The sequence below is a fragment of the Miniopterus schreibersii genome, assembly GCF_964146895.1.
Source record: "Miniopterus schreibersii genome assembly, chromosome: 8".
In the NCBI taxonomy this organism is placed as follows: Eukaryota; Metazoa; Chordata; class Mammalia; order Chiroptera; family Miniopteridae; genus Miniopterus; species Miniopterus schreibersii.
Window position 1 is genome coordinate 61,095,758 of NC_138109.1, and position 121,896 is coordinate 61,217,653.

Genomic DNA, 121,896 nt, shown 5'->3' on the forward strand with positions numbered 1-121,896 from the left:
CTCTGGCTACTGGAAAATATAAAAGGGCAAGAGCAGAAGCAGAGATGGCAATTAGGGTGCTAATAAAAGGATGGAGAGGTTAAGGCTCTGGAACCATACTGCCGGGGTTTGAAGCATGATTCTGCTATTGATGAGCAGTATGAGCCTGGACAAGTTAAATAATTCCTCTCTGCCTCAGTTTCCTCATCTGTAAAATGGTAATAGTAAGGGCTACCACCTCGTACAGATCTAGGTGGAATGACCCCTGGAGCTCAGTGAACACCTGTGAATGGTACCACTTGGAGATGTGCAATGCAGTGGTCTTGATCATGATTCCTACCTTGTTGGGCAAACCATGGAACACATGGCAAGTGCTCAGAACACTGCCTGGCACCCAAGAAGAGCTTAACTAATATCAGCTATTCTTTTCAGCTGAGATGAGAGATGATGGTAGCTTTGATTAAAGTGGTATGGGGGCTGATAAGCTCTAAAATTTGAAATAAAATTTGAAGAAAAAGCCTGCTCTGGCTCCCCCGGGCACAACCAGTACTGATATTGAAACTCACTAGCACATCTTTGCAGGACCTCTAGGTGGGTTTCCTCAGGCTGGTTCATTTTGGAGCTGAGTTTTTCAGCATCTTCCCCACCGGTGTGTTTCCCCCTAAAGTGATGATTATATGTAGTATATATTTCATAGACTGATTGTGAGGAAGATATTGCATGTAAGTCCCTTAGCTTAGCCCTGGTACATTTAAGTTTTAATAAGTGTTAGCTAACATTATTATCATCTGAGCAGCTTGGTGCTCCTGCATAATGGATGCACTTATCTACGACTCCATAGGAGAGAGAACTCAGTGGTTTTCCTCTTTGTGAGGACAGCTAAAGAGTACAGATGCCTTCAGCAATTACTGTCCTGGGGCTACAGTGCCCCAGAGGTCCTTTGCGTTGTTTCTGAGAGACCTGTCCTTGTGCCTTCAGACACCTTCCATGTCCCTCTGAGGGCTCAGATAAGAAGCAGACCAAAGACAAGAAAAAGAATCACTAGGACATACCTAAAGGCGTATGGTTCAAAAGGCATGATTCATCTTTATTTCATTAATTTAACTGCTTATAGAACTGGAGTCAATCTAAGATTAAGAAATCTGTTTGTATTCTGTCCCTTTTTCTTACCCACTTGTCTCTAATGAATCTCAAACAGGAATGTTGGAGGTGTCAGGGCTGCCCCGCAGGCCCAAGAGCTATAGATACCTAACTTCTCCCAGGTCCTTCCTGTCCCCAGCATGGTGGCTATGGCATAGGAGTCGTGAGTAGCTCTGGGTAGCTTCTCTGTTCCCCTCAGACCTTAGGTCGCCGTCACATTTCTGTCTGGTTACTCATGCGCATGAGGTAATCTCCCCATTATATTTGTTCTTGGATGTGTGAGCCACATAATTCTTTCATCAAAAGTTATAAAGGTGGGACTCCAGCCAATAACTCAACAGAAAAAAAGGCATCATTTTCTCATTCACGGGCTTGGTGATGATTCCTGCCATGAGCCAGTCATTATGGAAATGACTCACCTTTCTCTCCCGTGTTAATAAGACTTTACTGTCTTTGGTGCTGACTCCAGCTGGCCTGGAGCAATGGGGATCATAGAAGCTGTACCCAAGTGTGTCACTGTGTAACTGTTTGCTTGACTTACCCAGATCCTAAGCAAACAGGGTCCCTTCCAGCCATTGCCTTCCTTCCAAGTTGACTGCAGTCTTAGCCCAGTTCACACAGTGGGTGCCTGTCACCTCTATTCTCACCCAGGAAGCGAAGGCCATGGTTCTGTTTACTAAGGGCTAATCAGGTTCTCAAAGATAGCTAGTGGGCAGAACTCAAAATAAGGCATCTGAGCTCTCTTTGCATCTCTAACACCAACAATGATTAGTGTCTTCTTGGGGGTCCCAGATCTAAAGTAAAACCTCATAGTAAGGTTACTGGAGGATTCTCTCTGTTGTTGTTGTTGTTGATATGATCACTCTGGGGCACATCTAGGGACCTGGCAATTCAGAAGTGAGCCAGAGTTCATTCATTTATTCGACAGACATTATCGATTACCTACCCAGTGCCAGTGCTGCTAGGCATTAAGGATGGTGAGACAAAAGGATCAGTCCCTAACGTCAGCAACCTCAAGGTCTAGTGTGGGGGACTGATGAGAAAACGAACAACTGTGGCACAGTGTGAGGAGTTTTCTCACAGGTCTTCAGGTGGTACAGGGACATCAGTGGTGTCTGACGCACGCTGGTGGTCAAGAAAGGACTCCTAAAGGAAGGCATGCTTAAATGGCTTTGGAAGGGTGCACAGAAGCCATGTAATCAGGGAAGGGCCAGGAAGGAGGCAGAGGGACATTCCCAAAGAGAGAGGGGCCAGCATGGAAAACATGCTAGACAAAGCCAGCTAGCTGTGACCACTGACGTCCACTTTCTCCTTTTTCCTGGGCACACAGCTGGGTGATAATTCCCAGCCTCCCTGGCAGGTAAGTGTGGCCATATGACTGAGTTCTGGCCAATGGAAGGGTGCAGAGGTGATGGGTGACAGGGAAAAGACCTTCTCACGTGAGCTTTTCCCAGTGTTTTCCCACTTCAGCTCATTGGGAGCAGGCAAGAATGAGGTCGTGAAGAGTCCTGTGTGCCACTTCAAGGAGCTCCAAAAGTTGAGGAGCAGGTGATAAGCACAGGGAAGCATCACTTTTAGTTTTTAGAACAACTGAGGTGGCTCAATATTAGTGACAAGGTGGAACTTTACCTGAGTCCTGTGCTTTTGGAGAACAGCAATGCTTAAGAAATCTCCACCCTTCTGTTTCCCCAAACCCCCCATCCTTTTGTGTTCCAAGGCTAAACCTCAAAAGACCACCCACCCTCGAATATTTCAAAAGAAGTCCCATCTCTGTCCTTCCTCAAGGCTCCTGTAAGACTCAAGGATGACTCCCTTGTCACCTGCCTGTTAAGCCCAAGGGCCCTTTCTTTTCTTTGAGACATGCTTCTTCAATGAACATTCTTATTTCAATAACCAGAATAGAAACATAGCCTTAATCATCTGGAATGTTTTGCTTTCACATTAATACAATAGTGCTGCACTAGGAGCCAGAACCTTCCAAGTGAAACTAGCTTTTACTTGATAGTAAACCATCATCTGCTTTTTCTTTAGCAACTTTTAATATATACTAATATGTTTGTCATCAGTCATTTGTGAGAATATAAACTTTTTGAGGAAAGAGCCTGTCTTCTCGACTACTTTCTTCCCAAAGGCCTAGAACAGAGCCTGGCATACAAAAGACACTCAGGACAAATTATGGCATGGCAACGCCCCCCACCCCCCTCTGAGCATTCTGCCATCTTCCCTTGGCTTCTCCTGCCCTTCTCTCTCTCCTTGGTCTCCCTCCCTTTTTCTCTGTACATCTCTCTGCCTCATCTGCTCTGGTCTCCCTCTGCCAGCCTATCTGCCTCTCTCTTCTTCTTCTTTTTGGGTCTCTTTCTTTATCCTTCCCTTCCTCTTGTTTTCCCTTCTCTCCTCCTTGAGCCTGGAAGTTCCCTCTTATCGCTTCCGCCCCAATAAGGCTGCTTATTGGGAAGGGTGCAGGGCGAGGTGAGAGGGCTCCAGCTGCAGGAGGAGCGAGCCAGCCGCGTCCATGTCTTTATGTGCTGGAGCAGCACAATTCTGGCCACTTTGGGCATGCATTTGGCCAAAGGCTCCTTGAAAGTTAAAGACTCACTCGGAATTGGCCAAGATGGCATTTCAGAAACAATGAACAAGTGGTCACTAAACCCTGCTCCTAGCAGGGTGCTAAGAGTAGGGGAGAAAAAGAACCCAGAAGAGGCCCCTGCCTTCCAGGAGGTCCCTGTCTAGTTAGCCAAGGAAACAGCAAGGGGGACAAAGTCAGGCAGAATGCAGCATACGGGTGGTGCAAACCAGCACGTTCTGGAAGGGATCAGCATTGTTACCTTTGGGGCATGTGGTCTGTATGTGAATGATGGCAGCCAGACAAAAGACGAGGTCAGGAATTCAACTGCAGAAGTGGACAGCGTGCTTCTGCAGCTGCGAGTCTCCTTGGCCAACTTGGGCCTAAGCTTGGCTGAGGAGTCTCTTCTCTTGTCAAGTCCCTGTGCTGGCTCCCCTCCCAGGCCCCTCACCAAGGGCAAGGAAAGGATCCCAAATCCATGCCTGCAGATTTCCTCAGAGTTAGAATCGATTGGTGGACACCAGGTGTGGCTGCATGAAACGTCGTGAAGATGTCCTGCAGCTGGCTGACCTGCTCTAAGTTTCTGAATGGGAAATCAGTGTCTCAGCAGAGTCTGGCACCAACCCTCCCTCTAGTTTCTTAATGAACATCAGCTGAATTGATTTGGATACTGGAAAACTGTCAGGACATTGTGATTAATAAAACCTGCAGCTCGATTCCACTTCTTCTGCAGGCTCAGGCAGTTGCACATGTTAATATATGATGCTTTGGAGGCCCGGTGTGAGGTGTGAGTCAGCTTGAGGCAAAAAGAGGGTTAATTTGTGCTGGTCTGGAAACTCTGGGCAGATGGTGATCCAACCAGCATGAAAACTGTTTATACTGATGTAACATGAAATTCCTTTTGTGACCACTTTTATAAATAGGATGGGCAGGACCTCTCCAGGAGGTGCCTGGGAGAATCACGTGGACTCCTAAGGTGGGTCCTTGCAGTTCTCTAACTGTGGGGAGGCAGAGAAGGGAGGGGATGTTTGCCTGAATCCTGGATTTTACAACTGTGGTTTGGGGAAGAAGGGGAAAAAAGGAGGGTAGCTGTAATAAGTGAGTAAATGTTTCCCCAAGAGGATGATTTTGGAGCAAAAGGCTTTGAGGGCAGAAGGAAGGGGTCAGCAGAAAGGGGTGCGTGGGTGTTTTTGGAGCACCTCCTGAGTTCCTTCAGGAAAAAGATCCCTTTTACAGTCTTGATGCCTCTTTCCCCTTTTCCCAGCATTTTGGCAGAAAATGCCCACCGAAACTATCCCTGCGACGGCTGTGTGTTTAGTCATTCCTTCCTTATCGATGACGGGCTCCCTACTCACATTTCACTCCACTGCTGACTCATAGGTTGCCTTAAAAGCTGCGGTTTTGCACCTTGGGAAGGTAATTTGATAACATCAAGTTTGAGTTGGTGTGTTAAGAGGGTGATAACAATGTCTGAAACCAAAGCTCAAGGTCCAGGTTGACGTAAATTTAGGGCAAAGTTCCCAATTCCATTTTCAGATCTTCCTCCCCCATCAGGTAGGATATTTAGAAATTGTCTAAATAGCAATGCCAAAAAACATGAACTTGAATCACTCTATCTCTATAAAAAATGGTATTTTCCAGGTTCCACATTTCAATATTAAATATCTTGCTGACTGGTCATGTAACTCGTGTCTACACTTACATTAATTTAAATAATTTTAAACACTTTGCTGACCAAAGTAGCTGGCTGCATGGGTTAGTTCTGGCTTGAAATAGCTAGACAGCAAGGTGTTTAAGATGCCTTAAGTTATTGAAATTTCAATAGCAATAAAACAACATGAATCCTGGAGGCAGGGGAGAGGGAAGGGATAAACATGCTAATATTTATTGACTATCTGCACTGTGCCTGGTACCATGGGTGCTTTGCACACATTTTCACTCTCACAAGAATGGAGTATTAAGAAGTACAATTAACCTCACTTCACAGTTGAAGAAAGTGAGGCTCAGAAAGGCTAAGTGCCATGTGCAAGTTCACATGGTCTATGGAAGATGTAGGCAAGACCAGAATCCACGTCTGCATGACTTCAAAGCCAAGATCCTTCCTACCACACCAGACTCTCCACAAAACCCAGAATGCTTTCCCTGCCACTGGAGTCTTCCTTGACCATCCAGCTGCACAATGACTGTTGCTTTTGGTTGTCGTGTCAATGAAATCTACCAATGTTTTTTGTGTGGATAAACAGACTTATCTGTTTAATAATAAAAATATATTTTAGATATAATTGCTTTATGATTTATAAACTTTTTGAATCCACATGACTTAATTCATATCACAACCCTGTAGGGTAGGTATCATTGTCTGGGATTACTGTGAACAGCTGCTGCTTTGGCCATCTCAGCATCCATTTCTTTTTTTCTGGAACCAACAACATAGGATCACTTAAGGGGTCACTGTTCTTCCACCTCAGTCCATGTGCTTTGTCTGGGGCTGGCCCCACCACTGGCTCTAGGGCTCTAGCCAAACCTGGCCAATGAGAGCATCTCATTGCTACGATTGGTTTGGGGGTGGGCACATGACCAAGCTGAGCCAGTCAGAGCAAATGGAAGTCAGCTCCTGGACTTTGGCAGGAGCCATGGGAAATGGTCTTTATTTTTTTCTTTCTGGTGGTATTGCAGAGCTGTAGGAAGAGCTGGTGGTTATCTTTGCCTAACTTGGGGAAAACCAGTCTGAGAATGAATCTGACACAGAGCAAAGTAGAGCTGAAGAAGAGAGAGGGAACAGGTCCCTAATGACAGTGTCTGGACACCCAAGTCCAGTGGTGCTCAAAGCCCAAGGGAACATGGACTTTTCAGTTTATTATGCTAATATACTTACTTTTGCTTAATGGAGTTTGAATTGCCTTTCTGTTAAGTATTATTCAAGTTATTGCTCCCACCATCAAAGGAAATTTGATTGAGGTCATGTTCATCACTGTCAGCCTTATTGACTACTTATTAATTGTGGATTCTGGGGACACAGGAAGCATCTAGCCCCAGAAGTGTTTCATATTTTGCTGTGGGGTAAAGGGGATGGTAGTGGAGGGGGTACTAATAATAACAATACAAAGCACTATAGACTAAAATGTGCACTTAAATCCACTCTCCCTCTTTCCTTCCTCCTCCTCAATCTCTCTCTCATTTAAAGGGTGCAAGGGAGCCAGAGAGATTGACAGCTGGAGAAGTAGGAGGGAGAAGTGGTCTTTGGGGACATTGTCTGTTGGAAGGGAAACAGGACTTCCATGTGAGATGCGCATTAGGCGATAGTATTAAATGTGACACTAGGTATTCGGCGAAATAAAAATGAGAAATAAAAATGCAGTTTTAAGAGCCAGACATGATGCGCAAGGTGAAGTTTCAGGAGCCTATGTAAGGAAGGGAGTGCAGAGGACTAGCACCGAGCCATAGAGAAGACGACTGGTTAGCACCAGGTCATTCAAGGGAAAACTCGTGCATACAAGTTTACTTAAGGACACAGAGTAGGTGAGTATACACGGATTTTCAGAAAATGCACACCCTTGCTAATGTCATAAAATCTATTATTCTGTCATAATACATTAATTTCTTTGGCAGCTGAAGAAAATGTGAGTATGTAGAGAAAAGTGCCTTCAGCGAGTTTGACCATATTAAATAGTTTTCATTTTGTAAATAATTTCAGAATGTCGAAGAATTAAATATTTGTCATTTGTAATTTTGTATAGGCTAAATTTGGAATCAAAACAAAATGAAATGCCAATCCAAATGAAAAGACTGAAATACTAGTTTAGGGCAGAGCCTTGTCAACCTCTTGTGTAAATCTAGGATCTTTTCATTAGTTTGGGAAGTCTGCAGTCTCAAAGGAACTGATACGAGAAGATTGTGCACTGATTGTAACTGCAAGTGGAAATTTGTATGTAAGGGTTTTGTTTTTCCTGGCTTCATGGAGCAAACACTTGTTCATCTAGAATGAGAGAAGAAAAAGAGACAGAGGGACATGTGGCATTTAGTCGGAAAGTCTGGAGTGGATGGTGGTCACGAACAACAAGACATTCCTAAGTTACATGCAAACGTCCCATACAATTGTAATAGACTGAGAGCTGTGTTATTGAGTTTGCGCGATTTTCAAAGCATTTCGCTGCTTTTCATTAGCTAGCCCCTGCTTCCAGGTCATGCGTTCTACGTACGCATTTGTTTAAGGGAATGCTGCTGATGACATCAGGCCTTTTTCAATAAAGTTCCATGAAGATAAAACTCTGATTGGCTGTGCGGATCCAGACTTGAGCACCAGTTTGGGAGCAGAAACCCACCCAGGGGTGCTGTTGACATTTGAGATGGGATGTTCTGCAGGATGTTTAGCATTCCTGGACCCTTCATTAAATACTTGCAATATTCCCCAGTCATCGTGATAACCAAGGCACCATCACACTTCCAAATGCCCTCTAAGAGGTATTGCTACCCCTTCCCCCCCCCCCCCCCCGAGTTGGTAACCTCTAGAGAATTGCCTCTTTGTGTTTGAAGATGTTAGCTTTGGGGACCTCAGAGGTTAAATGTTAAAAGATAAACTGGGACATAGTAAAAAAACAAAATTAAGAATTTATTTGAGCAAAAATGAATTGGAAATGGTTAGGAGCATTGTGAGGACAGGAGGTGAGGAAGGGGAGGAAGATTTATATAGAGAAAGTACAGAGGCAGGGAAAGAAAATTTTTTGATTGGTTAGAGCTTAAAGACTAGCTGGCTGCTTGTGCTTGGTTTTCCTTTAAGTTTTGATTTTGTAACCTTTGGGCATTTACAGGCTTAGATTTTGGTTTGCTTACTTAGACTGTCAAGCATTGGAACCACATTAATCTAATGCCTTCTTGTTTAATTAGTTGAACATAAGAAATTTACATGCCTAATCCAACCTTAATCCACCATCCCTTTCTGCTGTGGACATGCTCCTTCCAACTCTTTGGTTGTCAGGCAGAAATAACAGATACCTTGGGATCTTGTTGTTCATGACCACCATCCACTCCAAACTTCCCTACCAAACTGCACACAAATACTACAGACCTGGTGCATTAGAAGACTTTGTGGTTATTCCCTGGAAAGGAAACATTCCAGAAACTTACGAAGTGGTGTGGATCCAAGAAGACAGACAGGCTAGCAGCACAGAGCAACACGCGGTTTCTGAAACCCTTCTTCTGGGTGCAGCTGTGGCTGCAAGATGGTCTCAGCTGATGCAATACCCTTGACTCTGAAGCGCTCACAAGGAAGCCTCTCCCTGTACCCTTCCATCAGACGTCTGCCACTCCAGTGGCCCCTCCGCCCTGACTCTGTCTGTTCCAATTGTGGCTCTTACTTCCTGTTGGTCCCTGTGTCTGAGGCCCTTAACACATGGAAACTTTCATAGCTGGGCTATTGTACTATTGTCAGAAAACACTGAAAGGATTGTTAGAGAGGTTTTTGGGGGAATACCTGGGATATTCCAGTATGGGTCTGTTGTCCCAAGAGTACTAAGTTGTAGTCTCCACAATGTTTGTGAGGCCACATGGCTGACTATTCCATTTTCAAGTACACCTAGATCAGAGAGCCAATCTGGGTAGCTGCTTTAAGGTGGTTTGTAAGTACTTCCTTGAAAACAATAATTTATCTAGAATGGAGTCAGTACTCATTCCACAGGAATACAGATATTTGGACCACTAAAACAAAGTAGAGGATTCATGAAGTTCTCTAGAAATTTGGGGAAAGTAATGTAATGATGAAAAAGAGAATAGCCATTGGTATTCTGGATTCAAGTCCTAGATTTACGTTACTGGCTGTGTGACTTTGGGAAAGTTACTTAACCTCTCTGAGAATCCTATGATTCTCAGCTATTAAATCGAAATGATAATTTAACAGGGGATGATGACATAGGGTTGTTGAGAGGATTACATGAAATAAGTGAAAAATTTTGCTAATTCCTGGCTGTGATAAGTACTAAATACATTGTAATTATTATGATAATTATCTCAGTGGGGAAAAAAAAGGCACTTGAGAAATAAAGCTTTTGTGGGAGAGAAAGTAGAGGGAGATGAGAATTGAGGCCAAAGATATAAAAACTTTTTCTACAATTATGAGTTTATTAGCCCCCCAAAATACTGTAAGTTTTCAGAGAAAAATAGGAGCATAGGAAAAAAGCAAAAAATTGTGGGATGTATATGGGATTAATTAATGGAGTATATTTAAGAAAGAAGAATTTAAAAGCCTTTGAATTAAGACGCTAGAATTTATAGCAGGCCTCCTGGCCCACCAAGGCCTGTTAATCCAATTCGTTGGAGATTAAAGGGATTTCTTACATTCTTTGGGGGCAGTAGCGTGGCTCTTGCCAATCAGCCTCATTTAAGGGCAGAACCTCCAAAGTCCCCAGATTGAACTGCGGATAACAAGCTGCCTTCTGGATTGGCACAAAGAGATTAGAGCTTGCCCCATTCAAAGAGCAGGAGAGGAGAAGGTCATGAGGCATGTGGTTTACGGTCAATGCAGAAAGAAATGTGTGAGTGCTGAACTTGATTTTAATTTCGGAAAAAGGAGAAATCTGCTGCCTGTTGTATTTCCTGTTAGGAAGCCCTGAGGAAGGGTGGGCCTAGGGTTCCGCAGAATGAATGACAAATTTAAGAGTAGCTTTCCTGGGAATAGGTGCACGTGTGATGAACACACGCATTAGGGAGGTAAAGGGCTCTTTAATTGAAACTCACCTGCCATTCACTGAGCCCTACTCTTCCTTTGGGGCCTCTCAGATCTCCTCTCTTCTGAGAGCATTATTAACCCTAGCCCACACTGATAATAATGATAAGAGTATATTAATAGTAACTATAGTAATTGCCATTCATGTAATAAGTACCAGGTGCTAGGCTCTGTGCAGGGAACTTAACATGTAATATCTATTTCTTAACAACAATTCAATCCTAGGAACAATCCAACTAACTTTACGTACATTATCTCTAATTCTATAACAAACAAACTAGATTTGCTTCTCCTTGTTTCGCACACAAAGAAATGGACCTAGAGAAGTTGTTTGTGTGCAAGGCCGACCAGCCTGCTTCTGACAGTGCTAGCATTTGGGCCCTGGCCTTCCTGAGGTCAAAGGTCTTGAGGTGACCATCTTTTGTGTCCTTTACAACACAGCCCCTCAGCTCATTGTTCTGTGGAAGGCCCTCAGCAAATGCTAACTTAGTAAATGATTTAAATGAATATTTGCCATCTACACCCAGAGGCAGTACTATGGTATGTGCCTTTGTGTGTACATCCTCAGGGTGGAAAGAAGGAATGTGGACGTGATCTCTGAGAACCCTGGGAGTCAGCACCCACCTGCCCTGAGCTGCCAGGAGCCATGCTGTCTCCCTGTAACCTCAGTCTTCCACAGCTCAGAAGATGCCAGGGTTAGAGCTGGAACTGGCCTCATACACCATCCGGCCCAACCCCCTTCATTGCATCGGTGTTCCCATCTCTAAAGCTATAGCTCTCTAGCCTTCTGGAGTGATGCTCTGAGAGACTGAGTGAGCGGCGGGGCTGAAAAATGATGCAAGCCACCTCCTAAACCCTCACCTGGCCCCTTTTTTCATTATATAACAGCAAGACAGGGCATGAGGAGACGTTAGAGCAGAAGGGACCTTGTCCTTGCTTAGCTGACCACAGTGATGCCCAGTCTTGCTGCGGGTCTCAGGGAGAGTGACAGATCACTTGCTTGTCCGTCGTGGTCTGCCTGGGCATCACCGGGCATCACCGATCAGCACCCCCAGGTGCGTGCTCCCAGCAGGCCGGCAGCAGCCTGCCAGGACCACTTGGTCTGCCAAGAGTCAGGCCTTGGCTGTGACTGACAATGCTCACTATGGGAAAAGGTTTGCCTTCTGAAAGCTGACTTTTGCATGTTTCCTTACAGACCGATTGTGATGTTCACTAAATAAGCTACATGTTTGTGGCAGTTTTCTCTAGATTATATTTATCTGGCTTGCCTTGCTTGTTTCAGCTTTCCTTTGTTATCCCTGCCTAAACATTCCAGGAAGAACTACATATAAGAAAATCTCAGTTAAACCCTAGCCGGTTTGGCTCAGTGGTTAAGGCATTGGCTTGTAGACTGACGGGTCCCTGGTTCGATTCCAGCCAAGGGCATGTACCTTGGTTGCAGGCTCAAACCCTGGCCCATGTTGACACAAGAATTGGAGGCGACCAATCAACGTGCCTCTCTCACTTCGATGTTTCTCTCTCTCTCTTCCCCCCCCTTCCACTCTCTCTGAAAAGCAATGGAAAAAATACCCTCAGGTGAGGATTTAAAAAAAAAAATCTCAGTTAATTATTTAAAAATAGGAATACATGCAGTTGAAAACATTTTTATTGGACAAAGTAAGTTTTTCAAAATCTTCACCAGGTTTCATGACTTCACTGCTTTTACCTTCCTGAAGGAAACTGTCCTACACAATAGAACTCTTCTCCTGTGTCACCCTTCTCTCAAAAATCAACACACTCTTGGCCATATATTCTATGAAAGGCCCTGTGGGAGAAGGCAAAGAGCTGTGAAAATTAGCCTCTGTCCTCAAGAGACATACAGTTTAGTTGTAGAAAAATAACAATAGCTGATGGGTAGTGAATTCTTCCTGCGTGCCATGTGCTGTGCCAAGTGCAGACCATCTCATTTACCTCTCCTAACATGCTTAGTGAGGGGAACTGGTGGTGAGAGATTGAGTGTCCCAGCCATGGTCACACTTCTGGGAGTGGCAGAGCTGGGATATGTCCCTGGCATTGCACTGCAGTCAGCAGACATCACACTTAATATCTATGGCTGTGTGTGTGATGGTTCCCCAACAAGGGGACAAACTCATGGTGAGCCCCAATATCTTACATGTTTAGAATCCTAACAGTCCCATTCAAGGTCTAGCCTTAATAAATGTTTCTTGATTGATTGCTCAGGCAAGGGGAGCCACTTTGCCTTGCAGTGCTCGGAGAATTGAAATATGCCTTATAGGTAGTAAATTCTCTATATAGCTAGGATGAAATTGAGCCCAAGATCATTTGTTAGGATTGGGCCTGGGCAAGCCTAGCACACTGAAGGGTGGGTAGCTGTTCATCCAAAGCTGCCAAGAACCCATAGCTTAGGCATCGTTAAAGATAAGCCACTGGAGGGTCAATGTTAAGTTCAAGGATCAGGAGCCCTACATAGGGATCCCTGGTTAAGAGCTACTTGGTATCATTAAGGAGAAAGAAGCTTGGAGCTGGGCCTGCCCTCAAGTGCTGAAGGCGAAGCTCTGAGCTGTAATATTGCCTTGGTCGTGGCACCAGATAAAATGTATGTGTTTGTGTTTGTTTGTATGTATATGTGTATCTCTTCTTTTGTTTATTTAATTTTTAAATTTTGATGATGAATCCATAAGATTCCAGTCTCCATTTGTGGGAGGAAAGCCTTCACCTAGGCTCCACCACAGATATTAACTTGTAAAAGTTACCCTTTTGAGGGTTGGGGCTGGGGAAAGGCAAGAATCAAATCAGAGAGGCTGAGTCTAGTTGGGACTGGGTCCTTCCTGGGGTATATCATCTGTGACATTTAAAGCCATCAGAGGCATTTCCCAGGGAACTTCACTCCTGGGCAGAGGGGCCTAGAAAAATGCTCGTGTTTAGCCTCCCTCCACCTCCCCTTCCACAGTGGTGCTTCCTTTTCCAAGAATACAAGAGCTCTACCTGTGTGAGTTGGCCAGGCTGCTCTGCAGCCAGAGAAGCTGGAGGCTGTCTGGACCCCAGCAACGCCACACCCAGGACTGCGCACTCCAGGGAGGCAGGGAGGTGAGGTGAGCTTGCCTGGAGTGACTCAGGCCAAGGAAGTGCGAAGCCCAGACACATTTGTTCGTCAATTCCTCCCAGGCCTGAGCCCAGGCTTACTATCCTGGCAGTACAGACAGACACTGAGACCTCAGGCAATGACTGGGACCTGTGGGTGACAAATATGACTTGATGATCTGGTCTTTATTCAAGTGCCAACAGCTTTTTTCCCCCTCATCTTTTTCTTTTTCCTTCTTTAACTTATTAGGGAATTTTTCAGTAAGGTTATATAAAATAGACTGCTCAATCTTGTTTCTAAGCTCAGATCTGAACAGGAATTTTCAACATCCCCCTGGTTCCCGGCCCTCCAATGACAGACAATAAATAAATGCTATGGCCAAATAGTATTACATTGTGGGAGCAATGTCCAGGGTGAGCCTTGCAGCAACAGCATGCGAAGGAGCCTTGGACATCCTGGTCACAGGTCGGGGGATAGGGCAATAATGAGGCCTTGGCCTGCCCGGGAGAGCAGGCCGTCCCCTGAAGATCACCTCACAGCCCTTAGGCAAGTGTCCCTGTGTTGGCTGATCATCTCTGCAGTAAAAGTGAACCTGTCCAGTGCTAGAGGGAGATGGAATGTTGTGAGGCCCAAATTATTGCTCCATTATAGCGCCAGGTGGACAGAGAGTCAAAGAGCCATTCTCTCTCATCCGAAAAGTCTTTGGAGAGCTCCTTCCAGCCCTAGCCAGTTTTGCTCAGTGGTTAGAGCAGCAGCCCATGGACTGAAGGGTCCCACATTCGATTCTTGCCAAGGGCACTTGCCTCGTTTGCAGGCCTGGTCCCCAGCCCCGGTCAGGGTGCATGGCGGAGGCAACCAATCGATGTGTGTGTGTGTCTCTCTCTCCCTCTCTCTCTCCCCCTTCCACTCTCTCTGAAAAGCAATGGAAAAAATATCCTCAGGGTAGGATTAAAAAAAAAAAAAGAAAGCTCCTTCCATCTGAGTTTCCCTGGAGTGAGTTCCCCTTAGTTTGGCATTTATTAAGGATCCACTGAGTGCCACACCTGTGCCACATTTTGTGTCCTCAATGGCCTCAAAGGGCATGCGACCCTGTGGTTGCTGAGATAGACTCAATTAACCCAAAGACAGTGACAAGAGCCCACTGCTCATAGAAAGTATTCAACAGGGTCTGTTTTCCTCTTGGATTTGAACTTGATGGAATCCTAAGGGAGGCATTTTCTTTCTGACCTTCGCCTTCTTTCTAACACTTCCTACCCACTGTGGTTTAATGGCTCATAAGGGAAGGAAGCAAATACAACGTGTGCTGATGAGCAGGGTGCTGTGTGCCCTCATTTCCACTGGGGACCTCTGGGAGATGACTTAGAGCTTGTCTGGCCTCGTCCCTCACCTGCGGGCCCAGGAAGCAGGGATGTGTCTGAAGTTGTCTCTGTCTCTGGCAGAGGGCATTAATTCTTGGCAAGTCTGGCCTGCCTGTGGGCAAAGCATGTTTCTGAGACAGAGATCCTGAGAAGTCCCTAAGGCAGAGCTGCAGAATGCGCAGGCCTGTGGAAGGGGAAGGTGAGTGGATGCTGGCATCCCAGCATCTGCCTGCGCCTCCAGGACAAGAGAAGGGCGGTGGTTCGGAGGTGTTTCATTCAGCTCTCTTGAGTCGTTTCCTCATGAAGAGGTGTAAGTGCTCAGGGGAAGTGATTTGAATTAACCTTACACATATAATGAAGTTTCCTCAGTCCATCGAGGGCCTGACAAGCTCAGAGCATGGCCTGCACAATTCTCACACACGCACAGCTTTAGCAGGTGGCAGGAGCAGGTGCTGGGTAGGAACGGCTCTGTGGTCCCTGCTTCTCATACCCATATAAATGTTCTCTGAGACCAAGGATCTATCTTGAACCTTCTGGAAGCTGCTCCACCTTCTGAGTATCAGGGCGGGTTTCAGTGCTCACGCCTATCTGTCAGATGGAAGTTTCTGTGACCTAGAAACAGGTCTGTGGGAAGTCAGACTCGGCTGCAATGAGCCACCTTTCTGGGAACTATGGCCAGCCTTCTGGCCCATCTCATGCCACCCAGACTCAACAATAAAAAAATCCTGGGACTGCACTGGGGGCCTAGGTTTGGTTCAGATTCACACTGGAAGTTACACTGTCTGGCTTCCATGTGCCAAGAAAGACTCCTTATGAGCTTACTTATGAGCTAGTAGTACTTATGAGCTGCTCATTAGCTTTAGAGGAAAGCAGCCCAAACTGGCAGGAAGGGAGCGTTGGGGAGGGAGGCTGCCTGAGCCCTGAGTGTTTGTTTGCCTACATAGTTGGGCACTTGGTCAGCCACCCTCCTGTTGGCTGAGCCTGAGATGGGATAGCAGCCACTCCCCCCAAGTCTGAATGCAGAGAGGAGAGCATTCTGATGTAAGCCCCCTTTATCCTCATAAGGAGAGTAGATTGAAGCCCCAGAGGAGTCTTTCAATTCTCTGATTTCAGCAGCATCACACCTGAATTTTTTAATCAGGATAGAAGAGGGTAATGGAAAGATAGAATGTCCCTTCTTGACTAAGCTCTCGCTCTGTGGTTGGGCCTGTTCCCTGGGCAGAGAGTCTCCTCCAGCTCAGAGATCACACACAGCAGATGGCCAAAAAAAAATGGTCATGCTCCAAAGATTCTGCCTGAGAAGAAAGCAATCAGAGGTAGACAGACACCCAATCTGTACCAAACCAGGGGGTCACACCCATCTCAGCTGGAGCCCCAGCTCTTTCCTCCTCTGCTGGGAGTTCAGGCCTCTGATGCTGCATGGGCTGCCTGACAGTGGTTTCTCTTTTTTGTTGTTAATCCTCAACTGAGAATATCTTTTCCGTTCATTTTTAGAGAGAGTGGAAGGGAGGGAGGGAAGGAGGGAGAGAGAGAGGGAGAGAAACATCAATTGGTTGCCTCCTGCACGCACCCTAACCGGGCCAGGGAGTGAACATGCAATCCAGGTACCTGCCCTTAACTGGGAATTGAACCTGTGACCCTTCAGTGTGAAGGCTGACAATAGTGGTTTATCTTTAAGGGGCGTAGGAGGCTTTTGGGGGAGAACTCGTCCAGGGAGAGAGACAGGTGTAGGGAGCCAAGCCTGGAGGAAGGCGTTAGGTATCGGAGCCCAGACGTGATTCTAATTTTAGCCCAGGTGAGTCTGTCCTCAACCTGGCCCCTTGGCCACAGGGAGCAGAAGGGCTGTTAGTAAAAAATATATAAAATTCCAGCTTTGTCCCTCCACTCATTGACTGAGTGCCTTTGGGCAAGCTACCTAACCTCAGTGCTGGGCTCCCTCATTGCCAGTGATGATACATGGCTCCTAGCTCGCAGGGCTTCGAGGCCATGAGTTCACATTTGTAAACTGCTTAGAACAGTGTGTGTGCTAAGTGTTTATTAAATAAGTGAAACCCAGAACATCCATATGACGTAAGGACCTCAGGAGCATGACTTTGAGACTTCAGCAGTAGGCAAGGCAGAGAAAAAAAGCACCCCTTTCTGCAGACAACGCGAGGCTCCAGGGCATCCAATAGCAGCACCCAGCGCAGTAACTAAGGGCAGGGCAGAGGCAGGTACAAGTGGCCACACATTACTGTTAATGTGGCCTCGTCTATTCCTGCTACCTGGTGAGACCTGAGGACTTGGGTCACAGGAAGTCACCCCACTGTGGCTCTACCCAGACTCAAAGTCCGTTTCTTAGCAGCTGGAAGTGCAGAGGAAGATGAGGGCTGTTTCCTGGGAGATCCATAAAGCCAAAAAGTTTGGCTTCTCTTTACCCCAGCTATTATTTTATTGTATTTAGCACTACTCCTCTGTTCTTTTCCATTTCTACTTTTATGGGGTGAGGCTTTTTCCGTCTTTATATGCCTGAAACTTAATCCTTATGGACCTTGCTCACAGAGAACTTAATTTCAAATCCTCTGTCTTACTAGTTAGGGTGATTGTTAAAACTGGCCAAGGAGCCAGCAGCTACAGCTGCTGCATTTCTGTCTTCAGCTTCACAAAGTTTCCACTGGCCAAAAGCATGCTAAGTTGTCTCCCAGTTCGAAGCATTCACCCAATGATGGCAAGGCAGACCCACTAGGAACGGACACCTGATTTCCATGACAAACATGGTGGCACTACATTAGCCAGTGGGGCCACTTTCTGTGCTGCTACATGGACATACACAGCCACACAAATTGGAATAGAATGGAACCTATCCCTGTTGGCAGAGTGACCCCGAAGAAATGAAAAGATGAGTAATCATCCCAGCTGGTGAAATAATGCAATGTCTCAAAACCAACTCATAATTGATGCCAAGAAAGCACTGTGTACCCATTAACATACGGCATGATTGAAGAAATAAAGTACATTTGAAACCTTAAAAAACACACACACAAAACTGACCAAGATTTCTGGAAAAGGCATCACCAAAAGATGGAATTTTTGAAAAGCAGTTGGAGTAGAAAGTTGAAGGGGATTGGGAGTGGCATTGGACAATAATAGTGTCAGGAGCCCCTCGTCCTGCAGCAGGGAGAGACCAAGCGCTCAAGGCTTGTAAGAGGTTTTGGAACTGGCCCTGCTGCTCCCGGGACCTTCACCCAGCTCCCCTCTGTGACATAAGCAGAGACCTCGGGGGGGGGGGGGGAGGAGCACGAGTTTCATCGGTGCAGGGTTTAGGGGAGGTCACTTCCCCCACAGAGCGAGGTGGGAGCTGGATGTGCTCTGAGACCTAGGGCGTCTGAGTGGAGCAGAATGTGGTGAGACTGGGGGTGTTTTGGGGGGGCCTGACTTGTGTGCCTGGAGTTTGGAAACACTCATGAACTTTGTGGCCCCAAACCTGGAGATTTCTGAAGGCAGAGGCCTGCAGGAACCGCCTGGGCCCAGGGGTGAGGGCATTTTCCAGTACTTGCTTGATAATAAGCCAGTTGGCCAAGGAAGGCAATACTCGCAGAGGGGAGGCTAAAGGCACAGACCAACGAAAGGGGGTGTGGCTGTCCTAAAGGGGCTCCGGACAAGGGTGTGCCTGGCCATAGCCCAGAGAAAAACCTGCCCCCTGTTTATGCTGAGATCAGTACACTGGCTGAAATTTCCAGTATCACGTGGACCCCGACTGAGCCAGGACAGGACTAGCGACGCCTCCCCAGCACACACAGGTGACCAGTCACATTAGAGGGTCCTGATCCCCATCCTCCCTTTTCCCTGCCTTCCTCTAACCAAGAGCAACTTGACCTGTGGAAGGGAAGATGAAGAAAGAAAGGGCAGACCACACACCTGCCCTTTTGAAGCCTGACTTTGCCAGGGAGGGAGGGAAGACAAGATGTAACTTGGGTCTGAGATTGAAGTTTCGCCCCAGGCTGGCCTGGACACCAAATGTGACTGGTGAGTTAGGAAACTTCCTTAAGACATCATTACAGGGTGGGCAAAGCAGGTTACCAGGGAAAACAGTCATTTATGACACTTGTTCCCCACTTAGGTGAAACTCCTCAGACTGCTTTTGCAGCCATGAGTTCTGAGCACTCTAAAGAACATCTTTTCCTCTTGAAACACAAGATTGGGAGAAACCTAGAAAATGGAGCCAAAGTGGTTGCCTTCTTGGAGGCAGAGATCTGAAAACTCTGAAGCACTCTTTACTTCCTGGAGAGCTATTTCTCAAAGATGTGTTAATACATAGTGTATGGGTTTCCTGTGGCTGCTGTAACAAATTACCACAGACTTAGTGGCTTCACTTGACACAACTTTATTCTGCAGGTTAGAAGTCTAGCACGGCCCCACTGGATTAAAATCAAGGTGTCAGCAGGGTTACATGGAGTCTTCGCATCGCATCACTTCAACTTCCTGTCTTGCCTTCTTCTTTCACGTAAGGACCCTTGTCATTGCATTGGACTTGCTTGGATAATCCAGGGTAATCTCCCGGTCTTAAAGTCATTTGGTTAGCAACCCTTCTTTCACCTGTAATCTTGATTCCCCTTTGCCATGCAGCCTAACGCAGTCACAGGACTTGGAGATTAGAACATAGACAACTTTGGGGACCATTACTCTTCTACTACCTGAGGCTAGTTTGTTACTGAATTCAATGTAGCTAAACAAAAACGCATGTGATCCTCACAATACACAGGCAACCTTCAGGCACATTCCATCACCTCACCTCGTAGATGGGGAGATACACTTACTGTGGACTCAGAGAGACAGTAGCCAAGAGGCTGCCAGACTTTCGTCATGTCTGAAGGGTCACACAAAAGCCATTCAGTCCCACTTAGGCCCGCAAACAGAGGCGACTGCGGGAACATGCCCTCCACTCACCTCTGGAGGTAAGGGGTTCTGACCCAGCCCCGCCCCCCCCAAGACCCAGCTGCCACTCTGTTCTACTCACTATTCTGCTGATACCAGGACCTACCTGTCCACTGATAAGCATCTTTTGCTGCAAGTATCTGGATTGTAAAATCCCAAGTGACCTTAATCATTGTCAGGTGCTGCAAAATGCTGCTGAGTCAGGGAGCAGAAAAGGTGGTGACGTGCCCTGTCGCCAGCGCTCCTGATTATTGAGACTCACCTTTCTCCAAGGGTGAAATCTCCTGCCGTAAGCTGCATTTGCACAGGTGCCACAGCCTGTTTTGTGGGGAGAGCTGGAGCTCAGTGCTCCTGATCTGCAGGGAGGACGGTGGGTGAAAGGGCTCTACGGAGACTGGGACCCAGCACTGTTAACTGCGCTTGCTGGGATGGAGAAGCATGCAGAATTCTTGCAACTTTTCTGTATGTTGCAACTCTGGTGTCTAGTCCCCTCACTTCCCGCTCAGGGTGCACTGACAGCTCTTGTCTGGCCTCTGGATACAGAAATGGAAATTTGCATCCCCATGCTAGGACCGGGTTCCCAAGACACCTTATTGGGGTCCCAGGGTATTGAGAGAAGTCTAAAGAGCAAGGCTTCTGTGGAGCTTCCCTTCCTCGAGCCTCGACCAATCAATCAGGCACTCTGGGTTTGGGGGCCTTTGCATCCTCACTGGTGGGTCCCAGCAGGTTAGGTTGACCCTGGTTCAGCACAGGCCCTGGACATTGGAAAGTTTCCCCTAGGGCTCTCTCCTCCCCGGTCCATCATCTGGGTGCTTTGAGGACAGCAAACCCACATTCAGACCACCTATCCGTTAGTGCCCCCCCCCAGCACTGCCTGCTCCACACCCTAGATCTTGTATACAAAAGCTCTCGTTATCTCCTTTCCTTACACAATGAGGCTTAAAAGCTTGTTGGAAAGGACACAATGACTTGATAAACCGGAACCTCAAGAAACATAAGGCCTTATTTACCCTCCTGGGAAGTAAAAAGGGTCCAATCCTTCCTTAGAGACCTGTAACCCCTGGGACCTTGGACACAGCCTCAGAAGCATTCATTCCGTTAAGATGGGGTCACCTTCCCCCCAAGAGTGGCCCAATAGCTTTCTTTCTGAAGCACAAATGTCCACAAATCTACTCTCTAAGCACATTTTCTATGATGAGCATTATTACTTTCATAATGGAAAAAATAATCCCCTGTATTTTTAAGTGCAGATCACAACCAAATGCAACCTTCTTCCAATTGGAAGGAGCAGTTCCTCTTGTTCTGATGCAGAGCTGCTGCCTTCCACAGTGGTTTTGTCACAGTTACTTTAACACACTAGGACTTTTTAACCCCGGAGGGAGCTCTGGACTAGGTCTGAAGACCCAGTTGCCAAGCCCAGCTCTTTTGCTGACTTGACCTTGAGCCTCAGTTTCTTGTTGTCAGGCAGGAGAAGGCATAGCCCCACCTGCCTGCCGGGGGCGCTGTGAGAGGCTAGTGACGTGAAGCGCAGTGCTGGAGAGGAGAAGTGGTGGAGAATCCGCTGGGGTTTTGGTGATTCTCTCAGGTAAGTGTGGGTGTTGTTTCCCTATTTAGCAAGAATTACCGGTGCCTGGACTGCGTGTTGCTGACTTCCTAGAGAACTGCATTTACTAAATTATATTTTAGTGTGTGATGTCTCAACCTTATACTGAAGGTGTGAACAGAAACCATTTCCACCGACACAACTTACTGCAACATTGACACCATTTTACATTCCAGAAAACACTTGCTCAGGAAGATTAAAGCTGCAAATAGCTCTGCTCACCTCAGGGACGTTCTCCTCAAAACCATTTAAACAAACACACCACTGTTCAACTTTTCAATAATTAGCACCAAACACCTATTTACTTTCCAAGACTCTTTGAATCTCTCCCCTTTTGTGTTCACCAATCTGTAACGAGTGTATTGTGATCCTTACTCAGTTCCAATCAGGCTCCTGCACAGAAAGACTTGCTTTAAACTGGACCTCAAAGCCCCCCAAAGCTCTTACCTTTGCGATGCTCCTGAGACTGTCAGTGTGTGATCTCACTCAACATGAGGAGCAGGCACCTTGGTCTTGCATTTTCAAAAGGTAGTTTTTGGTGGTTAATCTATGCTCGGTTACCTGCTAGAATACATGTGTAGGTTAGGTTACAGAATCATGTAACATATAGTCCTGTGTGACTGTGTTCTTTTGCCTGGCACGATGTTTTCGCGGTTCATCCATATTGTAGCCTGAATCAGTACTTCATTCCTTTATACTGCCAAATAATGTTTTGTGTCATGGCTTTACCGTATTTTGTTTATCCATTTATCAGTTGTGGATATTTGCTCTATTTCTACTTTCTGACTATTAGGAATAATACTGCTATAAAAATTCACATACAACTTTTTGTGCAGACAAGTGTTTTAATATCTTTATTTATATCTAGGAGTGGAAATCCTGGGTCATGTGGTGATCCTATATTAAGCTTTTTGAGGAACTGCTAGATTGTTTTGCAAAGTAACTGCACTATTTTCCATTCCCAACAATAAAGGAGGGTTCTAATTTCTCCTCATACTTATTATTCTTGTTATTGTCTGTCTTTTTTTATGATAGCCATTCTAAGTATGTATAAAGTGACATCTTATTATAGTTTGGTTATATTCCCTAATGACTAACGATGTTAAGTATTTTTTTATGTGGTTATTAACATTTGCATATCTTATGAGAAATGTCTATTCAAAACTTTTGCCCATTTTTAAATTGTGGTTTTTGTCTTTTTATTGTTGATTTGTAAGTGTTCTTTATATATTTTGGATAATAGACCCAATTTCAGATATGTGATTTGCAATTTTTTTTAATCCCATTCTGTGGCTTGTCTTTTTACTTTCTTCATAGTGCCTTTTGAAGCACAAAAATTTTCACCTTTGATGAAGTCCAACTTGCCCGTTTTTTGCCTTTGGTTGCTTGTGTGTTTGGTGTCACATATGTGAGATCATTGGCTAATTCAAGGTCATGAAGATTTATGGCTATGTTTTCTTCAAAGATTTTTATAGTGTTAGTTCTTATTTTTAAGTCTTTGGTCCATTATGAGTTAAGTTTTGGTGTGAGCTAGGAGTTCAGCTTCATTCTTTTGCATGTGGATATACACTTGCCCAGCACCAACTGTAAAAAGACTGTTCTTTCCCCCATTGAATTGTCCCCGCACCCTTGCTAAAATTAATTGTAAAAGTTATTTCTATACTCTTAATGCTGTTCACTATCTGTATATCTATTCTTATTCCGGTACCACACCGTCTTGATTACTGTAGCTTTGTAGTTTTGAAATCAGAAAGTATAAGTCTTCTAACTTTGTTCTTCTTTTTCAAGATTGTTTTTGCTACTCTGGATCCCTTGCATTTCCACATGAATTTTAGTATCACTTTGTCAATTTCCGTAAAAAAGCCAGCTGGGATGCTGTTAGGGATTGTGTTGGACCTGTAAGTCTGTTCGGGGAGTGTGGCCATCTTAAGAGTGTTGAGTCATCCAGTCCGCAGAAATGGGATGCCTTTCCGTGTATTTGGATCTTCAGTTTTCTTCAACAATGGTTTTCGATTTTCAGTGTACCAGTCTTATACTTCTTCTATTGTTTGCTTCTATGTATTTTATCCTTTCTGATGCTATTATAAATAAAATTATTTCTTAATTTTATTTTTCATTGTTAGTGTATAGAAACACAATTGATTTTTTTTTATGATCCCACAAAATTTTAAAATCTGTGTTTTTATCTTCAAGTTCAAGAATCATTATTTCCAAGAAATACGGGACAATTCAATAGGGGAATATCTTAATGCATGAGACCCTTTGAGACCTGACAGAGCACCCAGAACTTGCTGCTGTCCTAGAGAGAAAATAAGAAGTAAATTTTTTTGGTGTTGGGAAATGAAGTGTGTGGTTTACATAGTCCGGATAAGGCAGGTTTACAGAAAGTCATAAATTTTAAAAATTGAGAAGTCCTTGATCATAGAACACAGATCTGGGGGTGCTACAAAGGGGTTGCAAAATAATAAAATATTAAACTCAAAGAACTGGTAGATAATGAGGGCAGGATAAATGCATGCTTAAAAAAAAAAAAAAAAGCACACAAGAACCCTCTCAGGGAAATGGCATATGCATTCTAGTACCAACTTTGGGCATTGGCTAAGAAATTTAGGGCTTGAAGGGATCATATGATCATCTAGTCTGCTCCTCAGATGAGAAAAAAGAGTCTAGAAAGTTGAAGTGGTGTGGGGTGCCATATAGGAGGAAAAGCAAAGGGTTTGGAAACAAGTGACTAAGTCATCACTACTAGGAGACCTTGGGGAAAGCTACTTAGCCTCTGTCAACCTCAGGGCTTCATCTATAAAAGGAGAAAAATGAAGCGGATCTTTTAGGGCAGTTGTAAGGAATCAGTTATTCAATGAGCTACGTCTTTCTCAGTACCATGTGCCAGGCCCCATGCCTAGTGCTGGGGGTAGAATAGAGAACAAAAGAGACACAGTCCATGCCCACAAGAAGAGTAAATTCAAGATGAAGATTAAAAATAGAGCACAAGGCTCAGCATTGTGCTTCTCTGGCTCATTGAAAATTCCAGTTAACTTTCCCAAGGGCAGGGGCCTTTTTTCATTAGTTTTTGAATCCTGAGTGCCAAGCACAGTGCCTGACACATTGTAGACACTCTGTGTTTGTTGAACTAAACAAATCGTTGTCTTCTTACCCCAAGGCAAGGGAGGACTTTGGACATAAAAGGGAAGCACAGAGTATGCTGGGCAAGGAAGCAGAGCATTTCAGGAGGAGGTGATGCCTAGCATGGAGCTTGGCATGAGACCAGGCCTTGGGCCAAGGAAGAGGCAAATATTATCAGCTGTGCCAGGGTTTATTTTAATTTTTTTTTTTTTTTTTTTTAAAGAAAGCCTATCTCTTGATAAATTGAAACAAAACAAAACAAAACAAAAACCCAAAAAGTCTTTCTGGTCCCTTTTTCTTTTAGCGACATCTACCTGTGAATGTTTTTATTTTACCCAATCAGGTATTCTTAGCCAGGAGGACGGGTTTCACAATAGAAAGTAAATGGAATTTATGTCAACATCACTCTGAGAGATAAATCGATTCTGTGCATTCCATCCCAAACCGTCCGATAAGAATGATGAGGGCGATATAATTACAGGGAGAAGGGAATGTCTTCAGGCTCTGGATCAGAAGTCCAGGCCCCTGGCAACCACCACAGGTTTCTGCATGGGGAGGATCTCTCATTCTTGCTGCTGGGACCACAATGGCTTGAGGCCTGCAGTCCTGCTGGGAGCGGGCAGAGAGAGCAGGAGCCAGGCTGGGACTGTGGAGCGGCTGGTTACCACGAACCCAGGCAATACATGGAGCCAGCCAGGTCCCTGATCTCCCCTTGCCTCATAAAATCAGCCCTTTCCAGACCCTGTGAATGAGAGCAACAAAGAGTTGATGTTGAAAACAATACCCACAGTTACCTGGCTTTCTGCCCCTCCTTCCTGCAGCGTTGGAGGGACCATGGCCCATCCTCCGTCCTTGTGTGAGGCAAATTAAGATCAAAACTGGTGCCGTGAAGCGACTGGCCAAAGAAAAAATGATGTATGAAAAAGGGAGCAAACAATAAGAAGAAAAGATTGAAAAAAATGAAAGCTGAAGATGGTGAAAATTATGCCATTAAAAAGCAGGCATAGGCTCCCTGGATGATGACCCCAGATTGCCAGCGCAGGTTGGAAGCTGCATATACTGATCTTCTGTACATATTAAAGAGTGAGAAAGAGTTGGAAGAAGCTGAGGAATGCAAAGGAATTGTTGGGGGCAGTGAGAAGGGCACCGGGTGTTAGACTGGTGTGGTCAGCCCGGACCTGGGTTCAGCAACCTGGATACTTGAGTTCTGGCTAGGAAAGAATTCAGAGCCAAGACTCAAATTATAAAAGAACATTTATTTATAAAATCACAGAGATGGAAGAAGTAATTTGTAGAAGAAATTGGCTTAGGAAACAAGTTATAGAGGCAAAGGAAGGGCCCTTGGAGCTTACAAGTTGGCAAGGTAAAGGTTAAGAGCCTATAGGGAGCAGGAATGAGAAAGGGAAAGGTTCAGGCGTGCTCCCAGGAGGGAGAGTGCCCTGGATCCTGTCCTCAGGGTTTTAAGGGTGGAGATTTTAGGGGAGGTCCCGGGGAAGATCTCAATAGAATATTCAGCAGCTTTCCAGGTGTGTCCTTTCAGGGTTTAAGTCTCCACTGATTGATTGGTTGGCGCCGGGGATGGTTTCTTATCCAATGCAGCCGGTCCTGGGCAGCCGGTCCTGAGGTCAGCTGTGGAGTGACTTATCTGGTTTTGCTGCTTTTCTGGGCCTGGAGCTGAAATACAACCCGAGGCCTAGATGTTACCTCTAGGGAGGAATGGTCAGGGGGTCCAAACCACATGACCAGTGATATGCTAGGGGAGGAAAAGTTACCCTACAGATGAGGTCCTACCCTACATTTGTCCTTTGCTAGGCACCCGGGGCTTTTCACCCTGGGCACCTTCTGTACCTGGCCCATCACCCTTGTTCTGCTCATATCTGTCTCCCTACCACATTTAGTACTGGATTCAGTGAAGTTAGAAGCTTGAAGTTCTTCTGTACAGGGTGTTTCTTGCAGTTAACCCTGGGATTCATTCCACATTTATTATTTTTGACCACTGTTGTGTGTTCAAGTAACATGAGAATGTGATTCTTTTTATGCAGAGGCATATATTTTTCTTTGCCTAACTTAAGGTGTCAAATAAATGAATTCATCTAAAAAAAAGAGAAAGAAAAAAAGAAGAAAAAGAAAAAGAAAAAGAAAAAGAAAAAAAAAAATTGTACGCAGGTGGAAATCTAAAAGGCTGTATTCCAGGTCTAGTTCTACTTCGAATTGGAGGTATGATCTTGATGGAGTCACCTCGACTCCCTGAACGTCAGTTTCCTCTTCTGCAAAATGAAAAGTTGGAACTTTATTAGGCATGCTAAATACCCAAGAGAGGTGCCCCTCTACTATATTTCATCCATGACAGACAATGCTAAAAATCGTCTACCACTTTCCTTCCCAACCAGCTGCCTGAGACTCCTTCACAGATCAGTGCTACATGGAGCCAACACCAAGTATTTGGAACAAGTGCAGGATACAAGCTATTGCCATCTGTTGGGGGAAAGCCCCAAAAGTCTAAATTCAGAATTGATCCCTGAACTGACATGTAGCCTTATTCAAATTCATAAGAGCTTTAATAGGAGAAACGTACATACCTGAGCAAAGCAGCTGCTGCCAGTGGCGGCAGGCCCGGAAGAATCCGCACCCCTCCCAGGACAGGATCCCTTTTTATAGGGCTTTAATAGTAAAACCATATGGTAGGTAGTCACATAGACACCAGAAAGAACAATGCATTTCTAAGTAAACGGAAAGCATGAAGCAGTCATCACTTTCTATATATACTTTCATTAACCTCTTTCCTGGGGACATGACTTTTATCTTTGGGCGGCATTATGGTTTTTTAAGTAGTCAGCCAATGCTGAGGCTACAGGTTGTTAAACAGTCACAGAGAGTTAAACAGAGAATCTACATTTCCCAGGCATCTTTGTTGCTGGAACCATATTGTATCTCTAAGTGAGTTCCCCTACATCATCCTTGACCAGTCTGCTGTGGCCCTTTTACCCTGACATGTAATTCTAAATTATTTTTTGTAGGTTTGCCCAGGCTTCCTACAAAGGTTGTCATGAAACAGAAAACTGATGTTTACAAAGTCAAGAAACAACCCATGGTGGCTCTATGTAAACGCAAGCTGTTGTGAATGCTATAATTTGTGCAGCAAACTTTCAACACTTCTATCACACAGGGTTTCCAAGTTGATGAAGGAAGGGGACCCCGTGATGAACTTGGTCAAAAGCAGTTCCTGGGGGGGATGACTGAGTAGCAAGGGAGATAAAGAGAAAGAATTTCAAAATGTTTTTTTTTTCTTTTTCCTGAAATAGAAACTTCTGTTTCTGTGCCAGGATTAATTCCATTTCATGCAAGAATTGTTAGGGCCGTGTTGCTAGGAAATTAGCAGCTGTTGGTCTGGATGAGTTTGGACAGGAATGTGTCATTCATGCAACATAAACAGGGAAGGGGTTGGTTTATGAGACCATTTTCTGTCAGCGCTGTTCAAGCGAGCGAGCACAGCACACGGCTTTTTAGACAGAGCCCAGGTGGGGATCCTTTCCAAGGTGGCCTAATTCCCAGGTTTGGGTGACCTGGAGCGCTGCCCCAGGGTCTCCTTCCATCTGCCTGGTCTGTCATTGTCTCCCTCACAACTGCTGCCTGGCTTCTGCCCCTGAGCCTCGCTGCCGGGAGCCTGGGACCAGAGTGACCCCTGAGCTGGGAGGAATGAGTCCTGGACAGCTAACTCACCTCCAAAGAATTCAGCCTTTGAAATTGCAAATTGACGCCCTTAGAATACCCTGACCCTTCTCTGGCCTCACCTCACCCCTGCCACTCTTCATTCTCCTTCCCTGCTTTATTTTTCTCCATATACTTACCACCAGCTAACATTTAATGTGTTGTAATGACTTACTTGCTTAGAGTCTCTCTCCTTTTTTGCATGCAAGTTCCATGAGGGCATGGCATTTCATCTGCTTTATTTATAGCAGTTTCTTTGGTGCCTGGAACAGTCTCTGAAACATAATAGAAACCTAATAAATATTTGTCAATTGATCAAATCCATTCATCTATTCAATATTTTGGATGTCCAGAAAACTGGATTTTTTTCATCTGAGAAAACTTTATTGAATACTTTCTGAATGCCTGGAATTATTCCCCGAGTTTGGGATTGAGGTCTGGAAGAAGTTTCAAAAGAAAAGGGAAGACACTCCCCCCAAAGATTGAAGGGAAGGGCAAAATAACAATAGCTTTCCTGATGTATCAGTTCTTAATATACCAAGCGCTCTCCAAGGTCATTGTTTATTTGTGTCTCAAGTCAGCCTTTTGAGGTAAGTGGCCTTATCTCAGTTTTTCAGGGGAGGAACTGGATGTTCATAGAAAGTAAGTACTTTGCCTGTCAGTGAAAGAATGTCCAGCCTATAGAAAAGTTCTGTAAGAGTTTAGATGACCCCAAATTTTGAAGACATGCCCAGAAGCAAAATCTCAATGAATTGAGAAAATGCTCCAGGGACTGGCAGCTTTACAGCTTATTCTGTACATTGGCATCAAAGGAGAAGACATAAAGAAGGCTACGCGAACTCCATTGGTGGTAGAGTAAGGGGTGGGAGAAAGCAAAGCGGGGCATCTAGGCTTGGGCGAAAAGCAAAGTGGAGAAACACATGCTTCTTCCACATCGGTGGGTACAGGGTAGTTAATTACGGAGCAGCGATGGCCTTCGGGGAACAGGATAACGGGGAGGGGCTCTGGGGTCTCGTGTTTCGGTGGCCTTGTGCTGTGGTGCCTGTGGTTGTGCCTTCGAGGGGTCTAGAAAAGAAAATTAGGTGGACATTTCAAAGGCATGTTATCCCAGATGCATGAGAACAAGGGACAGAGCTCACTTAAGGTAAAGGTTAACTTTGCCAAGGAAACAATAGGCCTGGGACGTGACTAACCTCCACAACCTGCCCAATTAGGAATTTATGGTCAGACCATGCTGTGTGGTTACTCTCCGTCCCCGAGTTGGTAAGGCCTGCCACGTGGGACCGTCTGAGCTTGTCAGGTTTAGCAGGTGGCCCTTTTCCCTTCACACCCCAAACCACATGGCTACTAAATGGTAAAGCTGGGCCTTTACTCAACACAGATGCCGCCTTCAGCGGCTGGCCGCTGGCCCGCCTTTCTCTTCTGTATCTGTCTCTCCAGCCAGCTGCTTTCCAGCAGAGGGGAAAAGCCGTTCTCATAATCAGGGTCTGACAGAAATTCCTCAGGGAACAGAATATCTTGTAAAGGATTGTGACATTGTTTTTTAAGTCTGCCTTGGTTTGAGATTCCTAGTACTATAAGCTCTAAAAATCGGAGTAATTCGTCATGATGCTTAGTCACAGGATGACAGAAGGCACATGGAAAAGAGATGTTCAAGTTTGGAATCAGGTTTCCCAAAGAGCTAAGGGTTTGGAACATCCCAGAATACCCTCAGTAGGATTCCCTTGGGATTAGCAACCTCATTTTTAGGGAATTTGTGGTTTACACTATGAGTAAAAATCAAATCCATTTCCAATCAAGTTTAGGCTTAGAGCTTCTTGGTGATATACTCTTCTTTCCAGGCCTTCAGGAATTTAGCCCCCTAATCCCCAAACTATAAACTGGGAAAACTTTGAAATTCTTGTGATTGAGCAACTGAAGACTTTGTCTAAACCCTTCAGCAGTCAGGAAACATCCAACGTGAGAGCTAGTTGTCCTGAGATCTCTTTGAAGGAAGTTCCAGTTCTGGGCCTAAGAGAGTGCTTGTTTATCTTTATATGGGGGTGCAGATCAGGTCTCCCCAGAATGTGCAGACTATTTTGAGCTAAAGACCATCAAGGCCCCAAAAGACTCAGGAAGAGCTTATTACCTCCCCTTTAACTTCCTAAAAGAATTTAGATAGAGCCCGGTCTGGCGTGGCTCAGCAGTTGAGCATCGACCTAGGATCCAGGCGATCGGGGTTCTATTCCCTGTCAGAGCACATGCCCTGCAGCCGATCAATGACCCTCTCATCATTGATGTTTCTATCTCTCTCTCTCCCTCTCCTTTCCTCTCTCTGAAATCAATAAAGATATATTAAAAAAAAAAAAAAGAATTTAGATAGAGGTCCTGGTCTAGGGAGAGAAGTATTACCAGAGATAACTACAGAGTATGGGCTAGGAGGAGCTCAGCTACGGGGAGCTCTCTGGGCCTAGAGATCAAAGTCCTTTCTGCAGACTATTGTCTCTGAAAACGTTTGCTCTTCTCATCTTCCTGTGGATTGTCTCCCTTTCCTTTGAAGCACAGGCCCCTGTCCTGTTCTCCATAGCTCAAGATACATATAAGCCTTTTTTTCCTGACTGCACGTGGGTCTCATATCCTTATGGGCTCCTGTATGGACATAATTTAATTTGTTTTTTTCTCCTGTTAACCTAATGTCAATTTAATTATTAGACAGCCAGAAGACCCTAGAAAGGTAGAGGAAAAGTTTCCTTTCCCTGCAGTGTACTACAGAATCACTGGATGTCTGGAGCAGTGGTGCTGTGCCTGCCTAGCATAGGAAGGTTAGAGGAGTCAGTGGGTTCCACTCAAATAAATGTCTTTCAAGCAAGTACTTCAACAAAAAAATTTCTTCCAATGAAGTTTCTCTTATATTTTACTCATATTGGTTTATTTTCTTCAACTATTCATTTAGTTGGTGAAATAATTTAAAAAATATGTTTAGTTAAGTTCATTTGCTAGGCTTTCAGGAAAAATTATATCTGTTGTAGGAAGGGCTTAGATATTTGCTAATATACTAATAAACCATGTTCCTCTTTAGACTTGAAGGGAAGAAATTAACAGCATGTTCTAAATACAATCATGTCTCAGTATCTCAGCCTCAGGACCCAGAAACCCTACAGGGCCAGAAACTGACCAATGAAAAGATGCCCAACACCATTAGTCATTATGAAAATACAAATCAAAATCACCATGAGATACCACTTCACACACAAGAGTCTGATTAAAATGAAAAGACAGACAATAACAAGTGTTAGTGAGAATTTGGAGAAATTGAAATGCTCATACAGTGCTGGTGGGAGCGTATGTATAGTGGTGTGGCTTTGGAAAACAGTTCTTCAAAAAGTCTCACATTGGGTTACCATGCGATTAAGCAATTTTACTCCTAGGTATACACTCAAGAGAAATGAAAACATCTGTCTACACAAATATGTGCACATTTCATTACAGCATGATTCATAATAGCCAAAAAATTAACAACTCGTGTCTGTCAACTGAAGAATGAATTAAAAAAATGTGATCTACCCATACAATGCAATATCATTTAGCCTTAAAAGGAAAAAAAGTACTGATATATGCCATAACATGAATGAACCTTGAAAACATGCTCAGTGAAAGAAGCCAATCACAAAAAGCCATATATTGTGAGATTCCATTTATATGAAATGTCCAAAAGAGGCAAATCCATAGAAACAAAGAGTAGATTAGTGGTTGCCTGGGGCTGGGGTGAGGGAGGAATGGGGAGTGACTGTTAATGAGTAAATTTTTTCCTATGTGGGTGGTGATAAAAATATTCTTAAATTAGATAGTGGTGACTGCATAGTTTTGCCAATATACTAAAAACCACTGAATAGTACACTTTAAAAGGTTGAATTTTATGGCATGTGAATTATATCTCAATAAAAGAATCTAGTGGAAAGAGATATGTAAAAATAAAATAATAAAATAATATGAAAAAAATCAATAATACAGTTAAATTACTACCCTCTTTGGAAACCATCTTTGTATCCATTGCAAGGCTCACTGGATTCCATTCTAAATCTACCACTTCAAAGAGTATGAAATTATGAATTGGGGAAGTGTACACTGTTCTGTGTTCCTGTTTTTCTCCCTGTAGTACCTCCCACCTTGCCTTGTTCCTGGATGCTCATTTTTCCCTTATAATCCAGGGTTTCTCAAAGTGTCCATTTAGTTCAATAGCAACAAAAATCTGTGGTAATGTTTGTGAAAATTCTTGGGCCCACTCTGGGATCACTGAAACAGAAACTGTGCATATGACTCTAGACTTGGCATTTATAGCAATAAATGCCATAAAATTAATATAGCTATAAAATTAATACTATTATTAATAATAGCTTTTACCTATAGAATACTATGTGCAGGCACTACTCCAAGAGCTTTACATTAATTAATTAATTTAATCCTCAGCACAGTCTATGACTGGGTACCATTATTATCCTCATTTTGCAAATGAATAAACAGTTGCTGAGAGATTAAGGAACTTTCCCAAATTCATACACCTAGTAAGTAATAGAGCCTGGAGTCAAACTGGCAGTCTGGCTTCAGATTTCAAGGTCTTAACCATTGTTCAATACTGTCTGCTTTGGTTTGAATGTTTGTATGCCCCCAAATTCATATGTTGAAATCCTAACATCCCAAATGATGCTATTAGGATGTGGGGCCTTCGGGAGGTGTTTAAATCATGTGGGTGGGACCCTCATGAATGGGATTACAGCTCTTATAAAAGAGGTTCTAGAAGGGTCCCTGACCTCTTTCACCACGTGAGGACACATGAGAAGGTGATGTTATGAACCAAGAGGAGAGCCCTCATTGTGCTGACACCTTAATCCTGGATTTCCCAGCCTCCAGAACTGTGAGAAATACATTTATGGTGTTTATAACCTACCAAGTCTGTGTTATTTTGTTATAGCAGTTAAAATGTACTAAGATACTAACTCTACTCATTGATTCTTATGCTTAAGTTTGAGACTCACTATTATGATTATTATTCAATATATTACTTGCATCTGCAAAAATAAATACCTATATTTCTACCTTTGATGTGAAAATTTACAAAAATAAATTTTCTTAAGGGGAATGTGTGTGTCAAGCCGGGGTGGAGGTTGTAAGTTTGGAAACAGGGATGTGAAAAGCATGCACCCTTGGGAAAGTGGCCATGCCCCTCCCTCCTGTCTCTTCATTAATTGACTCCAGTGAAGCCAACCACCCAGAGAGAGGCCTGTCTCCTGCAACAGAAACCTGGCCCAGGTTCAGTTCCAAAGCCTGGGCCAACCTTTGCCCCTGGTGCTTTTGATTCACCAGGGCAGAGGGAGAAGTCTTGTCTGTGGGTGTCACTGCTCTTGTCCCAGAGCTCAGGCAGGCCCATTTGGAAGTCATGGCCAGCTTTGGGCTGCCTACTGAGGGCCCAGGCCACTTTCAGGCTAAAACAGGGTCCCACAGCTTTTGGCTGACTAGAGTCACCATGTCCCCAAGGGTGATCCATGCTCAGCTCCATGTCACATGGGGAACTTCCATGGCAGCTCTTTCAGGGGCCTGCAGCACGCTGATAAGAGCTTGGTGTGGGATGGAAGAAAGAGCAAAGGTACAAGGCTTGGATCTACCCCTGGAGGTGGGCTCATTGGGCAGGGCAGGTAGTTCCTCCCAGCCTCAGACACCTCACCTGTAGAAGAAAGGTAATCTTTCCCAGCCCTGGGCCTCCGCAGGTGGCTAAGATGACTGCTCACGATAACACAGTGAAACTGCTTCCTATGATGTCAATTTCACCGATTTGAATTACCAATCTACAAACTCTGAGTTTGACCTCCCTCACCCAAAAAGGTCTGGCATTCATCCATTCAACAAATACTAATTGAAGGAATGAGTGATTTTCTTTGTAGAAAACATGCTGAATCGCAAAGTGACTAATAGGCATCTCAAATTTACCATAGTTGGAGTGGAACTCAATTTCTCCCTAAAACCAGTCCCTTTCTAGTTGGGTCTAACTTGTAAACAGCACGAACATCCATCCAGTTGCTCTAGCCAAAACCCAGGCGTCATCTTTGACTTTCCTCTCCCTTCATTCAGTGCATCAGCAAGGCCAAAATACACCTGAGTGCCTTTCACACTTGCATACTCTTATCCTCATCTGGCCCCCACCATCTCACTCTTCATTCATTGCAATCTCCTGATCCTTTCCAGCCCCTGTGACACTCAGCAGTCAGGATAAATCACATGATGCCATTCCCCTGTTGGGAAATCTGCAGTGACTTCCCAGTGCACTTAAAATAAAACCCAAAGATCTTGTCATGCAGGGGAGTCTTTACATGAGCTGCTCCCTCCCACCTCTCTGGCCTTGCCTCCTGTACCACTCACCCTTTCACTGTGTCCCAGCCACACCTGCCAGCCTACTTTCTGTCATCTCAACATGCCAAGCTCATTCCCACCTCAGGCCTCTGCCCTGCCTGCTCCCTCACCTGGAATGCTCTTCCTCTGGAACATGGCATGGCTCCTCCTCATCACTTTAGTTTTAGTTCACGTAGCGCTCCCTCAGTGAAGCCACAACTCCTGTCCTGAGTTATCCTCTCCTCCTTTATCTATTCCACCTTCTTCATTGCACCTGTTACAATTTGAAATTATCTTAATTGTATGTTTAATGACATGTCAACTACTGTCATCCCCCTCAACTGTAACACAAGCTTTGCAAGGCCAGAGACTTTGGTTATCCCCAGCTCCTAATGCCTGGCACATAATTGCCTGTCAATAAATAGTTCTTAAATGAATGCTGTGAGATCACTATGAGAACACTGGTTTCAACTATAATTGACTTGTTCTAAAAGAACATAAGGAGATCTATAGAAATGACAATAATAAGGTTTGTTAAATACCAGCCTAGGAAGTTGGGTTTAAAAAAAAATGAGGGTAAGATGCTTAGATGAACTCTTAGTTTTGCAGTGTCCCTGGCTTCCGTCCCTCAAACTTAGCATGTTCAAAACCACTGTCCCATATTCTTCTCCTGGGAGAGCATGTAGTTCAAGACAGGAACAGCCTTCCAAACCTTCAGAGTCCTCCTTGACTCCTCCCTTTCTTTCACACCCACATTGCCTCTGTCAACAAATCCTATTACCTCTACGTACAAAATATATCCAGAATATGATCCTTCCTCACCTGCCCCTACTACCAAGCTGGCTCAAGGCACCCCATCTTTGAGCTCTTGCAATGTCTCCTAATTACTCTCCTGCTTCTACTTTTGTCTCCTAAGTCTCATCTCAACTCAGTAGCTAGAGTGATCCTTTGAAATTATGTCATTCCTCTCCTCAGACCCCTCAAGTGGCCTCTCATCTTATGAAGTGTAAGGTCCAAACACATCAAAGGACTCCAAGGCCCGACCGTATCCTGCTTCCAGATACCCCTGGCCTGGCCGCTGCCGTCCTCACTCCACCTCAGCCACGCCGACCTCCTGCTGCTGCTTCAAAAGGCCTAGGCCACTCCTGCCTCAGGGGTTTTGAACTTGCTGTTCCTTCCCTCTAGAATGTTCCTCTCACGGGGGGGTCCACACAGCACACTAACTCAGCAGCATCAGGCTCAGGCTTTGCCCAAATGGCATCTCAGAAAGTCATTCCAGGTCTTTACAATACACTCTTCCCACCCTACTCCTCTTCCCTGTTTATTTCCTACCTCTTGATCAACAACGAATATAATATTACATGTATTTACATATAAAACATTTGAGATATAATGTATATAATACATTAAAATACATTTAACATTAAATATATAATTATGTACATATATTATATACAACAATATATGTGTATATTAATATATAATTATATGTATGTACACATGGCTAATTTGTCATGTGTTTCCCCACTAGAATTCTTGGGGTAGGAATTTTTGGTTTTGTCAGGGTAGTATCTAGAGTAGTGCTTGGCTTGTGGTGGGCACCCAGTAACTATGTGTTGAATTAATTAATTCAGATGAAGCCAGAAACGAGGCAAGGACTTAAAGCACATGCTGTGAGGGCTTTATACTAGTTGGTGTTGAGCCATTAACTTGTCTCAGCTCTCTAACACTTAATACGTGAAAGCAGCTTCAGTTACGTGAGTCACTGCCTGTCTGTAAAATCAAATGAAACTGTTCAGGAAAAAGATGACTCTGATACTGAGACCAGAAAGAAGTTTCCCCCATAAGCCCCTTCAAAGAGGCTGTATGTTAGAGCAAGGTTCTAACGGGAGAGTTTAGGGAACTGTGGCGAGGATCACAGCGTTTCTCATTACGTTCTCCAGCGTGGCTGACGCCTTATAACACATTGTCATTGTCATGTAAAAGCTTTTGCATGTAGAGTTAGAACAATGTGGTCCAGAGACACAGCTTTCTATTAGTCTGGACTGTTTTAGGAACGGACCTGCAGTGCTCAGGAACAGACAGGATTCATGGCTGTTGGGCCTGCTTCTCTCAGTCAATCTTTTGTTGAACACTAAATGGCAGGGAGTTCAAGGGTACATTTGCAGAGAAATGGGGTCTTCCTGGGGTACTGTGGAGGCGGTACCAATACAGTTTGGAGGAGCTATTGTGGTCCACTCCTTGAAGATATACAAATGGTCAACAGGCATATGAAAAGATGTTCAGCATCACTAGTTACTAGGGAAATGCAAACCAAAACTACAATGGGATATCACCTCACACCTGTTAGAATGGCTATTACCTACAAAAAAAAAAAAAAAAGCCACTTTAAAATGGATTTGGAGCTTCCACTCCCAAGTACAGCTTTGCACTTACGTCTTATGCCTTAAATCTTTGGAATGTTAAAACAGCAACTTTGTACCCCAAAGGACTATTTGCAAAGATAATAAAAAAGTAGTTATTATGGCTACCAGACCGAAAATTAAAACATTGTTTAGGATTAGCATCACTACCTTATGCCATCTGCACCAATAGAAATGCCTTCCTTCTATTGATATAACTGTCTTTCTCTTTCTTATAAACACCCACTACATTTGTCTCCCAATCAGAACATTACTTGGACTTCTGCCTGAATCAGTGCATCCAGAATAGCAATTCTTTTGATCTCAAATAAATGCTTGTTGCCTCTCACTTTGAAAGGCTTTTTTATCTTTAGGTTAACATATCAAAAAGACAAGAAATAACAAATGTTGGAGAGGATGTGGTGAAAAGGGAACCCTCATGCATTTGGTGGGATTGTAAATTGGTGCAGCTACTATGGAAAACAGTACGGAGTTTCCCTTAAAAATTAAGAATAGAACTACGATATGATGTAGCAATTCCTCTTCTGGGTATTTATCCAAAGAATATGAAAACACTGCTTTGTAAAGATATATGTATTCATATGTTTATTGCAGCAATATTTACGATAGCCAAGATACGAAACAACCTAAGTGTCCATCGATGGATGAGTGGATAAAGAAGATGTGGTACCTATGTACAATGGAATATTACTCAGCCATAAAAAATAATGAAATATAGCCATTTGCAACATGTGGAGGGATCTTGAGGGTATTATGCTAAGTGAAATAAGTCAGATAGAAAAAGGCAAAACACGTCTTGTTTCATTCATATGTGGAATATTAAAAAAGCAACAAACAAACAAAACAAAACAGAAACAAATTCATAGATACAGACAAAAGAATGGTGGCTATTAGAGGGGAAGGAGGGTGGGGGAGGGCAAACTGGGCAAAGGGAGTCAAATACATGGTAATGGAAGGAAACTAGACTTTCTGTGGTGAGCATGCAAAAGGTTATACAGATATCAAATTATAATGTGGTACACCTGAAATGTATATAACTTTATTAACCAATGTTACCTCAATAAATATAATTTAAATAAATAACTGGCACTCCCTGAACTCATGCAGTCCACAGCCTGCACAGCTGTATGAAGCATCCCTGTTTACGAGCCTAGGTAAGTAAGTGGAGAGCCATAGGCTTTAACCAGCAGCCCAAACAGGAGAAGGCTTGCCACACATTAGAAAAGTTCCAGGCCCATGAAAAGATGCTAAATATTTCACTTCTTGCAGAATTGGGCTAAGGGAGGAGCAGTGGGCAGAACCAGGATGCTCCATAAGAAAGAATGTAGAGTTAGATCCGACACAGAGAATGGCCATAAAAAATGTCAGTGTGAACATTTTCAAAGCAGATGAAAACGATCTCATCCCCACACAGGCCAGCTATATCTTGGGAGAGCTCCTGCTGACCAGCTCATTGGAGGAGTGTGGTCTTCCCTTCAATGAACAGTTGTGAAATAAACATTGAGGTAGATGATGAATTACACATTACATTGCTATTTTGGATTGCCAGCCATAAGCCAGCTACATTGCGGCAGTTGCCAAAACTGATGACTGTGGTAAGTTTTTCCACTATGAAATTGGATTCTATAAAATTTACTGTAATAAAAATATTCACTCCACCGGGCATCCCAGTCAGCACATTCACCCAAGGGCTCTTAAGGTGCACATGGCAGGAAAATTGTATTTCCCTGCATTCATGTATAAGTGCATTTTCTGAATTTTTGTGGTGAGACAAAGGCTTTCATGAGAGTTCAGTTTCACACACACTCACCAGATACACTTTTTTTTCTTCTTTCATTTATTGGAAGATATGAAGAAATTGCATGGTAATTAAGCTGAGAAATATGCACGATGGTGATGATTAAGTAAATACCTAGGTTTTCATGTTCATGGCTGCCTGAAGTCCCCAAGAATGCAATCACTCAGGGTCCAACCCTCCTGAAGAGCTTACCATGTGTCATGCACCATGCTAGGCACTTCTCTGAGGCTGAGTGGGGTTGGGGAGATAAAGGTCTTGACCCTTGACCTCAAGTAGCTCCCTGCCTGGTGGAGGAGTCACGGCGTTCTCACTTGGAAAGTTATCTAGAACTGCAAGGCAGTGTGTGCTGAGTGTCCACTGAGGAGAGCTGACCATTTGGGATCCCTGTGGGTAAGAGGGATCTGGAGCCTCCAGGGAGTGGGTTCTGAGCTGGTCTTGAAGAGCAGGATGTAGAAAATAGGGGTCTCAGGGACAGGTGCTTGCCAACCTCCTACCTGTATCTTATGACCTCTATGAATAGGAGAAAAATTAAATTTGAACACATTTGGGCCACTGTATTTTGGGTTTCTTTGTTACAACAGCTTAGTCTATGGCTTAACCAATACATTTGTGGAACAGTTCTTGAGCTTACCTTCTTCTAAAACATCCAGGCCAATATGACGCAGTCAGCGAGATGAAAGGAAGGGAGTCAATGACAAGAGAATCCTGTGATGAGCCAGGCATTATTCTAAAAAAAAAAAGAAAAAAGAAGTACATCAACTCTGACCTCCCCACTGGCTCTGCCAGGCAGGGGCCATCTCTCTCACTTCTAGTGATAAAGGAGCAGAGGTGGAAAGATTATCCGAGATTACACATGGCCAGTAAGCAGCAAAGACCAGAACCCGGATAGGTCTGATGCTTCCTACACTCAAGTATAATCAGTTATATAGAGGGAGTTCCTCTAGGGGCCATATCAGGTATCCCCCTGGTTCCCTATTTACTCCGGGAGGGTAAGGAAAAGAATCCCTGCTGTTCTACTGGATCCAAACAGGGGCAGGTGACTTGGGAAACGGGAGCAATAGAACTAGAAAGGAACTTGAAACATTTCCAGTTTAACCACCTGGTTTGTTTTGCAGATGAAGAAAAAAAGGCCTGGAGGGGTAAAGTGGACCGACAGAGTTCATGGCCCTATTCAGCACAGCCTACTGCCAACCTTACATCCCTGGTCTTTATGGACAAAAGGCAAATAAGGGTGTGTGTTTTCTTGCAGACCTTCTTGGGGTCTCTCTTGGCTGAAGAAGCAGATAAAGCTGGGAAGTGCTCAGTGTTGATGGGGGAGGCCAAGGGCAGATATGTGCTTCAGTTACTGTGGTCCAGAGCTGACCCTTGACCCAGTTCTGCCTTTGTCCCCAAGTCCCCAAGTTTCCCTTTCTGGGTCCTTTGCTCTCCTTCAGGTCAACCCCCTCCTGCCCAGTATTCTCCCCTCTCACGTCACTCCCCTTTCAGGAGTGTCAGGTGAAAGCTTGGTAGGAATTTAAGTTGAATTGTGAGGTATGTGTGTTCATTTGGGCTGTTTCTGTAACCATCAGTGGAAAACTGTCCTCATTAAAGAGCCTTCAGGCTCAGCCAACAAGTAGAGCGGGAATTTTTGGAGGAGGTAGGGGGATGGTGACAGTAGAGGGAGGAAGGGTCACTGGGGGGAATCTGATATGCGTAGCAGGGAGACAATCTCTTCAGCAGACTTGTACCCTGAGGGTTGTTTTCAGGCTGGTCTGCCTGTTTTCAGAAAAGGTATTTTGGTGATGAAATAAGAGCTTTCGGGAGCTCGTGCATTCCCGCAAGGCTTCTGACTTGAGCAGCTGAGTCAGGATGGCCCGTGGGTTAGATAAGAGCAGAGAGTTAGTGGTTTCTCAAGACTTTGTAAACTGATGCTGTGTGGGAGTGTTTCCCTTTCTTTAAATGGATCATTAAAAAAAATTGGACACAAATCAGGAATTCAATATCTAACCAAACAAATTTCTACCCACACAGATAACTTGACTCACACAGGCAATTTCTAATAAATACAAGATTTGCTTCGTCTCTGAGACTGGCTTCTCATTGGCAGTTTGGTGAGGCTCTGCTAGGGTCCTTTATGGGTCCTTGTCTGGGTTGTTGTGACCCAACATGTTACAGTTAAGAACCACCATATACACACAAGAAAGCCTTTAAATCTATGTCTTCGCATTGGCTGTCACACTAGCCCTGGGATGAAGACTGTGGATTAAATGATCATTCCCACTTGATAGATGGAAACTGAGGCCCAGAGTGATGAACTGGCCCGGAATTCACACAGCAAGGAACCATCCTCTTCTAGTGCTCTTTTTCACTTTCACACAGCACCTACTTTCTTAGAAGATAAGCCTGAAATGTCACAGGTTAAAAGAGACAGGTGTGAACCACCAAGAACCCAAAGGAAATTTACTCATTTGTTCATCCATTTAAAAACCTTTACTGAGAGCCGTGTGTCAGGGATCATTCTAGGTGCTGGGGATAAAGTGTTATATCCGAGAATCAGATCCCCTATGCGGCGGAAAGACAATCACTCCAGAGCTGATAATGTAACAGCAAAAGGGACTTTTATTCCAGCTAGCTGGGGTTCAGTCGTATCCAACGCAGTGGAATTCTGACTCGAACCCTGATCTAAATTTACAACAAGCTTATATAGGGTTACAGTGAGCAAGCAATCATTATCCTTGCAAGGGTTGTAAATTCTTTAGGAAGGGTGGGCTCAGGATGTTTCTCAACCACAGGCGCTTGAAGTTTGAGTGCACCTGGTATTCGTCAAACCCACCGATTTAAGTTAATTCCTGGAACTGCCTCCACCCTCTGCAGTTTACTGAGTCACTTATGTATGCCTTTTGTCCTGTCCTGGGGCCTAGGGGCCTGCCTCTGTCTTGGTGGGTCCTCACAAAAACACTGAATAAAGTGGAAAGAATCCCACGGCTATTCCATTCTGTCTCTTTAATTGCTGTCCCTTTTTGGGTAATAACACCCGGCATTTACTTAGATCTTATTGGTTCGCAATATGTTTTTCTACACACGTCTCCTAGGACCCTCACAGCCAACTTCAGAAAGGCTAGGTATGTTGCCCACAGGCACATGGCACTGCTGGGTTCTGACCCTTCTTTTCGGACAGCAATGCAGACAGCCCTGCGGCTCATGGGCACTGTCTCCTTAACAACCAGCCAAGGTCAGAGCCATGGGTGGGGGCACGCAGGAGTCCTCAGAGATGCCCCACTTTCCATCCCCTTCTCCTACACACATTCTAGTGGGCTCCCTGAGAGCCAAGTGGTGGGGAATAGAGTCCCCCCAATAATTCGTAAGCTCACAACAAGGCCAAAGGACCTGACCACAAACAGAGAAGACACAGGTTATTCATGGCCTTGTGACCTGTATATCACCTGGAGAGAGACCAGGGAGGGACAGACTGGAAGGAGGGTACACAGGAGATGGGGGCTACGCAGAGCTAGGCTGGGGCAGGTGCACGCCCATGAACTTTCTTTGTGCCAGAGATCACCTCGTGTAGTTTGCCACTTTGCAGCTTGTCCGTCTGTTCTGTTTATGTAAGCAGCCAACTGATTGTTTTAGAGCGTCTTAGCTTCCTTCATGTTCTTATTAGTGATATTAGAGATCGATCCTTTTTTTAAGCATATCAATGGAGTGATCCTCAATATAACTATAGAAGTTCTGTTTTTAAACATTGTGGGTTTAGATGCCATAATCCCTTAAATATCGGTGCCTCAGCCCAGCCCTGGCATTACCTGCATTCAGCATCTGAGACCATCCTTCCCCTAAGAACCAGGCCTCACTCAAGGCCAGCTCACCTCCTGTGGGACAGGTCCCCAGGTGGGTGCTCACTCTGCTGGCTCTGCCTCATGCTGGCTCCACCCCTCCTAGGTCTAGAAGGACCTGAAGGACCAGGAAGAGCTAAAGCAGGTGAAATTTTAAAGACAATATTGTCAATATCCTGTCTGGAAAAGTTGCACCAATTTACTTTCTATAAGCAGGGGAAGGAGAACAGCTCTACCTTTCTCTTCACTGATGTCTGCACACATGTAATGCTGGGCACAAAGTAGGGCTAGCTCACACGGGGCTGGAGAATCTGTAAAATATGGTCATCTTCCAGAAGAAGGGAGAGTGGAATTCTTGGGCCTGGTTAGCTTCAGGGAGAGCTAGAGCAAGTGTCGGGTAGAGACCTAGATGCCTTCAGATAACCAGCTCTCAATAACCTTGAGCTCATTCTCAGCAAAGCACAGAAGGAGGTGACCATCCAGACTTCTGGACCCTGTAACGTAATTGACTTTCTATCAAGCTATCAACTGGCTTTCACTGATCACCCATTTAATGCCCAGCGCTGCCCTCAGGGTCACAGATGCCGTGGAAGTCTTCTACCTACCTATGAGGGACCTGTGGTCTCGGTGGGGAGGGCAGACAGACCACTGTGCCCAGGAAAACACCACAGTCCGTGCAAGACCATGGAGAAGCAAGTGTCAGACTGTGCACTGGGTATGAGATGGTGCCATGGGAGTGCTGAGGCCAGGAGAGGGGTAGACAGGACAGGGCCTCCAGCAAGGGGGTGAGGCTTGTGCTTTGGAGATCCCAGGTTGTCCGCTCTACATCCTGTCTTTGGCACGAAGAGCTGGTCCTTCTGAGAGGAAGAAAAGCATCACCTTTCACTTTCTGAGTCTCCTGCTTCTCCAGGCAACCACCTGTTCTCCACACCAATGCTCAAGGGCTGTTGGTGAAGGGAAAAGGAAGGAAAGAACAGATAGCTGTGGTGGGGGCACAGTCACAACTCCAGCGCCTCCCACCGGGCCAATTTTGGTGGCTCCCCCCCCCCCCAGGGGATGCAAAGGGATCTTCAGGCTGCCCCACTCTAAGGAAAGGGGACGTTTTCTGAGCGACCTTAGGACCAGACAAAAGCTAAACTCCAGCAGAGTTGCAAGGGTTTGTTCACATCCTCATGCTGGTTCTCTGAAGTGCTGGCATGTTTCCCTGTTTACTCACTGCCCCTCCTGCTGAGGAGAAAAAGCTGATTTCAGCCACTCGAGGAGAGAGAGAGTCGTGACCTTCCTGTGGGACTGGTGATAACGTGCTCCTTATAAGGAGCAGACAAACGAAAGGCCCCTTGCTCACAGCTCAGGAATGCAGCCTCTGTGTGTGTTCTTTCTAACTTTACCTGGTAGAGGGGCTCCACACCTGAGCCCGGCATTCCTTGTGGTCTCCGGGGTGGGGTGGCCTCTGTTCCCGCTGAGCCAAGAGAGAATTCATTGTTGGAGATAATTCTAGCCATAAGGTTTCAGAATCAGTGATGCAATTGGATTCATTGGGGCCAAAGAAGTAGTTTAAAAATATATATTTTTTATTATTTGAGAAACTTCCTAACAACTATATAAACTCCACGGTCAAAATGGACTATTATATAATCCCTAGTGAAAAGAGGGGTCAAAATCCACAGTGATCAGAGCCAAAGGCCATTCCAGGAGCAAACAGAGTAATAACCATTAGTAATTTAAGCTATTCTTTACTTGCAGTGCCTTCTCTGGGTCAGGCGCTCCACTTACTCATTTTATTAAAAAAGGATATTGAAGCTCAAGGAGAGGTGAAGTCACCTGCCTGGATTCACACAACTACCGTCTCTGTGGAAATACAGAGATTCAAACCCAAGTCTTTCTTGCTCCAAAGCCAGTGTAGTTCTTTCAACGGGAACCGCAAACACCTGCCTGGCTTTTCTAATGCCCACTGAAGACCAGGGTCCCCTCTGACTGTGCAGTGTGGACAACGATTTTGGCTACTCCAACTTGTCTTGTTCCTCATGAGGATTTTCCAGACCATCAAGGAATAAATGAATGTTGTGTTTCCTCCTAAACTGTTTTTCCTTCCAATCTTGTGTTGCTCAGAAAAACATGGAACCAGAAAGCCAAATCCCAGAGTGCTCTCTCTGCTCAACACTGAAGGAGTCCGGCCAGCAGGGCCGTCCAAGGCCTTGTTGTGAAATGCAACCTGGCTGAGCCTCCCCACCCAAGTTGGCCTGCAAGCCTGTCCTCTGACTGTCCCCACCACCCACCCAGGCCGTGTCTAGTCTCTCTGGCTCTCGGAACTAGTCAGCTGGGCCAAACCCACTCCCATATTCAGTATGACTATCCAGATACTCTGACACCCATAACCCCCATTATTCATTCGAATCAATATTTTGTACCCATCAACGTCTTGGGGAATAATTCAGAGAGGGTTTTGCCTTTTGGGAGCTGACATTTGGGAATGAGGAATAGCCAACTCGCTAATTGCTGGACAACCATTATGTAAGTCCTGCAGAGGTTGTTAGGTTGACAAGAGAGTGCATAACTGGGGCGCGGATAAGGGCTTGACCAGGCACTGAGGGATCAGGGCAAGAAGCCCCTTATCCCCTGAGGAAGACGAGATGGCTTGATGCACAGAGGGGCCAGTGGATAACACAAGGCCAGAGAGGTAAGCAAGGCATGATCTTGAGGGCCTTTGGAGATCTGGACTTTAGCTTTGGAACACTGAAACTCTTTAGTAGGGTTTAAGTGGTGAATTTTATGTGTGTATACATCTGGAAAGAACTGGATGATACGTATGCCAACACATTCTAACCTGTGCTGAGAATTAACAACTGCATTTCTGGCTCTTGGTGACTCTGAAACAGTAAATTTGCAGTCATTTAAAGGCTGTCACTTAAAGGGTTGTGATAAATGTTTGTTCTTGACGATGATGATTTAAGCTCAGGCAATCCTCTCCAAGTGGAAATATTCACCCACCCTGCCAGCATTCTGAACCTGGAATGGTCTTCCCACATGGCCACCAGCACCAGGCCCATCAGAGAGATGGGTTTGGGGGCAGGAGTTTGAGGACAGTGAGACAAGGCAAAGAGTAGAGTTGTGCCAGGATCTCAAAAGCTGATCCCCTTCATCAGAGTGTCCAAGTGGGTTGCTTTCCTGGACCCTGGAAAAGCACTGAGAGAGCCCTAAGCAGCATTCTCAGAGTTCGCCCTGAACCTTTTTCTGTGCATACAACGAAGGCCTTGCACCAAGTCTCTTCTCACCCTAACAGTCTGACATTTCCAACTGACTCCCTAGGAGGACAGTTTTATGGTGAACAACTCTGACCTCACCTGGGGCCTGGAGAAGGGATGGAAAGGAAAAGGGGGAGTGTGGAATATCAGCAAGGAATTTGTGATCAATCAAATGGTGAGAAGGCAGCAAGGTAGAGAGCAATGGATGACATCAACATGATCTCACCCAGAGACAGTTCTGCTTCTGAAAGTTTGACTTGTCCCACAGTGAGTGAGGAAGATCAAAACACACACACACACACACACACACACACACACACGCACATATTCCATGCCCTTCTTTTTTTTTTTTTTTGAGTGATAATTAGTATTTTATTTTATTTTATTTTTTAAAATTTTATTATTGTTTAAACATGCCCTTCTTATTTAAGAGAATGTTAACATTTCTTTAGAGTGTTGTTCTTAAAATTACATTGGGAGACCACATTTTTAAACTTGTGAGAACAGAGCTTTCAAAATCACAATAAAATGTGATTTTTAAAAGTGTTCTTTAATCAGGACTAAATTTAATGTCAGTGATCAAAACACATGTTAACTTTCAGTATGAGCAAGATAGCTGCATTGGCTGTTCTGCCAAATCCCTTTTCCTAGTATTTCCCACATGACCACACATCTGCGAGTTTTGCCTGAGCTTGTCCCTTCCGACAGCATGGTGGGAGTGAGTTCCCGGAAACTGTTCTTTCCATGAGTGTCTAGGCACACTTATCAAGTGTTGAAAAGAGTGTGAGAGAAAAAAAGAGATGTCTGAAATGGAAAAAAGTGGGAATTTCTAAACCAAATGACCAATTGTTGCCAGTCCTGCTCCCAAGCTATCATGAATTGATAACAAATTAACAAAAAACACAAATTTATGTGTGTGTGGCATTGCTCTGGGCAGTGGGCAGATCCAAGAATAACATGTGACTAGATAGCCTCCAACCTGTGGCTTCCAAGCCCAGGCTTTGCGGTCTTTGCCCTGTGATGGAGCTCTATTCCCAGTGGAGTAGGAGGTAACATTTCCATGCACTCCAGCTTTGTATAGTGGCTTGTGCCCCGGCCAGGATGTCAGAAAACGTCTAGAACCAGCCAGCTCTGCTAGTTAATATTTGTGTGCTTTGGCCAAGTTTCCTAACCCATTAGAGTCTCTATTTCTTTATCTCTAAAATGATAGCAACAACTCAACACCTTGTGACTGAGGACAGACTTATGCACCACGCGTGAGTTAGGATGCAGCCATCACCTCAATGAGAGTGAAGGAGTGGATATAAGACCGCTTGTGAGGTGACTCTGAATATCACAGCACCCCCATTTACCCAATGAGCACTTAAGAAAGGATTTTGTTGAAGTAGATATAAAAATGTGTCAGGATGTTAATGAAATAGACAAATACCTGTGTGTAATAATTAATGTATTGTTTTAATTACTATATATACTTAAAAATACCATGTAATATTTGTTAATTTATAAATACTCATTATTATGTTAATGGTTTAAATGATATATATTTCTCATGTAGAAATATTGCCTTTACCCACTCACAATGCGGAACCTCTGATCAAACTCTTCCAACGAGCCTTTGACATTAGTGTCGCAGTCTTCACTACAGCCGCCTTCAGCCTGTTTTCCAGAGCACATCATCCATGTAGCCATCTAGGCTGCTTGAAATTCAGTGCTTTTTATATCTAAGCATGATGCTGCCATTGGAAAATTTTCCCCACACTGCAATAATTATTTCCCTATTTGTGTGATTTCCTAAGATAACCACTTATTTTTAAAATATAGTCTGTAAGAATAGCCATTTTTAACATGATCTTTATATGGTTTGTTTACTGTGGCCTCCAACGTTAACAACTGAGGGGTCAGATCAGTAGGAATAATGGCCAGATGCGTGTCAGTCTCTGCCCACTACTTTTCTGTATTGCTGGGGTCTCCCACAAAACCCCACGTTGGCGCTGCTTTAGATCACTTAAGACTAATACGTCTTTATCATTTTGTTGTTTAAATTAGAATGATTGACAAGAACCCTGTAGGGTATTCTGTCAAGACTCTAATACAAGATGAACTCCAAGGGAAAACTTCAGGAGGGAAAGGCATGATCATGCATGATAATTACACTAAAAGTTAGAGGGTACTAGAAGCTCTAAATGAAACGTGTTTAGAGATAAGAGAGGGTATGGAGTAGCTATATAGTGAATCACTGGGTTGTTCATTTCTCTTAGGCTCTTTACCTAGGAAGTAAGGTCCATCAGCAGCACCTCAAACTGTTGCCAGGAGGAGTAACTGTGTGTACGTAGCACTGGCAATCAAGGGTGGGTGCCATCCTCCCGAAGTCCTCCCAGATCTGCTCCCACACTTGACTCCATGGAACATGTTGAATGGAAAGCAGCACTCACCCATTCCCATCCCCAGTTCTTACTAACTTATTTCCATTTATTTTCTTAGATGCTTCACTCTAACTTTGGAATTCGAAACAGGTTTGCACAGGGAGGTTTGGTTTTTAGTAAGAATGGCTGCTCCCTGATCCAGTTGGGGTCCTGCAGCCCAAACGCTACTCAAAAACATCAGGCCATGGGAGTTTTTGTTTGTGTCTAGAAGTTGTTTGGAAACAAGGAAATCCACTTCTCCCAACATACTGGTGCCAAACAGAGGCAAGGCTGAACACAGCCTGGCCTTTACATGCAGACAGTCCCATGGAAAAAGGGAGCTTGCAAGATGGGGATAAACTTAGCCATCAGGTCCTGGTCCCCCCTCACTTCCAGGTTCCCTTCCATCATCATTCCAACCCTCGCAGGACTCCCAGACCCTCTTCTTGCTCTCTTGATTCCAGATCACATACTCACTCTAGCTAAGAGAGCAGTGACTTACTACTTTCCTTTCCTGGTGGAAAAAAGTTCCTCAGGTAAAGCAATGTTAAACACAAAGGCAGAGTTTCTCAAAGTGCACCAGGCCTGTGATATCCCTTGGGGCTGTCATTCAGGCTGGCCTGTCCATTTATATGTTAGTTTAATAATATTTATTAATATTATTAAATTTAATGGATATGAAGGACAACTCAAGGCCACAGTCTTTTCTCACCGACTCTGGTTTCTCTAGAGATGCTCTTCCGGTCCTACTCACAATGAGGGGTTAGGGCACAAATGGGCTCATTGCTTTCACCAGCCCCAGGACGCTCACCCCTGTCTCACTGTCGTGGACGTAACTTACCAGAAGTGGCCGCCCTGCCCCTCACACGGGGTTCATCCGCCCCACAGAGTGGCCACAGGCCCTGGTCATGAGGCCTGGGCTGCAATGTGCCTCTGAGAGGACCCCGCCTTTCTCTTCAGGTGCTTGTACTACAAGAAGGTAGAGTTACCTCCACAAGAAAGCCTGTAAGATGTTGACTAACATGTACATTTTGGCATGGGCATAAAAAAAAGGGAAAAAAAGTAGTATTGACTTTGTTTGGTCTCACTCTAAGCTTTTCAATAGACTCTACATGCCCGGCTCTGATCTTTTTGTCTGCTATGAGCTAAATTACAGGTAAACTCTGTGACCTTTCCTCATGAAAAATTATATTTACAAAAGAAAAAGCAAGTTCTTTGCCTAATGCTCCAAATCCTTTTTTGAAATAACAGTGACAAATTTGTCTTATCCAATTGGCCTATTTAATGTGAAAACAAATTAAACCTTTATGCCCCGTGAACTGTGAACAAACTTGCCCATTATGTGTCTTGGCAATTATTTACTCTGGGGCCCCATGCTCCTGTTTAATTCTGATGGGAAAATGATTAGAGGGAGGGGAGGCAGGGAGAAACCAGTCAGTGAGGGGAATCGTGGAGACTGGAGAAAGGCATTCTGTTTTGCAGCTGGAAACAGTGTCTCCCGGCCACACGGCTCAGCAAGCAGCCCCTATGGGTCCCTCAGCAGGTAGTGTGTGAGGCAGCCCCAGCCCCTGACCACATAGCTTTGCTGAGAGGGTCTCTGCCCTGCTCTGGAGAGGTCTATTGGCACCTTAGCCCTCAGAATGCCTGTTTCAAATTTTCCCACCACAGACCTGAGAGCAGCAATCATGTCAGTGATGGGGCAGTAAAGGTGACTGGAGTTAACAAGCTGACCAGTGGCTCCATCATACCCTTTCTACTCAGAGACAGTCATCATCCATGCCCTCTCAGCAAAATGGCATTGAATCTCTACCCACACAAACTGCAGGTTTTTTTGAAATCATCCATTCAAAACAGCTCTTAGATATGTAAAACATAATTGATAGAAACTCAAACCTAGAGGCATCCTTGAGAGGCCATCTGAGTCACTCTCCAGCCTTTTGGCAAAACCACCTGTAAACTCTTCTAGTACTCCTGGCAACAGATGGAAAAGGTTGCTGGTTTAAGTTCCTTGAGAAAAGATTTTGGATGGACTCTGAGGGCTTCTTAAATGCTTGTATTTAAAATTTTTATTATGCTATGAAATAAATTTTAAAAAACACCTCTCTGTAAAGTCAGACATTAGCACCCCACTCCTACCACTATCACCCCCTTCCTCCTCCTCTGTGATTTGGCCCCTGGAGACCACTCTGAGAAAGTGCTTAATGAGCAGGAAGGAGTTTGAGGTCCATTCTCAGGTACCACACCTGTGAGGAAGTAAAAGAAGCAGGACTGGGCAGAGGTAAAGGCTGGACCACAGTGCAGTTTTCACAGAGACCACCATAGCCTCAGCTTAGCCCAGCAGAAAGTGCTTTTCTCTCCCAGCGTCGTGGTCAGTCTCAGGAAAAGATTGTGATTGGTGCAGGTTGGGTCCTGTGCCCACTCCTTGGTCCAAACACTGTGACCAGGACATGAGTGATTCTGATTGGCCAGTCCCCAGTCACGTGGCCACCAACCAGGGTGATGGAAAAGCTTCCTAAACAGTCAAAAACAATAGCTACCACACACCTCTAACGCTATCTACCTCTCAAAATTGCTGAAAAGATTAGTGAAAATATATAGTCTATGTGCCTAATAGAGGGCCTAAAAGGAGACAATAAATGGTCATTATTGTTTCTTCCATTGGCGTCATCAGAACTAATACAAACAACCTTTCTCCTAACGTCTTGGGGCAAACAGATGCTGATAAAATCAACATTGGCTCAAACCTCAACCCCAAATTTAAACTGAGCTTGAACTTTTCTGAAGAACTGATAATATTTAACAAACATTTTTCTCCAGCTAAGCTAATCTTTGTGTGTCTTTATACTTCCTGAGCCGGAATGGGCCTGGACCATCAGAACCATCATGAGGATGCTTATCTCCCTGACAGCTTCAAGTATTTCTCAAGAAAGAGAGTCACCAGTGTTTTTTTGACCTTTTCGTAGAGCCAGAGCATTTGGATGAAGTGGGGGAAATTCCTGTCTGGACTGAGTGTCAGCTTCTTGCAGGGCCTTGTTCCTAAGGATGGTTTTTGTATGTCCTTCCTTCCCTTTGGAACCATAAGCTTCTCCAGAGCCTCATGAGGAATCAAAGACAGAGAGTTCTGGGCTCCCAATGACAAGCCCGTAACGTCTACTCCGCTGCTTCAGTGCTACACTGTGGCCAGCTGGAGGCCTGGATGTACCGCTAACCCCAGGCATCCTGCTCTCTGCATCCTTAACATGCCGTTCCTCCGCAAAGAACATGCTCTTTCCACTTTTCACCTGCATAAGCCAACCTTCAAATTCTGCCTGTTTTTCAAGGCCCACCTCAATGCCATCTCCTCCAGAAAGACTTTCCTACCCCTTCAACCAGCTGTGGCCTTGATAACCTTTAGTCTCCTTACGGAAGATCATTGTGCCTTATGCTGTGTTAACCTGAATGACAAGCTTCATAATTCAGTTACAGGAAATTTATCGAGAACGTCCTATGTTCTGTGCCAGGCACTGGAGATGGAGATGCATGAGATAAAACTAACCCAGTCAACATAGGGCTCTTAGTAGTCTGGGCATTATATATTTCAAATGATGAATTTTCAGAATTTTAAATTTTATTTGCCTCGCCTAGCTTATGCTTCAGATCATTCTGTCACTGCTACCTGCTCATAGTTTTGGTGTCCTCAACTACAAAATAAAAGTTCTGGACTCTATGGTCACTGAAGGTCTTTTCCACTCAGCAACGAGTCTCCCTTATATTCTACAGTCACCTTGTCAGCACTTCCAGTTACCACTTTGCTCCTCATTTTATCATCCAGCAAGAAGGTGTCCATCTGAGCTTCAGATAATTTGGAGCAGAAATTTGGAATGAATATGTAATTAGCATATCTATGTTTGCTGAACATGGTCAGTATAGCGGTCAGGTTAGTGGCCAGTCACTCCCTCTATCTAGACCTCAACCTCCGCATCTGCAAAATGGAACGGTTGTAGTAGAGGCCACTAGGCCCCTCCCAACTCCATGTTTATGATTCATAATCATTCTCTCTTGCTCCCATGAGGAGCAAATGATGATCTATAAGGATGTGGCTGCCAAGCCACCTGGCAGCAGGAACAAATGCTCACCACTCCCAGCCTCACCCAGGGGGATGAACTGAGCTTTGAAAAAGAGGCTGTGACTGAGTCCAGAAGGCTTGATTTTTAGTCACTGGCCCCCATTCTCAGCATAAGTTTGTTGTTGGAACTAGTTGAACAAATTTAGTCTCTGCAGAGGGAAGCAGCCAACGCTACTCAATTGAAAAACTCACTCTCCTTCCCTCATCCCTCAGCTCCCTGTCCCTGTTGGCTCCCTCTGGTCCCGGACACTTTCCCCCGTGTGCAGTGACCTGCTTGCTGTCTGTGGCACCATGTCTGTGATCCATTCAGCTCAGCATGCTTGTGGCCAGGTACCCATCACTTGAACTCGATGTGTGATGAAAAATTCAGCTGGTTATTTCAAATTTTTCCAAATAGAGAAGAAGCTTTTAAAACTGACCTCCTCTTCACTTACTATGCTAACCAAGATTTCCATCTTTCTGTAAAATATGCTGGTCAATGCCCCACTCTAGCAGGCTGCACCATGCACTCTGCTCCCACCAGCTGAGCTCTGTGCTGACCGAGTTTCAGCTAAGCTTATCCCCAGCCCGTTTATAGCAGCCGTCCTTGGAACTGTGGGGATGCAATTTACGTGAGTATTATAAATCAATTAAATATGAGTGCAAAGAAGAGAGTTGTTGGTTACTTAAAAGCCAAGTTAAATGCTTAGTAAGAAGTAAACAAAACTAAACTCCTAAAAATATTTGCAGCTTAATTTTGGTATATGGAATAAACGTTGGTGTTTTTTGAAAACTAATACAAATATAGAGAGATTCTGTATTCAAATTGCTCTGTAGCATCTACATCTTGCTCTACTTTGAAGAAGCCATAATGAAAAATTGTAGATGAGACATTATGGCTGTAGTCTCTGCAAGAGAAACAATACAAATGCCAATCAAAAAGACCCCATACTCAAAAGGAAAATAGCCTTAGCCCAATATCAAAACATTGGCTAACATTGTAGGTTTTAAGGTAACATACAAAATATATGTTTGAATCAGTTCTGTTACTTTTTAAGTATTAGAGCTAAAAAGATTTCATCTAAACATAGATGAACATCATTTTACAATCTGGAACCCAAATATTTTGTGGAGTTTATAATTACATTGAGATCTTAAGGTGTTCCCATTGTTATTATTGTTATTATTATTATAAAAATTTCGGGCATATATAAATATATAAAGAAGAGTGAACTTCCATATCCCATCATCCAAATTTGCCATCCATACTTCATCTTTCTTTTTGTTCCTTTCTGATGAGTTTTAAAGCAAAATTTAGACATTGTGTCATTTTATTCCTACTTACTTTAGTAGATATCTCTTTAAAAATATAAATGTTTTCTTATCTGACGACACCATCATCATGCTTAACATTATTAGCAACAATTCTTTAGTGTCATCTGATACTTTGGACATTCTCAGTTGACTCAGAATGCACCCCAAATGTATTTTTACTGTCAGTTTGTTTAAATCCTGAGACGAATACAATGCACACATTACATTTGTCTATGTCTCTTATGTTCTTTTAAATTCACAACAGTATCTCCTCACTTTTTTCTTTCTGCTATTAACTCTTTGAAGAATCCCTGCTTTTATAAAGAGAGGTGTGAGAATTTCAAACAATAGCAATCGACAAGGGGTTAGCTGTGAGGAACTTAAAAAAAAAGACAGAATGAACCCGAAGTTTCTTGGGGTGGTCGGGGAACTGACCTGGAGAAAGAAAAGTTTTCACTCTTCTCAGAATGACAGAATGAGAAAGGGCTGGGGATGGGGTTGAAAGATGAAAGGCTTAAAGGTACAAAACAAGTATAAGCTCACAAAAACAAAGGTTTAAGTCATTAGGAAATGCAAATAAAAACCACAATGAGAAAGCACTTCACACCCACCAGGAGGGCTATAATCAAAAAAAGAACTGTTGCTGAGTGTGTGAAGAAATTGTAACCCTCGCACATTGCTGGTAGGAATGCAAAATGGTACATTGGAAAAAGGTCTGGCAGTTCCTCAAAAGATTAAACATAGCCCCGCAGAGCGTGGCTCAGGGGTTGAGCGTCGGCCTAGGATCCAGGTGATCACGGTTCGATTCCCGGTCAGGGCACATGCTTGGGTTGCTGGCTTGGTCTCCAGTAGGGGGCGTGCAGGAGGCAGCCGGTCAATGACTCTCTCATCACTGATGTTTCTAACTCTCTCTACCTCTCCCTTCCTCTCTTCGAAATCAATAAAGACATGTTAAAGATGAAACTTAGAGTTTACCATATGCCCTAATGATTCCTCTCCTTGGTATATATCCAAGAGAAGTAAAAACATATGTCCTCACAAAAACTTGTGCCTGAATGTTAGCAGATTATTCATAATAGCTCAAAAGTGGAAACAACCCAAATGTCCATGAAGAATGGCTTAATGTGGTATTTCCACACAATGGAATATTATTAAAAATGAATGAAGTACTGATACATGCTACAACATGGATGAACCATTAAAATATTATGCTACTGGAAAGAAACTGTCAGAAAAGACACATATTGTATGATTCTGATGCCACCGAAAATAACCTGGTTATTAATTAACAGGGAAGGAGCAAAGGGAAGGTAAATATTATAGCCTTGCCCTGTAAAGTCTAGGTCACGTAGGGAAGGTACTTGCCTGTCATTCATACCTAGGAGCAGGTCACTGGCCAGAACAGGCGTGGCCACTGCAAGCGCATGAAGATGTGAAATACTTTTTTTTTTTTTTAATATATTTTTATTGACTTCAGAGAGAGGAAAGGAGAGGGGGAGAGAGAGATAGAAACATCAATGATGAGAGAGCCATTGATCGAGCCCACAACCCAGGCATGTGCCCTGACCGGGAATCAAACGCCGATTGCCTGGATCCTAGGTCGACACTCAATAGCTGAGCCACGCCCGGCCAGGCAAGATGTGAAATACTTAAACTTCTGAACAAAGGAGCTCTCTCTCTTGCTCTCTTGGGACGTTCCTGTATTTGCGGACCCCACACAATGGACTAACGAACTGAAACTAGCCTGATACTGTACCAGACCCGGCTCCACCATGAAACGGAAACTTGGACTTTGGCTTTGCTTCTAACTCTGCTCAGTACTCAGCTGCACATCTTCCAGGGCTGGTTTAAGGGAAATCGGGACTTTGCAAACCAAAGGATATAATTCCATGCAAATAAAAATCACTCATCCTCCCATGTGAGTCTTAGAAAATTCTTTTTCTCAAGATATCATAAGGACCCGATCCCCCTCCCCCAGTGGGGAAGGGGATCCCCACTTCCACTGATGGACACCCCACTTCCACTGATAACAATTCCATTTATATGAACTATTCAGAATTGACAAGTCTGTAGTGACAGAAAGGAGATTAAGGGTTACCTAGGGCTGAGGGACTGGAAGATTAGAGTGGGTGATGGCTAATGTGTGGGATTTGGTGGTAGGGTGATGAAAATGTTTGAAATTAGATGGTGGTGCTAGTTGCAAATATAGCAAAAGCCACTGAGCTGTATCCTTTAGGGAGTGAATTGTATGGTGTATGAATTACATTTCAACAAGGGTGTTCAAACATGTACGCACACACAAAGGTTCAGAAGTTCATCACTGCCTGGCCTTGAGCAGGCAGAAGGGCCCTCCTGGGAGGGGTCCACCTCCCAGAGACAGGAGGCAGCCTGCTTACTGTTGTTGGAAAGTGACTCAGCGCCAGTGTGGGCCACCTAGGGGGAGCGCACAGTCCCCTCTGCTGGTTCCTACAGTCTCCTGGAGGGGGTTATGAACCAGACGACATTTTGACCCTCATTTCAGTAATACTATGAAAGGAAACCCAAGAGGAACATAAAAGAGAATTCATTTTCACCCACGAGTCCCCTCTGGGCTGACAGCGTTTCCTCTGGGCCTGCGCTCACTCTCGTTTCCTGCCTGCCTCCGTGGAAGACAGAGAGATGCAGGTACAGAGGCTTCACCTCCGAGGGAGCACAGGGAGAGGGGGTGCCGTCGGTCAGGCACAGCGCTATGACAGCCTCCGCGCCCTCCAGAAAGCTGGAAACACCCAGCAGCCAGCACAGCCTTTTCCTGCCAGTCAGGCAGAGGTGAGATTCGTTTCCACAGGATGCAGCGTGGGGCTCGGCCCGACTGGTGGGGCTGGTGGGCAATGCCCAGCGTGAGGTGATGGCTGAACGGGAGTGGGGTGTTGGTGCAGAGGCCTGATTTCAAAATCTTCTTCAGGCTGTTCAGACTGCGGCTCTTGTCAGAAATGGACATCTGCCCAGCCCACACATCTCCAATTGCTCCAGGTCACAGGATCCTGTGCTCATTTGTCAAAGGCACAGGCCTCAGGAGAAGCATGTGGGTCACTGCAACTGCAGAGCCACTGGGTCTGCAGAAAGGCCTCCGGGACTTGTGTTAACAGGGAAAGCTGCATTTACAAAGGGCAGTGTGGGTGAGTTGGCCAATTCCCATGAGGCTTCGAGAACTCCCCTGGGGCAGCACTGGACCTAAAGGTCCCTCTTTCCTTGTTCCCATTGCTTCCAAACCCTCATCCCACTCAGAGGAAAAGTGGCCACAGGCCACAGCCCTTCCTAGTGACTCCAAGGGAACAGGTGAATAAACATAGAGAAGACAAACATCAATAGGAAAAATACAACTTACAAAGCACATGTTTTCAGGGAGAAGAATCCTGAGAAAACATTAAATGGTTGTCCCACCCTAGATGCTAAAGAAGTGCCTTCTTCAACCCTGGAGCTGACACCATCCCCTTGTTCTGGTTTCCAGCCCTGTGACCCCTGAACCATACTCTGTGCCTAGCACCCAGGAGCTGGCCTCTCTGCATATCTCGCCCCCAACATTTCTCCTCTGTCCCTGCCATCAGGTACAGAAAAGGAGATACCTTTATAAATGTAGCTTTTCCTTACAAAAGAATAACTTCTACTCAGTTTTCAGAGCTTCTCTTCTGTTTGCTGTTTCTCAAAATAATCAGTTCAAAATAATTCTTACGCCAAAGAGGCATATTTTGGGCTGACATATTCTGGTGTTCTACAATAGACAGATAGAAAGAGATTTATTACAAGGAATTGACACTAGGTTATGGAGGTGGACAAGTCCCAAGATTTGCAAGATGAATTGGCAATCTGGAAGCCCAGGAGAATTGATGGTGGAGTTCTAGTCAGAAGGCCAGCGGGGTCAAGACCCAGCAAGAGCTGATGTTCCAGTTCAAGTGTAAAAGCAGGAAAATAGTCAATGTCCCAGTTTGAAGGCAGTCAGGCAGGAAAGAATTCTCTCTTACTTAGAGAAGGGTCAGCTTTTTGGTTCTATTCAGGCCTTCAACTGATTAGATAGGGCCCACCCACCTTAGGAAGGGCAATCTGCTTTACTCAGTCTACGGATTCAAACATTAATCTCATCCAAAAAGACTGTCATAGAAACACCCAGAATAATGTTTGACTAAATATCTGGGCACTGTGGCCCAGTGAAGTTGACACATAAAATTAATCATCACCACACACCCTTTTTCTGATCTTCTAGGGCAACTTTCTCTAAAACATGTGCTTGCTTGGAGCCTACTCTTGAGAAATACGAGAGAGACAGAAAGAGAGAGAGACAGAGAGAGAAAGGAAGGCTCTATGGTCAAATATATTTAGAAAATATAATATATTACTCCCCAACCCCACTTCCACCTCTTGTTGATTCTTAAAGTGTACTAGCAGATAGGAAGTGAAAGGTCCTACAATTAAGACAACTGTTTAACGGTGTTTAACTAAGTAGCTCTCAGAACACTGGAACCCACCTTGGGAAATGCTGATCCAAAAATGGTTTTGAGAACCGGCTGGATGTTGGCACTTCCTGGGGCACTTTTTAAGTGCCAGATCTCACACTCTGACTGGAATTGGATCTGGAAACCCATATTCCTAAGAGCTGCCTGTACTGTTCTCTGTCCTGTGTGTAGACTAGTGCTGGGAACCACTGTTCCAGAGCCCAGAGGGTGTGAGAGCAGTTATCTCGTTCACTTAGGTATGTCCAGGAAAGGGAGGCCACTGCCAATTACACAAAAGTCCCCTGTCCTTGGCCTGACTCCCTGCTTTGGTGAAGGCAGCGTTAAGCTTGTCCCTTCCTGGAGTAGGCCTGTTTTCTTTGTAAGGCCATCTGGCAAAGCTGCTTACTTTTGGAAACTGTTATAAGCCACAGGGAAGTAGCAGGACTGAGAATAATAAAGAAAGAAACTGGGGTGCACATCCAGGAGTTGCACACAGTGGTAGGTCTAAGGCCTTGTCTGGCCTTCTAGATCCTGCCCAGCTCCTACAGCCTCTTTCTGTCTTGGGCACAGAATTGCATTTAAATGGGTCTCACACTAAATTGTTTCACACCTTTGTGCCTGCCCTCACAATTCCCTCTCCTTATACCCCTTTACTTAATGCCCACCTTTTTTCACTTGGATGACTTCCTTTAAAGTGCAGGCCAGGTATTATTTTCAGAAAATTTCCCAAACTATCAGACTGAACCTGGGGCTCCTCCTCTGCACTTACATAATATCAGCACAAAATCCCATTTTAGCATTTATTGCATACATGCTGAAATGATGTGTTTAGGAGTCCCTGACTCCCCTGACCCCAACCCTACCCACCTCTACTTTAAAACTGAGTGTGTGTGTGTGTGTGTGTGTGTGCGTGTGTGTAAAATGTGAGGCTTCATTTCGGAAAGGTTAAGGTCAGTGGTGGTGGTGTGTGGGCAGGCTGAATAGCCATCTTAGATGGGTGAATAAAGAAAAGTTAAATTTATTAAAAGGAGATGGGGATATCCAGAGGGAAGGGCTACACAGCACTGAGCCAACAGTTATTGGTCCGTGAGGGCAGCAAAAATATACTTGGGACAGTGAAACAAGGAAGAGCATAGAAGCAGCATCAGGGGAGCCTCGGCTGGGCTGCTTTGGCTCCCTGAGAAGTCAGAGAGAGAAGGGGCCTTGGAGACAGGTTCAGGCGGTCAGCCCAAGATGAGCTGCCATTGCTCCCTGGTTCCAAGTCTCGTGGGGTCCCCTCAGAGTGATGGAGATGGTGCTGGCATGTTCCTTTAGTGGGGAGCACAGGCTGGGTCCTTTGTCCTGAGCCTACTTATCTCTTTCTTGCAGGTGGGAATCTTAGGGGAGGTCTCAGGGGAGGGTCTCAATAGAATATTCATCAGCTTTCCAGGTGTGCTCTCTCAAGGTCATGGTTTCCACTGGTGGGTTGTTGCCAGGACAGAGGTCATTAGTCAATGTAGCTGGTCCGGAGGCAGCCACAGAGCCACTTGTCTGGTTTTGCTGCTTATTTGGGCCTGGAGCTGAAATACATTTGAGGCCTAGATGTTATCTTTAGGGAGGAAACGCTCAGGGCTCAGGGGATCTAAACAGCATGACCAGCGATATGCTAGGAGAGGATCGGTTACCCTGGAGACAAGGTTCTTGTTTTCCCAGTTTTGCCCCTTGCTAGGCATCCAAAGCTTCCTGCCCTAGTGAGTTTCCATACCTGACTTTCTGTACCTGGGATTCTGCACCTGGCCCATCTAACAATTTGATGAATATTTTAGCTAAAAACTGGTATCATTTAATCCAAACTGCCCACCTATCCTTAATTCCTAAATGGCACTTGCTAAGCCCCTTAAAATTTATGATTTCCAAACAGCTCCCTGTCCTCCCCTTCCCTTTGTAGAGGGTGAGAGCACCTCTACCAGGCTTCTCATTCTTTAAGGTCAGACAGTGTGTCTTCTATCCCCTGGAGTCTAAATTTAATTATGGGCTTTCAGTGGCCGCCAACGGAAGTTAACCGAACTGTTGAGAACCTCCTGAGAAACAGAACTCACTTATGTGACTTATTATCTTCATGGTTTCATATCCAGAAACTGAAGCCAGCAATTTTTTAATCTTTTTCAGACGTCTACATCAAAGATGCAGAGATTTCTGACCCTTTCCAAGGGGGAGAAGAAGATACGTTTTTGGAAATCATGAATTTGTAGGTGCTGGGCAAGTGCCACTTAGGAATTAGGGACAAGCAGGGCAATTTGTATTAAGAAATGACACCAATTTTTAGCCAACATGTTCATGAAATGAGCTTGATATTTTGCAAAAGTAAATAAATGAATAAATAAAATTTAAACAAGAAGAAACAAAAGCTTTTCCCTGTTTATTTTCTTTGCCTGCTCAATTCTCTTATTTTCATGGGGAACTTGGAGGTCTGAAGCCTGACCAGCAGTCTGGCAGGAAAACAATAGCCCTTGTTACTGTAATTGTAATTGAATTGTAATTGTAATTGAGAAGACCTTTTACAAAGCTGAGATGGGGCTTTTCTTGTCCAGGGAAAATGGTAAGGGATGGTGGGGCACCCAGGGTCTAGCAACACTGAGAAGGTATTACCACCTCTAGGCCTAAAGGGGTTACCAGCATCTGGGAATAATAGAGTGTAGGGAAGGGTCGCCCAACAGGGGCTGTGCCTTAGGGAGAAGACTGCAGCCACAGGCAGCCTACGGCCCAGAAGGGAGCTGGGGGTAAAGGCCCAACCTCACTCTCACCCAGCCTTCCAGTCTCTGTGGGGCCTCCTTGGCAAACGCAGCCAGAGGTCAGGGGACAAAGGAGCTTGTTGATGAAACAGAGCATGTGGAGAGGGGTAAACCACTGGAAAGGGCAATGGAGAATATCCAGTACACCAGCCCTTGATTAAAATATAGTTATAGTCCTTTACTTAATGTCCAAATCATAGTAACTCTGAGTCCCTACTTCCCCAAATCAGTCTTTTCTCCTCAATCCCTGAAGACGGCACCAGCACCAAACTTCTCCTACTGGTAGCACACAAATTCCAGGCCCTTGGTGTTGCTGGCTTTTGGCAGGATATGTGATATTGAATTATATATGCATTTTTAAATCTTAGTTCACACTGGCTAAAAGAGGATAATTTTAGAGATTCTTGGATCAGGTGGAGATTCCTGGCCACCTGATCTACAAAAGCCACAGATCTAGCTGTTTTCTAAAGTGAAACAACCTCCCATCACCCTCCCAGGTCATAATACACTTGTATACAGTAGTCTCCCTTTATCCGCAGTTTCACTTTCTGAGGTTTCAGTTATCCATGATAAACCACCATCTGAAAATAACGAAAGAAGATTCGGGAATAAGCAATTCATAAGTTTTAGGTTAGCATCATTTTGGGCAGAGTGATGAAATCTCACGCCACCCCACTCCCTTTGTCCAGCATATCCACCCTGCATATGCTACCTGCCCATTAGTAGTCTTCTTGGTTATTAGATCAGTTATCAAATATTTTGAAAGCCAGAGAGATAGACAACATTCACATAACTTTTATTGCAATATATTATTATAGTTATTCAATTTTATTATTGTTGTTAATCTCTCACTGTGCTTAATTTATAAATTAAAAGTTAACATAGGTATGTATATATATAAAAAAATAATATATATATAGGGTTTGGCACTATCTGTGGTTTTAAGCACCCGCGGGGGGACTCAGGCTGTATATCTGGCAAATAAAGGGAAACTACTGTACTATGTTTCTGGAGCCCATTAGAAAAAAAGAGCTACTTCTGGGTCATTTCACTGAACAATAAAGTAGGAAATGTGTCTTTATCTTATAGTCAGAAGATGATGTATCAGATGCCTAGCTTCTATATGAATTAAATATAAGGAAGATAGGAAGTGTGAAAGTAAAAAAGAAATTGATTCTAAGTCATGGGAGAATTTTAGCTTTCAAAATATCATGCTTGTTTTAGATAAAGCTTGGGTTATTGCTTAATCTGAATGACATTACCTATCCTTAAATAGAACTGATTTTGTGATATTGTGAACTTTAGAGTCAGATTATCTATGTGTCATCTATTATTACTAATTTTCTCTGGAAATGAAATACTACATGTTATTGGAATGAACTTGTGAAATTTATTGGTAACTTTCAGACCCCCCAGAGTACCAGGAAACATTTGGTATGCCCAAAATTATACCTTTTAAAGACTTACCACCAACATTTCAAGTCTAGGGCCCTAAATCCTGGTGTTGAGAATCCTCAGAACTCCCTTGGCTGACTTGGAAGTGTGTATCAGTCAACTTCTGCCTCTTTCACTTCCAACAGGATGTTAAACAAAAAAGTTTAACTTCCATGGCTGAATGTCTTTTTAAAAGGAAGGATTTATTAGGCCACTGCTAGTAAAAAAGAAGACTGGTCTTCGGGCATGGAGTCTAACCCACCGGCAGCATGGCTAGGTAGGAAAAATAGCACGTCCGTCATCCTGGAATTTTGCAAGCGTTTTTATACATCAAGTACTGGGGAGAAAGATAGTTGTTCTGAAAGATTTACATTAGCTATTGACAAAGGGGATGAGAGAAGGTGAAGAGGTGCTGGTTCTGAAACTGGGGCGGCCGAGTGCACAAGGAGGAAGGGCCCCTTCTTGTGGATCATCCGTGGGCAGTAGATTGGAAAGTTCATGTGTAAATAAGATTTCTAGTGCCTGACTATTCTCTCTTTCGGACAATCACAGAAATAGCCACTTGGAAATTAATCCTAAATTCCAAGAAATATATAGGAACGTGAGCAGTCTTTTGTCAGAGCTGGTCTACAACTGTTAACAGGCTGTTCTGTCTCTCACTCTCCAGCCACTGTAATTTTAGTTTAGAACATATCAGAATTGTTTTCTTGTCAAGGGTGTGGTAAAATACTGTTTTATTTGTGTCCATAGCTGGGATGTCTTTTATAATGTTTTTCCTGGAAGAGTGGGAGGTGGAGAAGAGATGCTGGATGCTTCTAACATCACCTAGTGCTGGACACAAACTCTTTGGATGTGAAAACACAGGGGGGGGGGGTGCATTAGAAAGTTTGCTTTTAAGTAAAGAGGAAACCTTGATTCAAAAGCTTACACAACAAGGAAAATTTCTTATTTCACGTAACAAAAAGCCCTGTGATAGGATGGCTCCCAAGTTTGTGACATCATCATGAACCCAGAGTCTCTCCACTTGCCTGCTTCACCATTCTTATAGCCAATCTACTGGCTTGTCCTCAGGTTACCAACTTGTGGTTATAAAATGACAGCCACTGCTACACATATCACACAAAAACACAAAAATGTCAAAAGAAAACCAATTTTTTTTTCAGAACCCTCCAGCAGGCTCTTTTAATTTCTTATCTGTCAAAATTATATCAGGTTTAATCTATTACCAGCAAGAGGAACAGGGTCACTGGATTGGCTTAATGTCATCAAGATCCAGCCTCTGTAAGCTGGCGACGTTCCCAGCCCAGTCGGAGGCCCAGGGGCCTGGCCAAGGTGAGGATACTGCGTGGAATTGGGGGTCAGTTAGGAAGGAGGGTGAGCAGCAAGCCCATCTGGCAAGGCAACCTAACGGTGCCACTGTAGGAATCTAGCCACATGCCTGAGAAAATGCAGCAGGTTAGAAAACCCTGATAGAAAAAAAGGTAACGGACAAGTAAACAAACTCAGGGCAGGGTGCTTTCTCAGGGATGCTGCCGTCTGGTCTCCATTCTTCATATGAGTGAGAGGATCTCTGTTTTATGAAACTGGATGGAAAGCAGACAAAAACAAGCCTAATGTATGTCCTTTCAGTATATGTTTGTAAAATAATTTTATATTTATAGCTGCATAAATATCTTAAAATACAGATGTAAAATGTAGTAAAAAATATGGAGGGGGTAGAATTCTCAATGTCTAGCACTCAGATCCTCTCTAGCTGTGCTGTATACTTGCCTGGGTTTCTTAGGAATGGTATTCTAGAAGCTCTGACTCAGACAGCTAGGCGTCAGACCACTTGTACCAATTCTCAGTTGGGATCTCTGCACCTACGCGGAAGCCAAGGGCTCTCCCACTGTCACAAACTGTCTATAGGTGAAAGGACACGTTTGCCTCTCTGGGTCACACCTAGACCAGCTGCCGCTGACAGCTGGAGGACTGTTATTTCAGGAAGTCTAGATGTCTTATCCTGCCCCAAGCACACACCTGTCCACGCTGTGACTCAGCCACCAAAGAGCCAGCCGACAGCCACCTGGCCTCCCACCCCAGCCTGCTCATTAAGAGTCACTACCAGCCTCCTTTTACCCTTTCCTGTCCCTTTTGTCACCTGAGGTAGGACTTCTAATTCTTGTGTTGAAATGATAAGAGTGGGTTTTTGTAATATTTAGGTACAGACCAGAGATTTTGCAGAAACACAGGTTAATGAGATAAATGGGTGATCTCTCCAGCCAAACAGTCAGTCCTTTCATGAGTAAAGGCAACATTGTCTCAACCAAGGGCCTATTGGCTCGGCCCAAGAGGGCAGCAAGCAAATTCCACCCTGAAAGGGACAAAAAATTAAGCATCTTAGCTGCATCCAAAGTCACCAGTGGAGGATATTATTAATTGGAGCACTCATGATGTCACTTTTTAAATAAATGGATGTGCCCATCAGTAGCAAGTGGCTTGCCCACTGGTAGCACATGTCTTGTTGGGTTAAAGTTTTGCTTGTGGCAGGCTACCCTTCCTTCAAGGCCCTAACAGGTCTTATTCTTCTACAAAAATTTCTTCCCACTCAGGGAGGCCATACCATACAGAAGGTAAGAGTTTGGGGCTAGAGTTACTGCATTCAAATCCTGGTTCTGCCACTTACCTGCTGTGGGATCTTAGGCAAGTTATTTCATGTCTCTGTGCACATGTCCTCAACTTCAAAATAGAATAATAAGGGTGCCTACTTCTTAAGGGTATAGTGACTGCTACATGTAAAGTAATTGGTATGTAGCAAGTGCTCAATAAATGCTAGCTGTTATTATTTTTAAATGTGTATGCTCTTTAACTCACAAATTCTGCTTCCAGAAATTTATGCTAAGAAAGTAATTATGGATTTATATAAAAACTATTCCTTCAACAATTTTTATAATATAAAAAACTGGGTACAGTCTAAGTACCCAAGAATAGGGAATTGGTTGAATAAATTATAATATATCCATAAAATTAAATACTTTTCAGTAATTAAATACCAATATATCTCTAGAGATGACATGTAGTGATGTTCATACAATATGGTTAATAAGTGATACAAACAAAAGTAGAAAATAATATGCATAATAGATACAGTGTTTATTAAAAGGATGAATGTATAAGTACAAAGGAAGAAGGTATTCTAGGATTTTAAGCAAGTTTTTCTTATCTATACTTTTAATTTTCCTATAATTACAAGCAATCCAGGCAAAAATTCAGAGAATCCCAACTGTCTTGCATTATTTACATCTGGACTTGGCTGACTGACCCTAACCTGGGTCTCTGCTCAGGGAACTACAGCGAGGCTGTCCTCAGAGTGGGTACCTTGTCAAGGGCAGCTTGCCCTTGGGCAGGCTTGGTGACTCACAAGGTGTGAGGGGCCCTGCCTAACAAAGGGATAGTGAATGCCAGGCAGAGCAGCTTTTTTTGAAATGGGGTGGGCAGCCTGGCAGGTGAGAATAAGCCGGGACCTCAGACATGGACCAGAGACTCTACAAGAGAGGGAGACGGCGGGGAAAAAAGGAAGGGAGGCTCCCAGTGCTGCCTTTGGCTCCTGATGGCTTGCTGGTTCTTGGACCGGTGTTAGTCCACAGAGGTCCTTAACATCAACCCCAATTTCTAAGAGTACTTTTGAGTGAGTCACTGTGTCTCACAGCAAAAAACAACTGAACAACCAGTTCTCTTAGCACTGTCTTCCCAAATGGATTATGAGTTTCTTTAGGACAGTGTGCCTTCCACATCACTCACATACAGCTCAAGACTGGCCCTATTTTAGTTGTTCACTTAATGCTTCATTCATTCATTTCTTCTCTCAACAAGTGTGTAATGTGCACTTAGGGTGTGCTAAGTACGCTTCTAAGCACTGGGGATACAACGGTGAACAAAACAGACCAAAAAAAAAAAAAAAAAAAAAAAGAATACTTGCCCCATCAATTTGTAAAATATAATAAATAAAATATATAGTATGTTAGGTCATGACAAGCGCTAATGAGAAAAATAAATCAAGAGAGGAAGGAGGGTGGGCAGAAGGAGTTGCAATGGTAAATAGCACAGTCAGGGGAGGCCTCCCTAAGAAAGAGTATTTGAGCAGAATCGTGAAGGGTGAGGGACCATGCAGTTATGTAGGGGAAGAGCACTCCAGACAGTGAGAAAGCAAGTGCAAGAGCCCTGGTGTTTGAGAAAGAGCAAGGACACCAATGTGACCAGAGTAGAACGAGCGAAGGAAGAGCAAGGCTAGTGGAAATGGGCCCTTTGACCCAAAACATGACGAGACTAGAAGACTAAGGAGGTGCGAGAAAGGTCAGAGGTTCTTCTTGGGAGGGACATGAAGCCTTGGCCTCCAACCTAATTCTGGAAAGTGAAGCCTGAGCCCTTTCTTCCCATTAGCAGTGAAGGTCAGGGAGGGAAGGGAGGGGTTATATCATAGAGAGCATGTAAGGGCTGCTTTTCTTCCTAGTGATGTGGGGAGACACAGAAGGCTTTGGAGCAGATGAGAGACATATTGGACTTGGGTTGCAGCAGACCACCCAGGCTGCTGTGTAGAAAACAGACCCTAGGGAGATCAGGATGCAGGCTTTTGCAACCACCGGGGGAGAGATGATGGAAGTGCAGATGAGGGTGGTAGAGATAACGGTGGTAAGAAGAGGCAAGACCACATTCCAGCTGTGATGCGAAGGTGGAACACCACCGCAGACATGATATCCTGGAGAGACTGACCCCAAACCAAGGCTCCGGCTTCACTTTCCAGTTTTAGATTAGAGGTGGAGGCCAACCCTTAACACGCCCCTCCCAGGAACAAACACTGGCCTTTCTTTTGAAACCTGACTCATGTGCGATTTAGATAACAGGGCATTTCCCTGGGCCTCTGCCTGGACGAATCTTCTTTCCTAAACTACTCCCACCTTTCTTCCTTTCTGACTGCTCACTACCCGTCGTCTGAAATAATTCAGAGAAGCACATGTCCTTTGGCAGATCTCCTTATCAAGTCTTTGGCAAGTTTAGATGAAAGAGCAAAATTCCCCCTTTAAAATCATTCCACATGTTTTGTTTGAAGATGAAAAACAGTTTTCCCATGGCCTTGGTCAGGATCAGGGAGGGAGGAAGGAAAGGGAGGCAGCAGAAAGCTCAGGTCCAACTCATGTAAAGCTGCCCTTGGTTGAGAGTTTGGAAGAACTTCGGGAGAAGCATTAGGTATCTTTCTAAGACATCAGTCACTGCTGAAGAACATCAAAAAGCACCGTATGGCCTCTAAGACTTAACATGCTTCCAAATACAGCTAATAACTTACTAAGAAGAATCTTAGCTCTTTGATAAGCATCTCACTGAGGCTGAATAACATGATTTCTATGAAATCTATAGCCAGCCTTCCTTCCCCACCTTCACACCCCTCCCCCGCAGAACACTGTTAATCAAAGGGAGACCAAACAACTTTGAAACATGCATCATCCCCATCTTTCTAGCTATTACCAAAGCATTCGGAGTATGAATTAACAACAGAGAAAACTATGCTCCAAAGCATGCCAGCAGTGGGGCTGCTGAATTTCTGAGTTGACCAGAACTAATGCTAATGTCTGCCAACATGTGTGCTTAAATTGCTCAAGAGCACTTTCAAGGAACCACTCTAGAGGCTGACAGGCTTTGTGGGAATTATCAGGAATTTTGGGAGGCTGGTCTTGTTGGCCTGCCTCCTTAGGAATCAGATAAAATATCAGAGGTCTGGCTGCCTAAACTCCAAGTCACATATTTTCTTCCTTACTTATGTTTACTAGTTTTTCCTAAAGTCCATTGGCTTTGGGGTCAAATGAACTGGTTTGGAAATTTAACTTCACCATTTACTAGTATGGCATTTAACAAGAAGCTTAACATCATTCAACAAATTTTTACAACTACTGTGTCCAGGCACTGTAGCCATTGATGAGTATATGGTAGTTTGAGGCTTAGTTTTCTCATGTTTAGATGGCACTAAATCCCCTCCTTTGAGTGTAAACTTAGTAGGGAGTAAGATTAGTGAGAGAATTAAATGAGATGTTTGCTGAGCAGTCAGCACATGGTAAGTACACAGTAAATGATATTCATTATTGTAATTTAAAGAAAATATTCAGATTTTGAAAGGGGGTAAGGACCATTTTCTCAAGCGACCACTCCTTCAAGTGGCAGATAAGAAACACAGATCCTCCTTGAGAAGGAATCAAAAGATGGCCTCAGAATTTCATACTTTTTTGAAATGGTCTCTCACTGGTTCATGCTTGTTTCCATGATGATTAATTTTATATGTCAACTTGATTGGGCCATGGGGTTGCCAGATATTTGGTCAAACATTATTCTGGGTGTTTCTATGAGGGTATTTTTGGATGAGATTAGCATTTAAATTGGTAAACTGAGTAAAGCAGATTGCCCCTGTAGTTCGGGTGGGCCTCATCTAATCAGTTGAAGCCCTAAATAGAACAAAAAGACTTATCTTCCCTTAAGTAACAGAGAATTCTTTCCTGCTTGACTACTTTCAGCTTAGTACATTGGATTTTTTGCTGTCTTCAGACCTGAGTAAAATGTGGCTGTTCCTGTGTCTTCAGCCTGCCAGCCTTCGGATGCGAACTACACCATCAGTTCCCCCAAACTGCCAGCTTGACAGTTCACCCAGCGGATCTTGGGACTTGCCAGCCTCATAATCACATGAGCCAGTGTTTTAGAATAAATCTCTTTATATGTTATATATAATATATTTTAATATATTTATACAATAAGATGGAAATATACATATAGATACATACAAATGTGTGTGTGTGTGTAATCTATCTGATTGTTTTTTTTTCTCTGAAGAAACCTAATGCATGTTCAACCTTAATTTGCTTTCTATCATTCTTCATAATCTACCTTGTACTCCAATTGGGCTGAACCCATAAAGCTCCTTGATCTCTCATGCTCTTGTGTGTCTTTCTGCCTTTGCACAAACTTTGCATATTACTCAGAAAGTAACCTTTTTGAATTGGAGCCTTCTCCCATAGCACCCTATGCTTACTTCATTCCAGCACCACCAACCTGCCATGCATCCTGACTACGCCTTTATCTGGCTTCGACAGTAGAGCATGAGCCTTCTGATGGCAGCAGTGGTGGTCTATTATTCATCGTACCTAGCATGTTAGTTACATAGCAGAGAGCCAATAAATGCTTGTTGCACAAATAAAATAATAAATGACTGAGCTAATGAATGAAAGCATCTCTTTCTCCAAATGAGATATAAGACACAGAGGTTAAGAGAAAAGTTCTAGAATCATTAGGCCAAATTGGTGAATTCATGAGGTTGCTGACCATGGGCTTCAAAACTATTGAGTGAGGGCTTCAAAAAAAGCAATACAAGGTTTGGAGTACAGAAAGAGAAGACTATCTCTTTTAGAAGCCAAAAAAAGCATCTATTATATGGATATATTTCCATTAACTTTTTTGGAAGACAAATCCTGCTAGAACCTCCATTTCAACTATGCCTAAGGAGCAAAGGTAGTTTAGGTCCTCCTGGCTCAGCTCTTCCAGGAAGTTCTGGAAGAGGGACTGTCTGATGTGAGGGACTGATCTGGCGTGAGGGACCATCCCTCACTCAGGGCTGTATTGAGCATTGGAGTTTGGTTTATAGATTTCATTCCTCCATTCAACTTAGGTGCCTCTTCAGGATTTTTTACATTGAAAAGAACAACCATGGCCAACTTTTATGAATGAAGGATGTTCATAAGCTCCAACAAAAGAATGCAATGTAACTTCAGACCCACCATTGACAATGAGATTTCTTCCAGATTAGATGCTTACTACTGGAGCCAGCTCACCTTTCAAAACCCTTTTGCAATTCTAGATGAGAGCTTCAGCTTTCCACAGAAGCATCCCTAGCTAGAGAGGGTGGAAGACAAAACCCACACAAAGCGATACTAAGGGTATCTGTTAATCAAACCTCCCACAGGCCACAGTTCTTTGTCTTGAAATCCAAAGGGAGATTTTGGCAGACCCAGGTTATGTGTGATCCCTCAAGCTGACATTCAAAGGACAGCTGCAGTGGATTCTCACCTTGAAGCACTTGAATGGCATCCTAAACAACCATTTCCTATGGTTCCTAGGATGGCTCAGTGAACCTAAGAAGCCAGGAGGAGAGATAACAGAAGCTGAAGAGCTGAAATTCAGGGGTGGGTACACTTCCTGGTGTGTCAGAGACTTCTGAGAGACGTCTCAGAAGAGAGCCTAGGAATCCTGGGCAGGTCTGGCCGAGCTAAGAAAGAGCCTGGAACAGAGAGAAGACTGCCTCCTGATCCTAACATCTGGAGTCCTCAAATATCATACTTGTGTCTAGAAACACAGAGTTTTCCTGGAGTGGGGAGTCTCATCCATGAGTCAGTATTGGTGAAAGCAGTGGGAGAGGGTCAGTGTGCTATGGACACCAGATGAGTGGAGAGCTAAAAGTAACAGAAATCCATAAGGAATATAAGGAGGAGAGACTTACACATAATGGCGACAAAGCACCTACTTGATTTGGTTGGAAGAGTCTCATGCTGCCAGAATGTGGATCTCAGAGACAAAACTCTCCTGGCTACTTAAAAAATGAGGGGTCATTTTTGAAGCTGTTGAAACAGTGTTGTTATAATGCTGCTATAAAAGTATTAACTTGTGTATGGTGTGGTACAGACCACAGAAACAATTAAGAATTTACTACCCCAACTAACTGTATTTTGCCTTAAATTTTCTTCCAATTTACTATTTTCAAGATGTTAGCTTTAAAAAAGGGTATTTTCATCTCTTGCCTTCCAGAAAGTAGATGAAAATAGCTAGCTATTCTAGATTCAGTAAATCTCTCCATAGCCAAGCATGTGTCGGGTAGAACTGCATTCCATTTTTCCTCACCTCTTTAACCATACCCACCTTTAGCAAATGTGTTGAATAAGCTTTGCACACGGTATAATACTTCAGTTTATTCCAGCCGTGAATTACCCAACACTTTATCAGAAAAACAAATAGCACGATGATTTAAAAACTCTAAGTAGTTTGGGTAAGCAGAGATTGCATTGTACAGGAGCCCTTTGCTCACACAGCATTGCTTTCCTCCTTCCTATGTCTCCATGGATGCCTCTGGGGTCCACACCTCCAGCCCTGGCCTCAGTTTCCTGGTGGTTCCAAGGACACATAGTTCTCCTTGCACTGCTCAAATTTATTACCACTGGGAACAAGAGCACTGTCTTGTTTACCTTCTCTCCAATCACATCAAAATCCATGTCCTGCAAGACCCTGTGGAAGCCGGGTAGCAGCTCAGAGGCACAGGAAACAGCGATGTCACACAGACATGCTGAACACCCGTCTGCATCCAAGGTGAGGGGAGACCCGCCTCAGTTTTCCAAAGGCCTCACTACCTCCTCCCCTCAGACCCAGGGGTCAGTCCCTGCCCCCAGCCGGCCTTCAGGAGGCCCTGACCTTGGCCAGTACTGGGAGAAGAGTTGCTTATTTCCTGGGTGGGCTTTGAGGAGGTCATCCCTGAGGCCTGGGTGGCCCTCATCTAAGGGAACAAACAGTACCCAGAGTCACCCTTTAATGACTCTTGCTCATGGACGATGGGGCATGATGTAAAATGTCCCCGAACCTTCCCTTTTCTGCTTCGCAATGTGTTATCTTATTATTTCCAGATGTTTTCCCTAATAATAGTTGCTTGATCTAATGTAAGAATGAGTCTGTGTTTCCTGAACACACAGTGAATGTGGGGAAATAATCTAGAAGTGAGTGGGAAAACAAAATATTTGGGATTAAATACTTTTTTTTTTTTTTTTGCCTGGACTATTCTCACAGTTGATAATCCATTCATGATGGCATGCAGATTGGAAAGGAACAAATAAGACTATGCTGACGTTCAGATGACACATGACTTATGTAGAAAACCCCAAGGAATCTTAAAAACAACCCCCTCCCCCAATCCCAAATGAACGAATGAAAAACAAGCTAGAAAACAATAAAAAAACAACAACAACCTCCTAGAACTAATACTTTAGCTAGGTCTCAGAATATAAAATCAACATTCAAAATCGGTTGTATGTGGAATGACCATGTGGAAACCAACATGAAAAACACAGTACAGTTTAAAGCCCCCCCCATAAAACATGTAGACATAATTCTAATAAAATGTGTATAGGACCTGCCTACAAAGAACTACAAAATGCTGATAAAAGAAATTAAGGAAGATGTAAATAAATGAAAAAAAACATTGCTTATGGACTGGAAGAGTCAACCTACTGAAGATGTAAATTCTCCCTAAACTGGTCTATAGGTTTAACATAATTCCTATCAAAACTCAAGCAAACATTTTTGTATATTATATAAGATTATGATAAAATTTATGTGGCAAGGCAAAGGAATTAGGCTAGCTCAAACAATTTTGAAAAGAGAATAAAGTGGGAGAATCACTACCGGATTTTAAGATTCACTGTATAGCTACAGTGATCTCTCCCTCCAATGTGTATTACGGAGGGAGAGATACACAGATCAATGAAATAAAATAGTGTCATCAAAAATAAATCCACGCAAATACAGCCAACTGATTTTTGACAAAGGAGCAAAAGGTACTCCAAGGAGGAAGGATAGTTTTAAAATATATAGTGCTGGAACAATTGAACAGCCATTGGCAAAAAAACACACAACTTTGATAAAGACCTTTGTCAGAATTAACTGAAAAAGGATCATAGATTTAAGTGTAAAATTACAACACTTTTAGAAGAAAACGTAGAAAATCTTCAGGCCGTATGGCAAAGCATGACACCTAAAGCACAATCCGTAAAAGAAAAAATGGATAAGTTGTTCTTCATCAAAATTAAAATCTTTTATTCTGCGCAAGACCCTGCAAAGAAGATGAAAAGACACTCCGTAGACTAGTGTAAGATATGTGCAAACGACACATGTGGTAAGACTCACACGTAGAAATCTAAGAACTCTCACAACTCCACAGCAGCCAGGGGTTGGAGATGGGGTGTGAAACAAGGGATGGTCACAGAACAATTCTGTGTCTTGATTGTGCTGGGTTAACATAAGTTTACGCAAGTGATAAGATTGCATGGACCCACACGCAAAAGGGGTGAAATCTGAATGAGGTCTGCGCTTTGTACTAATGTCACTTTCTTGGCTGATACTGTTCTATAGATATGCAAGCGTTACGATGGAAGGAAATCAGCTGAAAGGTACACAGGACCTCTCTGTACTTTATTATGCAACTTCCATCCAGTCTATAATTAGTTTCAAATAAAAAGTTTTAAAAAATGGTTGCCTCCATGTTCCACACCAGTTATCTTCCCGTGATAACTGCCACTTGACTCTCACACTCCAGACAGCAGATTGTTACAGGTAGGGACTGGGGCTTATATCTCTCTGTGATCTCCATCTGCTGACCACAGACAAAGGTTCAATGTTTTTAAATGACAGCTGTCCTTGGCCTCCTTTGGCTTCTTCCTCCCACAGGGGAGTCTGCTCCTGTGCCTCTGCCTGCAGCTGCCGAAAGTTTCCATCAGCCGAGCCCTGACGAGCCCCACTGGTTCTAGGTCATTCAGATCCTGACAGCAACAGCAGGCCGGCCAAATGGATATTACATTCTATACCAATCTACACCTTCCAAGAGAGTATAAGCTCTTTGAAAAGGGGTCTCCTTTAGCTGTGCTCTCCCCTGGGTCCCCGTCCCCTAGAATAGCACCTAACACTTAGTAGGGACTCAGAAAATATTTATGGCCCAAGTGACTGGCTGACTATCCATTAAACAAATAAGAAAAAGGAAAGAGCAGAAACAACCTTTCATGCACATTAAAGAGCAAGTCCACAGGCCTCTCCCAGTAAGAAGGAGGCGGTGATGTCTACATGTGGATGTCTTATACACCCCCCTAAAAAACCTTCACGGGCCATCCTGTACGCAGCAATTTCTCCTTCCTTGGAATTCCTACAAACACTGCAAAAAACAGTCACCATGCAGTGCCCTTAGTTCAATTCTATTCAAAAGCATTCACTGAGCCATGCTGTGTGCCGGGCACTGAGCCGGTAACAGGAGTTCAGAGATGAGCACGGCCTGCTTCCCGCTCTGAAGAAGCTCCCAGCACAGGTGAGGGGGACAGGCAAGCAGACCACTTTAATAGATGAACTCAGGGTGCTGGGACAGTGAGCAGAGGGGAATCCCAATCTACCCCAGGGCTGATGGGGGAGGGTCCCCAAGACATCAGACAGATGGGGAGCTGGATGGCCAGGCAGCCAGACAGACAGTCCTTCCAGAGAGTAGTCTCTGCCAGACACTGCACTAAACTTCGTCTTGGTGAGCCTTCTACGACCTCAAAAAGTAAGTTTGTTCTTTCCAGTCACCTGGACCTGGGAGAACAGATAGGCTTAGGCAGGGAAGAGGAGGGGAAAGATGCTCTCAGACCGAGAGAGCTTCACGGGCAAAGGCAGGGAGGTGTGCTCTACCTGGGATGTCGAGGGGCCACTGGGACAGATCATTTGTATTCCTGGGTGAAAACTGGACTGAGATTAAGGCAGGAAAGAAACCAGAAGCGGTGGCAGGAGCCAGACGCCAGAGGCTTTGTTTTTCTGTGCCCGGAACACCACTGACATTGAGATCAGGCTCTACGGAAGCTTGGCACTAACAGGCTCAGGCCACGGTTGCTGCAAATGTTTGGTTCAATTTCTTCAAAGCGTTTTTTAGAAGAATGTTGTAGCAGATGTTGTTGGTGTCCTGCCCACGCTTCCTGAAGCTCCTGAACATTTCAATGCACACCTTTGTGCTTTAAACTGCCAACCCTTGCATTTCTTTGAGAGAGGCCTCTGACTTCCAAAGTCCATTGTTTTTGGCCCTGTGGCTAGTTGCCTCCGCCCCACAGACCTCAAACAATGCAGTTGGTTGTAAAACCCCAGCTTTGTTTCCCCTCGGGAGAAATAACTCTGAGCCACTTGCCCTACGCTGGCTCCCAGAACGTTCCAGTGGAATTAAACTCAGGTTGTACATGAAACATATCGATGATCTTTCCTTCATTAGCTACCCTCCCTTCCCACCCTGATGCCCCCCACCCCGGAGCTTCCCAGGAGCCTCTCCCACATAAACAGCTGCATTTAAATCCTTGTGTCATGGTCCAAATTAAGACACATGTAACAGTGATAACACTGGGGAGAAAAACACTGGCTGGGGACAAGGTGGAGGGAGATTATTTTGTCACTAATTATCCTTTTTGACTTTTGGGCCATGTCCATGGATTTTCTACTTAAAAAACAAAATAATTTAAAAAAAAATACTTTTTAAAAAATACTTTACTCAAAATATGCACTTTAAATGATTTTTAAAAAGTCAGCTGCAATGTCACATCAATGTAGTCACATTTGCTTTGGGACAAATTTGCACATATTCGAGACCACCCATGCATTAATTCATGCCACCAGGCAAATGCTTTTTGATACAGAGAAAATAATTGATCTTTTCTGCTAATTTGATTCATGGTTTTAAATACTTAATGAAGGTGCCACTGATTAGAAAAACTGTAGCTCTCTATGAGTGATTTCCTAAAATTCAGGTCTGTGCCTGTCCTCTCACATCAACTTGTGCAAATAGATTTCTGGTAAAGCAAGTAACTGAACGCAGGCCGACAACACCTAAGTGATCATGTTACCTTCCTCACTGGTGCTGGTTGTGAGGGTAACACTGCATGGGCACCGACTGGAGCTGGGGCTACTTTTGATGTGACTTTTACATTTAACATGAGCAATGAAAGCAGTTAGATATTGTTAATGATTCAACATTAGAATCAAAATTTCCTCCTACTCTGCACACAAGATCCTGGATGTGTTGAACTAAGAGCATCCTGAGATTGCAAGGCAAGCTGTGTGAAAATAAAAAACAAAGCTGTGGCTAGTTTTATTACTTATCTCTGTGAATCAAACTTTCTCACCACTGGGCAATAGAAACAAATACAGGAATGAGCTGGATACCTGCTCTGGTATAAAACTGCAAATGCATCCATGACCATGATGCCCAGTGTTTATGCTGTTGAAAAGAGCCTCATTGTTCAGGGTGGTTGGCTTTATAACAGGCACATGTTATAAAAGTCAGGCATCTCTTATAAAAGTATTCTTGTAGCCCGGCTGGGCATGTCTCAGCGGTTGAGCATCGACCTAGAATCCAGGAGATAGAGGTTCAATTCACGGTCAGGGCATATGCGTGGGCTGTGGGCTCTGATCCCCAGTTGGGGGTGTGCAGGAGGCAGCGGATCAATGACGACTCTCTCATCATTGATGTTTCAACTCTCTCTCTCTCTCTGTTCCTCTCTCTGAAATCAATAAAGATATATTAAAAAAAAAAGTATACCTGTAAAGGACATTTCTCCCAATAAAATAACTTTTCATCTGTTTCTTTTATTGGCGTTCAATGTAATAGTTTATTTGAAAAACTAGTTACATTTCTCAATGTTTGGACCTCTGATGTGGAGCATGGGGATTCGTGCAGGCTCCTGTGTAGGCCAGGGCTGTGGTCAGATGTGTGTGTGTCAGGCAGAGAGGGAATAGGAAAACCAAGTGGGAGGCAGGTGATAGGCTGGAGACAGAGATTGGGCATTTAAAGCTTAATAGGAGGTGGCTGATGTCTTGGGTGTAGGTGGAAAGCCCAGGGAAAATGTATCAGATAAGAAAAGAGTGCACTGGAGAAGTGATGCCAGCCCACCATCAACCACTTTTCCTAAAGCTTCACAGCCAGACTGAAAACTCCTCGAGCAGGCAGACTTCAGATTCAACATCCTTGAATGGCCCATAGAGCTTAAAGTAAAATATTTCATATAGCAGCTACATTGTCCATACTTCTTGGTTGACTGACTTGTTTCATTCCAGAAGGCAAAAGATTTTATTACAACAAGAACTCCATTTAAACAAATTTATCAAAATTCCCATAGTATATCTAAACTTGTTTGAATGATCTCCATGTAAGAGATAGCAGCGGGCAATTAAAAAAAGAGTATCATGATTTTTTTTAGTTGGAAAAGGTATTCACACACAGGCTACTTTAATTTTTTTTTTTTAAGCCTCACCCAAAGATATGTTTGCCATTGCTTTTCAGAGAGAGTGGAAGGGAGAGAGAGAGAGAGAAACATTGATGTGAGAGAGACTCAATGATTTGGTTGCCTTCCTCAAGGACCCTGGCTGGGGCTGGGATCAAGCCTGCAACGGGGAGGTATGTGCCCTTGGTTGGAATCGAACTCTGGACCCTTCAGTCCAAGGGCTGACGCTCTAACCACTGAGCTAAACCGGCTAGGGTGTATACACTGGCTACTTTTAAATGACATATTTCCTTATGAACAAAAGAGGGAGAGAGAGAAAAAGAGAGAGAGAAAGGGAGAGAGTGAAGGACAGGAAGAGAGAAAAGGAGAGAGAACAAGAAGGAAGGAAGGAAGGAAGGAAGGAAGGAAGGAAGGAAGGAAGGAAGGAAGGAAGGAAGGAAGGAAGGAAGAGAGAGAGAGAGAGAGAGAGAGAGAGAGAGAAAGAAAGAAAGAAAGAAAGAAAGAAAGAAAGAAAGAAAGAAAGAAAGAAAGAAAGAAAGAAAGAAAGAAAGAAAGAAAGAAAGAAAGAGTTTGCATTTAACCAGGCTCTCAGGAGCCACATCGTGGAGGAACGGAATCGCTGCAGTTCCACACATTTTAGTTTCTTTTCCTGCTGCTAATAGTTAATAAGTGGGCCCTAAATAATTCCTTTCTTCTCTCTCCCTGCCTGCTCCACTCATGTATTCACCCCTTCTAGGTTTTCAAAGCAGCCTGGGCCTCCCTAGGTGAAGCTCACCCAGCCAGTTCAAGGGACAGTCTTCCTGGGGCCCAGGAAGACTTCCTGGGGCCCAGCCTTGGAAGCCACTCCCTGAAAGGTCACGATGGGGGCACCTGGAGGAGGCCCCCCAGACTCTTTTATGGTGACTGTGTGTCTTGCCCTTGAGTGTATTTCTTTTCCTGGATGGGGACAGAACCACAAAATGACAGAAACATGCTTTGTGGAAAAGAGATTCCTGTCCTGCCCCTCTTAGGAGGGACTTCCCTGCCTACCCTCACCAATGGTGTCATCCCTTTGGGGTGGACGCTGACCCAGGTGGCCAGGCTGGGACACACCTTCGGCTCCGCTCTAGGTCCCATTTCTATCTGTGCAAAGTTGCTCGAGATGGATGTCACAAGAAGTCTGCAATGGGGGAAGAAGTCAGGGCAGGAACGGAGGGAGGGATGCTGCCTTGGGGTGAGTGGGCTCCTCTGGGCTGATCCCAAGAACAGGCCTCAGGTCCCCTGCTCCACTAGCAGGAAGCTAAGACACTGTTTTAGGGCCCCTTCCTTGCATTTCCAAAATGCTATACCTAATTTCATATTTTTTTCCTAAAAGAAGGCTTCTCTAAATTATATAGGCACCAAGGCCCCCCAAACCAAAGCCAGCCATTGTCCCGGTGATTTTGAGCTTTTTCCCCCCTGCTGTCTGCTGAATTGCTCTCCACAACTGTCCTGAGAGTTTCCTGTTACTTCTTCCCAGAGTCACAGGGCTCCAGCCGCTGGTCTCCATGGTCCTCGAACAGACCAGGCAGCAGTCCGGGATTAGGGCCCCTGCTTGGCTGGTCCCCTCCCTGCCTGCAATGCTTTTCTCCCAGATGCTCAGCTCCTTTGTGTCTACTCAGGTGGTACCTTCTCCTTGACCTGCCCCGCGTTCCCTATTTAAGGTGGAACCCACTGCTCCCTCCATCCCTCACTCACTCCTGCTCTCCCTACCCTGCTAATTTTCCACATCCCGTATCATCACTTACACACTTCACAGACTAGTTACTTATTGTTTCTTTTCTGTCCCTCCCTCACTAGAATGTAGGTTCCATGAAGGCAGGGAAATTCAAAATCTGTTTTGTTGACCGAAGCATCCTTAGCAACTAGTACATAGGGCATACTAGTCACTTGGTTAATATTTCTCATAAATGCATGAACTTGCAGGGCCTGAGGCAAGGATCTCTCCTGCTGTAGCTGGAGGACAGCTCTGGCCAATGAGCATCCAAATGAGAGAAAGGAAAGTGGTCTCTCAGAGGCAACTTGGCTTTTCAGGTTGGGCCAGACGCCTAGACTACAAGCTGAGGCCACAGGAGCAGATGCCTCCTGGACCTGCCTGTCTCCTCAGGATGCATTATTTGGCCCCTGGACTGTGCTGCCACCTAAGAACACCCCAGAAATGCTGAGGCTGGGATAGGAGAAGGGCTGCAGCTTCCTTAGGCTGGGCACTATGGGACTTTTCATGTGTGCTATCCAGTTCTTGAAAAGTGTAGCCAATTACTAATGAACAGAGGTGTTTATTCAGACCCATAGCTAATTTCCTGCTTTTGCACATCTGGCAGTCACAGCTGGCCTGACCTGGGATGCAGCGGTGGAGCTCTGGGTCTGAGAGCCTTGTGTCCTTTTTAACCCCAAGGAGACACATCACTGAGTAGTATTTTATCCTGGCGCCGGGAAGAGGGTGTGTGCCTATGAGGTACAGGGTGTGGGTGACACTACGCTGTCCAGGGAGCCCCTTCCTGGGAATCCACAGTCAGCCAGTCGGGCCCCCTGCAGACAATGCTGATGACCTCATGGTGATCCTGGGCTTTATTTAGTAGTCTAGGGTTGCCAAAACCCTTTGTCATACCCTCTTTCATTTTATGATCCTTCAAACCTGTAAGGAAAACAGAGCAGAAAATATCATCCCGTTTTTCACAGGAAAAATGTGAGTCCTAGTGGTTAAGGGATGCCAGCAGTGTCTCTGCACTCACAGCTGCACCCAGTCCTGGGTGCTCAGTGACACGGGCCTTTGGCACCTCCGCTTTAACACTTGCAGCTTCAACTATTTCTAGAAACCTCAGGGGCCTGAGTGCAGTGACTTAACCCTCCCCTTCCCGCATGGCTGGCTGGATTTGAGGCTGGGCTGTCATTCAGCAGGCACTGGCCTCTCGGGGCTCCCAGCACACTGCTCGCTGTTCTCCAATCACTGTTTCTTATTGAAAAACGGTCATCAACTGAAACTCAGAAAAATCATAAAGGCAGTTAGTTGCCCTGTGTTTGACGATCAGGACAACAGCAGTCTTCTTGTGAACACCCGCCAGGCGTCAGACTATGTGACATGCGTCGCACACGTGATCTCATTTATGCCTCCCAACTACTCGGTCACCTGGGTAATATTGTTATTCCCATTTAACAGATAGGGAAACAGGCCTAGAGAGGGTAATTCACTGCTTAGAGTCTTACAGCTGGTAAGTGACAAAGCCCACACTCAAAATTTGAGTTGGGTGGCAAAGCCCATGTCCGGGAAACTGCACCTTGTGCGATGCGGTCTCCAGCCTGTGTGCCTCCTGCTGGTTTCTGAGCTCATCTGCCAACTGAGAAGGTCTCAGGGTGTCCCGTCTCTCTCCCCTCATTCCTGCTCCACGCTTCCCCTTCGTATCTCAGGGCTGGGAAGCTCACAGGCTCTTCTCTCTTGAGGGTGCACAGCATGCCCTTCATTCGATAGGTGGTTTCAGGTGACTGCTTGGTGTCAGACCCTGTTCTAGACACTGGGAAGTGGTAGTGAACAACGCAGATGTGAATCCCTGACTTCATGGCGCAATCATGCCAGTGGGGAGACACACAGAAAACAAATGTCCACGGTGAAGTCAGGCGGGGTAGGCTACGAGGAAGACAAGGCGAGGGGAGGCGGGATGGGATGGGGAGGGGGCAAGGGCGCTGATGTTTGACATGCGGGGTCCGGGAAGCCTCCCTGGAGCAAAGGCAGTGGGGCAGAAACCAGAGTCCCCTGAGGAGGGAGTCACGTCACTGTCAGGGAAGAACATCCCCAGTGATGGGAATAAGCTTGGCACAGTCCCCGGGTTAGGGAGAGGAGGAGGAGGGGAGGGGGCCGGGGGAGGAAGGGGAGAAGGAAAGGAAAACTGGACGTGCTCTGGCCAGTGTGGCTCAGCTGAGGCTCAGTTGGAGCACCGTCCTGTACACCAAGTGCTGGCAATTTGGGCTCCCAGTCAGGGCACATACCTAGGTTGTGGGTTCGATCCCTGGTCAGGGTGGGTGAGGGAGGCAACCGATCCATGTTTCTCACATCTCTCTCTCTCTCTCTCCCTCTCTCTCTCTTTCCCTTTCTCTCTCTAAAAGTCAATTAAAAAAAGAATTATATTTAAAAAATTGGACACCCCATTGAATTCAAATTTCAGATAAACAATGAATAATTTAATTTGGGACATACTTATACTAAAAACATTGTTCGTTGTTTATCTGAATCTCTATTTGACTGGGAATCCCGTGTTTTATCCTGCAACCCTAGCCTTGTGTGTTTAAGGAGCAGTGAGGAGACCACTGTGGCCACAGGGGAGGCAGTAAGGCGATGGAGGGGGCGGAGAATGAAGGACACTTGAGGAGGGGAGGGTGGTCGACATTGCAAAAGTAGAGAAGCCATCTAGCTAGGCTTCCAGTTCTTCCAGTACAATTTTCCCCAGACTATGCAGGAGAGAAATGTGTGCTACAGTTGTGAAAGAGGGGATAAGAGAGAACACATCACAGGGAGAATGAATCTAGTCTGGGTCATTAGAGATGTTTGTGTCTGTAGCATCCCTCCTCCAAAGGAGGTGAAGATCCAGGAAACCCTGGCATCAACGTGACTTTGGGTCCTTTTCCAGGGGAGAAGCTGGATCCTGAGCAGACTGACTGAAGGAGGGGGTATGGGGGTGTGAACTGAGAGCCCAGAGGTTAAGTGATAGAAGGTGCCAGGGTCTCCCTTTCTTCTCTCATGATGGGGTAAGGAGGGGAGGTGGAATTGGAGACAAGCAACGTCTTCGGGCTCCAGGGTTCCTGGCAGCTATGATCAACCTAAGGGGTCAAACATTTGCCATTGGCCAGGGCAGTTTTTTTGGGTATCTGAGTTGAAAGGAAGCCTTGATGGCTGATCTGAGCTATAAGCACTTTTAAGGTTGAAGCAGAAAATACCCTTTGAGGTTAAAATGTAAATAACTCAAAGGGCCTCCCCTGATGAACTTTGGGATCTAGACTAAAGCAAGATAAACTGGAGTAGTCATTTCAGGGAAATTCCACTATCGCTCCAAACACCTAATTCACAGGTCACTATAAGGATTAAATGAGGTAACAAATGTAAAGCACTGTGCTTGGTACCTATAACATTAAATGTCCAACGTCCCTTCACCATCCTACCCTCTCTTCCCAAGTCTTGGGACCTGGGTGGACCATAAGGGCCTCACAAAAATCAAAAATAAGAAAATGTAATGTTGGATCCCGGGCACCTCAAAGCTCAGCACTACACCTGGATCTCTTCCCTCTCCTGTAAATAGTGACTCTGTGAGATTTAAGTGCCAGGTGTAGAGCAACTGCTCAATATATGTTGCTAAATGTATTGCATGGAAATAAATGGCTTTTTTTTCAAGGTCCTCCTGTAGAGTTCTCTCATTCAAGGTCTCAGAAAGAAAGCAGGGCCGGCTGAGTGGGGCTACAGATAATTAGGAGCAAGCTGCTCCCTGCCCTTCCCAGTCCAGAAACATTGCTTCATCGCCCTTTGAAATGTACGCCAGGGAAGCAGCCAGCCCCACACAGCAGCTGCCTTATAAGGACATTAGCCAGGCCTGCCAGGTGTGTCATCCCGAAGGCAGAGAGCAGGCCTGTGACGGCCCCAGTGAGTCAAGGCCTGGGGGTGCAGTGGGCTCAGCCAGCCACATGGATGAGGGTGAGAGTTTTCTACTTCCTGCCCCCCTGACATGTTGCCATATGGTTTAAATGATCTCGTTTACCTTTGCAATTGGGAAAACAGAGAAAAGACTTTTGAATTAAAAATAAAAAGGTACTCAGAAGCTATTACTTTGGTAGTGAAGGGAAGTCCCTCTACTTTTTTGGGAGGGGTTGAGTGTCAATGAAATGAAGAAAATGTAATTGTGTGGAGAGAGCCCCTTGAAAATTAACACATGGTGACCCCTCCGAGACAAGGCAATATCCTAAGTGATGGAGAGGTGGCTACTTTGCCCACAGGTGCAAGGCCCAGAAATGCCGAAGGGCAGCTGCTGGGAGACCTAGGTCACTCCTGTGGTCTCCCAACGAAGACAAGCCAGGGTTGGGAGGGGAGTCTTGGGGGAAGTGGTCTTTTGAAATATATTGCAGTGAAGGAAGGGGCAGGAGGCCTGAGCAGGTAGCACAGAGTTGTCACTAAGGGATTAGGTTTTGAAATCACACAGATCTGAGTTTGAATGCTGTCTTTGCCATGTTAGCTTGGTGAACTTGAGCAAGTTAATTAACCTCTGTAAGTCATGGATAATATAACAATCCCTATACTTTGGACCCCTTCTCTATGTTCTCCCATATCACCTCATCCCCGATCTTTCAATCTTCTACCTTCCAAACCCCTGACTGGGCAGCCAAACCACTTGCCTCAGCTCAGGAATCACAGTATAACCTGACCTAAAGCCATCTCTCTCTCTCTTCACAAACTGGATGACCAGGTACACTGCCTGAAGCCCTGACCACTGGGGGGAACTTCTCCCACCTTCCTACTCTTTTCAGAGCCCCTTGAGTTGTAATGTAGCAGAGACTATTTTCAGTACACACCAGCAATACCTCCATTAACCAAACCTGGATTTTCCCACCCCCTCCTCTGCCAACTGGGCATAGGAAACCCCTGGCCATCGGTGTGAACTTGGAGAGAGGTGTCAATGCAACAGAATTAGATAATATGTGGGTCTAGTCAATTTGATCAATTAATTTACATATGTCCCCCAGATCCAGCCCGGGAAGTGCCATGATCATTGTAAGATGGGTTACCACTAGGCATCTCCAACCAATGACTTGGTAGAAATGATAACGCTCAGTCCATGATAGGTGGCTCTGGATGCATCAATATTTGATGACTTCTGACAAGACATTCAGTCTCCTCTCAGGTTCAGTAGCCTGCCAAGCTCTGCTTTTCAGAAAGTGCATACTCTCCTGCTGTAGATAGTGCAGCCTTGCTCCGGAACTTAGAAATACCCAGTGCAACTCTCCTGATGTAACTTGCCAGAGACACCTTATGGGGCTATTATTTATCGCAGATCTCTCCAGTACCATGAGATTTTCCATTCTGTGGGGTCCAAGAGGCAGGACTGCTTGTACCACAGCCTGGACCTACTGCAGAGCCCTCTCTTGCTCTGGAACCAAATCAAAACTGCCAGTTGTTTGAGTCCTCTGATAAATGGGATGGAGCAGTGTTCCCAAGTCCCATCTCTCAGCTGGACTTCTAGAGTTGAGTGTCATCAGCCTGTTGCTGAACACTGAAACCTTGGAAATGGATAGATGGTGTTATTACCCCTTGAAATGTTAGAATGAGCAACAGAACTGGCACAGAACCCCAGGGAAAACCAACAGAAGAAGAGAGAGGGTGGGAGACCCAGAATTCTGGGACAGAGGCCACCTCTCCACAGACTCTAGGATGTTGCAGTAGTGAGTCAAAAAAACCTAAGACTCACTCTTTAGCTCACTAGTGAATCCCCGCTCAATACTTTCAAATAGTCTCTCTAGTTTGCAACACTGGTTTAAACTTGCTGGAGTAGGGAATTCAATATTTACATCCCCTGGTATCCTCGCCCCAACCCAGTCAACTTGTGTTTCTGCTCACAACCAGTTCTTTATAGTTGAAGAGACCAGCCTCAGCATGTGTGGCATCTCCATTCCTGGGTTCATTCAGTGACTTTTGCGCAATCCTAACTAGCCCGCTATTTCCCAGGTTCTGCTTCCTCACCATACCTCCTCTTCACAGCCATGCAAGCCCCGTGGAGAAAATGTGTCAACATAAGGAAGTGCATTATGTGGAGGAAAGAAAACACACACCCTCTAAGTGTTCATGCTTTCGCTGAAATGAGGCACGTCCGCCAGCGGTGCCAGGCTCCCAAAGCTGGGAGTAGGGTAGGTCAAGCTGACTAGAAGCCAAATGGTGATGACTTGTCCACCACACAAGTTGTCTTACCCTTTGCGTAACAGATATGTAATAATTTTCAGCAAATGTTAAGGAGGATTTGCTCTTCCTTTAAGATGATCCATTTTTCCACTAAGCAAGACTCACTCAGCTGCCTTTCCAGAGCCCTTACACTCTGGTCCAAATTGCTCTTTGGGAAATTAATTATTCACTGTCTTGTACCATCAGCTGTGCCCTCAACTATATTATAAACTCCCCGAGGAGGCCAGAGGTCATGACATTACTTCTCTTGGAGTCCCCAAGTGCCCAGGCTGGGCTGTATCCATGGCAGGCCCTCAGGGAAGTGAATCAGGAAATACAGAGCATTGAGGCCCATGGGACTCCTTACAAACAGGGGAAACTGAAACCACAGCCTGTCCAGCTACTCAGCCTGATGACAGAACAAGGACTGTGGCACAGGAAGCAAAGAAGCAGAGAAGTGGCCAGTCAAGAGCAAGGCCTTTGCCGGGCCTCCATCACTGACCAGCCATATGGGCTTGAACAAGTTACCATGGCTTGTTTCCTCTTCTATAAAACAGAGATGGCTGGGGAACCACAGCTCAGGGCCCCATGAAGACCAAGTGTGCAGGTTCATGGAGCTCCGGGCACAGGGCCTGGAGTGGAACAAGTTCTCAATGAACATTAGCAAGAGGAAAACAGATCATTTCGGAAAAAAACCATATAAAGTCATTGAAGCATCTGGTATTAACAAGGTTGTTAAATAACTTGACATTTACAATTTAACTCTACCCAGAATGAAGTTGAGAGTTGGGGCTTTCGGTTCCCTAAGCACAGCACTGTTCCTTCAGGAGAGAGAGCCCCCATGGCTGTGACTGCCTGGGCTGCAAAGAAACGGAAACATTTATTGTCAGTGCGGCGGTGGTCTGCAGCCAGGCCCGGCAACCGGCAAAGAAAATGTGAAGTTATGCAACCAGGGGCCGAATGGAGAAGCGGTCTCCACCATGATTCACAGGAAGCGGAGTGAGGTTCATTAGACCAAAGCTTTCTTCTGTTCACGATTGTCATCCTCCCACAGCCTCACTTGGTGCAGGTTGGTGGGAAAGGAAGGAACAGGCTGCCTAGCTCCCCGGAGCCCTTTGCACTCCTTGGTCCCGTGCCGTGTTCTCTTGGTTACACTCCGCTGCTGAGATCTGTTTATGCCACCTCCTTGTGGTCCTGCCCTCAGCCTCCCACCCACCATAACAGGCTTCTCCTGTTTCCAGAACTTCAGCAACTGGCATATCCTTCTTCCCTCCATCAGCATTGCTGCTCTCATCCCACAGGCTTTGTGTCCCTGAGGTTTTTTTATTTGTATATAATTCCATTAATATAGAGTTGAAAGACTAGCAAATTACAGCATATTTGCTAAGGGTTGTATATTTAGGAGGCACACGATAAAGAGCAGCCGTACTAAGGTGCTGTTTTGAGCACTGTGCTTATATTAGCTCATATTTAATTTTTAAAATAAACTCATTAGCTTGTATTCTATCATTATCCTTATATCAGATGAAGGCACTGAGCACAGAGAGTCCCAGTAGTATGCCCAAGGACACACAGCTAGTGAGCAGAGGAATCAAGATATGAATGACTACCTTCTGGCTCCAAAATTCATGCTCCGACCACTGCACCACACTGCCTTGTAAAACAAACAAAACAAAACAAACAAAAAAGAACATGCAAATGATTGTTCCAGAGGTCAGAATAGTAATTTATTTAGGGGGAGGCTAGGGATCGAAATCAGAAAGCGGGAGGTCCTGGGGGGCTGCCAGTGGTTCCCTTCATGACCTGAGCGGTGGTTACACAGGAGTTTACCTGACAATTACTTGTTGAACTGTGTGTGTCTCTTATGCAACATATATTTTTGAGGAGGTAAGGGAGAGAAGTGCAGTAAGCCTTGCAGGTGTGGCTTGTATTTTACCTGATTGAAAAGTGTGTGAGTATACATTACAGGGTTTGACTTCTTGTCCTGGTCCCTAAAGCAGTGGAGTCTCCTCCTTCATGTTGGGGACATTCTGAGGTGGGTCATCTCCTGGGCACCAAAACAGCTGGAGGGCTCACATCATTGAAATAACTGCTGTCTTGGGCTCCCTAATCCCTGGAGCCTGGACCTGAGGTAGGGGTCAGGCTTCTTCCAAACTTCCAGTCATGAAGCTGAGAGGAAACCTGGGAAATCTTCCAGAAAATCCACCAGGGAGACCAGGACAAGGCACAGCCCAGGGCACGAGGGCCAGGGTCACACCAGGTCTGGTGGTAAAGGACAGGGCCTCCAGTCCGCCGTGCTCCATGACTTCCCAGTGCCTTCATCCCCATGCCAGCTGAGACCCCCATAGGCCCAGCACCTCTCAGACTTCTGCCTCAATCAAAGCTCTCACCTACCGAGTGGGAACAGAGCCCTTGTCCACTGCTGTCCTGAATGAGGCTCTCATTCTTTCATAGGATTTTCAAGCAATGAGGCACGGGACTCCAGAGTCCAAGCCTGACCCAGTCTGGAGTAGGTGGGACCCTGCCACGTGACTGTGTTTCTCACAGCCCCTTGCTCCTTGCAGGGCCCCCACAGTGTCATCCCTCCCGGGAGGAGTGACTCGTGCCTTTGAGGGGAGTCTGTGTCTGCAGTTCATTATGATTCTGGCCTTGGTATACTGATGATGACACCAGAATTCCCCTTCCACCCTCTAAGCAGCCTTTAAAGTCCAGCTTGCTTTCCAGCTGCCCCTCCTGGGTTTCATCCCTGTGACCTCAGCAGGATCAGCAGCCTCCTCCCCTCACCAGCCACTCTGCTCGCTCCTCCTGGGCCAGCTCGGCCTCTCCCAGATCTTCCTCTCCCACAGCCCGCACTCTTGACCGCCTGATCCTCCTCCCCTTCTTCCTGTTATTACTTAGTAAATGCTAACATTTACAGAGGGCTTACAGCATGGCACACACAATGGCAAACCTCCTGTCCACGATCTTACTTAATCCCCATTAAACACAGCTCCCGGCACGTGGGAGGGGCTCTGTAAATATCCTGGACTGGATGCATCCTCACGACGATCTTTTGTAGGAGGTGCTATCAATCCCTCCATTCCGTAGATGAGAAAGTTAAGGCTCAGAGATGTCACATAACCAGCCCCAGGCCACAGCGACGAGTGCTAAAGCTGGGATTCCAAAGGCAGGTCTGTGTCTAGGAGACTTCTGTGCTCACCCCCTAGTTTATTCATGCATTCGACAAATATTAACCCAAGTATCTACTATGTGCCAAGAGCGATTCCAGGTACAGCAGAGAAGAAAACAGACAATATTTTTTGCCCTATAGAGCTTACACAATAATGCGGAAGAAGATATTAAACATGATGAGTAAGTAACATCTATAGCACGATTAATAGTGATAAGAGTTAATGAAAAAAGAAAGAACAGAAAAGAGTGGGGGTATTGTTTTAGATGGAGTGAGCAGAAAGGCCTCACAGAGAAGGGAAAGCGGGGGAAAGGCCTGAAGGAGATGAAGGAGGCGGCTCCTCAGAAATTCAAGGGGAGAGGACCAGTATCAAGGCTCCCAAGGCAGGAGGCTTCCTGGTGAGTTCGGAGAACGGCGAGGAGGCCCGCGTGCTTAGAGCGGTCGCTGCGGGAGAGCAGCGGGAGCTCAGTGAGCAGCGGGGCCAGGCCGTAGGGCCTCAGGTCAGTGCGCAGAGCGGCATGAACTGAGTGCGTGGAATCCACGGGGGGATTGCGAGGGGAGGCATGCCATGTTCTGCTGTGGCTTTAACACGATTACTCTGGTTGTTGGTACAGACTTGAGAAAACACAGGGAAATGCATCAGCAAGGAGGCCAGCTGGGAGGCTGTGGCAATAATCCAGATAAGATATTATGGTGCTTCGGATTAGTCTGGTGGTAGGAGATAATTAAACAGGATATATTTTTAAGATGGTGCCAACAGGATTCCAGACCCCTGTACTGAGTTGCCTGTTGGACATTGGCAAGTTCCCTCTCAGCTCAGACTCACCGCGTCTGAGACTGAACTCATCCCAGTCTCCCAAGAAGGCCTCTGTCTCTCCTGTACTTTCATCTCTGTTAATACCACTCCCATGTAGACTGCTGCCCAAGCCAGAAACCCGAGCCTCACCCTTGATTCCTCCCTGTTTGCCTCCCATATCCAGTCGGTCACCCTGTCCCAATAGGCTGCTCTCTTCATTCCCATTTCCTCTGCATTCATTTGGTCCCACATCCCTCTGGCTGGACTCCGTCAAGTTTCTCTCTCCCTGCCTGGCCTCGGCAAGCCCCACACAGCACCAGATGGGGCTCTGTGGGCAACAGACCACATCTGTTTAAAACTCTTCCAAGACTCTCTGTTGCCTGCTAAATAAAGTCCATAATCTCTGGCCCAAAGCTACCGAAAAGCAACATAATGCCAGCGACATGTGTAGTTTGGAAATTTCTAGTAGCCTCATTTTAAAAAGTAAAAAGAAACAGATGCAATTAATTACAAATATGCGACTGACCCAGTATATCCAAAATAGTATCATTTTAACATGTTATTAACATAAAAATATTGATGAGATCTTTTATTTTCTTTTTCCCCCCTAGTCTTTGAAAGCCAGTGTATAGTTTATACTTATAGCACATTCAATTTGGACCAGCCACATTTTAAGCACTCAGTAGCAATGTGTAAGTACCAAATTAGACAGTGCAGCTCTTGCCTTTCAGTCAAAGCCTTCTCCCATGGTCTTTTCTCTCTCCTCTCCAGTCTGATCCCTCCCTGTTCCCATTCCTCCTTCCCCCATCTCTGGTTCCTCGAGCTCTAGCAGCTTGTAGAGCCCCGAACACACCATTCTGTTTCATGACTTGCTGCCCTTGCACATACATTCATCAGTGAGCTGAAGCAGGCTTGAACTGACTCTCCAGAGCCGACTATGCACATCTCTTCCCCACTCCCCACTCAGTGATGTTATACTGGCAGCTTGACATCAGCCATGGGGGAGTATTTACACCACAGAAATTGGCAAACACTATAATCAGGGCTTTGGGGGAAGATGGGGAACCATTTGTTGAACATTTACCAGCATATCACTGTACTTAATGCTCCCCCCTCCATAATGCTCTCCTCTCACCCGTAGTTATCTGATAAGTTTTGCATCTGTATATATTTGCACTCTGACTAGATTGCAAGTTTCAAGAATAGAGCTTGGTTTTTGTATCCAATTCTTGGCACATGGTAGAGTTACTCCCTCTTCCTTTGTTTTTTATCCCTCTGAACACCCTGTCACAATTATCATTGTATATAAGAGGCCATAAATGGAAGTTTAAAATATAAGTTTAAAAATAAAATCTATCTAGGTTTGAATCCTGCCTCTTCTACCTACTAGTGATATAGTCTCAGGCAAGGTACTTAACTATAATGAACATTAGTTTTCATACCTGAAAACGAGTTTAAAAACATTGGGCACAAAACAGTTGTGATGATTAAATCACATACATTGGTTTAGTCTAGTACCTAGCACATACCAGACACTCAAAAATGTTTAGATACTATTATTAAGTCCTTCAGTATTTATCACTTGTATAAAGTAGTTGCTCAAAACCTTTTTGTTAAAATAAATATTGGATGAAATTCCAAAAGCCCGATTCACAGTGTGTGAGTCAGAATTCCAGCTGGAGACAGGTGGTACAACACTCAAAACGCTGACGAAAGAGAGTTTAACAAAAGACTATTTACAAAGGTCTGGGCAGAGTTAAGGGAAGTCCAGGGCTGGCAGCAGTCTGTTACCACCTCTAGGCCTGAAGATGTGATGGGGGAGCATTTCCCTGAACCCTGTGAGAATTGTAGCTGTATGAAAGGTCATGCAATGGGACCTACAGCCTCCTGTAGAGGAATCCAGCAACTATCAAACCATCAGCACAGGTTTGGATAGATAGCCAGCCTTGCTTTCTTCTAGCTCTTCTGGGGGCCTTCTGCCCTGGCAGAACCCAACTATAAGCCCAGGGCCAAGGAGTCCCTGCACAGTTTCTGAAGGTCAGCCTCTTGGGCAGTGAGCTGGATGGAGAAGGTGGAAGATGGCTGGAGGCCCAAAAGGAGACTTGAGAGCAGAGTCTGCAAGTGGGATTGAATCCCTTCAGACTACAGGTGTCCAGCCTTCCCTACACACCAGAGATGTTAATCATTGAGACTGGGCAATGTTTCTTTGGTTTTGACCTTGAAGGATAGCATCAGATAACAGGCATTCATATGGGCTGAGTTTGGTTACTTTATCTACAAGTTTGTTCTCTCAAAATTAAGAAAGCTGATTTTATCCTATAACTTACTCTTTGGGCACCTAACCATTCTTAGAAAGTTCTTTTCTACATCCAAGTTAAAATATTCCAATTACAACAGAAATGTATTGTATCTTAAACAGTTCTCCAGAGAGTAGGAGAACTGGTTATCTATATAACCTGAATTAAATCACCACTACAGTATTTTTACCTCTATAGTTGATGATCTTTTCATTTTTCTCCTATGGTCCTCTATTCCAACCTTCTAATCAGTCTCTAGAAATGGCCTGTCAAATATTCTACTGCTGTCACAAGAGTTGTTAAAATGCTGGTTTGACTATCTTTGGGGTTGATGTAGGCCTGGAAAAAGATTTATGGTTTCCTTGGAAAGGCTTGGAAGGAGGCTGTAATCATTTCCGGGCTTTATTCTGGAATCGCTTCAGTTTCCCCATAAATCCCTTATGCTGGAGAGATGGTCATGGCCAGGAGATCAGTTTCACTTTCCCATCTCTCCTCAAATGTGATGTTCTGAGACTTCCCTTTCCTGCTCACAATTTCTAAAAGTACAGGTGAAAGCCCATGCTACAGGAAAGAGGTGGGGGAGGGGGCAGGCAGTAGGGATCCAGATTCAACCAACATTTTTATTTCTCCAGTAAAATGTAAGCCCCACGAGGACAAGGACCACATCTATCTGCTCACCTGTGTCCACAGTGTCTAGCCTAGTGCCTGCCACACAGCAAATGCCCAATACTTTTGTGCAATGAATAAATGGGTGTGTGTACACTGTGTGTGTCAGACACTTTTATGTATAAGATTATTGGCGATCTTACTTTTCATACGAGAGAACTGAGGTCTTCTGTATTTTGCCATCCTAAGCCCCCACCTCTTTCAATCCAAGACAATGTGATCCTTCGTTAAGCCACCTTGCTCGACCTCTGCTATTCCCTCACCCAAGTTCAACTTTTCAATAATAAGCTGGACCACAGGGGCTACCATGACCAAAAGCCCCTCTCCCCACAGTTAATTAACCATATGTGTTGTTGTCTCTCTAATGTTGACCTTGGCCCATGTTGATCTTAAGATCTTCAGCCATGTGGGGGGATTATGAGTATATTCTAGAGGCTTCTCTTTAAGCAAACTACTATCAAGCTATGAGAAACCTTGGCTGCCCCAGAGCTAGCACCTGCCAGTAGTGGTCTCTATGACCCAGCGGGTTGGCTGCCCTGGGGCAGCCTGGTCTGCGGAGAAGCCTGTCTACTTTCAAGATGCCCCAGGGTACCTACATCAAGTTGACACTTGATTCCAAATTGAGTTTTCCTTTCCTCCCTGCAGCCCATCACCATGCCCTCCTGGACACTCCTGGCCGAAGAGCCCCAGTGAATGGTAAGGACAGTGCTCAGTTTGCATTGCCCTCCGCCCTCACCCCCAACATCCAGTGCTTCGCTGTCTAGGCTGTGAGCCCCTGGCACCCAGGACCGACTAGCTCTGGGCCTCTGCTGCCTCTACTTGCCCTGGTTCCATTTTCTCTGACAGAGGCAGTTGTGGAGCTAGCAAAGATCCTAGTGAAAAGCATGTTTTTGTCATTCTGTAGGCCCTTCTCATTCGTTTGAACTTTTACAAAACCTAGACTCCAGGGTGTTGGCCTTGGGACAGTGTTGCATTTAGAAGCACAGAGCACCCTGGCCCGTATGGTTCAGTGGTTGAGTGTTGGCTTTTGCACTGCAGTGTCTTGGGATAGATTCCCGGTCAAGAGCACATACCTGGGTTACAAGTTCAATCCCCACCCCAGGTTGGGGCGCCTGTTGGAGGTAACCAGTCGATGTGTCTCCCTCACATCAATGGTTCTCTCTCTCCCTCCCTCCCTCCCCTTCCTCCTTTCCACTCTTTCTGAAAAGCAATGGAAAAAATATCCTTAAGTGAGGATTAACAAAAAAAATAAAGCAGAAGGAGAGCAATAGCCAAAATAGAATTTCAAAGGAATTTCATCCTTGCTCATCCCTCATGCAAGTCATTACAGAAAATAGACATAAATAGGAACTCTTAAGACATTTACCAAATTTTCTTTTCTGCCTCCTTTGCACCTAGTTGCTCTGATGGGGCTGTTCTCATCTCCCCAAAGAAAACTCCTCTTCTCCTGCCTCCATGACTGTCCTTTCTCCCTCACTGCCATTCTCCCCCTCCCTCGGGGCTTTATTACATAGCATGACTTAGCATCTCTCCCAGGAATAAGGACTCTTTTCTCTTTGGAAGGGGGAGAAGTCAGAGTTTCTGCAATTAAGGAGTTCTCTTTAGAGGGCTAGGAGAGAGGGAGTTGTGAAAACTAACACAGAAATAAGCTTTGACCCATCACTTAGACATTCTTCAGAATAGGCAGAGCCTCATTATTTTATTATGAACCATTAGAAACACGTTTCTAATTAACCTTTGCGGTGTTTGAAGTGCATATCACCAATTACCCACCCAGCTCGGTACTGAGTCTGCTGGCTGGTGAAAAGCAACAACTATGTGCTTGAGAGTGGCTCTGATGAGTTCTAGTTGGTCAGCTTTATCTGGTAGAGGCAGGGAAGGCTGCAACTACATCATGGTTCTACTTTGTGTGCAAGAGCCTGTTTACCATTCATTTATTCATTCAATGGCCAACCAAAGTTGTTAGCCCAGCTTTCTGCTAGATACAGAAAGGCAGAGATTAACAAGCCTTAACCCTCAACCTCAAAGAGTTCACCTCAAGTTCGGGAGGCAATCATGTGACCTCATCAGGCATAGCACAATTTGGTGGTTTTATAGCAGACATAGAAGCAGGGGACCATGGGGCCACTGGGGCAGAACAATTAACTCTGACGAGAGACAGGGATGGATCAGTCTAGCAAAGCTTCCCAGAGGAGGTGATATTTGAGCTGGGTCTAAAAAGAAAAGTAGAAGAGTTTCAGATGAAGAATAGAGTACAGGCATTTCGGGAAGAAGGCACAGATGGGCAGTGCCATGGTTGCATGAAAGGGGGTGCTATGTTTAAAGAAGAATGAAAACCCCAGAACAGCTGCAGGGTGTGTGGCACAGAGCAGTGGGAGAGGAGACTGGGAATAGATGGGAACAAGAATGTGAAGGACCTTGGAAATTTTAAAATATATATTTGAAGAAAATAAAAAGTTTAAAATGATCTATATTCCCACTTACTAAATGCTATGGAAAACAGGATATAATGGAAATTTCTTCTCTGCCTATCCAAAACCACTTCATCAAGGAAACCGCTTCTGATAGTTTAATAAATGCCCTTTCTTCTTTCTGAATTTGTCCAGGCATTTTTATGTCTAAATACCTAAAAATAGTATTTTAAAAAGAAAAACTCAGGTATCTTATACCTATTGATCTGTAATTTTTTCCTAGTTAGTAACATACTAGAGATATTTTTACAGGTCAATTTATACAAAACTATTTTGTTATTTTTAACAGGCAATGAGGAACCAGTAAAGGACTCTGAGATTGGAGGGGAATGAATGAAATCTGTTTTCTGTGGGGGCTGGGGGAGAGAAAAGAGGCCAGGGAGGACAAGAATGAGAGCCCCATTGAAAAAGGCAACAAGGCTGATGTTAAAGAAAGATTTCTGAGCTAAATGAGCAGCATACAGTGACCCGTGAGGGACGGGCTCCGAGAATGGCTTGGTGGGGGCTCCTTTTGTTGTATGTAATAGAAGCTACTCAAAGTAGCTTCAGAAGAAACGTCCAGAAGAGAGGACGCAAGGACAGGAGCCGCAAAGCAGGCCTGAGGATGTTTGGAACCCAGAACTAGAAAGCTCTCAAGGGTCAAGATCACTTTTTTTACAGCCTCGGTTTCTCATTCCAACTTCCCTGCTGTCCTCTGTTCTGTGTGTCTGTTTCTTGGTGCTCTTGCGCCACTATTAGCTGCATTAGGTGGCTCTGCAGAGCCAGCTCTGACATAGAACAGGTGTCTGTGAGTGTGTGCTGTGTGTATGTGTGCGTGCGTGTGCGCTTTCAGAATTCCCTGGGCATTTTCTACACAGAACAAAGATGACGCACCTCTCATTGGACTTGTTCAGTGCCTCCGAGGTGCCATTTTCAAGTTCCTAGGAGAGTATGTAATAGGCCCAACGGGTGGGGTGTTGGCTGCAGTCCAATCCACTGTGGCCTGGGTGAGCTGCCAAGCAGAATAAACCCGGCGGTAATTCAGCCTTAGCAACAAAGAAGAGGGCAGGGGAGGACTGCCCCGTGACAACAAGATTTTACAGCTGGGGGAAGGCAAATCAGGTTTCGTGTTTACTTCATCCTCTGGGGACAAAGCCCTGGTCTGAGTAGAAAGTACTTTCTGTCGCTGGCCTGGGCCCCATTATGCCAGTCTCCACCTGAGAGGCCAAAGGCGGTGACTTAGGCCCCGCTAGGCCAGTCTCCACCTGAGAGGCCAAAGGCAGTGACTTAGGCCCCGCTAGGCCAGTCTCCACCTGAGAGGCCAAAGGCAGTGACTTAGGCCCTTGGCTTCAGTGACCGAGCCTGCTGGGCCAGGTCCTGCGGGGAGCCAGCCAGTGCTGCCTGGGTTTGCAGAGGGCTCAGGCCATTTCAGTTAGTGGGTGGCAAAGAGCTCCCCTTTTGGGAAGTGGATGTGGAAGCGAGCAGCTGGGAAATGATGTTTCATTGGAATCAGCTTCTTGTTTGTCATCAGAATGAGTAACTTCAAGCAACCTGTGGCTTCATATTTCCATCCGTGTTTGGGGGAAGAAAAGAGGCAGAAAAGAGCTGACAGGGCCACTGTTGTGTCTTCCCTCGTGTTTCCCTGCATCACTAGGCCTCTCCCACTCACCGAAGACAGTCTCCCTAAATGGAGAATTCCTCACACCCAGCTTCCACGGAGGAGGGGAAGCTTGGCCGCAGCTGAAGGCACTTAGCCCAACCGCAAGAGATTTCTGTTTCCTGTTCCTCCAACTCCAAGATGACTCCGGGGGCGTGGGTCTGAATATAACTACCAACTTCAAGAACAGCCCAGTGGTGGGCTTGAAGCCAGCAGCCTCTTTGTTTTTTTCTGTTCTGCTAGGTTTTATCTTCCCTTTTAATATCCTACCCTTGACTGCCTACCCTTCCAGTAATGTTTCTCAACTTTGCCCACTAGATAATTTATGGACTTTTTTGGTGACTCTTTTCAGTTTTGTATTTACTTCTCCAGAAAATCTAAGGGAGTTAAATTGTTAGGCCAAGACAGGGGACCTGCTTGAGACTCAGAGGACCTTAAGACAAGTCCCAGCCCTGCCAAATAGTGGTTTTGCAACCTCAAGCAAATGACTTTGGTTTTCTCCCCATCTTCCCAAGGCTGTGTTTTTCCTTCTATTATTATGTGTATCACATCTCTGTGTCCCCTAGGAGATTTTGGACTTCTTTAAGCTAAGCTTTTATCTGCCTGGGTAACAACCTCAGTGCCTAGCACAGCATCTGACACACAGCAGATGTCCAAAATATGTTAAAATTTAACCTCTCAAGGCCTATGAAATTAGAATAATTATATCAAATTGTAAACATTAAGTAAGGCAATTCATGTGATTTACAAAGAATAATAATACATAGAAGAGTAACAATAATGTCATAAAAATTTGTATAGCTTTTTTAAAAATATGGTTTATTAAATTCTTATTCTTCATATTTGAAAAGTTTCAGGTAAGAGATTTGTGGGGAAAAGCTAAGATTTCTCATTTACAATGATTTTATTAATCATATAACTTATTCTGTTTCTAGCATAAGACTCTGTTCTCACTGAGGTGTTTTTTCATTCAATTAGTTACGTTTATTTAGCAGTTGATGTATCTGGTGTAAAGGCTGATAGATCTAAATAATGGTTTCTCAGCCTCCACTATTGACGTTTTGTGCCAAGCAGTTCTTTGTTGGGAGTGGGGGCTGTCCTGTGCATTGTCAGGTGATTAGCAGCATATCTGCCCCTTTTTACCCACTAGATGCCAGCATCACTTTCCCCTCCAGTTGTAACAATAACAAAAAAATGTCTCCAGACATTGTCAAATGTCCCCAGGATGTGGGTAGGGGACAAAATCACCCCCTTTCCTTCCCTGCTGAACATCACTGCTCTGAAGTTTTGTCCTATACTTTATTCTCTTGCATTTTCTATGAACTTTCTCAATATTTTAAATATGTGAGCTCAGGTCTCTTTAGCGCTGCAAAATAAGACCACTTTGAGTCTTGTTCAAAACATTTTGGGCTGACTTGAGTTTGAAGACATGCGTGTTTTTCAACGCATCTGATTAGTCAGGATTTCCTAGTTGTCAGAGAAATCTTCTCTTTCTCTTCATTTTTCTTTCATACTCAAGGTTGGTACAGCCTTAATGTCTGTCCTTTACACCAAGACTTTGAAGATCAATCCTACAATTTCAACGCCATTTCCTCTAAGAAGAAAGCAGCCTTTTTACCCTGAGGGCTTTCGATGGCCTGTCTTCTCAGAGTTCCCTGAGTAGACACATAATCAAGGCCTCTCTATGAGCCTCATGACCCTAGTGGGACCTTAGGTTCCTCTGTGTACACTGGATGTGGTCTCTTTATGTTATCACAAGAACAAGTCCCTTAAGGGAACTATACTGATCTTCCTTTTTATATGTGTACCTTTTCACCTCATCACCCCCACCCCCTTCTTATGCATTTGGTGTCTTCACGGGCAGACTCTAATTCACAGAAAATGACTGAACTTTTCCACCCCCTTGTACAACCAGAGTCATAGTCCTCTCAGTGTAGACAAGATGCCTACTCTACTCCCCATCTCCTGTCCACACTCCTCTGAAAAGTACAGAAGCCAATGGTTTAGTCTCACACTCATTTTCTTCAGTGTGCAAAAGCCATAATAATAGTCTCCATTTGACTGCCTATGAAGCTGGTAAGTCTGAATTTACCAAGTACAAATGCTTCTCATTCCTCTGAACACCTGCAATACTGACACTTGCTTAACAAATGCCTTCTTCCAGATAGGATGCTATCTCAGCACCTGAAAACGACCTCACATACCATGCACACAGCTTCCATCCCTCCTTGAGAAACCATACTCCTGTGGTCAAGAAAGAATGAGACTCACTGTCATCTGATTGCACATGCCCATGCTGGATGCTCAGTATCTGGCATATACTTCTATCCTTGCTTTTGGCAAGAGAGTTTACTAACTCAAAATTCTTGTCTTTACAAAGTCACATAACCAGCTACTTTTAAAGTTAATATCATAAAGGTGGGTTGATATCCTAGAAGACAGGAGAGTCGTTAATTGGGAACTTATCTGAAGGGGAAATTTGGGAAGCTATTTGATGTGTTAACATATTTCAAAGTCATTCTCTTCACATTGACAGCCAACACCACTTTGAGCTTTTACTTAGTGTTTGGTGTACATTATGTCATTTTAACCTCACAGAAATCCTGGTGAGTTTTGATTGGAGATAAGTATTACTATCTCCATCTTACAGATGAGGAAATGTTGGGTGAATTTGACCAAGGGCACACAGTTTTTAAGTAGCAAATTGAGGATGAGCCCAAAGCCCAGCAAAGTAAGATGCTGGGTATCACCATCTAGAACAGGAGTTTCTACAAAACTTTGAAGCAGAGTAAAAATCTTCTTGACTAATCCCAACAAGTATCACAATAAGAAGCCTTAAAGAACATCTCACCTCGTAGTGTGAGAAAACACAAGATTAGAAATCAAGAGATCTGGATCTTAATCCATACTTCACTTCTGTCTAGCATAAGGTTCATGGACAATTGCTTTACCATCACTAAGCATCAGTTTTCTCATCTAAAATAGAAATTAAGGGCCCTTGTGAGTAATTACGTGTTAACTGTTATGCTCTACAAAAATGTAGTTTGACCATAAGCATTTCCCAGGAATCTCATCACCAAATCATGGGAAGAACCTTGTTGAGCTTTTCAAGTCAAGTTGGACAGCTATTGCTGAGGCTGTCCAAAGGCTATGGTGTTCTCTTTCCCATAACATCAACAATGACACAGGAAGAGTGAGCATGTCACGCCACGAGGACTGCCTCTAAGGGGCTGACCCATTAGAACACAGACAGGGCCTCTTCTGAGTAACCACAAAGAAAGGACTGAGACTCAAGGGCAGGCCTTCCAAGTGGCTGGCCAGCACCCACAGGTTATGGAACATTGTGGTTAGCCCCAGACTCTCTTAGGAGGGAAAAGTACCAGCTCCCAAGTTAGTTGCTTGTGGAAGTAAACAAAAATGTAAACCAAAATGAGTCATGTGAGGATGGAGAAACCACCAGAGGCAACCTCCCATGTAAGGAACACTACAAACAACTAAAGCTGGAGATAGGAGAGCTCTAAGAACTGGGCAGCTGATGTTTCCATCTCAGTGAGTCAATATTTGAGACATGCAGCAGGGTGTGAGCATGTGTGTGCTTATGTTCACTTGATTCCTCACTATGTAAATGAAGACATTATCCCCCCTCTGCCCTCCCCCTTTCCTCCTAGTTCCTTTACCCCCCATCTTCAGCCGAACTGCCTCATTCCTTTTTATATTTATTGGATTTTCAATAGTTGTATTCTCTTCTGAAACTAAAGTTAAGCTTTTTATCCTTTCTAAAAACATATTATAAAAATTAAAACCAACAGGTAGTTTTTATAATTCTGTAAATATAAAAAAATTATTTATTAAAGTTCCAAGGAAGAAAATAATTTACTCAAAAGAGAATATTCAAAAGTCAAAATCAAATAAAAAAATATTTTCTTACCCTAATTAGTTTCTCACAACTATGCCTTAATTTAGTTTGCTTTTTATTTGGATTTAGATTTTACCTCTGATTTTTGTTTTCTTCTGGGGTTTCTACTTGCTTTTCTTTTTTCAACTAATTGACAATAGAAACATATATCTTCATTACTATATAATTAAGATCATCTAGTTTCTTAAACATACCATTTTTGAATGGCCTAATGTTGCCTCGTTGTCTTTTAGGTATATACCACAATGCTGTCATGATGTTTTAATTTTAATTATACCCTTAAGTTATTTCTATATTTTTTGGATCCCATGACTTCTTCTTTCTTGGATTTATCTTTCATCCTATTGGAATGCACACACAAGTGATCTTTTAATGCTATGGACTGAATGTTTTTGTCCCCCCATTTCATATGTGGAAATCCTAATGCCCAAGGTGATGGTATTGGGAGGTGGGACCTTTGGGAGTTGCATAGGCCATGAAGGTGGATCCCTCATGAGTGGGATTAGTGTCCTTATGAAAGAGGCCCCAGAGAGCTTGCTTGCCCCTTTCACCATGTAAGGAAGTCAGCAGTCTGCAACCCAGAAGAAGGCCTCCATGAGCACCCGATCATGCTGGCATCCTGATCTTGAACTTCCAGCCTCCAAAACTGTGAAGAATAAATTTCTGATGTTTATAAGCCACCCAGGCTGTAGCATTTTGTTATAGCAGCAAGAACAGACAAGATAATGGATAAACATTTAAGTCTTTGTTTTGTCTAGAGACCAAATTAATTCTGAAAATTGAAAATCAGTTGTCAGTTTTTGTAATATTATAAATGTACAGTTGACCCTCTGGGTTCATGGATTCAACATCCTCAGATTGAATCAACTGCAGATCAAAAATATTTGGGGGAAAAATGGTAAGTTGTTGCTGACGTGTACCGTGTAGTTAGATGTGGTTGCCTCTGTACTGAACATATATAGACTTTTTTCCTTGTCATTATTCCATAAACAATACAATACAACAACTATTTCCATAACATTTACATTGTATTAGGTATTGTAAGTAATCTAGAGATGATTTAAAGTATATGAGGTGATGTGTGCAGGTTATATGCAAATACTACACTATTTTATACAGGTACATGACCATCTGCAGATTTTGGTATCTGCAGCGGATCCTGGAACATATCCCCCAAGGATACCAAGGGACAACTGTAAATATTATTAACTGAAGAACTGAGTAGTGTAGTTCTGAAAAACTTTATTTTCCCTTATGCTTGGTGAATAGCTTTAGTAGGTTGGTAATTTTATTTTATTTTTTTATTATTATTAATTTTATTTTTAAAATATATCTTTATTGATTTCAGAGAGAAGAAAGGAGAGGGAAAGAGAGATAGAAACATCAATGATGAGAGAGTCATTGATCAGCTGCCTCCTGTAACCCCCTGCTGGGGACCGAGCCTGCAACCCGGGCATGTGCCCTGACAGGGAATCAAACCCGTATTGCCTGGATCCTAAGTCAATGCTCAGCCTCTGAGCCACGCCCGGCTGGGCTCAGTAGGTTGGTAGTTTTAGATGAAAAATCACTTGGAACTACAAAGGCACTGTTCCACTAAGTTACATTTCTGACATCCAAAATTACTGACAAGAAGGCCAAGGCCATGTTAATTCTTATTCTTTAATGGTACCTTATCTTTACTCCCTGGAAGCATTGAGAACCTTCTCTTTATATTTCGTGTTCTAAATTTTATCACAAAGTATATTTAAAAATTCTGTATTTTCAATCCTCAGCAGCTTCTTCCAATTTGAAAGTTGTCTTTCCTTTGATAATTTCTCTCCCCCATGTTCTCTGTTCTTTTTGGAATTCCTGCCAGACAGATGCTTGCTGGACTCTCTGAATTGATCTTTAAACTTTTCCATCATATTTTCCATCTCTCTCTTTCTGCTCTACTTTCGGGGATATTTCCTCAACTTTGTATTTCAGCCCTTCTATTGAAATGTCTAATTTTCAAGAACTCTGGCCATCCTCGCTTATCCATTCATATGTAAGAGTATGTGTTGATAGGTAGAGCATATGGGCTCACACTGTCCACTTTAGGTCACAGTGGTAGAAATCATGCTGATGGAATGTTCCTCACACCCCTGTATGCTTTCTGCTCTGGGCCAAAACAAGAAAAACTCACTCTGGAGGGCCAACTCTTACTCAAGGAGCCCCAGACCACCTCAGACCTACTGTTGAATTCCCCCAAAGAGAAGATTCTTCTCTGAAGGTGGCCAGTACATGGCCAGCAGCTCTGCACATGTGGCAGGGAAGTAAGTGGTGGGAGAGAGGGTGGGCATCCAGTTCAACAGCTCCACCAATTGCCCTGCAAAATTCCTCCTGTGAACCAACCCACTTTCTATTCCTACTTTCCCCTTTCTGTCAACTCACGACTTGGCAGCCCTTCCGGAGCCCCCAAGAAGATGGCTCTCCTTCCCAGCAACCTCCGCCTCTTTCCATCCATCGCAGCATTCTCCAGACTTCAGACACTGCTTCTCCCTCTGTGGTTTATTTGGCTATTTAATCGCAATTGCTTTCTGTTCTTCAGAAAGTTAACAAAAACTCTGCTGATGTTCCCACCTGCTGCATGCTGCCCCACTATGGATTTATTTCCTTTTTCACATCTTTACTGCCTTCTCTAAGTGGGAGGGAAGGAATTATGTTTGCTCTCTGAATTAGATACCCAAACTGGCACTGTTAAACATTTTAAACTTTGGAAGGCAAAGGACTCTATCTCACCTTTAACTTGCCTTTCTATACGTTTTAGTGAGACTGAGTATCTCTCATATTTGATTGGTCGCTTAAACTTCTGTGGACAGCCCATTTATACAACGAATGGTTCTAGACTTCATTGGCGTCCAGCAGGTGCTTGACTTCAGCTCCTTGCACAGACCATTTTAGTTTGCAGGGACGTGCTATTCGTAAGCTCTTAGTCCCTGTGTAGTGACTCATCATTCTTTATGAATTATTAATCCGCAAAAGTGGAGCTATTAGTAAAAGAGCGTGATGTTCTCTGTTCTCCAACTTGTCCTCCTGATGCTCCTCCCTTACTTTGTTGAGAAATTAAAGGCAAAGGGGGAAGGGTCCTCCACGCATGATATTCTCTCCTTAAGCCAGGTTCCAATCTTGCCACCGACCTGAATTCTGACTCCCACGTGTTTCTCTGGCCTCAGAGTTGTCCCATGTGGGACTTGTGGTTGGATCCACCTCTGCTTGCCTATAAAAGTCCCCTGGTACTTGCCAGGCTGGCACCCCTGCCCCATATTCCACTCCCCAGCAGGACATATCTGTGAGGTGAAAGGTTCTGTGAGCAGCGCCAGTCCTGCAGCTGGTGGCCACAGTAGCAGATACCAATGTCTACTTTGTCAACAACCCAGGGCCCCCACCTTGGTTTATATGAACTGAACTCTCTCTGCCCTCTGCAACTCAGAATCATACTCATGGTAGCTTATTTCAATAACTATTTGAAATAAGTTTGAAAGAGCACTATTTGAACATAGCTATTTGCGGAAATGCATCAAACCATTTCTGAAAACTAAACATTGGAAAAAAGTCATGATACTGCTGAGAAAACTTGAAGTCATGTATGTGCCTCTTAGGAGCTTTATTTTAAGTAAGACAAGGAATTTGGACATACTCATGAAGCAAACTGGGGAAATCTGGGGAATCCAGAGGCCACGGTCTCCCTCTCAGCTTGCTTGGGGCAGTGGAAACGTGCGTCTATTTGTGGTCAGAAGTCTGTGTGGCAAGAGCTTGAGAATGACTCTTCTCCTACTCATATCATGGGTGCACAAACTTCCGAATTTAAGAGAGAGAAAGAGAAGCCAGAGGGAGTAGCCTTTAATGAAAGATGAGAAGTGCCTCTCTCAAAACTTCTTGGGGGATCACAATTTTTTCTTGAACTACGTTGTCGGAGGAAGAAATGTCTACTTAAGGAGATTCAGAGAATGCTATACTCACACTGGGAAATCCCAATGAAACCATGGGATCCTCTTTTGCAACCCTCAAAGGCAAAAATCTGTGCACACAGTGGGTGTTGGTATTGGTCTGCTAGGGCTCCCATAACAGAATTGCACAGTTCCAGAGGCTCTAAATCCGAAATTAATGTCCCCGTAGAGCTGATTTTTGGTGAGGATTTTCTTCCTGTCTTGCAGAGCTTCTTGGTGTGTCCTCACCAAGTGCTCCTCTTCTGTGTGCATGTGAGAGAGAAGTCTCTGGAGTCTCTTCCCCTTCTCATAAGGATTCTAGTCCTCTCTCATTAGGGCCCACCCTTATGACCTCATTTAACCTCAGTTACTTCCTTAAAGGCCTTGCCTCCACATATGGTCACACTGGGGCTTAGGGCTTCAAGATGCGAATTTGGGGGAACACAATTCAGTTCACAACAGGACTGAATAAACACCCATGGTTGTTTAATGAATGAATGAATTAGTCCTCTATCCGACTGCTGTCCTAGATATGCGGGGGCCTGATTTTCCCCGGGGAAGCTGAAAAGAGAGAGACACCCTCCTTGTCTACGTTTCTGATTCCTCCTCAAGGCGAATATCATTGCCAGTATGATTGCCTACCGAGGTCGTCAAGGGTGCAGTTTGTACATCCACCCTATTCATCCAGCACTCAATGGACATCCACATGCCCATGACCAGCCATCACCCTCATCTCCACCCCGCCCACATCAGGGCCTGGATCCTTCTCTTTATCTCTGTCTCTGTCACTGTCTCTCTCCAGCCCAGGGAGTGGTGAAAGCCTGAGATGTGTACTCACGATAAGGGAGAACTAGGAGGCCTCACTTCAGTTTCCAGCCTTAACTATGTGCTCTGATCCAGCTCCAGAGGGCGGAAAGGGGGCATGCAAAGAAGTAGTGTAGATATTATGCACATCCCACAAAAACACCAGTTCTCTCTCTCTCTCCCCGCCATCACACACACACACACACACACACACACACACAGTGTCATGTTTGGTAAGGAGAACATGGACATTTCCCAGGGCCCCTGCCAGAATGCCATCAAAATCTAGTCTACATCTTTAATGAAGACTGAGTTTATTGTTCCCAAAAGCTGCATGTTCCACCTAATAAAGAGTCATATAAACATAAGAAAGCTCTGGTTTCAAGCTATAAACATGTCTGCACACTTCTTGAACATCTACTTGAATGACTGACTGTGCTCCGTGAGCAGGCCAGCCCTGGACAGCACGATCCTCCCTGAGCACATGTGACCCAGAGTGACTCGTCAAGAGGCTCATTTCCTCCCACTGGCAGTTCCATGTCATACGTGTTGTATTTAGACCTGTCCTGGTAGTCTCCTGACTCTCTAGGACATCACAGCTCATAGTCTTTCTTGTTTCACTGTCCAAAAGATCTAACTAGCACACTTGTTTCCTCCCTAAATCCTTTGATTTTCAAAAATAGCCCTAACACATTTACAGGTTGCAAAGTATTTTCACACATTATCATCTAATTCTCACAAGTACTCTGTGAGGTGACAGAGACTCTTCATTCATTCATTCATTCAACAAACACTAATGGAGGTTTTAGCACCATGCCAGGCACTGAGGAGACAAAGGTGATTGAAGCAGAATGCTCACCCTAATGAGTTCAGAGACACCCTTAAGGACATGACAATGTACAGCCATTGCCACTCAATATGATAGGTGCCATGAGAGGAGAGCACCTTGAGGCTGCCCATTCTGGCTCAGGTGGACCAGAGAGGTTTCCTGAGGAAGAAAATGGATCTCCATCCTAACGGGAAAATAGGGACTGGGCAGGCAAGGAAGGGGGTCAAAGGAATGCCAGGCAAGGGAACAGGACGTTCAAGCTACAAAAGAGAAACTCTGGCCCACTTATGGCCCTCGGAGTAGTTGAATGTGGTTTGAGGTAGAGCATAAAGTGCAGGAGGGGAAGTGGGTAGGAAATGAGTCAAGAGAGGAACTTGGAAGCCAGATCACAGGTGAGTATATTTCAGGGCATGTTAAGTTCAGAGTTTTACCTCAAGGGAAATACATAAGTAATCACTATGCGTGCTAAGAGAGGCACATGATGAGATTTGCAGTTTAGAAAAAGTAATTGTGTCATGGGGGATGCCAGGCTGAAGGTGACACAGGCGGGTACTGAAGTGGTCCCAGAGGGAGTTGATGGGATTTCGGTTCAGAGCGGTGGCAGCAGGCATGGGGAGTAGGAATGGATTGAAGAAATATTTAAGAGACTATACAGGGTTTGTGACTGAGAAGAGGCTAAGACAAACATCCAGCTTTCTTTTGGGCCCATAGGTGGATGACAGCGTCAGTCACCTAAGTGCAACTAGGAAGAGAAGAGGATTCGGAAAGAAAGGAGAGCTGATCAATTGGGCACGCTGAGCTCTAGGGGCCTTCAAATACCAAACAGAGATGTTTGAATTCAGGGTGTAAGCTCAAGGAAGGGATCTGGCCTGGCTGTTTGGATTTGGGAGGCATTGTCATATGAGCAGTAGTTGTTGTAATAGGAATGTGAGAAGTCACCCAGAGGGTGGATGCAGAAGACTGATGTCATTTGATGGATGTGGAAACTGAGGATGACCCCAAATCTCACAGCTGGTACATGGCAGAGCCAGGTCTTCTGACTCCAAGTACAGTGCCCTTCTTCCATTCCAAAGTCTCTGCAGGAACTCCTGGCAATGAGCCCAGGCTACATCTGGGGACCAGCACGTTTGACCTCTGTGGTTCTCCTGCTTTATCTATAGGAAATGGCCCCTGAGCAGCAGCCCCGAGTGAAAGGAGTCTCTGCTGTGTTGCTCCTGGGACTCTGGGAAGGTAGTCCAAGTCCCCATCTTGGAAATACTCTTGCAGGAGAGAAGGCAGAAAACGCACATATTTGCCACCAGTTCACACTCTCATTTGATTCTTATAGCTGCCATAGAGGGCCCCTCATTGCCCTGCCTCCTTCCATCAGATCCTTCGCTTGGCCTCTCCTCTCCATCAAAACGTGGCTGCCTTAGGTCCCATCCTATCTCCACACTACAATCTAGGTTCTCTCTTAGACCATGTAATAAAGCAATTCCTGCTGGGATGGGTACTAATAGGTTAATGAGAAACCCATCCCAGGGTGCCCACACCTTTAATCAGGTTTCCTGGAGACATGTAAGTCATAGCTAAAGGTATGACTTTCAAGTGACTTGGCAGATCATTGAGGAAGAATAGGCATATGAGCAGGAGAAGAAGCAGTGAGAAAGTTGGGAGCTAGATCCCCAAAGATGTATTTCATATCATATAATAGTGTTTTTGAATTGAGTTCATTTAAGATGGTGAGGTTGGGTCTGTGGGTCCACAAGTCCCTTTTGTCATGACAACTTATTTCACCTTTGGCAAAGCAATAGATGTGCCCTTGACTGAGCGCACACTCACACCATTAGCATTTCTTATCTCCTGGTCTAAATACAATAGGAGTAGAGACAGAATAGTTTTCAAATCAGGACTTCAAGTTCTAAATCTTCTTTCTCAAATGCTGTGAATGAGTGATCTCAGTAGCAGATCCAGTGCCTCCAACCTCCTCAGAACAGTATTTACTAAGGGGTGAGTTGAGAAGAAATCCTTTGGGTGAGGGATTTTATTCTCTCTTGGCAAACTATAATTTGCTGTTTTCAAGTTAATTAAAAAGGAAGGAAAAAAACACCACCCTGACAGGTCTTTTTAAAAAACTTGGACAGACTAAGAAACACTTACAAAACAGCCTTTCCTGCTGTGTGCCCCCAGGGTCATCAAAACAAAAGCATTGGGCTTGGGATTTGGGGAAGAATAATGGTGTCAGGCACATGATGCATGGAGCAGTGACCTATCTTAAGTGTCTAAGATGCTACATCAGGCCCTATGGCAGGCTGCCTGCCTCCCTGGGCAGCAATCGGCTGCCCAGCTCCTCTGCTGTAACCCCTGGGAAGAGCGTTGGGCCCAGGTGGTGGGGCGAGCCCAGCCTGCCTCCCAGCTGCAGAAGGGAAATGCCAGGACACTGAGAATCAAGGGCAAAGGAGTTCATGAAATCACATGCTCTCCAGCTGGAATGGAATTGTAAGGTTGTCCAGTGGCACTCCCACCAGTTGGCATCTTAATTTTCTCCACAACATTTCCATCAAGTGGTCATTAAGTCAGAGCTTGAACAGCCCTCATGACAGGATGCTCTTAGGCTTCAAGGAAGGCCATTTTACCTTCAGACAGCTCTGACTGGAGGGGCCGTCTTGCTACCACTGAGTCTAAATGCCTCTCTAACTTTGCCACCTGGTGTGAGATGATCCTCTACAGCCACATGAAATATGTTTCTGCCTGTTCCAAGTGGCAGGTGTTTAATTGTCTGAGCACCTGGCTCTGCCAGGATGCAGATTAGACTGGCCACCCTGTGCCTCTGAACACAGGTGTGGGGCCACATTGAACTTCATGTCACAGAGCAGGGAGGGGTCTGCTTTGTTCAACCCTGAATCCTCAGCACCTGCCTAATAATTGACGCAGAACATACTTGGTAAATATTTCTTAAGAAATGAATAAATGAACAAGGCTAACCTTTTGGCATATATTTTATAAGGAAACATAAAGAACATAAATGTGGAAACTTTTGTTAGATTTATGAACTTTAAATGTGATTTTAAAGGACACTCAAGACTCCCTTAAGCAAAGTCATTCTGACCACACCCTTAACCCAGTGTAGTCAGCCAGGGGTAGGTACCACATTTTATGTTGTGTTTTTACAATGGGTCTCTACTTGAAGAGATATTTTAGCTCCTTTATCATATTGCAAATTCCTCCAGAAAGTTATTTAGAAAGTTGTTTTTGTTGATTGTATAAACCCCCAAGTATCAGGACAATGCTGGGTACATGTTGAATAGTAAAAATGTTTCATACTTGGTCTATATTAAGCACCCACAAATATTTGTTGAATGAATGACTGATGGCAGAAGAAGAGGCTTTATTTTTATATATCTTCTAATTGTGTGAATTTTGTTGTTGCTTTGTAAAAGTACAAAAATCTGATTTTCCAAACTTTACTCCTCATAAATGTAAACATTCATATATGTGCACACAGTTCCTTTCCATGTCTTAATATTAACTAACTCCCAGGTATTTTGACTGTACCAAAGCTTACTTAAAATCAAGTTTAGATTATTTCATTTAAAACTAGCCTAAGCTTTTTTAGCCCCTTATCATGGACCCTATATCCAAAATATTAATAGTAACTAATCATCATCATAATAATATCCATACTATAAGCCTTAAAACAAACACTAAAATAAAGAATTATAGGGTATGGACTGAGTGGCTCAGTTGATTGGAGCATCATCCTGTATACCAATAGGTTGTGGGTGCAATTCCTGGTCAGGGGACATACCTAGGTTGCAGGCTCAGTTCCTGGTGGGGGCATGTGCAGGAGGCAACTGATTGATGTTTCTCTCTCCCTTCATTATTCTTAAAAAAAAAAAAAAAAATCAATAAAAAAATACCCTCAGGTGAGGATTTAAAAAAAAAGAATTATAGGTAATAAGCTAAGAGAGGAGATAAAATAGATTAATAATAAAAAAAAATAAAATACTGAATTAATCCCCAAAAGACAGAAAAAGACAAAAGAAGAAAAAATAGAACAAAGAACAGAAGGAACAAATGGAAAACAAACAACAAGATGTTAGATTTAAACTCAACCTTATCAATAATCACATTAAATGTAAATGCTCTAAAAACCCCAATTTAAAAAGGTAGATATAACAAAGAAAGACCAACCTCTATACTGCCTATAAGAAATCCACTTTAAATAAAAAGACACAAATAAGTAAAAATTAAAAGAACATAAACACTAATAAAAACAAAAAAAGCTGAAGTGGCTATATTAAAGAGAAAAATAGGATTCAGAGCAGCAAATATTATCAAGGATAAGAAGGGTCACTTAATAATAAAAGCATAAAATCATGAAGAGGCCATAGGAATTATAAATGTTTACAACTCTAACAATCAAGCTTCAAAATACATGAAGCAAATATGAATAAAATTGCAAGAAGAAACTGACACATCCATAATGATAGTCAGATATTTCAACACCTTTCTCTCAATCTTAACTGATTAAAGTAGAAAGAAAATTAATAAAGATCTGTAAGGCCCGATGACACTATTAATGGACTTGACTGAACTGACATTTAGAGAACATTCCGCCCCAAAACAGCAGAATACACGTTCTTTCAAGCGCATTTGAAACATTTTCAAAGATAGACCATATTCTAAACTATAAAACAAGTCTCAATAAATTTAAGAAGATTCAGGTCAGCATACAAATATATTCTGACCCAAATGGGATTAAGTTAGATATCAATAACAAAAAAGGTATCTAGAAAATCCCCAAATATTTGGAAACTAAATTACACACTTATAAATAACCTCTAGTTCAAAAATAAACCAAAAGGGAAATCAGAGGGATTTTAAAAAATTGAAGAAAATAAAAATATATATCAGAATTTGTGGGATGCAGCTCAAGCAGTACATAGAGGGAAATTTAGAACACTAAATGTTGATATTAGAAAGGAGAAAGGTCTCAAATCACTGACTTCAGCTTTGATCTTAAGAAATTAGAAAACAAAGAGGAAATTGAAGAGCTGTGCAAGTGGAAGAAAGGAAATACTAAAGATCATATAAAAAATCATGAAAAAAAGGGGGCAGAAAAGGTATTTGATGTAAGTAGCTTTAGAAATGAGTGGAACTTTTAAGACTTGAGGGAAAAAGGAGTGGAATATAAATAAGTATTGCGCTCTAGTTGGTTAAGTTGTTTCCCAAGTGGGTACAGCCTAACAATTCTGATGTTGCTATATAAATATATTGGAATTAAGCAATTAAATAAATGGATGATGGATGGTGGGAGCCAAGTTTTTCCCTGTTGTAGTGGGAGGTTACAGATAAGCAAAGGGAAGAGGCTAGAATAGTCCATGTGGTAAGAATTAGAGTTGGAGGCACCAGTATGAATTCATGTTTTGCTTACTATAGATACAGACAGTTACATATAAAAATATTTATAAATGTGCGTATATACATGGGTTGCTATACTCACATATTCCCTTTCTTTGTCAGCTGAGAGGGTCTAGAAGTAATGACACCTCAGTAGCAATAAACACACTTAGTCAAATCTTAGTTTCCACTATCATTCTCTAATAAAAGAAACCAGGCTTCCTTGGGGAAATTGCTGATTCTAGGACTTAAAGGGAAATAAATAAGATGATCCTAGAGTATTTTGCAGTGCCAGTAAGTGAGTATTAAAAAAACACCCCACAATAATGAGGGTGTGTTAAAAGGGCACAGAAGCCAATTGAAAATGCTCCCAGTGGCCAAGCTGGAACAATTTGAGGTACAAAATAAATATTGTAGTGTTAGATTATAAACCAAAGTATAAGATAAATAGCCGTGAGTCAGTACTGATATAAACAAATTATTGAATAAGTAAATAAATGAGGAAGATGAGAAAAATCTCTCAGGCAAAAGAATTCCAAATAATTTACGCAGATACTCTGCTCTCAAGGAGGGGGAGCGTAACTCCCAACTCCTTAAAGTGGACTGCACATAGTGATTTCCTTCCAAAGAGCATAGCATTGGAAGGGGTGAGTAAAGAAACATGACAAATACTACTTTAGCCAGGTGATCAGGATTTACGTCAACAGTGACAAGTCATGCTTATAGTATGTACACTTGAGATGATGTGATGAAAATGGCACTTAACCTCTGTGGTCTTCCTTTCCAAACCGTATAACCCAATATAATCATGAGAAGGCATTAGACAAATCTAAATTGAGGAACAATCTACAAAACACCTGACCAGTACTCCCCCAAATAGTCACAGGGAAAGTCTGAGAAACTGTCACAGCTAAGAGAAAGAAGCTATTTGCAGATGACAACTAAATGTGATATGTATCCTAGATGAAATGCTGGAACAGAAAAAGACATCAGGTAAAAACTGAAGAAAGTTGAATAAAGTATAGACTTTAGTTCATCTAAAAAAATAGTGGGGAAAATAAAAACAATAGGAAAAGAAACACTGAACCCAAAATCTGGCTCAATGAGAAGATCAATAAAATTGAAAAAATTCTAGGTAGACTAATAAGGATAAAAAGAGAGAAGACACAGATTGTCAATATCAGGAATAAGAATGTGATATCACTATGAATTCTACAGATATTAAAAATGATAAGGGAATATTTTGAACCAACATATTCAACAACTTATATGAAATAGACAAATACTTCAAAAGATACATGCTATCATAGCTAACTCAAGAAAACATAGATAACTGCTATGCCTATCAAATAAAGTGAATTTATGCTTTAAAATCATTCCATAAAGAAAACTGAGAAGAAATGGCCTCACTGGGAAGTCTAACAAATATTTCAGGCAGAAATAATACCAATTCTACAAAACCTCTTCCAGAAAATTGAAGAAGACGGAAATCTTCCCAGTTTATTCTATTAGGCCACTACTACTTGGGTACAAAAACTAAACAGACACTATAAAAAAATACAACTACAGATCAATAACCCTCAAAAACATAGATGCAAAAAATTCTTAAAAACATTTAGCAAATCAAAACCAACAATAAGTAAAAAGAACAATCCACTATGACCAAATTGAGTTTGTCCTGGGAATGAAGGTTTATTATTTGAATAGTCAATGTAATTCTTCATATAAACAGACTCAAAAAAGACTATATTATCAACTCACCTGATGCAGAAAAAGCATTTGGCAAAATTTAACAGCTATTCCTAATAAAAACTCACATTAAATTAAGAATAGAATGGAACTTCCTCAACTTGATATGGGTTATATTTGAAAAACCTTCAGCTAAACATCATACTTAATAGTGAAAGACTGAACGCTTTCTCTCTAAAACTGGGAACAATATTTAACGTAATACTGGGAACTTTAATTCCAGCAATAAGGTAAGAAAAAGACGTAAAAAGCAGGCAGGATGAAAAGGAGGAAATAGAGCTTATTTCCAGATGACATGATTACTTACAAAGAAAATCCCAAGGAATCTAAAAATCAAAACAACCTCTTACAATTAATAAATGAGTTTAGGAAGACAGTACAGATAAACACACCCAAATCAACCACGTTTCTATAACAATAAACATATGGAAGCCAGAATCAAAAATGCAATGCTATTTATAATCACTATAAAGAAAATAAAATACTGACATATATACTAAACAAAATAATGTATAGTATTTGTATGCTGTAAATTATAAAAGGCTAAAAAAATAAATAAAAGAAAGCCTAAAAACATGGAGAGGCATGCCATGTTTATGCATTAGAAGGTTCAACATAGTTAAATGTGTCAATTCTCTGCAAATTGATCTGTAGGTTTAATATAATTTCTATCAAAATTTTAGGAAGGCTTTTTTGTAGATATGTGCAAACTTATTCTAAAATTTATAAGGAAATGGAAAGACTCTAAAATAGCTAAAACAACCCTGAAAGAGAATAAAGTGAGAAGAGTCACGTTACCCAATATTCAGAGCTAATATAATCTAAAGTAAACAAGACTGTTATTTGGCAGACAGAGAACCAAGAAATAGACTTGCATAACATGCCCAGCTGATTTTATTTTTTAATCCTTACCTGAGGATATTTTTTCATTGCTTTTCAGAGATAGTGGAAGAGATAGAGACAGAGATAGAGAAACATCGATGTGAGAGAGACACATTGATTGGTTGCCTCCTCCATGAGCCTGGACCAGGCCAGGGATTGAGCCTGCAACTGTATGCCCATCTGATTTTTTACAAAGGTGCAAAAGCAATTAAAAGGAGAAAGGATTGCCTTTTTGATAAATGGTGCTGGAGTACATGGATTTCCATAGGCAAAAAAAATAAAAAATAATCTTAATTTACACCTCAAAGCTTACACAAAAATTAACTCAAAATAGACCACAAACTTAAGTGTAAAAAGTAAAAGTATAAATTTTTTAGGGGAAAAAACTTGAAGAAATTCTTCAAAGGTGAGATGTAGGAATTTAACATGCAACCCGCTTGGATTTGAAACTACTGAGGTTGGATATAACAGGAAATAAGCAAAAAGAATCAAAAGGAATAGGTTGGGATGGAGCATAGTGAAGAGTGATGACATGGGCCTTGAAGTTCTTGCTAAAAAGTTTTACAGTGACTTGAAACAGAAATACATATGATTTCTGAGAAGGGAAGTGACATGATCAAAACAAAACTGTCACAGCTTGATGCTTGAAGAAGGTTCAGGATGACTGGTTGACTCTTCCTAAATTTCAAGAATGTCGAAGGTTCGTCAGTGTTTCCTTTCCTGACCACATTAATAGATAATTTAATTGCATCATATGATTCTACAATCCTGGATGACCTTTCTAAATGATTTTGTGCCAGAAGTTCTTTGTTTATTAACATACTCTTGGTCTCTACATTTCTAATATTCAGGCCAGATTAAAGTTTTTATCCTGTCACGATTTTAAAAGGACTTTAGGAGGTGACTGTCCAGCCAATGACGCTCTTCCCTGAGAACTGCCCCCACTCTGTCCATAGCAGTGTGCACCTTTCAGCTGCTATGTTTGAGCCATATGACTTTGCTCACCCAGCTGGGAGCGCCCCCAGGGAGTTAGCATTGGGATAGAGAGACAAGATGGGGTGTCTCTGGTCCCTTGACCTGCGTACAGGCTATTCCAGTGCTGTGGGGTGGCTGAAGGGTGAAAGTCACCCTGCAGAGAGAGAAGGCATTCAAGTCATGGAAAGACAGAAGCATGAAGTAAATGGAGTTCTCAGGACTTAGTGAGTTTCAGTCACTTTCTGGCTTGGGTGACTCGAGATGCCCCCGTAGCTTCCAATACATCATTTTCTCTGCCAAAGCTGTTTGAAATGGCATTCTGTTATGAGCCACCTCAAGAGAACTGAATTGGATAGTTGCACAACCACACACCCACTTGTACCTGTTACTTTTAGTTTATACTTATTTTAAATTAGCCAAGGAATGTAGTACAGCTATTTTCAACGGTGAATCCAAATCCATTTTCTTTTCCTTAAAGTAAGAGTGATGCTGACTTTTCTGGTCAAAGAGGAAACCACTGGCCAAAGAGGGACTGAGCTGATTTTAAAGAGGGATGGCAGGAGGCCTCTCCTCCCATTTCCAGGTAGCGATGCAGAGATTTCAGCTCAGAAACAAAACCCGTTCTGAAGGCAAAACAGCTCCTTGACCAGCTCATTTTGATAAGGCCTCACCATGATCATACCACCCCCTCGCTCAAAAGCCTTACCTCTTGCCTATAAGACAAAGAGCGAACTCTGGGCCTGGCGGTGTGGCTGGGTTGGTTGGGCATCATCCAGTGCACCCCAAGGTTGCTGGCTGGATCCCCAGGAGGAAGCATGCAAGGGGCAGCCAATCAATGTTTCTCTCTCTCTAAAAATCAATGCAATTCTTTTTTTTTTTTTTTAAAGAGCAAACTCTGTAGTCTTGCATTCATCCCTCACCCTTCATTACCTGGCCTATTTGATCTCCCAGGAACGGCCTCTGTGCTTCCTGTGGTCCAGCCAAGCGCGCGGGTCTCCTGACGTGATGTCATGAACCTGCGCTCATCCTCTGCCTTCCACGCACCCTCTTCGCTCCCTCGGCCTGTCCAAGTCCTACTTTTGCTGCTTTTCTTCCAAAGCCTACCCAGGTGTGCCTTCCCTTGCCATTCTCCCCAGTGAATTACTCTGCACTTCCTGGTCACATGGTTTATATTTCTGTTTATAGTTTATAAAACTTTTTTAAGGTTTTACTGCAGTCCTTGAATATGGACCTATCCCCCCCACTAGACAGCAAGCTCTTTGTAGACAAAGCCAGGCCATATCCCTCCCAGGAAGCTCCAGGTCCCTAATTCAGCGTGGGGCGTGCAGTATGTGATCTGTGAGTATTGGTTGAATGGAGTTTGAAAAAAATATGTGCTTGCAGGCAAGCTGTGTACCCACAACAATTTCCTCTGGTCACGTGACTACTGTTTCAGAAGATCCATGAGGTCAAATGACTCAGCAAAAATTTGCAGACCAAATGACAGGAAATAAGAGGTTCAGAAGCAGACACTGTTAACACTGATCTAAAACACATGTGCCTGGAGCCCCAGGGCTGGTGCAAGGTTTTCCACAGCCCGTGCCAAGAGGCTGCAGCCTGATACTGTGTCCAGGAGGGGCTGACGACCCACAGGTTCCCCGCAGCCCCCTCAGGCATCTGGTGCTCCAGCAAGGGCCTTGGGAGGTCTGCAGGGAGTTGAGCATGCATATACAGAGTGTGCCTCTCTTATTCGAGAAATTAATCTGCCTGGATTTCCCAGATAATAGAAACTTGCCACTATAGGCACCCAAGCTCTTCAAAGTAAAATCCATTTTGTGATGAACATTTTCCAAAAGGAAGAACACAGTCCCACACCTTCCACCTTCTTAAGCTGTCACGAATGTGAGCTGATGACTTCTTGATTGCTCTGGGCTGACATCAGGTATATTAGTGGCTGTTTTTCCCATAGGATTATCTATCCCACCACTGCTCTTATATCTTCAAATAATAATTACAACAATAACAATAGTTGCATAAATTGCATTTATAGCAATTCCTGTGTTTCTAGCAAACTGAGAGGCACTCTACATAATTTCATTTTGGCTTCACAACCTCCCTTAGATATGTTATTTTTCCAGGTATTAGGTGTGAAAACTGAGGAGCAGGGAGGGTAAGGAACTTGCCCTTGGTTACCCGAAAAGTTAAATAATGAAGTTAGACCCTAACTCAGGTGGTGGGCTGCAGAGCCCATTGGCACACCAACTACTCAGCTTTCTCCCTAGGTCCAAGTTGACCTGAAATAAGGTGACTTTTCCTGGGACTTTCTTGGTTTTAGCGTTGAAACTCTTAGCCTAGGAAAAACCAGGATGGTTGGTCACTCTACTTTGAGAGCAAGAAAGCTCTCACCAGAACATTTGGCTTCTGTAGACAGATGTTCTGCTCCCAATGGTCCACCCCAAGCTGATGAATGACGATGGAGAAGGAGCCCCTTAACCAGCAAATCAAACCAGCAGGGCCAGACAGGGACACAGGGGTTCCCTGAGACAATTACTAATGCTGTTCCCCTTGAAAGCATATCTGTTCAACACAGTGAGGGGAAGAAAATTCTGTAAATAAAAGCCATATACTTCATTCTCTATATTTAAAACAAAAGAATGGCTCCATACACTTATAGGCAATTTTCTAAGCCCAACTGTTTTGCAGGTTAAAGAGTTTATCATTAAGATAATAAAAGATAAACCCTCCTCATTCCCAGGGAACAGCACCTAAGGAGTCCTGCCTTATTCAGTTTCATAGTCAGGACAGAAATGTGACTCCAGTCTCGGGGTGTGGACACAGATGGGGTGGGGTGCTGAGGCCCGGCCTGCAGCTGTGCCCTGCTGCCTGCATGGAAGCATCCCAAAAAGGACTGCTTCATGAGATGACCCACGAAGGTGAAGTTTGCAGCAGAGAACCGCTTCCTTTACAGGAACAGTTGTAAACAGAAACCCGAGTTAACTGAAATCACATTTCATTTATCCCAGGGGGGTTTTAGTTCCCCTTCCAAACTAGTGTCCTAGGCAGTGTCTGCATGGCCCCGCGGCCCCCTAATCTGCCTGGCCTTCTGCCTGAGAAAAGTGGATGGGCTTTGGACCACCTCTTCCTCCAAGGCGGAAAGCTGAGGTCAACGGCAGTCTGGCCCCCAGATTGTTGGGGTTGCTGTATTGGGAGGGTGTTGATTCCACAGGACATTAAGTGCTCCTTTGAGAGTTCAAGATCGAATTCCAGGCAAAACAAAGTGGAGTGGCTTTTTGCCTTGCTTCTTGCTTCTGCACAAGCCAGGACATTATCTTGGCAGGAAGACTCAATACTTTAGGGAAAGAGAAGGGACAGAGCAAAGCTGATCAGCCTAAAGGCAGGATGGGCCACTGCTCTCTCTCCCCAAGGCCTTGTTAAGCTGCAGCCTCCAACAGGACTGGACAGAGCCATTCCCGTGGGGGTGCCCTCGAGCTACCTCAGAGGGATTCCCAGCTCCAAGAAGACAGTGGGCGTTTGATGGGGCAACTGGATTACTCTTCAATGAGCTAAATGACTCCTGTAGGAATTAGAAGCCAAATAGCTTGAGGCTGCCAGAAAAGATAACAAATTTGCTTTCCCTGACTTATATACAAAAAAATTGTACCGTGGAAAATTACTAAGGCATTTTTAAATGATATTGAGGTTCACATTTCATATTTTTTTTAGTTTTCTTCTTAAATGTAACTTAATTTAGCTATTTAGAAATTGTTTATTAAAACCAAAATATTAAAATAGTTTCTCCCTAAAAACAAAATTTGATTTGTTTCTTTCACTGGAAGCTCATGTCTTCAGGGAGGGGAGGGCTTACCCCTCCACATGGTCCTAGTGTTGCTTTGACTAAATCTCCATAAATACTATTATTTCATTTGTACTTTTTGCAACTTTTACCTTCTGGCTCATTCATAGGTTTTTGAATCTCCCAGGGAATTTCTGCAAATTGCCATTGACACAGTATTGAAAACCTGGACAGTCAAACACCTTTGGACCATGGTGGGACTCTGGATGGACTAGGCTATGGCCTAAAGCAAAATTAGACCCTGAAACACAATCTCCCACTGCAGGAGCCCAGGAGTGTTGAACAGGTAGCCCAGCTCCTATTCTATTCCATGACTTTAATGCCCAAATAGGAAAACATGCTCAGAACATCCAATTTATGGAAATACAGGACCAAGATGTTGACCAAAAAAGAGAGACTCAGAGATGTTCAGCCATTTTCCAAGTAATAAAACCTGATTTCAAACTAATGAGGCAAAAACAATTTCGGTTTATTTGTGAAGAGTAGTTCTGGCTACATGGACTGTGACTCTGGGCAAACCCAGCCGTGACTCCCTCTTAGTTGTTCCCATATTTCCCTCCTCCCACCTTGTCCCTCTATCTTTTCTCCCTTTCCCTTATCTTCCCCTCCTTGCCAAATTATTTTTTTTCTTTTTGCTTATCTGGAATACCTGCTATGAACTCAGAACAAGTCCTTGCCCTGTAGGAGTTCACCATCTAGTAAAGGACATAATGATAATTACTATTGTTTTAATAAAAATGCACACTAAAATGCTAACTGGTAATATCTCTGTAGCTCTCCCTATGTGCCAGGTATCATGCCAAGTGCTTTTCTTGCATCAACGCATTTAATCCTTGCAGCACCCCTATGTGGAAGGAACTGTTACCCTCGTTTGAGTTTCTGAGAAGTCAGATGACTCACCTCAGATCTCACAGCTCTTACCTGGCACAGCTTTTTGAACAAACGAAAAATCACAGTGCAATGTGACAGATGCCGTCACAGTGGTATGTACAAAAAACGGAGAAGCTGACAAGACAAAGAGAAAAAGGATCTGTCCCTATGTGAATTTGGAAAGATTCTTCGAAGAGGTACCATTGCAGAGTGAGAGGGACTCTACCTGATGGAGAAGCACCTGACTGCAAGGCTAGGTTAACTCATAACTCAGAATACAAGAAAGAAGAAAAAAAGGTCACTGTCATCTAAGGATATCACAGTAACGGAAGTTGCTTGGCTATATTAAGCTATATTAACGCAGATGCTACATCATTTTTTTTTTTTCCATAAAAAAACACTTCATGATTTCAGTTCTTGCATCATTTCCTCCTTTATGCTAAGTAATCCTGCCTATATTTGTTGAAAGAACACCAGCATTTTCTCTTAGCTTCCTGCTTGCCCTTGCCCCGGTTTCCATATGTTTATTCATCACAGGCTGATTTTCTAGAGCCAAGCATTTGAGAATACTTGACTTCTTAAGAAATACTTTAAAAGACAGCTCAGGGAAAACCCCTTCACTTTCTAGGAACACTGGCAGCTATATGAAGGCTTTGGGACCTTCATTTAAGTTCTGGCTTTGACTTACATTGCCTCATATTTTTAAGTAAGAAAGTGTGGACGCATGATTTTTTTTTTTTTAATCTTCACCTGAGGATATTTTTTCCATTGCTTTTTTCAGAGGGAGTGGAAGGGAGAGAGAGAGAGACATCGATGTGAGGGAGACACATCGATTGGCTGCCTCCTGCTCATGCCAACTGGGGCCTGGGGTTGAGCCTGCAACCGAGGTACGTGCCCTTGGCTGGAATCGAACCTGGGACCCTTCAGTCCTCCGGCCAATGCTCTAACCACTGAGCCAAACCGGCTAGGGTGACACATGATATTTATGCTGATCAGTACTCATGTCCTCCCCTTAGATGACAGGACCTCAGTTTTCCTTGGAGAACCACTTCTGCCCCAATTACAATGAAAGCCCTTGAAAGTGGTTACCTGCCCCACTCATAGCCAATCCAGATCACAGCCGTACTACACGATCTATGCTGGGCCAACGAGCACCAGCCTTGGAGCTTCCACTTCATTCTCTCGGGAGAGAAGAAAACTCTTCCCACTTTGGTACCAAAGCTGGTGGGATATGAACTATAGGTTCCCATCTTTGCCACCATTGAGAGCCTACCTGAGAAATAAGTTAACATAGCGCCAGTGTTTCTGCTCAGACTGGTTAATACTCTTCATGGTTTTCTCCCTGCCCACAACTGAGACTACTAGTATCACTGCAATTGGACACCATCAGAGGAGTCCCTGATGGGGGACAGCGTGACTACTGATACTGCCTTTATTCAAGAAGTCAGTGCTATTCTTTACCCCTACCTTGATTCCCCACATCCTGACTGATATACCCCTCCAACTACTTAAAAATATCTCTCTTACTGTCAGATTTCTGCTTCCTTGACTCCTGCCACAACCTGCCAGTCCCTTCTTTATGTCCCAGAAAGTACATCTGAGAGGTCAGTCTGGATCTCTCTCAGAGTCAGTATCAACTCTTTCACCAGCAGAGTGACACTGTCTAATGGCCAGAGTGCCCTAGACTCTCCACTTTCCCCCAAGGCCTCAGACTTCTGCCTGGATATTTATGGCCTCAACACAGGTGCCATCAGAGACTGCCTGCTATTCACAGCAACCTCGATCTCCAGGAGAACAAGTTGGAATGCCAGGACAAGTCTACAAGGAGAATATCCCTCATACCTGCATCAATATGCAGTACTGCTGTTCCTTATGTGTGATGTCCAGCCAGCTTCAAGAGCTAATTAAGTAGCTCTCTGCCCAACCTTATGATCTTTTGAGATGATACCCTGATTTGCTCTGGTTCATCTGCAGCTCACTGAAAGTCATGATTGCTGGTGGCCCACAGTGAGGTTTCTGAGCCACATTCTGTTCAGCCAAAGCATTTGAGATATTAACATACCTTGAAAGGACACTTCCTTGGTCCATTTAAGATGCTCTGGTCTTTCTGGGCCATGTAAAGAAATGTCACAGCTGCATAGTAGTCTACAAACTTCAAGACTACATTCCTGATACTACACCACTCCTCCTGCTAAACACAAACCACGAGAACAAAGGCCATTCGGGTTTCCTAGCAATACTTTACTAGTGCACAGATTGCAAAACAGCCACTGATTAACCAGAGTTTCAGGCAGGACTCAAGTTAGCTTAGTTTGTGTTTTCCAAGGTCACTTATAAACAAATTCTTAGACTTGGATGTATTTTCTTACAGAAACAAGGTCACAGGCTGTATGAGGACTCAGGTGAA

The 121,896-nt window shown here is 44.1% G+C and overlaps 2 long non-coding RNA genes across 4 annotated transcripts; one reads left to right on the forward strand and one right to left on the reverse strand.

Moving 5' to 3' along the window:
• Positions 1-25,717: 25,717 nt before the first annotated feature.
• LOC308560547 lies at positions 25,718-121,677 on the reverse strand. 3 transcript variants are annotated; one of them, XR_013999353.1, is made up of 6 exons: positions 121,552-121,677; positions 39,401-39,496; positions 28,364-28,463; positions 27,060-27,140; positions 26,643-26,747; positions 25,718-26,154 (listed from the first exon to the last, which is right to left on the reverse strand). It is a non-coding gene; the product is annotated as an uncharacterized lncRNA (long non-coding RNA). The 3 variants fall into 3 exon arrangements; XR_013999352.1 differs by lacking the exon at positions 26,643-26,747; XR_013999351.1 differs by lacking the exons at positions 26,643-26,747; positions 27,060-27,140.
• LOC308560548 lies at positions 88,523-97,482 on the forward strand. Its single transcript, XR_013999354.1, has 3 exons — positions 88,523-88,619; positions 92,842-92,892; positions 96,178-97,482. It is a non-coding gene; the product is annotated as an uncharacterized lncRNA (long non-coding RNA).
• Positions 121,678-121,896: the final 219 nt, after the last annotated feature.